Here is a 144,179-nt window from a genome sequence, read left to right on the forward strand (position 1 = left end):
ACCCTGGAAATAGAAGCGGGGACCCATGTATGACCAGGCCCGTAATTGCGAGCCCAAACCGGGGCACCCACAAGTAGTTGTCTAGGTGCCCTAGGATGTGAGGTAGATGAAGGCAGTCTGTCTGGATGCAACCGGTCAAGTTTAGTAGTAAGTTGATGCCCCCAACGAAGTTCAGCTGGGCTTCTCCCTGTAGAAGTGGACGGTGTGGTGCGATAAGAAAGGAGAAAGTCAGCCAACCTGTGATGCCAGTCCCCGTAGGTGAGTCTTTTCAATGCGTCCTTTGTGATGCGCACCATACGTTCAGCCATACCATTGGTGGACGGGTGGAAGGGTGCAGACGTGGCATGACGAATCATGTTTGCCTGTAAGAAAGCTTGGAATTCGGAGGAAGTGAATTGAGGGCCGTTGTCGGACACAATGACATCTGGCAGCCCGTGTGCAGCAAAAATCCCCCTCAGTACCTGAATAGTCTTTGCAGTGGTGGTGGATGAGACAGGTACAACCTCAAGCCATTTCGAATGGCTGTCAACAAGGACCAAGAAGAACTGGCCCTGAAAGGGTCCAGCGTAGTCAATGTGCACCCTAGACCATGGGGACTGTGTTTCCTCCCATCTATGCACGGGAGCTTGGGGCATCTCTGGGCGAGATCGTTGGCACAGGTGGCATGCATGCACCTTAGCCTCAATATCTTTATCTAAACCAGGCCACCACAAGTGGCTGCGCGCAAGAGCCTTCATACGAACAATGCCAGGATGACCCTCGTGGAGGGATTCTAAGACCCTAGTCCTCATTGAGGTGGGAATGACAACTCTGTTTCCCCAAAGCAGACAACCCTGAGAAAGGGACAGCTCGTTCCTTTTGGACCAGAAACTCTGAAACTCAGGACTAGGGCAGTGCTCAGGCCAACCGGACAAAACCCAGGAATGGACACGTGAAAGTGTGTGATCTGTACCTGATTCAGCGGCAACATCCCTAGCACTAAGAGGGAGCTCGGGCAAGGCTTGGATTAATAGAATGTTGACAGCTGGCGCAGGGTCAGCTTCTACTACTGGCAGAGGCAATCTACTGAGGCCATCAGCATGGCCCATTTCTTTCCCAGGCTTGTGGAGTAAGGAAAAATCATATGCAGACAAAAAAATAGACCACCTAAGCATTCTAGGGGAAATGATTTGGGGAGTCTGCTTACGTGTGGTAAACAGTCCCAGCAGAGGCTTATGGTCAGTGAAGACCGTGAAATGCCTGCCATATAGAAAGTCATGGAATTTTTTAATTCCAGCAACAACAGCCAGAGCCTCCCTGTCTATCTGAGCATAGTTGCGCTCAGCAGAAGACAATGTTCTGGAGTAATATGCAACAGGAACCTGAGTTCCATCAGACCTGAGGTGGCTCAGGACAGCTCCAACCCCGTAAGGGGACGCATCACAAGCGATGCACACAGGAAGGGACTCGTTGAAATGTGCAAGTACACTGTTAGAAGTGAGCAAAGCCTTGACTTTGTTAAAACAACCCTCATGCGTTTGTGACCACTGCCACACTGCTTGCTTGTCTAGTAGCCTGTGAAGAGGCTCAGCTACACTAGCTTTTTGTGGAAGAAAAGAATTGTAGGAATTCAGGAGGCCCAGGAAGGCCTGAAGTTCGGCCTTGGACTTTGGCCTAGGTGCTTCTAAAATAGCAGTCAGTTTGGATTCAGCAGGGTGAATCCCAGCAGCATCAATTTTGAACCCCAGAAATTCAGTAGAAGGCACCCCAATCATGCATTTGTCTTTTTTGAGCTTGAGGCCTGATTTCCTGAATCTTAACAGAACAGCTCTTAGCCTTTCAGCTAGAATGTGTGTGGAGTCTCCTGCAATTAAGACATCATCAAAGTAGGGGCAAACCCCCGGTATGCCCCGCAGTGTGTTTTCCATTACGCTTTGGAAAATCCCAGGAGCGACATTCACTCCAAACTGTAGCCTTTTTACCTTAAAGGCTCCCCTGTGGGTCACAATGGTCTGAGCTATAGCAGCATCATCATCACAGGCAGCTGTTGATATGCTTGAGCTAGGTCAAGCTTTGCAAAAACACGCCCCCCCTTGAGAGAGGCCAGGATGTGACTGACCACAGGAACAGGATAGGCATGTTGCTGCAATGCCTTATTGAGTGTGCATTTGTAATCAGCACAAATGCGAATGTCCCCATTTGCCTTTAGAGGCGTGACAATGGGGGTCTCCCACGGGCTGGAATCAACAGGTTCTAGTATTCCCTGTTGGATTAGTTTGTCTAGTTCAGTGTCAATCTTACTTTTTAAAGCAAAAGGGACCCTTCTTGCTTTAATCCTAATGGGAGTGACAGTGGGGTCTAGCTTTAAGGACACAGGTGGTCCTTTGAATGTGCCCAGCTGGGGGCTGAAAACATCTGCAAATTCTTTTCAGACTTCCTGTAGGTCGAGTGTTTGTAAGCTGTTGAGTCCTGTGACATGTATCCCCAGGGCCTCAAACCAATCGAGTCCTATGAGACTCGTTCGTTCACCCCCTACTACTAATAAGTCTAGTGGACCTTCAAAATCTTGTATTGCACGTTAAGGGTGGCCTCCCCCTTAACACACACTCTTGAATTTTGAAAATCTGTTAACACAATGTCAGAAGGCCTTAACTTGGCCTGAGTCCCACTACCGGAACAAATCTTCCTAAATGTATGCAAGGAGATAATTGAAAAGGCAGACCCTGTGTCTAGTTCCATAGATAATGGAACCCCTTGTAGCTTCACCTTGAGTGACAGCTTTTTCTTAATGGGCTTGTGTGTGCCTGTCCTAAGGATGCTTCTTCGCGAAGTGCAAAACCCTACCCTATTCTGGCTGGGGAATCTGGTACCTTTCAGGCGCAGTTCTTCCTGAGGTTGTACCTTTCGTCGGCCCAGACACACAGCTGCAATGTGTCCTTGTTTGCCGCATGCCCGGCAGGTAGCGGAGCGGAACTTGCAGTCGGTTCTCCTGTGGCGACCTCCACAGCCGATGCACTTGAGCGGAGCTGGAGAGCTTCCCTTCTGTTTTTCTTCCTTCGTGGGGTGGAGACGGTCGACTTCCTCGTCCGGATCCTCCTCGGAGTTTCTTTGGACGTCTTCCAGGTGCACGGATGCAACCTCTGGACTGTTTCTGATCGGCCGCATGTTGTTGACAGCGCCGCCTGCTGCTTCTTCTGCGGTGACTTCCCTTAAGGCATCTTGGTAGGACAATTCTTCTTTAGAGAAATGTTGTAGATCTCGATGCCTTAACCCGCACACGAATCGGTCCCTCAGTCGTTCTTCGAGGTCTTTGAACTCGCAGTGCTTGGCGGCCTTCCGTAATGCGGCGATGAATTCTTTGGCCGACTCACCGGGCCGTTGATCCCTCTGCTCGAAGGTGTGGCGCCATGCGATGACGGACATCTTGGGGTGGAAGTGCTCCTTCAGTAGCTTCTTCAGATCTGCGTAGCTTACAGACTCTACTGGAACAGGTGCTGCAAGGTTTTCTGCGATGTCGAAGGCGTCTTGGCCGCAAACACAAAGCAGGGTGGCAGCCTTCAAGCTCTCTTCCTTCACTTGGTTTGCCTTGAAGTAGTTCTCCACCCTGGCTACATATGACTCCCACCGCTCTGGATGTGAGACGTTGAATTCCGAAAGCCTTCCGATTTTTGCCATCTTCAGGAGACGGGTCTATCAGCCAGCCTACTCCCGAATGCGCACTGGATTGGCGGGTAGCTGCAGAGTCGACGCCGTTCCGCCGCTCAGGACTCACTTGGGTAAGCTTACACTTCTTCCTTTCCAGGCGGTGTAAGGCGATCCCACCTTCGTCGCCAGTGTTGAGTCCGTGGCGGGAAGCAGACACGAGAAGCAGTTGAAGTTCTCAGTTTTCTTTATTCTGCGTTCAGCTTACAAGTAGATGGCTTCAGCAACTCCCAAAACCTCCCAACTTCTTATATAGACATTTCCCGGGTAAATGCGATACTTTTCCCACGCCAGCACCCGCGCATGCGCACGGCGCTGGCGACAGCCTGTCTGGTCCCGGGCAGCTTTGCACCTGCCCGGGACTGCCTGCAAACGCCCGAGCCGTTTGCAAGGCTCGGGACATAACAATTACCATCAGCTTCTCTCTTTCTTATAGAATTAATAAAGAGATTACTCTTTATGCAAAATTGAACAGCAAGGAAGGAAAACTTATATGTTGCTGTATTGTTCAAATTAATTTCCCTCAGCTGGTGGAGAGAAAAGAATTGTGTGTGGATGTCTGTCTCTGCTTTGCAGTTTGAAGAAGATAATCATTTCTAGATCCTGAGTAAACTCTTCATAAACATTCCTACATTCCATTCTGCAGCTCATGACTAGGCCCAAGCCACAGCTAAGCAAGGCACCTGCCTGCCCACCCAGCAGCGCTCTTCCTCCTGTATGAGGTTTTCATTGTTGTGAGCATTTCTGTTGAGAGTTGGCAGCAGAGGTGGGGTAAGAGGTGTTTGGTTTTTATTCCCCCCATCTGCTGGTTGCAGCAGGTTTTAGTCACTTCACATGACCCTGGGACACTGTGACCATCATAAATATGAATCAGTTGCCAAGCATCTGAATGTAAATCACAAGACCCTGGAGATGCTGCAACATTCCAGCTGATCAGTGCTTTTTCTGGGCTCAGCAGAAGCACCAGGATCAGCGCCGAGCTCCAGCTGGAGCCTGGCGCTGATCCTGGTGCTTCCACTGAGCCTGACAGCCCCAAAGAAGCACCAATCAGCTGGAAAGTGGCACTGATCCTGGAGCTTCCACTGAGCCCTGACAGCCCTGCAGCTCCAGCGATCTCTCGCTCAGGCTTGTGTGGTGCTGCCACCGGTTCAGTTCATTCCCCTCCCCTGCTACCATTTTTCTAGGATGGTCGCATACCACCTGTCAGGTGGTACCCGTACCACTGGTTGAAAAGCCCTGACTTAGGGAGTTTACTATGATAAAAAGCAGTCATTCTGAGGAACACTTGCCTGTTTCAGTATGTGATATATTTCTAATAAAAAACCCTCCCCTTCCCCAAACACTTCCCAGTTTCTGTAACTCAGGTACCCAGAGCAATTTACATTGTATTTGACTGCATTTCATGACATGTGACTGGAATACATGTACACTGGGTCGGAAACCCAAAGCCTATGTGGTTGATCAAATTAGAGGGTAGTCACCAGAACTCTTCCAAAGATTTTTTATTAAATTAGCCTTTTAGTATTATCCTTTAATATTAACTAAATATTAATTAGAGAAATTAACTAAATGTAATTCCACATTTAATTACAGTTAACATTATTCAAATTTAGCATTTTAAAAAGCATGTCCCTTAAAAAGTCATTGAAAGGCTAACTGTGGCCTTTTAAGCTAAATCTACACAAAGTGTTGTGCGACTCCCAAATGCTAGACTCTAGAATGTCTCTCGGCAAAAGAATGAGTCTTACCTGGAAAAATGGGGGGAGGAGGAATGGGAAGGGGTCATGTACTACATTCATATTTCCTGGATAAAGTCAGTAGGATTAAGCTGTTGGACTCAACATCACAGAGACCTAGATACAAGTCTACCCTCGGCCACTACTTTCTCTCTTTCTCTCCAACTTTCCACATAGGACCGTTGAGTCCCTTGTGGACTATAAATCTTACAAATAAACAGAGGGGAAAGAACTTGTGTACATGGGAGATCTAAGTACAGAACTGGAAAACAGTGTTATAATAGAAGAGGCTATGTTGATGGAGGCAATAGTTATGAAATTGGAAGAGAATTTGAGAGATGAAAATAGGAAGAGTCACTGAAATTAAAATTGCTTCCTGCTGATGAAAATCCAGATTTTAGCAGAACATGAGTTTGTTCAAAAGGTTCATGTTCTTTCCATGAGTGAAAACTACAAAGAGAAGATGATGTTTATCTCTGTATGTTTTTGTTTTTTATAATGTTTGTTTTTGTTTTTAATCCATGCTCCTCTGTTTATACTTTTCTGTATATATGCAAAGTGCCATATTATACAGATGTCACAGTAAATTCATTTATAAAGGCTAGATATATTTGTTTATTAAAAAAACAATTCAGAATGGTCCTCCTGCACTAGCAACCTTCAAGCAATTTAGGAAATTATCTCTGAAAATAAGAAATCTAGATGAGTGAATAGAATTCGTCCTAACATTGAGCCTTGCCTTTAAACAGGAGCTTGCACACCCTATCTGTATAACCTGACTTCATTGTTACTTCCTAAGTTCAATTTTTTTTAGTTACACTAGAATATTGAATTCACCAAATTAGAAGTTGGGAAGTAGTTTCATTCAAAGAAACCACTGGTGATTCTCTTTTGGATATGAGACAAAACTTCTTATTTCAAAATAATTTGAAATGGTTTCATCTTTCTTTTAAATAGGTGAAGTTATGCACCAGTATGATTTATGAGAATGAATGTGAATGGCATTTCATCTGGAGAAAACGGGCTAACAAATTAAAAGTAACACTAAAACAGAAACATTTTTCATGAATGAAGGTAAAATATAAGTGTCCTAGGGAATGTTGCAGGATCCAATCTGAGTCGGTCAGCGGGATCAAAGATATATTCTTCCACACTTTCAGACTCATGCTGGAGCCCATTCTCAGGGAACTTCTCTCTCTCTAGAATATGTGAACTGGACTGTTCTACATGTTGTATAGGCCTGGAGGACATTGTCCATGGGGTCGCGATGAGTCGGACATGACTTCGCAACTAACAACAACACGTTGTATAAATATGATTCCCTTTTACTTGTTAATTGGGTTGGTGATGGCTGGCTATTAAGACAATAATTGTAACTTCCTTGTGACATTGAAAATTACAATTAGCAACTTAATAGCCAGCCATCAACACCCCAAATAACAACTAAAAGCTACATACAGCCAGGAACCATATAAATACAATTTGTAGAACAACCAAGTGTATTCTGGAGACCTCCACTCTTATATATAAGTAACATATATCTATTAACTACTTCTTTGATAGACTGCAAATTTCCAGTGCAATCCTATTTATTGTAACTCAAAATTATTTCCTTTGTATTCAGTGATTCATATTACTAAGTGATTATCATAAGAATTAAAATTTTACTCACGTTTTGCTTAAGTATAATTGATTTCACTTAGTTCCATTCTACAATCCTTGTGGATTCACTTAAATGAATTCCCAAATTTTAATCTGTAACATGCAACTTTGTGCTTTCATTAGATTTAGAATACAAAGAGAACACAACTAATTGTAGTGAATGATTTAAAACAGATATGCTTCTCAGACTGTAGGCTTCACACGACCAATATTACATATAATTCCCACATGCAGATCATGTTTTACATATTTGCAGATCACTGCATGCACCTGCAGTATTATATGTGTATATATGATTGCCACAAATTGTGAAATAAATGCAGAATTTGTTTAATTTTCTACACAGAAATGAGTTTTCACATAGGACTTTTATAATGTGTATATGGTAGTCATTCTTCACAAAGCATTCAATAAAGTATCTGTCCCCCAAAGTTTCAAATCATTATGAAATTATCATAGGAATGCAAAATTCAATTTTCTCTACAATAAGGTTATAAGTTCAAATGTTTGTGTTAACATGTCATTGTTTTAAAAATGAAACAACTTAAGTTGTATTGGTCCGTATGAACATTCTGAAATGCACAGCAAGGCTATAGGCATAAAGAATGAGAGCAAACTTTGAATCTTTTCAAGCAGACAACATTATAGAACAGTGATGGTGAACCTTTAGAGACTGAGTGCCCAAAAAACAGCCCCGGCCCCACCCTGCTGCCCACCCCTGCTTTGTCCCAGTCCACCCCGCACCTCACCCACTCTGCCAATGGCCACCCCGCCCCACCCCGCCCCATTCCCAGCCCATCCCACTGCCTGCCCCACCTCCCCGCAGGCCCTCTCACTGCTTCCATAGGCCACCACAGATCGCCTAGGCAGCCCAGCAGCACCATGGTGGCCACACCCTCCACCCACACCCTGCAGCATCAACTACGCACGAAGGGCAGAGTCTTGTCCCCACTGCCCAGCTGCCATGTCCTTGGCTGCACTGCTCCATGCAGGCCGCACTTGAAGGCGACTCTCCTCTGGGGGGGGCTGCTGGTGAGGAGGAGGATGTGGGGGAAGGCAGGGCTGGGGCAATGGCGTGGGTGCCCACAGAGAGGACTCTGAGGTCCACCTCTGGCACGCGTGCTATAGGTTCACCACCACTGTTACAGAAAATCAGAGAGCCGAAGGTTTAACATGGACAAAGAATCTGGTTGATTATATGAAAAGTATAAAGAATGATGGTCAGAGTTTTGAGAGAAGTGAAGAGACATTCAGACAGTGGTCTGCAGGAATAATTAAAGAACTCACAATAACTGAGTTCTCTATTTCTGAAAATATATAGTCCTATACCAATTTGGGCTATTTTCCAGGGTCTATGAAAATGGGCCCTTCCCATAAATTCTGTACATTCTGTTAAAAAAACTATCTCATTAAATAAAACAATGAAGAATTAATCATCTGTCAGAGGTTCAGATAGAGAGAGTAATATTGAATGAAATATAATGGTTTTTGGCAGCATACCAAATGCCAAAAGAGGGATCCAGGAAGACTTTAAGACCAGTTAATTGTTGAAATAAAAGAGAAAGATACTTTCAATTCACCGTTTCTTGATGTTTTCTCTAATGCTAAATAGGTGAGAAATTATTGAGAGTCAGGTATATTTAGTATGAAGAAGATAAATCAAAGATAGTCATGATCATTATCTCAATATGTGAAATGGTGCAATGGAAGCAGAAACAGAAACCCAGGAAATTCCAGGTGACTTTGACCAACAATAGAACATTGCATACTAATTGCAATAAACTCTGAATGTGATGTGTTACTTTTCATACAGAGCCCTCTCTTCTGCACTTCCTTTTAGGAGATGGAGAAAGAATACCAGGACAAAGTGTGGAAAAAACATTTTAATATATTTAATCTTATTATACATTTCTTTCTAAATTACAAAGTCAACAAATTGCAAGTATAGTTTGCTAAAAAGCTTTCTGTAGGAAACCTCTTCTATAAGAAAATACATCTCATTAAACATTTCCTGTAAATAAATTATTTCAAATACTAGATATGGGGAAAAATAAAGTGGGGAAGGGCATGCAGATAACATTTCAATGAGGCAGGGATGTACTTTGTTATTATTAGCTGTGCTGAGAGGGTGAGGATTCTTTCCAATAATCTTGCTAAGGTAAAAGGATGTCAGTAACCTGCTTCCATTATTTAAGCAAAGGAAGTGACACGATTTGTCCATCTCCATCCTATTTTCATTGTATTGAAGTAAACTGAACAGAGCTTCCTGTATTAAACTCCTAAATCATTTGAACTTTATAAACTTTAAATAAGCTTCTATATAAGTGTCTTATTACTGAGGGGAAAAAATTAAATATTCAATCTGGTGCTTCAGAACTAATAATCTTTTGGTAGCAGGAACGATTGATGTGCTTCTTCTAAAAACAATTTTCTAATTTCTTCCTCAAGCTGCTTTTCTTGAATGAGATTCCAGTGAGAAGTTTGCCAAAGAAAATACATATCTGAAACATAGATGGATGGGGCAATGTCTTGGGATATTTTAAGCAGAGCAATTAAGCCAGAAAAAACTAAACCTGCATTGTCTCTCTACTATCTGTCAAAGCTACTTTTTTATTTTAAGCAATTCTGTCTAACATTCATAAAACAAATTTGCAAGTAATATCCATTTTTCCTCCTAGATCATGTACATTAAAATAAACTACATGAATAATATGGGAGGGAATTAGAACATATAATATCCTATTAATACTGGAATAAGGACTCTACCAACTGGACTGTTAGCATAGTTTCATGGTTACTCTGAATTCTATCAAAGGTTTATGAAATTCTGTTTCTAAAGCAAAAACTTAGAGAAAACTTATCAACACCTCTGCTAAAATCCACTTTCTTGCCTTTTTTGTGTATAAAAAATGAAGGACAGGCTGCAGATCACTTTACCACTACCATATGTTTTTAGATAATTTAGGTACTTTCTGAAGTTGCAGTTTGGCACTGAAATGGAAAATGGTTTGAAAGTATTTTTTAATAGACATAAAAAATATGTAGCATTTGGCTGATATTTATTTGTGGGTTTTGAAATATAAATTAATTACAGATAAACTTTAATTTTTTGCAAAACATGGTCATTTCATGGCTTTATTAAGTCAGGAAAAAAATTGCTAGCTACAAAAGCCATTGTTGCTATTGTTGTTGTTGGTTAGTTTTGATTACTCCATTTTAAACAGATATTACAAATGGCATATTGCCTCAGCATATTAAACTCACATGAAGGAGACCCCCAAATAAAACAAAAATGAATAGAATTAGAAACACACACACAAACACACACACACACACACAATTCTTTTCTTCTTTTAAGCAAAGAGGAAACATCAGCCTCCTAAACTTAACCCAGATCATATCATGGGGATATCAGCACTGCGAAAGAACATACAAGGATGGTGAATAGGGAGAGAAAGAACAGAAATTGGTGTTCATTTTACTAGCCCATTAATACTGCTGAAGTGAATTCCACTGGCATTCATTGATATACATACAGCAATCCAGTAGTGCCAATGCTAAACACATTCCTAAGGTGCATTCAGAACATATTCACTGTATTCTTATGACACATCTCCATATTAATCTTAGCGCTTTTAAAGTTATTGCTATTTTTATGTTTTAACACTGATATCTCATGGTTTATGTTCTGATCTAAAACCCTTATTAACATATTATTTCGCAAAACAGGTTTAATGATCCTGCCTACTTTAAGGGAAAAAATGAAGAATAATTCATAATGCATATTTACAACCAGCATCTTAGCATAACATTCCATTTTGGATATAGTAATGAATAGTCTGTTTTCACTGTAAATCCCTGTGGCTATGAATAAACCAATAAACTAAGTTAATGGCTGCCATTAGCTACAATAAATGAAGAGGAGCCAGTTTGAGTTATGAAATCTGTTTATATCATTTATATGAATTTAGATAATTGTTTTTTTTACTGTTGGCAATTTTAAAATATTTGAACTTCAAAACCCCAAATTCCCCAGTCAGTATAGCAAAGTTGCTAAGGTTGAGAAATATGGATCTAGATTATAAACCTAGTTTAACTGCCTCTAGTCATTTATCTTGGCGGAGATTAAAAATCCCTATGCAAGTGATGGACTTGGATTGTAAAACAATAAAATCCATAGTCACACATGCAGTTACTTCCTCCTTTATTTCTAATACTTTTAGTTTACTGGAGACTTTTTGTAGTTATTATTCAGTACACAATAATGTGTTGATAGAAACATATGTTGGCAAAGTCCTGCTCTGTATTGTAAATATATCCTATTTTATCATCAAAATGGGATAAACTACCTAATATGGAGAAATCACAAGACTATCAGTAGAGCTTTGTTGCAAATCTTTGGCCCCAGTATAGAATGGTGTCACACTAAAAAGAACATCCATCTGTTCTCAGTCGTACTTCCAAGCAGAATTATAACACATGTGGGGATGGTGCTTTTTCTTGCCACAAAAGATACTTGGGCCAGTCATTTCTTATTTACAATTATTTTTTCCACCATAGTCTATGCAGTAGACACTTATCAAGGCCTGCTGGTGACAATTTTCAAATCTCGCATCAAATCTTCTGGCACATATGAAGTCTTGCTTTTGAAGAATAAGTGGCATCTTTCCAGATTTTACATGATAACCCTTTGGCACAGTCACATCGCTGGAAAATCTCCAAGCCATGGGAACCTTTCTTCCGCTGTTTCGTGCATACCTCTCCTTGGTGTAGCACAGGCTTGCAAATTTTGGTCCAAAAATGGCGAGCGCAACAAAACCCTTCTGTGCAATCAGAGGACCTTAAGCAAGGGTCTCCTTCATGACCTAAAAAAAACAACAACCCTTCATTAGTTAGTAATCCTAGGAAGGACAAATAAAACAATTGGGCAGCTATTTTCCAAATATATTCTTTTTTTATAATATTTTATTAGTTTTCTGCATTTACAATTCATAAGGGCTTAGTAAACAACATGTTGTCTGGGTCCATTTGTTTTACTTAATAATACACATTAAATTCCTAATCTCTACCCCATTTTTGCAGCCATTCATAAAATACATCCCATATTTGAAAATATTCTGTGTCTTCTTTTTCTTTAATCTTCAATGTAAGTTATCTATTTCTGCACAGTCCAGTATTTTCTTGATTATCTCTTCTTCAGATGGTGTTTCTTCATTTTTCCAGTACTGAGCAAATACAATTCTTGCTGCTATTAGTACATGCAACAATATACACCTTTTTATCATATTTTCCTGATCATATACCTAATCAAAATAGTTCCGATTTAAAATCTACATGTTTTTTAACATCGTTTCTAACCAAATCTGTATTTTTGTCCAAATTTTTTTTTGCTTTCGGGCACATCCACCAAAAATGGTAATACGTGCCTGATTTTTAGTTGCACTTCCAACAGTTACTAGACATGTTTTTAAACATTTTTGCTAATCTCACAGGTGGTAAGTGCCATAAATAAAACATTTTATATAAATTTTCTTATAAGCACTTGTCATTGTCAATTTATAATTTCTTTCCCAAAGACTTTTGCCATTTTTCTAATTCTATATTGTGCCCAAAATCTTTTGCCCATGTTATTGTTTCTTTCACTTGCTCATCTGCTATTTTTAAATTTAATAGAAAATTATACAGTTTCTTAATCAGCTTTTCATCCGAAGTCAACAATATCTGATCTAACATTGTCTGGTCTTTATACAAAACCATGTATCTTAGCATTTTTCTCATATCTCAGTTGTATTTGCAATTGAGGCCACTATGATAAATCAATACCCTGATCTTCCAACTCTTACAATTTTCTCAAAGTTAGTTAGGTTTGGGTGAACAAAAGTTTCCATTATTGAAAGCCATCCTGGTATTTTCATATAAATTTTAGCTTTTATCTTTTCCCATACTAAAAGCAATGTGTTTTTTACATAGTGATTTTGGCATTTTCCAAATATATTCTGATCAATATAAATTTGTTTAAATGTATCTGCAAGATCTTTCAGACCATATAAGGAGAACATTTTATTTATGGTTAGAGAAGTTGAATTGAATGGCAACCATCCTTTTCCTTTAACAGAATATATTCTAGTCCCATAAATAAATAAACAAGCCAATAATTTATTCCATACGTAGCTCAATTATGAACACTTCTATAAGAACTATTAAATAGTGGGACTTACAGAATATTGGTGACCATTTTTATCCATTTCACCCCTTTCCCACTGCTTTAAATAATATGCTATGAAGCTATCTGAAATAATCATCAGTATAGAACTTTGATCACACAAAGCTCAAACTAATGATTCCTGAGGAATATGGTACTTAGTGGGAAAAATTTCCTCAGTATTTAAAGATATGAAAAGTATGCCTTCAAGTATGATCTTATATATAGTTGGGCACAGGACCAACTTAGAGGATAGAGAAATAGGCATTATCAACATTCAAAGAGATGCCATTTTTCTAAGGGTCTCCTGTTTCTCACCTAAAGGGAGCCTATCATTGAAGAGAATCAAAATGTTAATACATCAACTTACTGTTTTTACAAAAAGATGTTCTTCCCTTCTCATAAAACCACTTCAGACTGTTTATAAATCAAGCTATCCTACCTTTTGCGTGTGTCAGCTTAGACTGTCCTTTCCCTAGATTTTGCCAGCCCAAATCCTTGGTGGGATAGTGATTATTTTTTTTATTACGAGGTACTTCTAGAGCTGGAATATGGGGTGTGAGAATGCTCTCAGTCACTGGTATACAAATACCTAAATCAATGAATGAAGCAAGTTAGAGCTGGAAATACAACAGTTAATAACATATCTGGAATGCCACAAACGAAGAATCTGTTAATTTTCATGAAGAAAATGAATACTCCAATTGATGCATGTTTGATGTCTTCCGTGGCTGTCCCATACAGCATTAATTAATTTTATTATCAGGAAACTGCAGTTAGGGTACTGAGGCTGAGAGGCTGGTCTTTAGCAGGATTTCTGTTTCCAACCAACAGAGTGTTTGGATTTAATGTATCAATCAGTCACTAAGTTGAGAACAAACAATTTGAAAGTAGGATTTGACAACCTGCAGGCAGTGGAGCTCATGCATCTGCCCAGTCTCATTCTGCAGTCCCCAGAGCATTCCTGAAACTGGTATAATTGCAATGTTGAGCCCATTTTTGGTTTGGAAAAAGCAAAAGGACAAAATGAAAGTCCTAAACCCAAGAACCATCTATTTCAAGACACCAGTTTATGGCCTGCCAGTGTTACTTTAAAAAGCAAGTCTGGCTCAACACAATATATTTAATTAGATTAAATCCAAATTTCAGTAGAAACCATTCCACAGGAAATTTATTGCTAAATATGAATGACTGACAACAGTTAATATATTAACTAAATATACTTTGTTATTCTTCTCACTTGATTTTATATGTACGTATGTATATATGTGTATGTGTATACAGGTGTGACCTGTTCATGTGCAACAGTTCATGGTTTTTTTCAAGCCTAAGGCATCTCCAAATTTGCAAATATAAAATTTTCATGCCATTTCTGGAAGAATCGTGATAAAAGATTTGGTGCAATTAAAATAAGCTCTTTGGTGATAGTGATAATAATAAAATTTTAGAGTTTTCTATAGACATTATATTGCTGATTCCAGATATACAAAGAAGAAGTAATGATTTTCATATAGGATTCTCTATCAGACCTCCAATAATGCTGGTATCTAAATAATGATAGTCCCAGGTAAAATAATATCCTTATATTTTTTTTTTCTTGTATCATTGATTCAATTTGTTGAAAGAAAAATTATTTTAGAAATTACTTCAAAGGATTTGATCAAAATTAGGGCCTACTGTACTTATTCAAGTGCAAGATAGCCAAAGAATATGTGCATGTCTGAATGAGTGGGAGAGAGAATGCCATCTTTCATTTCACTCTCCATAAATTGGATGGAGAATTCAATTTATGGGGCCCATGGAAGCCTATGCTTGAGTAGATTTCTTTCCTGAAGAGACTGGCACTAAGACTGATGTCTGTAGATTAGGTAAAACACTATGCCCAATGTTACAGTAGGACAGAAGTCCCTTTCATTGAAGTAGTGCAATGGCTCTCAAGTTCTGTAATAGTATGACCCCTTAAAATGGCAATGTGCATGACCTCCATGAATAAAAGGACAATTTTAATGAACAAGAAAAAGATTTACCATTTACTTTTAATAATTAAACTTTAAACTACATATCAACCAAACCAATGAAATAACCCTGCAATGTTATTAAAGAATTAGAAATAAAGAAATCCCTAATACAAATTAAAACCTTATCTTTAATAGGAATATTAAATATTAAATTAATTTAATTTAAATATTAAATTAATATTTAAATTAATTAAATTAATTTAAATTTAATTAATAAATTAAATTAAATATTAAAAATTAAATTAAATAATCTGGCTTTCATTTTGGAAGATAATTTATCTTACTCATTAAAATAAAGTGACAGGAAATAGAGAAAAAGTTATTTCATGGCCTTCAATAAGCTCATCTTAAACTGCTCTTAAAATATGAAAGTCTGCAAAACAGTAGATAGAGGCTGTTAAGTTACTTTTTGTGCTTTTCTCCCAGGATAGCCATGCTGTGATAACAAACAGCACAGATTCTTTCTCTTCCAACCTAGTGACTGGTGGTTACACCACCCTCCTTTTACTCTTCTCCATGCTGTAACATTTCACCCCTTCCCCTACTCTGTTATTTCTCCTTCTTCAAAAGTGAGTTGTGAGATGGTCAGAAGTTTGCAAGGAAGCCACCTCCCTCCAGGTAAGATTATTCCACATTTGAAAGACCAAAAAGAAAAAAAAGAAAAAGAGAGAGAGAAACAGTGGAGTAATGGGTTAAGAAGGAACGTCTAATTCAGTGGTGGCGAACCTATGGCATGGGTACCAGAGGCGGCACTCAGAGCCCTCTCTGTGGGCATCCGTGCCATCACCCCAGCCCTGCCTCCCCCTATGGCCCCCTCCTCACCAGCAGGCTCCCCGGAGGAGAGTTGCCCCCAAGTGCGGCCTGCACGGAGCAGCGCAGCCAAGGACATGGCAGCCAGACAGCGGGGACAAGACTCCACCCTTTGTGCGCAGTTGATGCTGCGGGATGTGGGCAGAGGGCATGGCCGCCATGGCACTGCTGGGCTGCCTAGGCAATCTGCGGTGGCCCATGGAAGCAGTGAGTTTCCCTGTGGGAGGGCGGGGTGGGCGGCAGGGTGGGAGTGGGCTGGGAGTGGGTGGGGTGAGGCAGCCATTGGCAGGGTGGGTGGGCTGGGGGATGAGTGAGGGCAAAACAGGGGTGGATGGCAGGACAGGGCCAGGACCGTTTTTGGGGCACTCAGTCTCTAAAAGGTTCGCCATCACTGGTCTAATTCATGGGAAAGAAAGTTCCATTGCAATTTTGATAATCCATGAATTCAATAAATCAACTGTTTCTCCATTTATTTCTCTCATTCTAAAATGACCATCGAGGTTCCCAAAATGAATCCGCTTCATAGCTGGCAAATCTTGAAGAACAAATATGAGAATCAATCACTAAAATATTTGACACTTTTCATTATTATTTTTTTAAAAAAAATTAAGACTCATGCAAATACCATTGTTACAGCGGTTTCCAGGACAGCACATGCCATCTCTGTGACAACGTTTCTTCTTCCTTCTACAAACCATGCAGGCAGATGTAGCTTGATGGGGACTGTGGCAGTACTTCCCAATTTCACATTCTTTATCATTAGTGCAAGGATAAGCCTGTGGGTAATTATTAAAAAGTGTCATAATGAGTCAACAACACTGTAAAAGTCAAAACAAGTGATCGTGCAGGCATAATTTCGGATACCAACTTAAAGGTTATTTGTACTTTCAGTATTCAGTAATACTAAAATATCCAGATTTATGGCCTTCCAATCATTATTTGTCATAACTGGTTGCACGTAAATTATATTTTGTTGTGTATTAAGGACTATCATAGAGGTAAGGTCAAGAAGTAAGTTTAGATGGGTCATTTTCTATATAATGTATATAATGTTATAAAGATATAATGTTATATCTTTCAAGAATAGTATTGAGATACTGATAATAGTTTCTCCAAATGAAACAAACAACATACATACAAACAAAACAAAAGTCTAATTTGGCAATTTTGGCAATTGGCAATTTATGATACAACAATTAAAATTAATGGAAGCCGGAGGAAATTTTTTAAATGTTATAACTGCAGTATATTCTAAACAATATGCGCAGATCATAATAAATGGGGTGGCCACTAATAGATTTAAAATACAGAAAGGCACTAGACAGGGATGCCCTTTCTCGCATTGTTGTTTATCTATACTCTAGAAATTCTTGCTAGAGCGGTAAGGCAAGAAGGACAGATTAGAGGATTTAAGATTAAGAAAGAAATATATAAACTTCAGGCTTATGCAGATTACCTATCATTTATTTTGGAAGACCCAGAACACTCTGGGCAGAAATTATTTGAAATTTTAGAAATTTATGGAGATTATGCAGGTTTAAAAATAAACAAAAATAAAACAAAGATTATCACTAAAAATATGACTGATATACAAAAAGGCTCCCTCGAGGTTAAATTAGGTATACAAGTAGTTTCTAAATTTAAATACTTAGGGATAGTCATTTCTGCATGTTGTTCATCAATTAAAGAAGATAATTATGTTAAATTAATACAAAAAAATAAAGTTGATCTAGAACGTTGGAAAAATTTACACCTCTCATTACTCTGGAGAATCGCTGCTGTAAAAATGAATATCCTACCCAAATTGATATTTTTGTTTAAGAATATTCCAATTTACTTGGATAAGAAATTTTTTAAGGAATTAAATAAAATAACTTTAAAATTTGTATGGTCTGGTAGGAAGGCTAGAATAAAATTAAAGGCTTTACAAGATGCCAAGGAAAGGGGTGGTTTAGGCTTCCCTGATTGGGAATTATATTACTTAGCCGTGGCCCTGTCTTGGATTAGAGATTGGATATCCTTAGAGAATCAAAGATGTATTCAGTTAGAGGGTTATGATCTTCAGCGGGGATGGCATGCTCATATGTGGAAGGGGCAAAGTAGAAACCACCAATATTTTTTAAAACACAAGGTCCGGCAAGGGTTAATTAAAAGTTGGAATACTGTCAAATCTCAATATTATACAAAGATCCCGACTTGGTTATCGCCATTGGAGGCAGTTATATACCCCAATTTGCTCAGGAAAGATAAGGTTATCAGGTATAAAGACATTTTGACAGAAAAGGGTCTTTTAAAATCTAAACAAGAGTTAAGACAACAAGGAATAGAGATAGAGTGGTGGTCTTACCTCCAGATCCAAGCAAGATATTTGAAAGACAAACATGAATGGGTATTTATAGACAAGATACGGGGCTAGATAAAATTCTGCTTGGTCCGAAAAAAAAACAAATAAAGAATATTTACAAACACCTATTGGAGTACAGGCTATTTGAAGAACAGGTTAAAGAAACAATGGTGACATGGGCAATAGATCTAGGAGTCAACATTAATTTGGATCAATGGCAACAGGTATGGATGCGAAATAATAAAATTACATTGGCGTCATCATATAAAGAAAATTCGTATAAGATGATTTACAGATGGCATCTCCCTCCAGCAAGATTAGCCAAAATGTACAAAGGACACTCATCTTTGTGTTGGAAATGCAAAAAAGAAAGGGGCACTTTTCTTCATGTTTGGTGGTCATGTAAGGAAGCACAGGGATATTGGCGTATGGTTTGGGAATGGGTAACAGAAATGAGTATGCAAAACATTCAGTATAAGCCTGAGACATTGTTGTTAGGAATTCTTGAAAAAAATGTTAGTAAAGAGGATATGTATGTGTTCACTCATGTGGTTACAGCGGCAAGAATTGTATTCGCTCAAAACTGGAAAGCTACAGCTATACCTAGTGAGGAAATCTTAATTCATAAAATTATGCACTGCGCAGAATTAGATAGGTTAACTAAAAGACTTAAAAATCAGGATGAAACGGATTTTTACCAAATTTGGAACTAATTTTATAGATGGTGGGGGAAAAAATATGGAAGTCATTGTAATGAGATAAGTTAAGATTGAGATTAGAGTGATGTTATTGTATAGAGTTTTTATTAGTAATTAATTGTGAATATGAACTGAGATGTTTGTCAAATCTGATTTACCGTATATGCCGGCGTATAAGACGACTTCCGGAAGCGTTAAACTCAGCGCCAAAGATGGGGGTCGTCTTATACGCCGAGTCGTCTTATACGCCGGAAATACTGGTAGTTTCCGCCGTATAAGACGACGTTCTAGGAAGGTGACTTGGCGATAAAGACGGGGGTCGTCTTATACGCCGGGTCGCCTAATACGCCGGCATATACGGTACCATGTGCAATGTTTTTAATTTTTTTTCTTTTTCTGTTATTCAATAATTTTTTTTAAAAAAAGTCTAATTTTCCCATAGCAATATAGGAGAGCTTCACATGCCAGTATATTCATAAGTGGTCCTTTGCTTAAAAGTGAATCTCTGCATTCATAATCAGTTAAGCTGCAGATTTTATCTTATTTCATATCTGTAGACAAAAATGCATATCAATTCTCTCCCGTAAATCTTTCCTTCTCTAAGAAGCCATGATTTGGCAAAAAAAAAAAATCCCTACAGTTAAAGCAGTCAAGGAAATTTATTGCAGCTCCCTTTGATCTTTGATCAAAATTTAGCATGAGAGCCATTTTGGTTTCAGAATACCACTAGGGCACTTCTTAATGTGAAAAATTACAAGGGAGTGTTAAAGATAGAAATATTGCAGATAAATAGACATATATGTCTATAGATTAGTTTCTTTTTTAAAAAAACCTGTATGAGACAAAAAGGCATCAAGAAAATATCTTACTTCTAAAAATTTTATGAGCCTTATCTAGATGGGGTAGATTTTGTCTGTGTTCCAACAAGCTGAATTTAAGAGAATCAGCTGTTATTTGGGGCTGTTTCAAACTTCTTTGAATAAATTAATTTCTGAGGGTTTGGGGGTTTTTTTGAATCTTTACATAGTACAGCACATAAGTTGTTTATAAGGAAGCACCTATCTCCAACTTCATCTTTCTTAGGAATGTTGCTGAGAGGATATCTGACTCGCATCAAGAGTTATATTTTCTGTTATACTTCATTTTCCCAGAAGGGTGCCACTCTCATGCTAAAACCATTGCTTTCTGTCAGTAATATTTTTTATTCACAAAAGTATTTTAAGATTCACAATGCTTGAACTAGTAAAATCTCGTAATTCATAACTCCATGAATGAACCTATGCATATATAAATACTGAATTAAACAGCTGACTTAACTTAATTTAAAGCAATTTCATTTCTCAGGTCAAACCAGCTTTGAAATTGACAGTGTTGATAATTTCATTTTTTTTCATTTCATATCTGCCCCACTGATGTTTTCTTCTCCTTCCCCTGTGTATCTTTAACATATTGAAATCAATATTGCAATTTTTAAGCACATCACTGCTGGCCATATTACATCACAGAAACTTATGAAGTCTAAGAATACAGATTCGGTTACGTTATTAGAGTCCTTTTGGAGTGGGCAATCATAATATATTATGGTTGGTGGCATAGTCAGCCAGATGTTTAGACTACATTTGGTATTTTTATCCACCTATTGAGTCATTTCCAAGGACCTGGAATAGACAGATATTGTTATTTGATAGTGTTAAAGATATTGACACAACATGTAAGCTATTATAAATAAAGCTGCCTTTTGCAATTGACGGATGGTGATTTTATTATTAATGATATACTTTTTGGCAGGAAATTTACTATGCATATATATTATGTGATTCCATAATTCTAGAAAAATGCAAAATATATAGAAGTTAAAAGTAAGTTGACACGACAACAGTACTATATAATCAAATAGGAGGCACACTTGTTATGCAAGAACAGTTAGTGAGTCAATTCTGTAACATGTTCTGCTGGTGGGAACACATAAGCTTTTGAACCCCGCAAAATTCTTTTTCAATTATCCACATTTTGTTACTACTAACATTTCAAAGTGGTAAACTAAACTAGACTAAACTAGATGTTATTTGCATCCAGGATTTCTGGCTTTTCTTACAACTCCCTCAGAATTGTTACGGTTCATTAAAAGCCTTTGATACTATCAACACAATGTTAGACACTATTTTTTTGGAGCTTCTTTCTTCATTTTATGTTTATGCCTCTTGAAAACGGCTAGTACATTGTGATCCTAGAAGAAGGGTCCAAGAAGGCTTTGTCTTGACAGAAAACGGGAGTCACTTTCCCAAGTGAGTGCCTGAAAACCTTTTACTTTATATCTCTGCATAGAACTTTAAAATGATCTGCTGTTTGAAAACTCTCTCTTAATCTAACAGAGTGAAAGTTAACAACATACATAAACTACTAATGGCATTAATCACATTTATAAAACAGTGAACCATACTGCTATCCCCTCTACTACTGCAATGAAAAAGACAGGCACACAAACAGAGTCTAACAGAGTTGTGCAAAACATTCAAAAGAGATGCTTTGCATAATTAGTGCAAACGAAGCAACTCTTTTTCAAACCTGAAAGCAGACACTTTTTTTGTTAGTTTCACATGACTGTCCTGGCTTTCTCAGCATGTTTGTATATGCACATACATTTCCAATGGGACTGTTACCAAATGAAATAGCTTGTAGACACCCTTGGAACTTACCCCCATGTCTCCTAGAAAAGTTAAGCATGGAAGGATAAAAGTGATATGTGTGTCCCTGTGCCTCCTCAGAGCTTAAAATTTTATAACCACGAACAGGATTAAAAAGTTGCACTGAAGGAGGTAAAATAGGTATGTGAACCCACATCTGATATTAATTCTTAAAATAGTATCAGTTCCAGCATTAATGGACTACACTAATTATCTTATTCAGTTTGATTGCATAAACAATTATCCTTGCTAAATATGCTGCTATTAATTAAGTTGTTGGGGGTTTTTTATGCAACTCTCACATCCTAACAAATATTGCATGGCGTATTTTTACGCAAATTATTGGATCCATATTTGTATCCTATAACATATATTTCATAAACAAAGATGCATGTTAATAAAGATGCAATTATTAAATAATTAATATGCTAATAAATATATATTTATATTACTTACAATACGTAGGAAATAAGGCTGTTTTAAGGTGCTACACATTTGATAAATATTTGTAATTTGTAAAATATCTATGCAGAGAATGTAAGAATGCATAAAGTGCCACTGTGTTACTTTCCCCATTTAAAGTGGCAAGTATTAAAATGTTACATATAATGACATTTTGAAAATGATAGGATCCTATACTGAGGATATTTTAAGTATTTCTACTATACGTAGAAGCTAAAAGGAATATTGTTCATGGAAGAGAGGCACAGTGGTTTTCATGGTATTTAATTCCTCTCCACAATGAATAAACGCAAAATGACATAAGATTAAGCAAATATACGTGTTATTTCAGTTGGTATTGATTCCAAATTGCCAAATTCATCTTTAAAGCCTCAGAGAAATATTTTTAATCTTTATTATAATCCATGGGAATGAGCTATGGAGGTTCTGCTATTTATCTTTAGTAGATAATTCTTCATCCCAGTTCAAAGTATTCCTTCTGCATATCTTTATTCAAATCTGCACACTATTGTATTATATACATGTGAACAATTAATTCATTTTAAAAGATAAAAAATAATCACAAACTGCTGGTATATTGTGAAAAGTAAGGGCCGCTGGGGACATAAGATAATATATTAATCCAGTGAAAATGATCCTGATGATTTCAGTTTTGCCTCTAGTGGATATCTATTCCAGTCATAAGATTTCATTGTTCTTCCTGATGATCTGCAGTTATTTCCTGCTTTCATTATATGGAAATAGCGTGATTTTTTGTGAGTCAGTACTGAATGGAAACTATTATGGTTCCCTTAACTCTATTAGCAGTATGTGAAAATTATTTTGCCCATGTGTATTTTCAAAATCAAATTCCAAAGGACAAGCAAAATAAATACAAGAGAAAAAGCAAATTAGAGATTACTATGTTCAACCGGATATCAAAAATTAGCAAACTAAAACTCATATTCTTTGCATTCAGCTCCTGCCCAGCTTTTGTAGCTTCAGGTCTGAATAATTTGCAGGTTGTCAAAACCTCTTGAACATCTAAATGCATGGCTGTCTCAGGATTGGTAGTATTTTATGTAGCACCATTTTCTTCTAAAGTATAAATTAGCTACAGACAGTTTTTAAGGCAGGGGTGGAGCAAGTGGCTGGCCTTTTTCAACCTTTAAGATGATTCTGGTTCTTCAATGAGACCTCTTTCTATCACTTAAGCTAGCAGAACCCATTGGGATCTATCCAAGGTCCTGATCATTGCTCAATAGAACCAGATATAACTATATAAATGGGAAATTGACTGACCTTGATTTGATTTGTCATTTACTGATTTATTCCAACTTGACTTATTTTGATACCAGCCACTTTGTTAGACTTGAGTTACCATAACGTGATCCACATTGACCTGACTTGTTATATTCTTATTTTCTTTAACCTCATTTAGTGTCTCTGATTTATTGTAACCTTAATATTCCTGGCATGACTAGATTTTTTTCCTTGCTAAGCCACAATGAAACAATGTTATTATAATTTGTATTATACAAATTTGTGCTATACAAACAGTTCTTTTTAATTTTTAAAGGGGAAATAGTGCCACATCTCTTATTTACAGCGCAGTACAGTGTTGCATTCACACTAGGAATTAAAAACTTATTTATGTCTAATGGTTACTTCTAACTGTCACTTAATGAGACTAAAGCTGAAAATGAACATAATGCAAAAGTTATATTGGATGTGATACTATATATTTTACATTTATATTTAAGTCTAATATCTTGTCAAGTGGTCTGTCAAGTGGTCAATGCCTTTTTAAAAAAAATGTATAATGTGCAGAATCAGAATCTACTATATATCCTCATATATAGTAGATTAGTAAGATATAATCCCATGTAAAAAGTTAAAAGAGGAATCAGCCTCCAGTCTCTATGTAGCCACAAAGTCCAACCCTTCTTGAATTTCTTTGACCCTTTCTAACACCAAGACAGTCTTTACTGTTAGTGGAGTAGACACCTGTGCATAGGCAAGATTAGTAATAAATGAGTTTAATTGGAATTTCATGTGTGGTCCTGATTTTTCGTGCATAAGACAATGTAGGTGTCAATGCTGTTTAAGAGTTTTAAATTTATTGATATCATGATCATTAATATTTTTCTGCATCTTTGAGTTTATTAGGAAAGCCAGAACTGTTGTTCTTTTGTAAATGATTACAGTGTGAGAAGCAGCACAATATTGTTTAAGAGTGATTAAGAAAAAAAGATGATAGTAGGACCATGGAAAGAAAAAATAGATCATAGTAGGACCATGGGATCATCACTGCTTAATAAGAAATGATTGGCTAATTTTAAGGCTTCAAACTTAAATAATTTGAATACCAATTAAGAAGCTACAACCTTCTTTAAGTCCTTTCTGTATAACAAGAAGTTGCCTTTGCAGAATAAACTTCATCCCCAGATCATGCCATTTATATAGGAAGAAAAGTAACCATCAATCTATTGAGGAAGCCTCTATTAATCACTGTAATCCAATCAGATTCTAGATATATTTAAGAGATTACTTGGTCGGTAATAGGGAAGTCAGCTTTGACCCTTTCTGAAAAATAGAAATTATGATTATGCCCCAGTGTCTAGAAAATGGGCAGTTTTCTCAAAATATTTGAAAAGAGATCCCAGAAAGGCTTCATTAATCAACATTAACCTTAACTGGGATATAGAATAGCTTTTCTCTTTTCACTTGGCCAATGTTTTGAGAATTACTATTTTCTCAATTATTCCCATGATATTGCCTATATCTCATCTACAGCTAATGAGAAAAGCCTTTTTGTTTTTGGCTGGAGGGGTTTTAAAATAGCATTTCTTTTCTTAAACTGATACTAGCAACAACTAATGATAGTTACAAAGAAGAAAAAAGTTTGCCCTGTCCAGTATGTCTGAATCTTGGGGCGATGCTCATCTCTTTTTCTTAGACAATGAAACCATCATTATTTGAAGAAATTTCCATGGTCACGTGGCCAGCATAATTATGTGTCAAGGCGCACGGAATGCTGTTACCTTCCCAACAAAGTGGTATCTACAGTATTTATTTACTTACATTTGCATGCTTTCAAACTGCTAGGTGGGCAGGAGCTGGAGCAAGTAACAGGAGCTCACCCTATTGTACAGTGCTTGGATCTCAAACCTGGGCTGTTAACTTTCCAGCTGACAAGCTCAACATCTTTAACCGCTGGAACATCATCCCCCTATAGTGACAGTTACATGGTATAGAAAATCTTAAAGGAAGTCATTAACTTGGAACAGAGGAGAATAAGGTTAGTAATTGGGGTAGCAAATTTTATGTTGACCATAAAGACCTGGCAGGAACTGTTCCATAACAAAGAAGAAAACAATAAATGAAGCAACCTTGTCATTCCATGCATTGCAGGAATATCAGAAAAGCTCACCAGATTCTTCAGCCAACACAACATATATGCATACTTCAAACCCATGAATATACTAAGGCAGAAGCTTGTCCACCCCAAGTATAAAACACCCAGGGACAAACTAAGCAACCGGTATATGCAGTACAATGCAGTGAGCCATGTGCAGACTTGTACATTGGGGAAACAAAACAACCACTTCATAAATGCATGGCACAACATAGAAAAACAAACCAATCAGGACAAGATTCAGCATTTAAAAGACAAAGGTCACTCTTTTGAAAACAGAAAAGTTCACATTTTGGATAGAGAGGACCGTTGGTTTGAAAAAAGGATCAGAGTCCATCTATGTCAAAACTGAACAACCCTCTCTCACAGAGGGGGAGAGATATGACATCATCTATCTCCAGTCTACAACATAGTCCTTTCAGCAGTTCTAAGAAGGCCCCACACCCATTTGCACTGCTCAGGTGGCCTCAACAACTGATGACACAAATAAACTTCCAGGTGGCCTCAACAACTCTCTAAAAGAATGCAAATGACCAGCTGTCTGCAAGGATTATAAATTCTTCCATTCCGCACCATCCAGTCAGAGCTGGAGAAGCTTCTAGGATGAGAATTGAAACATCTTCAAAGAAAAACAAGAAAGTTAATTTGCCTCCTTTGGGACTTCTGTGAATGGGTTGTGTGAACATGCAAACAGGGAGACTAAAGTATCAAAGAGAAAGGGGTATGCAAAAAATGTCCCAGAGAACTGAACATGAATTGAATACAAATTTTATACCATCTTTCCTACTCATTCTGAGCCTATCAATTTGTTGTTAAGGACTTCCTCTCCTTCATTACAATAAAAGTTTAGTTGCAATCCATATTCAGCCAGGTCTCTTTAAAGATGTTTGGAATTAAATACAATCTTCCATAGCTTTCCATAAATGTTTGTCTTAAGGATACCATGAGCTTGCTCACCATTATGAAATATAATTGTATTAATTAAAAGAAGGCATAACATAATTATTACGACTATATTATTACAGTAAAGTAAATATTTCATTCAAATGAGCAGATTTTTAAAATGTTATTATGATATTGTTTTAGGTTTTTATTGCTAATTCTTAAAATGTTTTAGGATAGACATTTCAAATCCATCAATGAAATTAGAAGCAAAAGGTGTTTGCACATAATAGATATTATGACCTCCACTGCAATGGCCTTTTCAATACATTTTAGCATCTGCCTTGTCTTACTTTACAATAACCCTTTGATCTGCTTCAATATCCTGACTTTCTTGAAAAAACTTTTTTTTTTCATATAGGAACCTCATCTTTCCACTTGGATGTCTTAAAAAGTAGTCCATAGTTAAATCTTTTCCTTTTCTGTTCCTTTTGTTTTAAAACACTAAATCCTCTAGGTTTGGCATAACATCAGACTAAAGTCTGCTTCTTTGTAGAATAAATATTCATTAAAGTTTTTTTTTTCACACTGGTCATCCTTTCCTTCTTGTGTAGCGGGTGGCCCTATTGTCCATGCAGCTCATTGTGTGTTCAATCCTCAAAGATGCCTACAAAAATTTGGCAGTACATTTATTTGTTATTTTATTTAAAACTTTGAAAAGGGGTCATTGTGCTGTAATTCCATTCACATGTGAGGATTGCAAGGAAATTTTAATGGGATACAAACGATATCTGACAATACCATCAACAGTGTTAAAATTGTGCATCTTCTTTGAAGCCTTCTTCACACTACAATCCAACATCTATTTTTAGACTTTATATTGTCTGAGTTTTCTGAGCTTCTGGTCAAGAATAAAAAGCATGCTTAAAAATGGTCCCTATAGAATAATGAACATTTTTTTTCTGCTTAGTGTTCAAACTTGAGCCCATGAGAATGAGCATCCTCTTTGTATAAAAGAAACCTGCAAGTTCCTGCTGGACTGCAAATATGGAGCAGGGCAGAGGTAGAGAGGGCAAGGAGGGCAAATTGCCAGTTTTCCATTTCAGATGTCCTCTGGCCATAAGGTTGACATGGAAGACATGATGTAAAAAGGAGAAAGACAATCTTTTGTTATTTGTTTTTTGAGGATAACATCTTCATAGTAAGGAGCCACAATACTGTATATGTCAATGATGCCCAGAACTAAACCAAATGTTGGAGGGGGAGGCAGGAAAAAAAAATGAATTTGGCCGCTTATTCCTTCTCTTTCTAATTCTTTTCATTTGCCTTCTCTTCTTTGGTGTTAGAAGAGGCTAGAGTACTAAACTCTATCCATTCAAAACAGCTTTGAAATTAGACTTGAGGCTGCATTTGGTTGCTTATACAGTAAACAGAATAACAGAATTGGAAGGGACCTTGTAAGTCATCTAGTCCAATCCCCTGCTCAAGAGGAGACCCTATACCATTTTTGACAAGTGACTGTCCAGTTTTTTCTTGAAAGCTCCCAGTGATGAAGCACCCACAACCTCTGAAGGCAAGTTGTTCCATTAATTGATTGTTCTCACTGTCAGAAAATTTCTCCTTATTTCTAGGTGGAATCTCTCCTTGATCAGTTTCCATCCATTATTCCTTGTTTGTCCTTTGGGAAAATAGGTTAACTCTCTCTCCTCTCTGTGACAGCCCCTTAAATTTTGGAACACTGCTATCATGTCACCCCTGGTCCTTCTTTTCACTAGATTATCCATACCCAGTTCTTGCAACTGTTCTTCATATGCTTTAGCCTCCAGCCCCCTTAGTCATCTATCTGATCTGTTAAAGAGTGCAATCTTGTTTTATTATGACTATTCTGCATATACTATTCATATTGTCTCTGATATTTGGTGGAGACAATCTGAAGCTAAAACAAGATGGAATTACTTTCTCTTTTGTGTACAAAGCTATCTAATACTGGCACATGACTCTTTCTTTACATTGGCAATGGGACAGCATTCTCTATGGCAGCAGACTAGTTCAAGGACTACAGGGCAAGTAATGTAGTGCATAAAACTTTGCTGCCACCTTTGAGCATCTACAGCTTGAGACAATGGCAGTCTGTTTAATAATAAATCTCATCCCAATATTCAACCTTTATTTAAATCCTTGAAGCTTCCTGGATTTATGCTTTTTATATATTAGCTTTTTATTTAGAGTCATACAAAAGATTTTAAAGCTCAAAGTTCTGGGCACAGGAATCTACATTAGTAAGGTGACCAACCATCGTCCTTTAGGGAGGACAGTCCTCCTTTTGTAAGTTCTGTCCTCCTTCAAAAAGTGTCCTCCTTCATGTCCTCCTTTTCGATATTTGAAGACTAATCTGCAGGGCTTTTTTTCCCCCTCATAGAACGCTCAGAACGGCATTCCGGCACCTTTTTTTGATGTTTTTTTTTCAACTTTTGCATGAGCTGTGCTACTCCCACTATTGGCTTTCGAAAGCCAATAGGAATTGCTGCTTAGCATGCCAAAACACCCGGCTGGCAAACTTTGCACGTGCAAGTTGTCTGTATTATTGTTGCAATGAATAAAATGTTTCTTTTATTTACGATATTTTTTTCTTCAATTTATTTGTGTCCTCCTTTTCATTGTAAAAAAGTTAGTCATCTTAACATTAGCCCCCAGTCAAGCTTTTTACAACAAATTTTTTACAACTATTCTTAATTTTGGGTTTTTGTTCTGATGCCATACTAGCTGTCCAAATTTGTTTGATTAAAGTGGGATTTCATCAAATTTGAAATGAATGAATGTAGGAAACTTGCCACAAAATGTTAGCAGTTGATCTTGAAAGTTTCAACTGCTACAATCTTAGTATTTAGGGGTTGTATTTATTGCAGCATTAAATAAATGGCAATATCTAATTTATTTTTATCTTGGTTGTAATACATAGTCCTATAGCCTTGTTGCCCAATAAGGTGTTAACTTTCCCAGGAAAAGTTCATACTGTATAGGAAACAAGGAAATATCCCATCCATTTTTCATTGCAGCATACGTTTTCAAGTTATCAAGCAAAAAAGAGGTCATGGTACTTCCTGCATTAGAATGAGCTTATGTAGAAGAGAATTGGGGAACATGCAATTATTTATGACCCCTGGATAAATCCTTCTTCCATTCTTGCTCTATATATTAATAGAGATTAGGCTTGATTTCATCAGCATCCAAAAACATATGTATTTGGAAACAATTCCCATTGACTTCAATGGGATTGTTCTTTCATATAAGTGGAATGAGAATTACAGCTGTGGAGTGGGGGAATTCATTTCATTTCCTTCTCTCTGTTTGAAGACATTCTCTGTATTTTTTGCCTTTTATGAGCTACCAAATTACATATGACCAAATGTACCTATTTAGTGAAAATGGGTTCCATTAGTTTGTAACTTTAGCCAAACATTGTTTTCGTTTGAAGGGAGATAATGGAGAACAGGTGGGGATGTTTAGCATCAGGCTGCTGTTTCTAAAATTACATATCTTTTGGGAGTCACCAGCAATTTCTAAAAGCTGTCAGAAGAGCTCAGGAACAAGTATGTTCCAGAACACATTCCATACACAAAATCCCTTCAAAAAATAAGCAGGTAAGAGAGCAAAAAGTTAGTTGAGTGGCAAAAATGAATTTAAAGCCATCCTGTTAAAGGTCAAAGCTTCCTTATCTACCCCAAATTAACCTGGCTTTTAGGTGTGCAGAAAAATCAGGCTATTAACTTCTTGGAGAGGAATTACTCAAACACATATTTTAGCTTCTTCCAGTGCTAAACTTTAATATTCTCAGAAAAATCCCCACTGCTTATATGAAGCTAATTAAATAGACTGCCTATAAGAAAGGTGGATATGTGATTAAAAAAATAGTAAATGTTCATATTAGTAAAGTTGGAAGGGACCTTGGAGGTCATCTAGTCCAACCCCCTGCTCAGGCAGGAAACCCTACACCATTTCGGACAAGTGGCTGTCCAGTCTCTTCTTAAAAACTTCCAGTGTTGGAGCATTTACTGCTTCTGGAGGCAAGCTGTTCCACTGAGTAATTGTTCTCACTGTCAGGAAGTTTCTCCTTAGTTCTAGGTTGCTTCTCTCCTTGATTAGTTTCCACCCGTTGCTTCTTGTCCTGCCTTCAGGTGCTTTGGAAATGTTTGCAAGACAAATCAAATCTCTCCAAATTCTTACTTTCTTCCAGAGAAGTTAATACCTTTGAAATTCAGAGTTTCATTATTGTTTTCACAAAACAATTAAGAACTCCATTCCCCAAATTATTATTACAAGGACAATGATACGATCCAAAACTGCCTCTTTACCAATAGGAAAACTAGTGCATTTAAAATAAAAGACATTTACACCCGATAACCTACACTCAAGGTAGAAGTTGGGCCTACTTACCACATGATGGAACATTGATTTTTGAAACGTTATTTTTGGCCAGATTCCTGGAAGGTAAAATAATGAATTGATAACAGAAGCCTGATACTTTGCAATATGTTAGTCTGCCAATTCTGCCAGTTTTTAACTATTAGGGGAGATGGGGAATCTGACAGTTATCAAGAGAAGAGCCTTGGGACAGGAGTTTGAAGATAAGGCATGTTGAAATATTATAATCAATCAATCTAGCATAAAAAGTCTGCACATGCCCTGCTGCCCATGAGAAGACAGCTTTAAAAGAGACACTATTTCAGGCACAAGATTAGTAATGTGAATATGTGCTATGGAATCTCCATAATGGGTGGCCAGGTATTTGAGTTTATTTTTTAACTTTCTCCAAAACCTTTGGCAGAGCATCTAAAGTTCTGTGCGAAATATAAAGTAAGATGATACCTCAAATTCATCTGCTACTACAGCTGTAGGCAAGTCGATGGCCAACTAATACAGGAACCAGCCTATTAGAAAGCTTTTTGCTAAGAATCCCCTGAAACTATTATATGAACCTATGTATGGAGTACACAGTCTAATAGAACTAACGTACTAATTTGACCTTAAATAAAGACCAAACAAGTTGTTGATTGTGATTAAAATCTATATGTCATCCACCTCCCAATCACTCTGATTCTTAGTTCAATGTTGTCATATAAAATCATGTGAGAGTTTAGCATTCATATTTGAGGCTATGATCTTGTAAAGTTTCAGTCATTTTTCATTTAAAATTTTGGTGTCTGTAACTTTGGAAATGACACTCAGAACCTGAAAAATTATTGATTCCTAATCTAGTTACAAGTAAATATTTAGGGCATGATCCAATCAAATAAGCTCTTCTATCTCCTAGTTTTCTTGCTCCATCAGCAAGAAACTTCTTCACATTGCGATCTGTCCCCTATGGGATTGAGAATTTCTGTTTAAATTATCTTTAAATATAGTTTTTATTTGAAGAATTGTCCAATCCAAATCAACTTCAAGGCAAAGATACCTAAAGGAAAATATTGACAAATAGATGTTTTCTTCAACAAATTTAACATAAGGTACCAGACCACAAGCTTCATCATTATATTGATGTATTACTTTGAGTTGAAATTACATTAATCATTTCTAACCTTGCAATTATCATCAGCATATTTTAGGCTTCCTCATCAACAATATTATCACTATCATTTGAAAATCCTTTTGTGCAATCTTTCTAAAAGTTGGCCACAAGGTTTTATTCTGGAATAAGTCATTTGAAATATTCTACACTGAAGAAAACAATTGTAGTGTGATTTATTTTCTCAAGATGCATAGGCTATTTTAAAACAAAGATCTTCAAAATAATCTAAACTAAAATAATTCCTTACCTCAGCAAATAAAATATGCATTAAATGAACTATTTGAAACAATTTAGGTATACAGCAGCCTACCCCTTTGCTAATTTTTTTGAGGTTGATTTTAATTTCAGAACCATATTAATAAATATTTTCCAGTTTTATTTCCCTCTTGAACTATATCATGAACTCCCATATAATGTTTATCTCTATGCCATATAATGTAACAAAAATATTGTTCTTACTATTATTCTAGAATTATGTGACCATGATGTTCCAGATCACTGTGATGGATCAGAAGAATTCTGTGTTCTATATATGCTGAAGATGCTACAAAAACATACATATTCTAGCTTACTGTCCCATATCATTTAATGTTAACATAAAATGCTAAATTAAAAACAAAGCAAGGCTATTTTTCAGATCTAGACCCATGTATCTATATCAGCCTTACCCAATTAAATAACTTTCTCCATCATGCACAGCTTGCAAAGTTGACACATTTTGGGATGATCTGAGGAGAAATTTTGTCTCCCTGACCTGAATACTCCAGACAGCTTTCACAAAGATCACTCATTTTACTGTCTATCTGTTTATTTTAACAGGAGAATTTTCATGTCCAGGGCAGACATTTTGTCTCTAAGCTAAACCTTTTTCTGAAGCACTGAATTCAGAAAAACCTTTTGTCCAACCAATGTTGACTAGAATTTCTGTGAGTTATGTTTTGTGGAATGAAAAAAAAATCCAGACAGCCAAAATAGTTTGTGCCCCTTATTTTTTAGTTTATAGTACAATATCAAATCGATATTTTTCTATGTCAAATGTTATAAACTTCAACCCACAATTTCAACAAGTATTTGAAGGTTAGTAAAGAAAAGGTTACGTTAAATTATAGTCCTGATGTTAATGTACAAATTATCCATTATTAAAAGTGGATAGTGAATATATACATATACACATGTACATATACAGATATTGGAATGATTGTAATCTGTGGACTATTTTTTTCATAAACAATTCAGTTAGCTTAGTTCAATATGTCATATTATTAAAAAAAATAAAGCATCAGCATTTAGGGCTTTTACAAAAGGCTATAAAAGTCTTCAGAGATTTATTACAGTTACTTATTTATTTAATTTTTGTCCCAGCTTTCTGAAAATGGAACTGTTCATATTATATCCCATAGCATTCTTTCTTTTTACAATTTCATAGGCCTTGGCTGTAAAAAGTTAGATTATGACATCAGGTTTCATCTCTTACTTTCTATTGGCCTCTAAAGAGGAAGAACAGATATCAGCAGCCGTAACAAGACTCACCAACAGCGCGACAAATTGATTTAATTGTTTAAGAAACAGGCTGACATAGTAATTTTCTACCTAAAAGTGTACTCTGTAATTGACATATATTAATAAATAAAATATTCGGGAGTTTATGAAAGAAAACATTGGAGATGTTCTAAAGCAGTGGTTCTCAACCTGTGGGTCGGGACCCCATTTGGGGTCGAATGACCATTTCACAGGGGTCACCAAACAACGCAGTCCGCCATTTTTTCCCCTTTTCCTTAGCTGTGCTACTCCCTTTTATTCTATTGGCTTTTGAAAGCCAATAGAATAGACTCTCTTGGATAGAGTCTAATTCTATTGGCTTTCAAAAGCCAATAGGAATTGTCCAGGCTGTCTCTGCCCTGCTGAGCCCGCCAAAAGTCCCATTCTGCAAACAGTGCTGCACCAGTTGAGTAGTCCTCGACTTACGACCGGTTGAGTAGTCCTCGACTTACGACCAGTTGGGGGTCACGGCATTAAAAAGGTTGAGAACTACTGTTCTAAAGAAATGTTCCAAATAGCAACTGACAAGTGTGGTTTTCAATATATGGGTATTGTTCAGAAAGCACTAATTATACTATATGCTGAACTAGAAGGCAGCCTTCTCTCCTTGATAGACTTGTTATACTGACAAAATCAGGGAAAGATATTAAATGAGTTGGCCATATTGCAAAGAAAATACTAACTTAATGTCCTAAGAAAAGGAACACTTGGCAACTGTTACTATCAATAAAAGCAGAATAGATGTCCAGAACTTTGTTTTAGGTCTTCTCATTTATTTATTGAGTAAAAGTTTATGCTGCCCATCTCTCCTACAAGGTGACCAATTGCAACCACTTTTGGATTTCATAATAGCTTTCCTCAGGCTTCTATGCAATTTCTTTGCAGAATTCAAAGCAAGTTTCTGGAAAGCACATAAAATTAATATGTTTTCCAGTTTTAACCTTTTAGCAATTTTTCTTATTTACATTATTCTAGCTTGCTTGCATATTCATGGAAGTTTTAAAGATATAACAGGTTCATTTGCTCCTTTTTGTACAAGCTACAGTGTGCTTAGGATTGTACAGATAAATGGTTTTAAGCTACCCATATGTCTGCAAATAATGTTCTTTATACATTTATGTTCAGTATTTATTATCACTGAAATATCCACCCTGTCCTCTAGGACATCCTTATTTGTTCTGGCTAATATCCAGCTTCTAGAATTCCATAGTCATTACAGAATCAGGATTAGCCAAGTTAGCAGAGGGAAATCCATTATAAAAATAATTATCTAATATAGATCTATATAGTCTGAGGACGGGATGACTATCTTAATTATAAATTCTGACTGGTCCCATTTCTGTACCTTTTACAAATATGGCCAAAAAAATTGCATAAAAATCCATACATTTTTATGCACATTGTATGTTTCTATATATATAAATGTGGTTTAGCACTACAACCATATTTGACACAAGTTGACTCCCCCAAAAATGAAATAAAGCAATTTGAATGAAAATACCTATTGAAGCTTAAGCAGCTTTTTTTGGGGGGGGGGAAGAGAATGACTGTTTTGTAAATTGCTCTGAAATTTTCAAGCATGGCTTTATATAATTATTAGTATAATATATTAACTAATAAAGAAATAATATATTATATTAGTAAAATAATATAATGTTAATAATAATATAAACATATTAGCATAAGTTTATTCTTTTTGTTTCTGGGGAGCTCTGTTTATTCTGAAATGAAATTGAAGAATAGGCGGAAACAAAGGAAATAAGATGAAGAGACATCGAAAGAAACAGCACAAATTGTTATTTCTGGGAATGTTACATTTGATTTTCTGTTTACCTCTTAGTTATGTTTCTTTTACAAATGTAATATCTTTTAAATTAGAAGTGTGTGATGAAAAGCATTTGTTTCCAACATGATTCATTCTGAGTGGTTTTTTGAAAGAGAAAATAGCCCATTCCTTGGGGTGACAGAAGAACAGGCAGTTGCTGACAATGAGTGCAATCAGCTGAAGCTCAGCAAGTTGATGATGGCAGTGGGGAGTCCAGTTTGGGCCCTGCAAACACTCTCAAGAAATGTTTGATGAGAAATTGAGGTGATGTTAGAAGAAATCACAGCTGATTTATTGTGAATCCCTTTGGTCGTCTCCCAACCTATGAAATGTTGTCCTTCAGGAAAGGTTCTTTGCTGCCATTCTCTCTGCCTTTATGAAAGAGTATTGTCTGCACTCATTTATGAATCAAAATTTATTTTAATTATTGTGCCGATTTTGTTTTGCTTTTTAATCCTTTTCTGCTGTTAGCTGAAACTGATTGTTTTCTTCAGATGGAAAGTAAAGATATAATGCATCTAAACTTATCAAGCAAGACAGCTTTTGTTTGCATATCCCTTCCTGGATCCTTGTCCTCTTCATTAATGTATTGTTGACAGTCTGTAATAATTCTTGCAAATTCTTTGATGCATGGACATTACAAAAAATAATATTAACTTTAATTAGATATTATAATGATTGTCAAGAAAGGAAATTTTGCTACCTAATAGGAACTTTTTTTAAGAAAAACTGTTGAATTCTTCTGTCTTCTTTTAACAAAACCCTCATTCCCCTTAGTAACATGATTACTGATTCTTTGCAGATTGCATTCCTTCTATTGCAGTTCACGTTTGCTCCGTTAATCTCAGTATGTACACCATCTAGCGGACACTATGAAAATTTGCAACAGCTAGAAAAGAATTTTAAATTATTGGTTCATCTATAATTCAACAAGCTGACTGCAATTATCTAAAAAAGGGGGGGACTAGTAATTTTCCATGTCCAGCACAGATAATTTCTGAAGAGTCATGGAAGATCTGAAAATTTGGAAAGTATTTTGTTGACATTTAACGGGACATTTACAAGAATTCACAAAAGTGTGGCCAAAAATACTGAAGCCCTGAAGGTTTGGCTCCTGAATACCTTTGGTGCAGCTTTCTGAGGCAGAACCAATCCATCTAATCTGCTCAGTTCAAGCAGAACTTTCATTCAGACGATGTGAGTTCAGATCAGGTGAGTAAGGAAAGGTCAAGTGAGGTCAACGGGTGCCTATATATGAAGACTTTGAGTGGTGACTGGCACCCTATGGAATGGTCCCCACCCCATGTCAGATGGCTCCCTATGAAGTCTAAAATTGTGTTTAATTGTTAGATTATTATAAATAATAATAATAATAATAATAATAATAATAATAATAATAATAGTAACAAAGTAGCAACAATGGTGCATTGGAAGATCTGCAAAAAATATCATTTGCCTGTAAGTGAAAGCTGGTGGGATATAAAATAGAGAAAGTCATAGAAAATGATAAAATTAAACTGCTCTGGGACTTCAGAATTCAAACAGACAAGCACCTGCAACATAACATCCCTAGACAAAATGCCAAATCCAGTCTGAACATCTGGCTGACTGTGTGATGAATAATAATAATAATAATAATAATAATAATAATAATAATAATAATAATAATAATAATAAAGTTGGAAGGGACCTTGGAAGTCATCAAGTCCAACCCCCTGCTCAGGCAGGAAACCTTACACCATTTCGGACAGATGGCTGTCCAGTCTCTTCTTAAAAACTTCCAGTGTTGGAGCATTCACCACTTCTGGAGGCAGGTTGTTCCACTGGTTAATTATTCTAACTGTCAGGAAGTTTTCCCTTAGTTCTAGGTTGTTTCTCTCCAATATTTTGAAGCTCATCTATGGTGGTATTCATAAATTACCTATGTTTATAGTACAATGATGCACCCCAAAAGCCTATGCATGTTTACTTTTAAAATCTTATTGATTTTAACAAGAGGTTGAGTGCAGATCTATACAGAGTAATAAGGGAGAAAGTACAATTGAAATCAATAATAGTTATTTCTTGGAATAATCTGTTTTACAATTTTAAAGCCAGTCTTGGTGGGGATTTTTTAAAAAGAAATCTTTGCAAAATATTTTCCACAATATATACCTTTTTTATACCTTTTGAATAAGGCTTAAAATCTAGAGTCACAAACTGGAATGTTATGAAAAGAAGAATAACTTCCAAGTTCCTGTATTAGTTTAGAAATGTGTCATTTGAGGTAGTTCACCTGAAAATATGACACAAACTCATTTTTAAACATATCTTCATTTATGAGTGGACAAGATGAGTTCATTGAAATTATAAGGGTTTTTTTTTCAATGAAAAATGTCCTATTATTAAAAAATGCAGTTGCCACTTTGAAAAAAACAGTACAATCACAAATTCTAATTCATCTTTTTTTGTCCTTGAATTAGAGGCACAAAATGGGAAGATATAAGTTAAAGCATAAGAAAAGAACAAGCAGTCAGAACTGTAATTTGGATCTAGACCAGCGGTTCTCAACGTTTGTGTGACGGCGACCCCCGTCACACAAACGTTATGCGCATGCGCGGCGTGGCCGCGCATGGGGGCGGGGCCCCCGCGTGCAGCGCGCATGCGCGGCGCCACCCCCCGCGCGGGGCACGCATGGGGGCAGGGCCCCCGCACGCGGCGCGCATGCGCGGCGCCACCCCCGGAGGCGCGGCGCCGCCCCCACGCGTGGTGCGCATGCGTGGTGGCACCCCCCGGAGGCGCGCCGCCGCCCCCACGCGCGGTGCGCATGCGCGGTGGCGCCCCCCGGAGGCGCGCCGCCGCCCCCACGCGCAGCGCGCGTGCACGGCACCTGTCCCCCCGGAGGTGCGGCGCGCCCCCGGAGGGGACAAAATGGCGGATCGCCGCGTTTGGCGACCCCACAAAAGAGGTCGATCAACCCCAAATGGGGTCGCGACCCATAGGTTGAGAACCGCTGATCTAGACTCTTTCTTTCTTTCTTTCTTTTTGCAAAAGAGGACTCTGAATTTGCAGATAATATTGAAAGTTGAAAGAGCTTCTTTAAAACAAGAGTTAAAGTCAGACTCTTCAGCTCATCAATTCCTCTGGAAATTTCAGATTCTTCACCTCCAAACATCTATTATGTATTTTTATTACATGAAATTGATTAAATTAATACTGCTTTAACTAATAGTATTATGACAGCAACAATAATGACAACTCAAGGCTGTTCCTTCTGGCAGTTGGCCATCCAACCGATCTTTCCACTGGCCATATTAACTTTAGAGCTAGCCACTGGCGTGGAGCTCTATAGAGACCTCCAAAAGATTAATTGACACCAACCAAACCTTTATTATTTATTGATGCCTATTGATATCCAGACATTTATCAATCCCTTGAATAGGCCCATCTACTCTTAGGAATTTATATTTACCTTTGGGAAAACTTAATTTACAGGAAAGGAAGGGAATAAGTTTATTTTTACAATTTTCTTCTTTGCAAGGAGAAATTCTCTCTGTCAAAATCACCTACCTTATTCACAAAGATTTCTAACATGAGCATGATTTAGTACAATAGAATCCATGAACTCATTTATTTAAATCTCACACAATCTTTGTATTATCACTAAAGATTTTGTGAGATTTGCTATTTTTTTACTTTTTTCGTTTTATAGTCATTTTTTCATTTCTGGATGCTCATAACATCAGATACAACCACTGAGTAAAAAAAAAATGCTTTCTTACAAATGCTTTATTGAAAACATACTAGAATATTACACAGAACTGTGAACAGAAAGTATTCAAACTGAAGATATAGAATAATCAGTATATTAAAAATTTCTTTCAATAAATTGGTTTTGTACTGACACCAGTATTGGCACTTGCTAGAAAGAACAAAGAAAAAGAACTTTCCAGAGAATGATTTGTAGAAACAGCCTTTTTAATAATAAAAAAGATCCTCTAGAAATAAATTTTATAATTTTATAAAAAGTGTAGTGATCTAAATTGTTATTCAACCAAGTTTTAAAATTGCTCTTGTTCGTTGTCATATCTGTGATACGATTACTAGTTTTAGTAAATTACTAGTTAAAACAGAGAATTTCAAATGGAGGATGATTGACCACCATTTTCAATAATGCAATCTGCTAAAAATATATATTTGTAAAGAAAAGATTGCTCATATCACACATCCAACATGTAAAAAGGCAAAAATATTGTTATTCTAAGGACATTATGTTTATGCTCTTTTGGACAAGAACAAAAGTTGATGAAGTGATGTATCCAAGCTCTTTGTGAAGATGGCAAGTAGCTCATGGCAATAGAAAGTGGCCTTTGGAACTTTTGGGTTCAATTAAAGAGCTGAATTTTATGTTTGGCTGAAAAGAAAGAGGGACTTTAAGTTCAAATTATTCAAAGCAATGTAGGAATAATGTTCATGTGAGCAATTCAGACCGTGAATTAGCATAATCAAAGGCAGTTGAAGATGTCGGTTTTGCCACATTTGTTACAATTTGCAACAGCATTATTGCCTGTTGCAAATTTCTAAGTCTTTTGCCCACTTTAAAATGCTTCCCTTCAGGGCTCTTTCTGGAGTGTTCCTCTTATTCGTTTTGGGAAGCTCTGACTAGCAGCCCAGGGAATGAACAGTGCCTGCTTGGGAAGAGATACTTGTAGCATTTGGATTTTTGCAATGAAGTTTCCTCGTAAATAAAAGCTGGAAAGAAATGTGCCATTGGGCTCAAATCTGCAGCTGGGAGGTTGAGGGGGTGTAGAAGAATTCTAAGGGGAACAGCAATTATTATTTTCTTTTTTTAAAAAAAGAAAAAAAAGAATTCACATTAGCACACACATGTATCATGGCCCCAGCTGGAAGGAGAAGGGCATACAAGCAAATTATTTTTTTTATTATTTAATATATTTATTAAACCACAGCTTGTAACAGGAAACTGCAGCTGTGGGAGGGAATGAAAAGAATGTTTTATTTTTTTCAGACCATATGCAAGCATTTGCTTTCAGTCGGCATAAGAAGCCAGATCTTTCTGATTCAACATCAAAGCAGGCAAGGCTGCCCTTTAAATCCATAGTAACCATCCATCAGACCATGGGTTGCGAGCTGCTGCTGGTGAATGCGAGGCCAGCTTGCAATAAAGGCATTCTTATTCATGACTTCATTGTTGAAGTAATGGCCGACCTGGCATGCATTACTGAGACCTGGATGGGACAGGAGGTGGGGATTCCTCTCTCTGAGACATGTCCGGCTGGGTTCCCCATGCAGCATCAGTCTAGGGAACTCTGGCCCAGAGTCAAGGAGCTGAAGCAAGGAAGCTCCTATGAAACAGGGAGAACTAACTGGTTCTCGTCCTTCACCAGGGTCTGTTCCAGTTCATGTTGATGGGAAGGGGGGAAGAGATTCCAGCCTGTGGCTCCTATGTTGTATGGTACCCTATGGTCTCTCTCATCTTCTATTTATTAACACCTACATGAAAGTGCTAAGTGAAGTGATCCAAGCCTTCTATTTCCACCCTGGGCCATCTGAGTGATGCTGTGAATGTCCTATCACAGTGCTGGGAGGGTGCAATGGGCTTCGACTCAACTCAGCAAGACTGAGAGGCTTGGATATTTGGGTCTTCTGGTGATAAGGTTGTTCCATCGTTTCTTAGATGGAGTGGCACTGCCCCATATGGACCCAGTGCACAATCTGGGGTATCTTCTTGGACTCATAGCTTCTATTACAAGATTAGGTGGCAGTCAGGCTCAAGAGGGCCTTTGCACATCTTAAGGTTGTGCACCAGCTGTACCCTTTCCTGGATTGGGAATCTCTGCTCACAGTCCCTCATGGATTATTGCAGCATGTTCTTTGTGGGGATGCCCTTGAAAAGCATTTGGAAGCTGATGGGAGAATGTGACTGAAAGAATGGTAAATTGTGCTAGCATGATCCTTAGTGCAATTCAGGGTGCTGGTTATCACCTTTAAAGCCCATCATGGCTTGAAGCTGAGTTGCCTAAGGACTGTGTTTTCCCAGTTGTTTCTACTTATCCAATTCAGTCTGGAAACTGGGCATGTTATGGGTCCTATCAACCAAGACACGTTGGCTTTCAGGGACCAGGAGACGTGCCTTCTATGCAGTGGTTGGATTCAAATATGTGAACAACTGATTCTCTATGTGGATGCCACTTCCAGAAGTCCATTCTGGGCCTAGGCAACAAAAAAGTAGCTACCAGTTCTGCCGAAATGGTGCGAACTGCTTCTATGCTGCAGCCCCAATCTCTGGAACATTCTCCCTTCAGATATTAGGATGTCTGGACCCTGTTCAACTTTTGTAAGACTGTGAAGGTCTGGTTATGTGCGTTGGAACCTGAGTATGTTAATGGCCCTGTTTCTGAACTATATTAACATCCATGGCAATATTTTTTACTTGGCAACCATGTATATTTATTTGCATTGTTTTATTATTTTTATGTTTTTATCATGTATGCTATCCAGAGTCATTGACTGAGAAGGGTGACTATAGAAATCAAATAAATAAAAATCAGCATTCTTAAATTTCCTTTATGCTTGCTTTAAGTAAAATTGTTTATAACAACAGTAATGAAAACAATAAAACAACAATCATAACCCCGGAAGAAGATTCCAATCATCCAGTGAAGATATTGGCTCATAGCAAAATTACTATGCAACTTCCTCCAGGTCTCTTCCATTCAATCTGGGTCACCCAGAGCAGTGTTTCTCAACCTTGGCAAATTTTAATTTGTATGGACTTCACTATGCTGACTGGAGAATTCTGGGAATTGAAACCCATACATCTTAAAGTTGCCAAGGTTGAGAAACACTGCTCTAGAGAATAAAAAAGCAGGAAAAACTGTAATGCTTTGCATCAAAAAGTATTGCTGAACTAAGCTAAAGATCCATCTAATCCAGCAGCCACTTCCCATAGTTGCTAACCAAATACCTCCAAGAAAAGTCCAAATAAGTAGTTTTTTCCTGCTAGGTCCTCCCTCAGGGCTGTACCTCCTTAACAGCTGGTATTAATTAGTATAATGTGTCCTAAAAGTTATTATCTCTAATCTTTTCAAAGCAGCATTGTTACATCTTGGCACATCTAACTTTCAGAATGTGAGATGCAAAGCATGAAAAATTGTCCGAAGAGTGTCTCTGAGTAATCAAACTGAATTCTGAAATCAGAACTTGGGAAACTGATTAGTTTACAAGAAAAATGAACTAAAGACATCCAAGGATGCAGAAATAATGGGGCTTGCAAGTAGAAAATTTATGTCCAGCACCCTTTTTGCAAAAATATTCAATTCAAAAATGAATATTCTATACTACATCAACTACATAAAGCAGATGATTAGACCAACTCATTCATTATATTACCGCTGTGCATCTTTTAAGCAGAAAGGGTAATTTCATCTCTTTGCTATTCCAACAAGCCAATCAGTATTATTGAATCATCTCATTTCCTTATGGAAATTGGCCAGACTATATGGCTTTGAGAGCAAACCAAACCAAAACAGTAAATATTCAGGATAACACTAAGCTGACCTGAGAAAATAACTTTCTGGTTCTAGATATGAAATTCACTCCATATATGCTGTCTTTGCAACAGAACAAAGATCTGAACAAAGGTCACAAAGTGACCAAGAATGTGTAAAAACCATGACACTGTGTGGACACCATGGGTGGCTGATCCAACAAACCAAATTTGTATGGGACATGATCTGAGAAATGTCCAGTTTTGTGTCACATGAGAGATGAGCAATGGAGTTGCTCAAAGTCTTCAAACAAAAGAGAGCTCTGAAGTTCACAAAGAAGAGTAGGAACTTATATTCATGCCAAGAGAAAGTGTGAAGAACTTAGTAATGCCCTGGCAACAATCAGGAAAGCAGCAGCCAAGAAGAACTGAATTCTTCATCTTTATTCCCAATAAAACCTATTTCAGAAGCTCCGCCCAAAATCCCACCTTTTCCCTGTACATTCTGCTCCCTCCCCATCTTTTAGTCATAACCTATATTTTTATGTTTGTATGTATGTATGTTTACGTTTTTCTTGTTTTTAATGTTGTAAGCCGCACAAAACCACCTCACAGTGAGATGGGTGGCAAACAAATTAAATAAACAAACAAATAAATAAATAAATAAATGGTTGATCTATCTTCCAAGACAATAGTAATTCTGCAATTACTATTGCACAAAAAATCTGCAATTAAGTGATTATTTGGGGCAATATATTAAAATGGACATTAAAATCGCTGTTCCTCTGGAACCTCTTTATCTCAACATTTCTGCTTATATACCTATGTAGTAAGATAGCTATGGTATAAAATGCGTGTATGAATCAGCTTACAACTTAGGATAAAGCTGGTGCATTCATCCTGGCACTCTTCAATCCTTCAGCAGCCTTTGAGACTATAGGTAGTCCTTATTTAATAACTAGAATTGTTTCTGGAAAAATTGTTGCTAAATGACATGATTGATAACCAAACCATATACTGAAAGCTAATAGATGCCTGGATGATTATGGGTTGCTGCCATCTCATTCAGATAAAGTTCTCTGGTGCAGCAATACAAGGGTTACTCTTCGTCTGACATGCATTACTCTAGGTGCAGTGCATTGGTTGTAAAAAGATATTTTATTACTGTTACTACCACTTATTGTTGTTATATTTGTAAAGAGCTGTCTGAGGCAGTTGCTAAAAAAAATTACTTGTATTGATTATGGCATCCTTATGGTATCTTTAAACTGATTTGGGAGCTTGGGGGTAGGTAGAAGCATAGGATTGTGATGGATTTCCTTCTTCTTCCAGGACTGGTTCTCGTCATTGAGAAGAGAAAAAGGGGATCTAGTTCTAGAGTCCTACTATGTAAGGTCCTCAGAACTCTGCACTTTCTTTCATCTATTTAAATTGACACAAAGTCACTGACTAAATTCATCCTTTGGTATTGGATTAGGTACTGTAGAGAGTAAAGAAAATGATCTTGCAGAAATATGCAAGCTCCATTGACAAGTGACAAGAGATAAAATAAGTACAATCAATATGTTGACAGTGCTCAGTTGGATATCTCTAGCCAGGGCCAACCAAATGATAATATCTTTATTCAGTGTCTGGAAGCTACGAGAAGAATAAGCTTTGGCTTAATCCTAAGAAGACCAAGTGATTGTGGGTTTGGGGGGGGCTTCTGGATCTGGGGATTCTCCACCTTTACTCATAGGTGGGTCACACTGCCTCAGAAAGAACAGCTGTACAATTTGGTAGTCTTCTTGGACTCTCAGATCTTGCTTGAATAGTATGTGACACCATAACCAAGAGAGCATTGCTCAAAGCTATCCTATGAATCAAGTATGTCCATGCTGTGCCCTTGCTTAAGAAGCCTTATTCACACTTATGTCTTTGTCCATGCCTGTTGGACTATGTCTTCTACATGGAATTATCCTTGAAAATACTTTGGAAATTGCAATTGTCAGAAAATGCAATGGTCCAGGTAATTATGGATGCACCATGTAAGCCTTGTAATACTACCCCTTCATAAGTTGCATTTACTAAGCTTCTGGTTGTAATGCAAGATACTGATCAGCATTTATGAATTTCTTAATGACACAGAGATAGGGCTGTGTCCTATTTGCAGGACTGCCTGTCTCCATTTTTTTTCTTCCCACCACTTCTCTAAATTTGTGCATCTGGCAGGACTCAGGAAGCACATATTCTCTGATGCACTAGCCTTTGGCATAGCATACCCCTTCCCCACTCCCAAATTCAAATAAGACCTGTTTTTCCCCAGGCTTTGGGCCACAGCACTGAATGATCCTGTTTCTAACAACTGAAATGCTGAGTGGTTGTGGGATGGCATTAAGTTACATTGCTGATTTTGTTTTTAATCCTATATTAGCCACCTAGATTTGTAATCTGCAAATTGGGTGGCCATATATATCAGCTAAATAAATTATAAATATTTATAACCATGAATCATCAATAAAGGTTGTGGCAAAAATGTTGATCTATCAAGCTGATTTAACAGTAGTGGCTTTCTATGGAAGTGATGTTGGGAACTCTGCATATTCTTGCTAACCCAGTGCTCTTCTGTTCACAAGCCAAAACACTGCTAAAAGGTGACTTTATGCAATGAAATGCAAAAAGAGAAACCAGGAATATGGGCTGCATAAACCTTCAACCAACAGATTTAAATTATTCTGTATGAGGGGAGTCCCACCTCACATGCTGCTTCCATTAACCAGCATCATATCCCTGGTCAATGGGAAACCACTTAGATGCTTTTCTGGAGAACAACACGGTGCCGGAGCTTCTGGAAAGCTAAAGTCAAAACAGACACAAAGAGTTGCCTGCCTGAATTGGCACCAGTCTCCCAGCTGCAGAACACATGAGGCACCAGTATGTCTTCTTAACATTAGCAAGGCCAGGAAAGGATTCATTAAAGAACTGAAAGCCATAACTTGGCTTCTAACATCCTTGCATCCCTGTCCAGTTTTATATAGCAAACATTACATCAGTAGAGAATAAGGATTATGCATAGAAGGGATGCTTCAAGCTGATGAAATGCATCCTATACAGCTATTATCCTTCAGATTACCAGTGTTCTGTTCAATAAATACATCACAGACTAGCATTTGGAAAACATATTCAGATGACGTGATTTTTCTGTATCTACAAAGATCAGAATAGAGCCAGCCAGAAGAGTACTAACAGTTTTGAACTTGGGTGTTGGAGAAGATTGCTGAGAATATCACAGGCAGCCAAGAAAACAAATACATCATTAAACAAATCAATCCACAGTTCTCATACAAGGTACAAATAGCCAGGTTTTGGGGACAGGTTATGGACAGGTCATCATGGACCAAATCTATCTATGTGGTTGCTAAGAGTCAATTCTGACTTCATGACACGTAATCAATCAATCAATCAATCAAAGATTGCTATAAATTGAGAGCTACTGAAAGCTGCCTACTGGATTCAAACTGAAAATTGACTTGAACCTAGAAAAACTTTGTAAATTTCTTTGTAAAAGAAAATGCAGAAGCCAGTTGAATAATTTGGTTGTTGTTGTTAGTTGCGAAGTCGTGTCTGACCCATCGCAACCTCATGGACAACATTCCTCCAGGCCTTTCTGTCCTCTACCATCTTCTGGAGTCCATTTAAGTTCACGCCTACTACTTCAGTGACTCCAGCCAGCCACCTCATTCCCCTGTTGTCCCCTTCTTTTATTGCCCTCAATCTTTCCCAGCATTAGGCTCTTCTCCAGTGAGTCCTTCCTTCGCATTAGGTGGCCAAAGTATTTGAGTTTCAACTTTAGGATCTGGCCTTCTAAAGAGCAGTCAGAGTGATCTTTTGCACTCAGCCTTTCTTATAGTCCAATTTTCACAGCCGTACATTGCAAATGAGAAAACCATTTGGTAAGAAACTGTAAAAAGTTATGCTTATGAGGTTTCCTTGTTTATTTTAATTATAGAATTTCATTATAATATTTATGATTCATGGTGGCAAAAGTCTTGTCAGAATGCTCTCCACCATGGGAAGTCTCTACATTTATCCCCCCTCTAAAACAAATCTTTTCCTTTCTGCAGAGGGATTGGTGAATGACCCCAAAAAAGGGCTTCGTACATGAAAAGAATCAATCTATCTCTTCCCAAAAAACTTAGCAAGAAGCACTAGCATTTTTCCAAAAGTAATTTTTCTCATTTCATAGTTTCCCTTAACTTAGAGATAATGTATCTTTTTGCTGTTAAGTTCTTTATTTCTCTTCGCTATCCAACAAATGGACTTCTGAAACATGAACATCTCTAAAACTCATTTTCCTACAGAATGCAGGCAATTTTTTTACCAAGTACCTCCCATAGCCAGCTATATAAAATTTTAAAGGTGAAAAACCAACATGTTAAATTGTGTCTAGAAACAACTGCAAATATTTCTGCTTTTCTAGCAGGAATTTATCTTGGTGCCATGCATGGGTTGGCTTCCTTGCTGCCATTTTGTATCAACTCCAACTTCCAAAAGATAGGTGCTGTGTAATACTTTAATCATGGTGAAATTAAGGCAATTAAAAACTGCTGTAGTAGCTGTAATTGTACAATTTTTATCTTTGCTATTGCTACCTAAAAGTTAAAACACAAATAAAAATTAAGCTGAATTCCACTCTGTGGATCTGTTCTTTGGGGTAAAATACAATCTTAATTTTAGCCCAAAATTTTTGTCTATTTCCATTTTACTTTTATTTCAGCATGTTCACCTTCATCCGGCAATTGTTAATTTAACATGCCTTCTTCAAGAAACTCCAGCTACAAACAAATGGTAGAACTCTCCCAAAATGCATCTACATAGAGATAATCCCTCTTTAATAACCAGAATTTGCTAAGCAAAGTGGTTGCTAAGAGGGAAATCCCATGACTGCAACTGTGCTTTCCTTTTCTCCATTCCCTCACCCTTTGGAATGCTTTCCAAATAATTAGCAAGAAGAGAATTAATGTTTTTATTTACTTTAACTGGAGAAGAAGAGATTACAAGAGAATAAGAAGGCAAAATTTTCTAATACCATCCTCTCCAATTTCTCTACTGTGCAAAGGGGCAAATAAAAGAAAAAACAACAGGTCAGGCATAGCACAATGCGTCCATTGTAACTTCAAACGGTTATTGAACAGGGCAGTTAGTAAATGAGGATTAACTGTACTAAAAATCCAAAGTAATAAGACAAGGATTTGCTAAGTTTTCATCCTTATGATCTGGCCCAACAATAGACTCTAAATCCAGTTATCTTGTTCTGTGAGGAACACTGCAATTGCCTATACTGAATTACTAACTTTCTAGTTGCTTCTACATAAGTTCCCATAAACCTGATTTGATTTGAGTTTCAGCAAAGTCACTGGAAAACAAAGTAAGAATACTTTCAGAAAATGCTTGAATTGACCTGCTTCCATTTTAAATGGTCATATCATCTACTAATCTAAGGCAGCCCCTGAAGTGTTGTATTTGGGGGCTGCTTTAGTGCTATATCCCACTCTTTGGCTGGACAAGACTGGGCTGAGCTAAACTCCAAAGCAAGTCATCAAGGGAAAGATTGCCATTGGGAAAATTCTGAGCAAATTAAGTATCCTGGGGAGTGATGCTGAAGTTTGGGAAAGTCTGGGGGAGTCTTTGCTTCATCAGCACCAGCACAATCCACACACTATCCTATATTGTCTTAGCATAGGACATAGCAATATGCACATGTGACGTGTACTGGGACATGAAATCCCCGGTATCAAGATGGGTTGTTACAGACTTCTTTCTTTCCATAAGTCTACCTAGCTTATTTATCCATGATGTAACCTAGTGGACTCAACTGGGAGAGATTTGATTGTTTGCTTACTTAATCTGTAGCTTTTTATGACCAACATCTATCAACCTCAGTGAAGGAATGGAACAAATTACAACTGATCTTCATGACTATGTGCTACATATGAAGTTGTTACATCTTTGGTCTCTTGCACATCTTTTATCCTAAAAGGTACAGTAGCATTTAAGGAAAAATACAAAAATTATAGAAATTCAAACATTAATTTCTCACAGAAGGACAAGTTCAAATGTGATCCATATTTAAATGAATTGGGATAGTTTTATAACTTTCTTTGAAACATGAGAGATAATGAACAGTTTTGCAAATAAAGCCACTTGTTCTGTTTTATTCATAAAACCTTAAGGCCCAGTTGCCTAAGACGTTACCATGAGGTTATAACAACTTTATTTACTTGGCAATCCATAACTAAAACTCTAATTGAGGGTAAAGTTCAGTTTCAATTTGTTGCAGCTGCTGTGTTAAGGATTCCTCGGAAAAAAATAATTTTAAGAGGATTCTGCTCTTTAAAAGCCATTTCCTTACACGGGAAGTTGTGGAAGATAGCAAAAGTGGAGGAAAAAATGAGCCCAGAATTTTACAAGCAATACTAAAAAGCATTTTGGAAATGCTGTATTAACTAACAATTTACAAAAACTCTTTACTGTTTCAAAAAGTAGTCCATTCCATGAAACTTTTAATATAGAGTGAATTTTTATCCCAGTTCTTGACAGACAGCTGCTGTGCTTCAGGGAACACATTATCCTTAACAAGATGCACATGCACTGAAAAGCATCACTAGATTTCACTCTGGGAACCATAGAAAAGGAGAATCTGGCCAGTTCCTTTGTTACTCCTTTTAGGGGTTAGTGGATCAATATCTACATGCATACTAATTATTAGATGTATGAAAGCAATTGTGCTTCAGCTTCACAAAATGATGGAATATTACATATCTAAAGCAGATGTGACATGTCTTCTCAGCGAGGCCTTATTTGATGCATCCAGCAGTTCCAAAAGTTATTTTCTTATTGGTCTACATTCATGGAAGTCTGTTCAATGGCTCCCATGTTTGCATGGTTGGTAGCTTTTTCAGTTGTTCTCCTAGGAACTACCAGATGAAGGGCTCAAAAACAATTTGCAGATCAAAACAATATCACTTTTTCATTTTGCACTTGGAAGGCGGGGAGAACACAGGTTACAACTTCAAAAGGGGTCTTTGTGTGGATTTTCATTAAGATGAAATGGCTTTCCGAAGCTTAGCATAAACTGATTAACTATGGATATTTAGCTATGGTGAATTTATCCTCTGCAAATCAAATTTGCTGCAATTGGACTGACTGACTGGTTCTTCATGACAAAATTGTGAATTCATTTTTATATCATACAGGGAAAAATCAGGATATAAATTAATAAAAAACATTGCTATAACATGTATCAATGGCTTCACACCTGGGATTTCATATGGATTACTGAAACTATCTCTTTGCTGGATGAAGAATTACTAAGGCAGTAAATAGTTGTGAAAAAAATGAGGGAAAGCTTCCCAGTTTTTATTTTATCATTGCAAACATCTGCAGTTTCCATACATTGGAAAGTTTTTTCTATATGTTTTTATTTTATATGTTTGTTAAATTTATATGCTGTCCAATTCACTAACAGCTTTAAATAAATTGGGGAAATGTTTCCTACCAGGTTTATGACACTGATTCTCCATTTTCATCTGTGAAGCTCTAGTCTGCTCTTTGAAGAGAACATTTTAAAAAATCCTTTATATTTTATAAAATAAAAAATAAAAGTCCCAGGGGTGCCCTTGCATAAAGCATAGATTTACCTCTAAGTTTATATTCAAGACTGATTTAAATAGAGATTTAAAAGATCACCCCTACTTGGAGATTATAAGGTGCTCCAGATAAACCACCTTGTGCAATCAAGCTCAGAACCATTGTGTGTTTTCTCTCCTGCTTCACCATGGCATTGTCTTCTAAAAATGCAGTGCCAGTCCAAAAGGGAAAACACTATCATACCAAACATTGATTGTTTTGCGGCAATGCTGGTTTGAATTACAGTACAACAATATCCAATCAAGGATCATCTTACGCTAATGCCTTTTGTACATGGCTCAGTCTGGAAGCTGGTCCTTATTATAGTAGAGATAATAAAATATGGTACATATGCTTTTTTCTCTATTCCCTTTTCATGTTAGCATATTAAAATGCAGAAAACCAAAGAAGACTCCATATGACCAGGGCTAATGGGGAAGGGGGGGGGACAGGGAAACAAAATGGATGCCAACCAATTAAACAATGATTTGGCAACCTCTTATTATAGGGCATTTGTGAAGACTTGTTCTATCTTCTAAGAACAGTAATCAGCATTACAGCAATTTTAATTGCTCATTGTTATTAAGAACTTTAACCCAGCTAGATGATAGCAGTTAGCCATCCCTACTTGATTTTAAAAACTAAGTTTGAACAGCACCAGGAAATTCCAAGCCTGTATGGTAGACTAGAAAATAATGTTAACATTTGTGCACTATCACATAGTTGTCAAGAATTTATAAAATATTTATAGGATATTTTATCTTAGAAAGCCTCGTCTAACTATTTTCTGAAAATGCTTCTATCTGAATTTTAATGGCAACTTCTAATATGTGGAATCTTGATATGCAAATAGTCCCCAAGCCCCTTTAACAATAAAAGCATATTAGTTGGATTTACATTCTGTCTCTTGCAACTTTCACTATCAGTCCATAACTGATCTAAAATAAAAAATCCCGGTATCTATCCAAATCTTCCATATAACAGTTTTTTAAAGAAAAGTTTTAAAGTCTGAATTGACACAGAACATTGATTATCATAAAATCAAATTGCAATTTTCCACAAAATGTATCAGGATTTTCAAATCAGTATGATAGTATGACATATTTTAACCCAAAGCAGTCCAACTAAATAAAGATGGTATATATGAATATTCCAAAACTACCTAGAAAGGAAATTTATACCACATGATGTAATCTATAATTTAGAAATGAAAGTGTAATTCAAATTTGGAAAACCACCCCTTTTTTTAAAATTGACAACAACATAGGTTTTCAAGAATATCTATGGAAATGAATAATTGCACAGAAATTAATGGAGCAATGTACTGACTTTTTGAAACTATCTTTGTAGGGGATTCAATACAAAAACCTTCTCAGAGAATTTTCTCTACCTAAGTTTAAAGGCTCCTACTTGTGAATATCCACAGAAACTTCTTTCTATATCTATAATAATAATAATAATAATAATAATAATAATAAAGTTGGAAGGGATCTTGGAGGTCATCTAGTACAACCCCCTGCTCATTCATATATAATGTAATTATTTAAGAACTACCACATGGAATAAACATATATAATTAATAAATTAATTCAATACTCATTTGAAAGTAGCAACAATATGGAAAAGTTTTGCTAATGAAGGCAATGGAAATCCTTGCCTATCTTGGCATCATTGCCACATTAGACCAATTAACTGAGTATTTCACAATTCATTCAAATACATTAATAAATTATATCAAAACTGGAATCAAAAAGAATGAAATACAGAAATAAATAATTATCTTAACCTATAATATTAATTTATATTCCTGTGAATTGTAAGAAAAATTACAGGTATAATCTAGTTTAAAAGCACAGGGTAATAGTTCTAAATATATATTTAAAAATTACAGCAGAAAGTGGATGTTCTTGTTTAACCTTTTTCTTAAACAAAACAAGTTTTAAAAGAAACCTTTTTTTAAAAAAAGAGCCATTGTTCCTCACTATAGATTTGGGGCCAAATACAAATCTGCCTCCATTTTATAAAATCTTTTGGGAAACCCAAATATAGCTATTCCATAATTTTATTTAAAAATCTGCATCAAGGGACAATATTCAGATCAAACAAATCCTCTACTGAAGAAAGTCAAATTCTCAAGTCTTGTACCCACCTTTTGGGCATGACCTTTGATATGTTCTCTTATGTCAACTTGGAGGAGGGACAACTGACCATTCCTTGGCAAAAGTCTTCCAGAGCCAAATTGAACCACAATTTAAGGGGTCCTACAAAAGAGTATTGATAATCAAACTATACAACCCAGATCATCATTAAAAGAAAAGTCTCTTCTGAATCAAACTCAGTTTTCTTGGCAGGCTCATAGAAGTGGAATGAATCTCAACTTCACTTTCATCTGAAAGTATCCCATCTAAAATACTAACCAGCTGTACTTAGTTTCTGAACATAGACAAGATTATCCTGGGGCACACCCTAAGTGATTAGTAACAAAACCATTCATATATTTCAGAAAGTATATAGAAAATCAGATCAGTGAAAACTAGAACTTCTGCTAGTAGGATGGATCATTCTTTAGACATCTGCCACCAGCAACCCTAAGGTGGGATAAGCTAAATTCTTATTTCCTGGCCGAGGATGCTGAAGGTATTCTTTTCCTTACTTGATTGCCAGTTTGCATCCAGAGAACTGTTAGCATAAAGATTAAGTCTACAGCTGTGGAAACTTCTGCAGAATCTTTTACATGCATGTTCTATTTCTTATCCAAATCCCTCACTGCCGGCCTCAAATTCTTGTTGCAGCTCCTGCTGCTGCTACAATACAAAGAAGTATCTACTCCTTGGCAGGATGGAGAAACAACCAAAAGAGAGATGTGCAGCCAAAGTTATCTAAAAGCCCAATGTTAACACATCTTCCATACCTATTCATTTCTTCAGAAAAGTCTATAGAAAGATGAGAAAAAGAAAAATGTTTCCCTATACACAAACACAGGTGTATTCAAAAGGCAAATGGCTATTGTAGGCTGTTCTAAAAGTCGGAAAAGAGAATTAGAGAGCCTACTGGCTATAAAGCTTGATGCGTGATATCTATCTACTGATATATATATATATATATTAATAAAATCCTTTTTTTGTTGTTCCAATAGAACAAATACCAACCTTTTGCTTGAGTCCAAATCACTCCTGGAGGACACTGATTACATATTTAAATACATTATTTAGAGCAGTGGTTCTCAACCTGTGGGTCGGGACCCCATTTGGGGTCGAACGACCATTTCACAGGGATCGCCAAACAAGGCTGTCCGCCATTTTTCCCCCTTTTCTTTGGCCACGCCCCTGGCACCCGGTGATGTATAAGTGGTTGGGGGTCACCACAACATGGGGAACTGTATTATGGGGTTGCAGCATTAGAAAGGTTGAGAACCACTGATTTAGAGGAATGTATGTAAGGCTCTTCATTAAGTGAGTGACTTTGCACTTATGTAAGATTAAACAATAGGAGTGTGATGGCTCAGTAGATTAAAGACACTGAGCTTGTCACCTGGAAAGCTGACAGACCAGGTTCGAGACCCAAGCACCATGCTTGATTTCTCATTCTTGCCTCAGCTCCTGCCCACCTAGCAGTTAGCACATGGATGCAAATGTGAGTAGATAAATAAGTACCACTTTGGTGGGAAGGTAACAGCATTCTTTATGCCCTGGCATACAGTCATGCTGGCCACACGATAAAAGAAATGTCTTCAGACAATGCTTGCTCCCTTGGCTAAGAAGCAGAGATGAGGACTGATCCCTAGAGATAGACATGACTGAATAGGATAAATCTTTACTTTAAGACTAAACCAGAGCATCTAGCATGTTTTCTATGTCATTGTACAGGGCAGTAGAGAACAGAGAGAGTGAATTCAAGCTCAGATAGACAAATAATCTATAGCAGGGGTCCCCAACCCCCTGTCCATGGACCAGTCCATGGTTTGTGGCATGCCAGAAATTGGGCCGTGCAAACAAGTGAAGCCTCATCCATGGGATGCAAGCAGCACATGAAACTACACCCCTTCGGTCCACAGAAAAACCTCTCTCCATGGAGCCTGTCCCTGGTGCCCAAAAGGTTGGGGACTTCTGATCTATAATTAATCAGACCTGGAAAACTAAGTTATTTGAGACATAGATAATCTCACAGCTGAGAGTTCTCTAAATAAACATAATAAAAGAAAAATGGATTCTTGTTTTGATGATCGGAATTTATTCTGTACTATTTAAGTTTTTTAATGTCTATTTTCACTTCCAAATATTTTAAGTGAGTGAAAGGAATTGGCTTAAATGAATTAAACAACAGTGTGAGCTGATATATATATCATATATATAAAGGTCTTTAGTATAATCTTATTTAAACAAAGATTTTCTAAACATGGTTCAGACACAATCAGAGGAAGCTCACTAATTTCAATACATGTTCAATTTTTGACCTTTCTAATGATTTTTGTTTCATGTAATAGGTAGCGTGAATACTGTTATATAGTTTTTTGCATGCATCTTTGCACTTAGATGTATCCCAAAATATATAATGTCACATGCCTGTAAAGAATGCATAAAGTTGGCTTCTGTGGAAGAAATGGCAAAATGAAGAGCTGGTGAGAAGACTGGAACCACTCTGGACAAGGAGAGGATTTGAGATTGCCCATAAATACTTCAGGCAGATGGTATTTGTGAGGAGATTACAAGTTAGCAGTCTCCAGCAGGTTTATAGCTTTAGGAGATAGAATAACCCTCTAACTCAAAGTGTACTTCCCAACTTTGAAAGGCATACTTATTTTTCTAATCACTTTTAGAAAAGCACTTGTTATCTTCTTTTCAGCTATTAAAATTATTTGGATCAACAACTTTTACAGTACCAAATAGTTTTCCTTCAATCCTTTGTGAAATAGTTTTAATTACAAGTTTAAGAATTTAAATAATATGGTGGGAAAAGAATAAGCTGCAAAAAGGTGATTATAACTTTAATTTTAAAAAGTTGCCAATGGGCTAAAAATCCAGATGAATTTGAAATATGATTTTGAAATTAATTATAAGAATCCTTCCCGGAAAATATGTTGTTTTGAATTCTTAAAAAAAAATAGGATGGAATCTGAAGATTGGACAAAAGGCAACCAGGAACTAGAAAATACTAAAGATTACAATTATAGGAAAAAAACACTTACATTTGAGTAACTAATACAGAATGGAGTAAAGTATTTTAACATGTGATATATTGAAGGACATTCTTGAACAATGGCTCCAGACATTAATTGTAAGTCTGTATCTATTGATAAACTGTTATACTATGGAAAAGGAACAAGTTTTACTGGACAAATCTGAGACTGTTCTGAAAGTAGAATTAAAATTGACAAGCCACAAAAATGATATGGGAAAAAATGCTATACTGGACATACAAAATAAAGTGGCTAATATCTTAATCATTAAAACGGATATATAAATAACAAGCAAGAGAGTGACCTGGATGATCTTCCTATATTGGATTTTCAAAAATGGATTGTTAAATCTTTGAAGAATTTTATGAGAAGGAATAAAGTAATCAAGTTTTAGGACATTATTTGAAGGTAATAAAGATCAAGATTGTTAAAAGTAGAAAGAAAAAAAATATAAAGTTGGTTTATCTGATCAAGTTTAAAATAGATATGTTGTTATCTTGAATAATGAACTATTCCTGTTCAGAACTGAAATGAGGTTTTTAACAATTTGTTTACGGATAGGAGATAGCTGAAGGAAGAATAGATAGTTTTGTGGATTTTAAGAGAATTTTACTAAAATGGTTTATACTTGTGATGAAGTCATTTATTTCTTCTTCCTTGGTATATTCATATTTTTCTGTCTTTCATTATTTCTATTTTTCTTTTCTGTTCTACTCTCTTCTTTTTTCCAGTTTGTATTAGTATTTTTTTAATCACTGTACTTGTAATTTTTGATAAAATTACTATTAAAAAAAGAATGCATAAAGTTAGGGAAGAGCCAAGTGTAACAGCTGCTAAAAGAAATTGGGGTCAAATTATGAAAAAGTAAGCAAGTTCATTGCATATTCTTTCCAATATGAAAGAAAAGAAAGGCCTATTCATGAAGATGATGAGCAGAATGTTATCTTCAAAATGGAGTTGCAAAAGAAATCTGCACATATTCTAGGCCAGGAGTAGGCAACCTTGGCTCTTTTATGACTCGTGGACTTCAACTCCCAGAATTAGCATAGCTGGTTCAGGAATTCTGGGAGTTGAAGTCCACGAGTCATAAAAGAGCCAATTGCCTACCCCTGTTCTAGACTAACTAAGTCTTTATTTTTTTTAAATTCCACAAGGATAAATCATATTACTTTTTAGCTTTGTATTAAAAATACAACTGTATACTTAAAACACTTTTAAGTGTACACTTTGAAATAATACATTTTATTAAAAATAAGATTAGCTGCAGAAACATGTTCGGTAGAAAACCTCTATATGTTGCTACATGGGATGCAAAATGAACCCACATAACCAAAATATGAGTACAAAGTATAAGAGATAACAGAACGCTCTGTAGATACAATCTACTTTATAGTAACATTTTTAAACCAAGTATGAAATGTTTTGTAGGCAAATCAATTCAATCCAGTAAATGCTGACTTTTCTTCTACGCACGTATTCATTTTTAAGATGTAGACTAGAATTATGCCAACCACACTTTTATTAACATATAAGGAAATGAAGTCTGGAACTTTGTAATACCAATTAAAATGATACTATTTGTAGTTTCTTTTTTGTCTAAACAACATTTAATGGCCCAGACTTTTTTCAACTGCAGATCTCTCATTTTAAAAAGAGAGGTGTGTCCTTTATAGATAAAGTCTTTTATTTCGGTCTTTGACAATAAGAAACATGACATGGAACACACAGACACATTGACAGTGTTTATATATTTCAATTTATATAAAACAAAAATCTGGTGAGGTGGGTTGGATTGAGAGACAGCACAATCACCCCAAAATTCACACAATCTGTTCTGAGCCTCATTCTCTGACTCCCAATGCTAAGGCACTGGTCCCAAACTTTCCTTCATTATGCAGAACCACTTATCAGAATGTCCTGGAGATGATTGGGAAATGGGTTGTTATCCAAAAATTAAAAAAAAACCACTATCCAATTTGGGGTAATTTGCTCAGGTTTGGGGAAAACTGTCTTGGTCACTATAATCATTGCCACCCACAAACATTCATGTAAATGTCATAGCCATAAAGATCAAGGGTAAGAAAAAGGATAGCAGGGGGGCGAGAGAGAAGGAAGCTTTGATATTTTTCAAACAATATCTTGTATCCCTCAAAACAAATTCCAATAGTCTAAACAACTTAAGAACTACTAATCTAATAATAGTTTCTTTTAAACAAAATTGTTATGTACTAATTAGTTGGAATTCATGTAACCATTGTTTTTAAACACAGCAGATTTCATGCTTTGACACTAGAAATGTCATCTCAGCAGCTCTTTTAAAAAATAAAAAATAAAAAGATACAGTAACAGCCATCACTGACATTGCTTGTCCTGCAGTCTTAAATATATGAGCCACTGCTGGAAGAACCAAAAGCTAATGTTTTCCTTTTAGTACTGAAACTAGAAAGTTATTGGCGAAAGTGGACTGCCCAATTTTTTTCTGCCACAGATTCATTTTTCTATCCTTCTATCACAATATGCAGAAGTCTTTAACAGCACAAAAGAAATGAGTTCTGATTTATTAGTGCACATTGCCATTTCTTCATTTCCCCACATGCTTTTAGTTTATCTGGTGATAAAATCTGCTCTGCAATTCTTCAAAAGTTCTCTTCTATTGAGAAAGAGGCTTCTGTTTTTCTACTCTATTCATGGGACACTTGAAAATTTCTCTCAAATTTCTCTAGGCATTTTAAAATCGATATTACTACTTGGAGAGGAGTGCTACTCCCTATATTCTTATTTTCTGCTACACATCCTTCCATTGCTATGTATAGCAAGCAAGCAACAGCAACAACAAGTAATGGAAAAAATAGGATCATTTATCTGTTTAGTTACATTACATTTACCTATAGATGAGATGTTTGTTTTTATGAACTATAACTCAGCTACAGTACATAATACAATCAAATTCTCTCAAAAAGCACATTGCCCTCAATTTCTCCACAACCCTCCTAATAGACTAGACGATTTTGTTCTGTCTTATCTTTATCCAAAGAAATATAATTCCTAAGAGTTAAATCCATTCGCAGAAATAATTGAAATAGCTCTTGATTATGGTAGGTCAAATTTTTCATTTCCCCATCTTATTAGTGCCTATTTGTTTATCTTCACTCCAACATAAAATTCCATGTTTTTTTAAAAAAAAATAGTTATTATTCAGATGCAGAACTCTTGTCGTCTCTTTGGAGCACAAAGTTTTCAAGTACTGTTACAGATCTTGATCAAGTTGTACAAAGCATAACCTAATAGTGGATATTTTTCATGGAGCTTTTGACACTTGGAAGTCAGTGTGTGCACGCACAAAAACACAAGCACGTACACAGCAATATGGACAGTGGCAGTAAACAGGCATAAAAAGAAGACATTTGCTATGTTGCTTTCTCTCTCAACTGCAAATTCTAAAACAGAATTTGGAAAGTTTTGATTGAGATGCATCCTGTGAGTGCTCCCTAATTGGCCCGTAGCATTTTGGCAGAGGCCTTTCCTCTCCGTACAGTCTCTCAACCAGAAATCACTCTGAATAAGAGGAATTAATGAGCAATTATTCCTTGTCACATTCCACATGGACCATTCTATTCTCTTCAGAAGGAAGTGGGATAAAGCATTCCCCTGTGTAGGAAAATATGCTTTATGGAAGAAGAGGAAGGGGAATAATCATTTGCCTTTTTCTGGGCAGGACAAAGCAGAGAGCAATTATTCCCTTTCTCTTACTGCACAGAGAAAGTCCACTGTCTCTGAGCAGAAGCAGGGGACAGTTTTCTAATCATGACAAGATAATTAGCCCTGAGTACATTGTGCACAGAACATACAAAAGATGGTGTTCAACGTGCCCAGAAGGTTTATAATCTTTATCACATAGACATTGGAAGTTAGAAAAAGTCCATTGCTTATTGGGAAGCAAATACTGAAATATTAGAGAAGATTGCAGGGAGAGGCAAGGTTCCAGTTAACTTTCTAAGGCGGATTTAATAAAAACAACATTTAGAACACAAAACAGAAGAGACAAATTTACTGATGAATAAAATTTCAACTTAGACCATGGCTGTGCATCAGATGTTACTAGATACTATTAGTCTAGAATACTATTAGTCTAGATACTATTAGTCTAGATACTATTAGTCTAGAAAGAGTAGAGAGAAGAGCAACAAAGATGATCAGGGGACTGGAGGCTAAAACATATAAGGAACGGTTGCTGGAATTGGGTATGTCTAGTTTAACGAAGAGAAGGATGAGGGGGGACATGATAGCAGTGCTCCAATATCTCAGGGGCTGCCACAAAGAAAAGGGAGTCAAGCTATTCTCCAAAGCGCCTGAAGGCAGGACAAGAAGCAATGGATGGAAACTAGTCAAGGAGAGAAGCAACCTAGAACTAAGGAGAAACTTCCTGACAGTTAGAAAACAATTAACTAGTGGAACAACCTGCCTCCAGAAGCAGTGAATGCTCCAACACTGGAAGTTTTTAAGAAGAGACTGGACAGCCATTTGTCCAAAATGGTGTAGGGTTTCCTGACTGAGCAGGGGGTTGGACTCGATGACCTCCAAGGTCCCTTCCAACTTTATTATTATTTTTATTGTTACTACTACTACTACTACTACTACTACTACTACTACTACTATTACTATCATTATTATAGATAAACCATGGTCTAAGGATGGGATGACTAAGGCAACTTATTTTTCTGACTATAGTGGCATTTGCTCCAACCACATAGGGCAGCCTGGGATAAGGCATGGATTTGTGATGGCAGAAGGAGAAAAAAAGAAAGCCAGCATCATGTCTATGGAAATTCCCAGTCATTCCGGTCATGGTTGTCCCAAAGGTGCTCTCTCAAAAGGCAACTGGAGTTTCTTTGTTTTGCTTGAACATATTTTTCCTGTCATCCAAGAAGTTTCTTCAGTTCAGTTCAGTTCAACTTCTGTTCAACTGAAGAAGCTTCTTGGATGAGAAGCGAAAAAGCATCTTTTGAAAAAGCCATCATTTAGCTAGCAAACAGATAAGTTCCTTTTTCACTGCAGAGAAATTAAACCTAGATTTCCATAAAAATCATGCCTACACAATATAAATGGGTTGTAGTTTTTCATAATAATACAAGTTGAGAGGAAACCAGTAAAATATTTTCTGTTATCTTTTTTGCAGCCTATCAATTAAAGATTACAGAACGAATAAATGACAGCATATCTCAGCTTCCACTGATTGCTGTTTTTTAATTGTAAATTATTCTACCCTAATTTCTAGCAATCTTTTAGTCACACAATGAGAAAAAAAGCTTAACTCTTGAGCCTAACACCAATATGAATCTTCAGGTTAATGCTACTTGTATTCAAACTGAATATTCAAAACGAAGAATTCTGCATTTCCTTGCTTGAGGACTCTATGCTGTTTACCTTGTTAATGGGAACCGCATTTTGAATGTATATATATTGGATAGCTTCCTATTAAAACAGACATCAGTTACTCTATCTTTGCAGGAAGTCAAGGAATGTCTTTTCATTTAGTGAATGGATTTGAGTTCAACTGACTGGGAAACGGTCCAAAAATGAAGCAGTTGATGGATGCAATACCTCTTCCAGAAAAATGGGAAATGTTTGCTTCACAACAGATTTTAAAATACATATAAGAATCTATTATTTAGACTTTTTATTTTTTAAAAAAAATGAGGATATGATCAGCCAGATATCTCATATCAATTTCTGAAAGATGTCTGTTAAGAACAGAATTGATACCTTTGAAGCACTGATTGATTCTAGGCTATTTGGTTGTCACTATTTTGTTGTTTGTTTTGTTCAGAAAACTTGTGACTCAATAGTGTAAGGCTGTTGGCAAACACGACATTCATGCAGGCTTTCCATTCCCTTTCAAAACAAATAAAAAGATGCATATAGCCTGTGAAATCAGTAGCCTGCAATCATTCAAGTCAAGATAATTAAAGATGCAATAGTTCTAACCAACTCCTGAGAAGCCCAAATGGAGAAGAAAAGAAAGCAGAAGGAGAAAGATCCTGTGACAATTTGTGACTTATGTGACCTTGAAGCAACTTACTCTCCCCGATATAAAATCTGAAATTATTGTTAAGGCATTTTTTGCTACTATCAGTTTTCTGACCACCATACTTAATGTTATCAAGCTACTATTTTCTGCTTTTTTATCTCAGAGGCACTAAATTACAAATAAAGGGGCAATGAAAAATGATGAAAGATTTCTCAAAACTTTTTTTTAAAGTAGATGCAGGGGAATTAAGGATTTTGAACTCAGACTGCACCAAGTTGAAGGAGATGTAATTTAATCTGCTTTAAAAAAAACAAAAAAAAACACCAACTCTTGAAATCTATTAAAGCTACTTAGCACAGCGTTGGGCATAGGGAAAATATGGCACTCCAGATGTTTCAGGCTACAAGACCTATTAGCACGATTATCACAAAACTTCATATCTTCAGGATATCTTTTGCATTAAAGAAATGGCAGAAACTGTTGAGACATCCTAAGGATTAATGACTTCCTTATTCTATAAAGTCAATGGATCACAGTTGATATTTTATGCTATTGTAAAGGTCTTGCCTTTAAAGTGTCCTAAGTCTATTTGTTGGAAGAAATGAATATGGCTACCTTATGAAAATGATATTCTGCATATTTTTATTTCTATAATTAGGCTAGCAACAGAAGAAAAACAATAGAAAACTCTATTCTTTCTCATTTTTACAGCTGCTTCTAAGTTTTTGTGGGGAGATCTGGCCACAGGTCTCTGGAGTTACATCTGTTCTATTGCTAAAATTCTGGTTAGGAACTAGTATTACTAGAAGAGATTGAAAAAGTTTCATCTCACTCCATTTAATAATTCCTCACGAGAAGGGAGGAATGTCCTACTCCTTGGAGAACAAGGCTTACTGGTCTTTAATTTGAAATTTACTACTTCCACACTCATCCATGATGGGAATAGCATCAGGTTATTTCAACACCACCCCTCGTCCCCTTGTTTAAAGACTACATTGGAAAATCCTGGCTGTGATCTTCCCAGAGCTAACCTGCTATCCACATTGTGGTTTCATTTGAAACACTGCAATGTTTGCACTTTCTTTTAAATCTTTATTTATTTATGAGACTTATATACCGCTTTAAGTGCAGGCACTCTCTAAGCGGTGTACACAGTAAGCAATGTATATATATATTTACATTGCCCCCAACAATCTGGGTCCTCATTTTACCTACCCTGGAAGGATGGAAGGCTGAGTCAACCTTGAGTCGGTGAGATTTGAACCGCTGACCTGCTGAACACAGTCAGCTAAAGTGGTCTTGGTGCATTTAATGTACAAACAAACAGGAAAATGCTGAAAACAACTCTTTGGTGGTCCTATTAGTAATACAATCGTCCTTGTCAATTACTGCTGAAACAATGTGCTCACTGAGTACTAGAAACTTGAAAAATTGAATCTTCAATCCTCCATTCATGCTACCTTTATTATTAGTGTCCAAGAAGTATTTCAGAACTAGACTCTCTCTAGAAACAACTTATCTCCAAATGGTAGCAAGGTACAAAATCTTAAAATCACCATATACAGTAGGTTACGGTTACCTTCTTGAGGAATTTATACATATCCGAGGTAATTGATAGTTTAGCTGCAAGAAGAAGAGGAAGGAAGAACGTCATTACTCTGAGGGGACCCTGGATGAGGTACCCCTATCTTCCTGCTCTAACCTTCCCTTCTTGCTTGCCACCTTTCCGCTATTAACCATCCAGGCTGCGATTACTGCTCGTCCCCAAAGCGCGGAGCCCTGGATCTCCGCCCTGCGATCCGCTCCTCGGGGGACCCGCCTGGAAAGAAGCAAGCGGAGGGAAGCCAAGGGCGACGCGGGTGCACCGTACCTCGCCTTGTCGGTGATAATGCTTGAGGCCTTTCCCTCCCTGGCCGAAGAGTTTGCCTTTCTTGCCGCTCCCCAGAGAGAGTCCTTGGTGGAAAGTGGCTGACCTGTTGGCCGCCTGGGTCGGCGTCTCGCCCATGAGGGTGGCCTTGATGGCGTTCGCCTTGGTGCCGTCGAGCTGGGAACCCTCCACCACCAAGAGCGCGGCTAGGAAGAGGAGAGGGCGGGAGGAGAACTTAGTCCAGCTCTGCATGATCGGCTCTACCCTCTTCCTAGACGTCTTCCTTCCCGGGGGCTGGGCTGGACGGCACAGCTTCTGCAAAAGGCCGGCGTCGGCGAGGGAGGCGAGCCCTCCGGCCGTCGGAGCAGCGCAAGCAAAGGGTAGATGCTCCCAGTCAAGGTCTCCGGGGCGGCATGGTGGGCGCCCCCCTTCCTCCTCCTCCTCCTCCTCCTCCTCCTTCTCAGCAGGAGAGTCAGTCGCGGAGGAAGGGAAGGAGACGGAAGGAGACCTGGTCCCGGGCGGGAGGCGGTGGCTGAACCCGGAGAAGGAGCCTCCCACCCGCGAAGCTTTCCCGGGACGTCTAGGGCAGGAAACAGTCCTGGATCTCTTCCCGCGTCCACGCCGCCTTTTGCCGTGGGACAAACTCAACCCAGATCTACTCTGAGCGGAGCCTGGCCCGGGGAGCGACGGCTGACAGCTTGCTTTGCTCGCTCGGTGGTTTCGCTGTCTAGGAATCCAGGCAGCCTTCCACCTTCCGTTGGCCGGTCCGGGGCATCCCGACCGCAGGCAGATGAAAGGCTTGGACGGGAAATCGGGCGCTCAGCTCGTTAGGCGTTGAGTCCGCCCTCCCGTCCCCAACAGCCGCCTCCTCTGCTCGCTTTCTGCCCCCCTTCGCCTTTATAGCTTCACCGGCCGAGTTCTCTTTTCCTCCGCCCCCGGAGCCGCGGAGTGACAGGGGAGGGGAGCTGACTCATTCTCGAGCCCACTCCTCACTACCCTCCGTCCCACTCGGCACCTTCGTTCCCTCCTCCTTGCTCCCCGATCTTGTGAAGGTTCTTTGGAAGGTTGCGTCTTTGCGCAGGGAGCGCCTTCCCTTAAAGTTAAGGTCTTCTGGTAAATCCTGACGGATGAATAATTGAGAGGGTCGAAGTTTTGGGATCCCACCCTTTGTCTAATTAATTCAGGGTGGTTAGACTTGGTCATCCCAGAAAATTGTCTCAACCTGGTCCGGGGCTGTGCCCAACAAAAAGGGTGGAAAGTTTTGCACATTAAGATCAGGAAGAGGAAGAGAAATAGGGGGAAGCAGGCTCTCTCCCTTCCTTACTCACACATATGAACACAAATGTGTTGCTCAGATTTCACTGGAACTTAAAAGCATTTGCTATCAGACGAAATCCCATTGAAATTTATAAAAAAGTGTTTGTTTTGGAAAATGTCAAAGTACTGGTGGAATCCATTCCAAAGTGTTTGTCCATTGTAGGCAACCAAATAGACAGGGCGCTAATCTGACCTGATCTAGGTGTAGCTCCTGGTGACTACCTGGAATAATCCCTGAAGTTTTCTTGGCAAAGTTTTTCAAAAGAGTTTGATAGACAGATAGATGGATAGAGTAACTGGCCCAAGGTCACCAGCTTGTTTCATGCCTAAGATGGTACTGGAATTGAGAATAGAATAGAATAGAATAGAATAGAATAGAATAGAATAGAATAGAATAGAATAGAATAGAATAGAATAGAATCTGGAAGGGACCTTGGAGGTCTTCTAGTCCAGCCCCTGCTCAATCAGGAGAACGTATACCATTTCAGATAAGTGACTGTCTAGTCCAAAGGTCCCCAACCTTTTGGGCACCAGGGTTCCCTGGAGAGAGGTTTTTCCAAGGACCAGAGGGGACGTGGTTTCATGTACTATCTGCATCCCATGGATGGGGTTTTGTTTGCGCGGACCAGTTCCTGGCTTGCCGCGGACCAGTGCCATCCACGCACAAGGGATTGGGGACCCCTGGTATAGTCTCTTCTTAAAAACCTGCAGTGATGGAGCCCCCATGATTTCTGAAAGCCAGCTGTTGCACTGATTAATTGTTCTCATTGTTAGGAAGCTTCTTCTTATTTCCAGGTTGCTTCTCACTTTGATTAGTTTCTAACCCTTGTTTTAAATTTTTAAACATATATATATATATAAAGGACAAAGGAAAAACATTTGCATCAGTGGTTCCAATGGTGACCATAGGATATGTTGGCTACCATTACAACTAATTATGTAAGATAGAGCAATTCAGTTCTGTACACATTTTGATTGAGAAGACTATTTGCTATTAGCCAAGTGTAGTATTATCTAGAAAACTTTTCAGATGCCACCTACCTCTTGTTCTGTATTGGAATATATTGTGAAACAGGAGGAGACAGAAAAAAGAACTTGGCTGACTACTAGGTGATTTGCAGTAGATGAGCTGTAATTTCTCAAAACTGAGAGTAGAAATAGGAGAAGAAAAACTGTCTAATTGAATTGCTGAAATAAAGCAAGCAGGAAGCATCTTTGAGTGCAGTTTTTTTTTTTTTTTAAGAATTGTGACTTCCTTGAGTTCAGTTTGCGGCTCAGAATAGATTTTTGGGTTCCTAACACTTTAATTTGTAGTGATGTTTGATTTGGTTTGCATTAGGTTTTGGTGTATGGAACCTGAATATTTAGGAAATGAATAAGGGAAAATGAAGTAAGAAATTTTGTATACCTAAAATCTGTCCATTCCAAGGATTCTGTTAAATGTAACTGCAAATACTTGAACAGAGGCCATGCTTTCCTTTAAAGTCACATATTAGAAGACCACAATTCTCCTTTAAATAAGTTTTATTAGTTTTGAAGAAGAAACAGGGGCTTAACTGTGCTTTTATACAACTTCTTTTTAAATTCATCTAGAAGAATCTGCCCTTGGTGCCCTTCAGTTGTTCCTTCTGATATGTATGTACTTAAAGATGTTCCTTTACTTTGGATTACATAAACCAGGTTACATACTAAATTAGGCCCATCAAACAAAAAATGAAAGGCTGTTATTAATATTTCTCCTTCACTGTGTTTGCCAATTTTTCTTTTTCCTGTATTTTGAAGTGTTTTTTTTAAAAGAGCCAAGTTTGTCCTTTTCAGCAAAAAAACTGAATCTTATATTTAACACTTTGTTATTACACATTTAGTGATTTAGTTATAACTAAGCTGGTCTTTAACATAGTGTAGGTCATATCTTTACAATAATTTTATATTTATGGAATTGAAGAGAAAGTGGATGAAAGCGTTATACATGATATATGTGGTATAGCAACCCCTCCCTAGGTGAAGTAAATAATTAGTAAATACATATTTTTGCCATCCTATCCTGGGCTGATCAAAATGAGTTATGGACCCTTATATCTAAGTGTGAATGAACTAGGTTCTCAAAAAATAACATCTGTCCAGAGGCACCAGTACTTATGCTCATTTTGATAAGTACTGGTGTCTCTGGACAGATATTCTTTCTTTAGAACCTATTTCATTCACACTTAGATATAAGGGTCCATAACTCTTAGCATCTTTACCTAGCAAAGTCATGAGCATGACGGTAGCCAAACATATTACGAGCTTTGAAGGCATAGATTTCATTTAGGAGGTTAGAACATTTATCCATGCATATGCACTTGTATTGTGTATGCATCAAATAATTTTATGCTTGAGATGCTACATAGAATCATAGGGTTGGACTGGACCTTAGAGGTCTTCAAGTCCAACCCTTATTGCACCCCAGATAAATAGTCCAATCCTTTGTTGAAGATGTCCATTGATACAGCAACTCAGGGAGGTAAGCTATTCCATTGATTAATTGTTCTTACTGTTCTCCTTAGTTCCTGATTGGATCTCTCTTTAGTGAGCTCCACCCATTGCTTCTTGTTCTGCTCTCCGGGGCTTTGAAGAATAAATCAACTTCCTCCTGCTTATGACTACCCTCAAAGCCGTCTATCATATTACCCCTAATCCTTTTCTTCATTAGGCTACACCTACCTAGTTCCTCATACATTCCTCATACTTCATCTTTCATTTTGGACTCCCCCACTCAGCTGAGTAGGATTAATTCACTGGGAACATAACTTTAAATCAAGATAAAACACTAGCTCTTTTCTTCCCTCATTGTGAATATTAGATTTAGCAGCATTTCAGGGTTTCTGGCAGAAGATTTGCAACCCTACCAATTGACGTGAAGAACTGATCTTTCATTGTATCTCATTGCATAAAAGTATTGATCACACTTCAATTTGGTTCTTATTGTATTTTTAACAAAAAATATCATCTAATGTTTTTTCAAGCTTAGGACTCTCTAGAATCTACTGGTTTTTTTTAATAGAAGAAAATCCAATTTGCATGTCTACCAATTATTCCATTGAAGATTATGTAGCCCTAACTTGAAAATCATGTAATCTTTTTTCCTTTTCTTCCCTTTTAGTTATTTACCATCTTCTCTGATGTAGGGTAAAAAGCTTGCAGACTCTTTGGTGAACTCGAGTTGAAGTAATAGAAGTATTAGCTAACACAGATGTAGAATTTTTAATATATTTAAAATATGGTTGAAGTTCAGAAGTTAAATGAATCATGAATCATGTTTCTTGTTCACCTTACATGGATGACTCCTGTGCTATAAAATGATTATCATGCAGATCTGGGATGTTGACAAGTCACTCAATAAAATCTTTCCTTTCTTTAAATTGAGGAAATGTATCTTCAAAGATAAATAGTAGATGGTTGAGAAACAGGATAAGAGAAGTCAGAAAGAACAAAATATATTTCTCTTATCCAAAATAGTATTTCACATATGGTATTCATTGATTTCTCTTCTGCTATTGTTTCTATTAGACAACCATCTTAAAACTGATCAGAGTGATTTAAAAGTATGCTTTGTGATTATTTTGTTCAGAGATTGACAAATCAATTCAAAAGCCTCAGAGTCAAAAGTCTGAAAACATGAAAAAGGATTTGTAATAAATAAACAAATTCAATGATTTTAGATAGCTGTGAAGCTTAAGTCATACAAAATATGAGTGACAGTTTTAAGAATAACCCACAGGTATAATCTGGATAAAGTTTTTGAAATCGGATACAAATTGAATTGTTTTATCATGTTTAACTCCTGAAAGGTCTTTAAGGTTGCTTGTATTTCAAGACAATTAACCAATGATTTTGAAACTAGAAGGTGAAGATGAAGATAGCAGTAGAATTCACACAAAGGAACAGATATGTATACCCATATCAAGAAGCAATTTTTCATCAAATCTTACAATTAAAACAAATGAATGTGCCAGTATGTACTATATACACTATGAAAAGAGGAAACTTTAAATATATGGCTTTTTTTTTTACACATCCTATTAGATTGGCTTTTGTAATTGTTTATTACAAATTGACAGAAGGCCACCTGAAGAGACTAGAAGCATTTGAAATGTGGATTTATAGGAGGCTGTTATGTGTAAGCTGGGTTGACAAGATCAGAAATGAGGAAGTGATAAGCCGCCTGGGAAAGCCGAGGGAAATAATCAAAACAATTAAAAAATGAAAATTAGAATATTTTGGACATGTGATGCGACACCCAGAAAAATACGGCATACTCCATTTAATCCTCCAGGGAAAGATTGACGGCAAAGGAAGTCCAGGCAGAAGAAGAACATTGTGGCTTCAAAATCTAAGGGACTGGTTTGGACAAAACTCATCAGCACTTTTCGTGCGGCTGCTGATAAAAACAGGATCACCAACATGATCGCCAACGTCCGATAATGGATATGGCACAAGAAGAAGAAGAAGAATTGTTTATTTTCTTCCATTTCTGCCCTACTGTGGTCAAACAACTTTGGCCTCTAATTATGAAACAAGAAGGTTTTATTATTTTTTCTCAATTCTATGCAAAGGAGGTACAGCTGATCATCAGCCATAATGTGCAAATCGTATTTATGCATGATATCACTTAGGAGCTGTTCACTTTGATATGCTAGATTCTGCTGTCAAGGACTTATTTTCCCATTTTCCATGAGAAACATTAACATGCCCTATTTCCTATGTGATCTAATGTAGAATACACAAATGCACACTCTCGTATTCTACTATTCCACATGTGTCGATTAGTTGCATTTTAGTTGTCTTCTCCTCTCTATCTCAAAAGCTTTTAAGCCAACCATTTATAATTCAAAAGCTACGAAAAGTCATTTTGAAATGTTCTACATTCTCCCTCTTTAATATTATCTGTATTTAAAATGAAATATGTTCCTAATTCTACGCAAACTTTTGCAGACAGTGACAGAATGATAGACATATAAAAATAAGGCATACATGCACAGAATCCAAGAATTTCTGGCTTATGTGCAAAGAAATACAACTGAAAGGAAGAATTCCATGCATCAAATATACTGAAGATAATGTAGCAGCTCTTCAATTCAAAGATTTAAAAGCAGATTTTAAGCTGTTGTTCTGGTGAAAGGAGTAATTTGCTGACTAATGCATCACAACCCAGTACAATGCAATTATTAAACAGTTTAAGATGTGTATAATTTCATTGACAAGCCAGCTAACTATGATTATATCTAAGCTGTAAATCTTAATGTCAGAGTATTTGAGACTCATCCAAGATGAATATTCTAGTTTCATTGAAGTGATTGGTATATCTTGGTTGACATTCAACTATTTTGATTATCTTCCAGTATAGAATAAATTCTATACTGGAAGATAATCAAATTCATATTTCATATTTAGGTTAAGTGTGGATGGTAGATGAAATATGAACCCATGACCTCCTTCAGCATCCACCATATGGAAAACCAACATGTTAATGTTCTAACAACATTCCACCAGTAAAATAAAGAATGCAAACTAGAAATAATTTGGAATTAAGAAGGTCAATATTATTGTAATATCTTACTTGCTTTTTCATTAAAACCTGATTTGCCTTTTCTTCATTCGTCTGGGGTTTTTGTAATACATCTTCATGTTTTCTTTCTTTCTAATCGTCATAGTCTTCTCAAAGTATAAAATGAATGGAATATCAGGGAATGGCTCAATTGCCTAATTGGAGAAATCATCCATAGAAGGAGAGAGAAAAAAACCAATTTACATCAGTCTATAGTTTAGAAGCAAATTGAAATGTCACTAGTTTTATAGCATTTTTCCCCAAAGGCTGGAGGTCAAATAAGTAAAACTGAATGAAACAAGAACCGTGGCAAGTTCAATGAGGAAAAAAAATCTATAATAAGATTAATCAGGACAGATTTTATCTCTAAACATATATCATCCTCACTGTGTGTTTGTGTTGATATAATAGCTTCTTAGATAAATATTTCAGAAAAACTGAAAAAAAGTTAACAATTTCCTTGAAAGAACAGAAATGTGTTTTTCAAAGAGCTATCATCAAGATTTTTTTAAAGCATTTATTTCTAACTTTAAGTTAGATACGCTATAAACATAAAAGTTTAATGGTTACTGTCAAATGTTTTAAACCAAGAATTCTATAGCAGCCGACCAGCAGAGTTTTAGTCCACAAAATCATATATCTCAATGAATTGATTAGTTTTTAAAGTGCCAAAGGAGATGGTTGTTTTTGCTACTGCAAACTAACATAGATATGCTTCTGGAAATTTTCTAAACAAATTTCATGATTTTTCAGCCTTTAAGCAAAGCCATTTAGTAAGATAATCTGTTGAGTAGATACAGAAAAGAGGAAAACTGTAAGCATACTTTTTTCATCTTTATTTGTCAAATATATGCAAAATGTACATCCCTCAAATGGCATAATGTTTGGGTATTTGTTTGATTTTTTTAAAAAAAGGATTTCTATTGATGTAACAACTGGTCAAGGAATATTTAAGTGGGAGGAACCAAGATCTTATTTATTATTGGGCCACAGTCAAATCCGCTGAAAATTTTTAAAGCCTGTAAAGAGATATATTAAGATTTTTATCCAAAGTACAACAGAAGTCTGAACTGCTGCTCTCCTGACACATCAAAAGATATATACCAACGTACTGTATGGTAGAGGTATGTCAACTATCTGATCTCATCCAACACTGTGGTGATTTGAATGTAAAAACTCTAAGTTTACAAAAGATTTTTCATTAAAAAAAAATTACCATGCAGATAATTTACACTTATCTTCTCTCAAAAATGTTGATATCAGGTGACCAAGGTCAGGGACTTGACACTAATTTTCTTCTGAAATGCCAGGAAAAGGAAAGGTGTCTCCAAGGAGGCAGACTTGTTTTCAGACCAGCTTGAGCAATCATCTGGAACCCATACATCAAAAAATTGGTAAAACCAAGACCAAATTATATTTACCTTTAATTAACATTAGCTGTATGATATGTAATCATTCTTCTTTTGTCTCATAAAAATCACAATGGGTGCCACTTACTAATCAAATGTTGGACACACAAATTGTTTCTTTGCAGAACAGATGAAGTATCACTTGATGCCCTCCTTTCATGATATGATAATGTGGATAAAATAGTTAAGGTTAGAATAATCTGAAGTTGCTTCTTTTGGGATTGTCGGGGCTAATTACCTTTAGTATTGTTTCCAGTAGCTCTGAGAAATTTGGTTATTTTTATAGAAAGAAATGTAGATATCATCATCTATTGTTTATTTCATTCTTTCTCCCTGCTTTTCTTTGCCTTTTTTCCCTTTTTTGCCAATTTGTATTTTAAAAGTTTGCTGATGTTTAATAAATGTGGCATGGGTGCTGGCTCTCACCCGGATGTAGGGATCCACTGGAGTATGCCAGGTAAAGTAGGAAATGCCCCCCCCAAAAACAACAACAACAATAACAAACCAGATTGTGCAGCCTTATGATTGGCCGTAAGAAAGAAGGATTCTCAGCTACAGGGAAAGTTTGTGAGTAGCAACTCAGCAAAAATACATTGTTCATATTCAGATGAATTGTATTAGTAATATTCCCTTTAATCTATAGGTGTCAAGTGATTTGCAGAAAAAATACATTACAGAACAAACGTCAAGGAGTTAAATATTGTGTACTGTATGCCTTTTTGGAATATCTTTCTCAGTCAATTATAAACATCTACTCTCATGAGAAAAGACATAGTTTGCCCTGTGTTCTCCTGTGAATTCAATGTTTTAATCCTATTTCAGATTTTCTCAAGATTAAATGTACTTTCCAACCTTTAATTAACCAACTCTTCTCTTTTGTTTGACTGTAGTAAAATTTCAGAAGGCTGGGAAATAAAAATGAAGAATGTGTGGGTTTGGGCTTTAAGATTAGCCATGCTTCAGTGATCTAGTTATGCCAAACTGTTTTGTATTAATGGAGCAATCTCCAGCACCCTCCCCTATCCTCACCCCACATATTTCTTTTTTTTTCTCTTATAATGGCACCAATTCGTTTGTGGGGGAGGAGGGAAATTAACTTTCATTAGGCCCTAAAATCAGATGAAGCTGAGGCTTTCTGGTGTCATTTTAAAACATACTCTCTTAAAGAAAAACATTCCCAGAGGAATCATTTAAAATGATTGTACAAGAATAATTTATAGTTGGATTTATTGGGAAAGAGACTGTGAGAAAAAAAAACTTAGCGGCAAGTCTCATTTTACTATTCCCCTTCATCTCAGCATTCCTTTTGACTTCCCTTGAAATACTTTTACTTCTCTTCTTTTTCAGTCGAAGTCCATCATGTTCAAGTCCTAGATGTTATCCTTACTAGGCAGCCTAGGTAGGGAATATGAGCAAATAATCTGATCCTACTTTATTAACAGAATCTTTCAAATCTGAAAGTACAATTTTCCCACCATCTCCTTTACAGACCATGAAACTAGGGAGAGTCGCTTCTGAGACTCTTGTAATGCTTATTATCCAGCTGTGGGCTGTGCTGTCTCTTATTTGACCATTCCCAAGGGAGCATCTCTTCATCCAGTCCCCCAAGGTTTTTCTCATATACCATTACACAGTATACAGTAGACCAGAATTGGGATGCCACAAGGTTGTGTGAAGAAACCTCCTTCCCCAATCTATATTCTCCAGGTGTATTAAGCCACAGTTCCAGCCAACATGAAATCATAAAGGTAAGCCTGAAAAGCAGTTAGAACTGGAAGACAAACCAAAAGGTAAAACTGGATTACAGGACAAGACCGAAAAGAAAGTCCACCAATACGACAGTGGGAACATTTTATACTTTGTGTCCTTAAAGTTGCCTGGATAATCTCTAGGCAAGTCTTCAGGGTTCTTCATATAACACTGCAGCCTCCAGTTCAATATTTCACCACACGGAATTCCATATCAGTTTCTGACATTCACAACATGACTGCAGTAGTCTAAAAGCTGTTCTAGGCCTCTGTGTTCTGACAACATCGACAATATTATAAGTGAATCTCACTCCTTGAGGCTTTGAGCTTCAAGACCAGTAATGAAAATACTAGCCTTGACACCCTTGCAATCTGTTGAGAAGTCCCAGTAGGACCAGCAACAGTGTTGTCAATTTTAGCATTGCTTCTCCTACCTGGATTTCTCAATGGGTCTGCAAAGCTGTCAAGGCTAGTTATTTCCATTCTCAGAGTTTAATAAGTGTCCTGCTTCTCTTAAACCTGAGAACAGATGCTTGATTCCTCCCATCCCATCCCATCCCAACCTTTCTTTCCTTTTCTTTTATGTTGAGTAGGATTTAAGAGATTTTTGTTCCAACAATACCACAGACAGAGTTTCCTCACAATTTCTTTTAAGCATTTCATGAAGACAATTAGGAGCAGAGATAGTCTGGAAATATCCTTGATTGAGCTGGTGCTCAATCACTTCTCAATACTGAAGAATCTTTATTGCTTCCTTTTTCTCTTGGTGATAATACGATAATGTAAGTGATGACTGCCTGCTCCCTAACACTCTATTTCAAGTGCCTTTAGAGTTAAAGCTAAAATAAGTGACAGCTACAGTATAGATAGTTCATTTTTAATGTTGATAATCCAATTAGGAAATAGTTTCCCAAAGCACCTAGCTATATTGGATGTGAATTACAGAAATTGAAATCCATAACCTTGAAGGTTACACAGATTATAGAAGGCTCTTATAGAATAGAAAGTAGAAATGATTTTTATATCATAAGATTATAACTGTGCTCAAAGGAACACCCCAGGCTTTTCATGGTCCATATGAAAATCATTTTAAGGAGACATATATGATCCATTGACCACTAGATGGCCATACTTGATTTGGGTTGGAGAATATACTTGTCAAATGTATTCATTTATACCGGTATATTGAAGTTAAGCTTTAAAAGTTTGAAGTCATTTACCTGCAAAAAGAGCTTGTCAGACAGAAAGTATTAGAATCTTTCATTAATAAATAATTAAAAGTACTTGAAATCCTGTAACTGAAAATTGTCCAGCCTCTTTACATTCTGCAATAAACCTGTAACTTTAGTTTAGCTGCTCATAAGGATGGAAGGATTTATCACTTTCTAATATTATGATTTGCTCATTCTATTTCTGTAATAGAATACAACTATAGAAACAAACAAACAAATAAACCAAAAACCATTGTGAAGAAAAGTTAACACATATTTTCTAAGTCAGTGTGGTGAAGTAGTAAGGAATTAAGACTGTAGAGGCCCAGATTAATGGTCAGACTCTGCCATGGAAATTCCCTTTGTTCAATTGTTCCCTTTCAGCTCCCCTTATCTCACAGGGTCTTTGGGGGAGGGGATAAAAACGGAGATCTCTGTATAAAGTGCTTTCAGTTCTTGGAAACGGAGTAGGACAGTGATGGCGAACCTTTTAGAGACCGAGTACCTAAAAACTGCCCCTGCCCCCACTCCACCCCCTGCCCCGACCCCAATCCACCCCCCACCCCCCCATCCCCAACCCCCACAGGGCAACTCACTACCTCCAGGGCTTGCTGCAGATCGCCCAGGCAGCCCAGCAGCGCTATGGTGGTCACGCCCTCTGCCCGCGCCCTGCAGCATCAACTGTGCATGATGGGGTGTGAGGACAGAGTCTTGTCTACGCTGCCTGGATGCCATGTCCTTGGCTGCGCTGCTCCGTGTGGGCCATGCTCAGGGCAACTCTCCTTCAGGGGGGCTGCTGGAGAGAAGAGGGTCGTGGGGGGAGGCGAGGCTGGGGCAACAGCACGTGTGCCCACAGAGAGAGCTCCGAGTGTCACCTCTGGCATACGTGCCATAGGTTCGCCATCACTGGAGTAGGATATAAATGTAACAAATAAACTAATAAATGTTTATATGTGCTTGCATTTCAATCATTTAATAAGCTCAATTTTTATTCTAAGAATAATAAACAAAATATTATATTTAAAATGGAACAATAAAGTGATAAAATAAAAACCAGCATTTCTTCCCTTTCTTTCACCATCTTGGAGAGTTTCTTCATCTGGCTATACTTTAACAGAAATGTTTTGTTTTAATCTGTAGGACCCTGGAGTCCAATCTCCACTCTATCTTTTTTCTCTTATTTTTTGGCATACTCCGTCAAGTGAGTCATGCAACCTCATGTTCACTTCTAGTAGCAGCTTCTCTCTCAATGTCTCTGTGTCTTTGTGTTTAAAGGTTTTTTAGTATATGACCCCTGGGCTATGGGTTAACCTCTCTTTTTAAACTTATTTAAAAAGGATTTAATTCAATCAGTGGCTGTCGCAGAAGCAGGAAGCAGGATAGGGGACAAAAAGAGTATTAACACTTTACTCGTGGAAGTAAGTCCTGCAAATACTATGGGCAGCCAAGAACACAGACAAATGGATCAGTGAAGAAATCAATCCAGAATTCTCAGTAGGGGCACAGATGATTTGAATCAAATTATCCTGCTTTGAACACATTATGCAAAGACTTAGCTCTCTAGAGAAGGCTGTAATATAGGGAAAGGTGGAATGAAAAAGAAGAGGACCTGCAACAGGGTGAAGAGATTCTATTACTATTATGATGAATGTTAGAGGACCTGAATGATCAGGCTACAGACAGATCATCATGGAGAAAATCTGGGTGGTAAGAGTTGACAATGATTTGATGGCTCATAATCAATCAGCAGTATAATCCAAAAATTTCAGCGTGACGCATATGGCCTGCAGGCCGGCAGTTTGACATGCCTGCTCTTTGTCATTCTGAAAACTAAGTGCTTTCTTGCTTTTAAGATGATTACAAGAATATTCTACAAAAAAAGCCTTACTTTTTCATAGATACAATTTTGTGCTATCATTCTTCAAACTATGAGATATTAATCATAAAGGTATTATTTTTGTGGGTGTCTTCGACTCAGCTGGATAAATTCCACAGATTTGTGGCAAAATTTTGGAAGTGGTTTGCCTTTTCTTTCTTCCTGGGATTGATTGGCCCAAGTTCATACAGCTGGCTTTGTGTCTAAGGCAGGATTAGAACTCATAGTTTCCCCATTTTTAGCCTGGTGCATTAACCACTACAGCAAACTCACTATTTTTGCCAAATTTAATCCAACTAAATTTAACCCTGAGAAGTGCCCATCATAGAAAGGAATTAAACACATAATGAAATGGAAATAACTGGCATTGTACTAACCAATTAATCAAGCAAACAATAGCATTTATATGCTTATTAGGATATTGCTACTGTATATATAGTATACTATTTCTTAAGCAGTAAAATTTCTATGGTACTGATACTTATCCAAGGATCCATTTCTTAGGAGATTATTGAAAACTGGTGACATTTCTGTGACATAAGGTTTATATTAGAGTAAATAAATAGCGGTAGTATCTTGTGAATAAATATAAGCCTAGAAAGGGAAGAGAAGAGCTGTTCAGGTAGAGGAAGAGCTCCCCTGGATCCCTATATTTTGGGGATCGGAGGGTAGAGCTCCCTCGGAGCCTGAGCCATCTCCGCGCACCAGGACGTCTTTGTCCCGAAGTTCTGGGCCGAAGCAAGACACCGCTCCCACATCTGCTTTTTTCGGTGGTTTTGTGAGTATTTAAAAGCAGACGGAGCAGACCAGGAGAAAGTGGATTCAAGATTGATTGTGACTTTAACTCCTGCAAGTATCTTCTCCCCTTTTTATTGTTTACTTTCCCTTTTGAAGAAAGGGAAAGTGAAAGGCAAAATGGCGATTGTCTTTCTTGTTGGATTTTGCAACAAAGTTAAAAGTGGGATATAGTTTATATTTCAAATATAGAGGCAAGAATCTTGTTCCTCTTTTCTCTTTTTATATCATTGATTCTGAAGGAGGATCAAGATCTTACAGAGCCTAAGAATTATAGGCCAATATCTTTGTTAAATGTAGATTATAAGATTTTCACTAAAATTTTGGCAAACAGATTAATGCAGGTTATGAAGGATTTGATCCACAGTAATCAATCAGGATTTATAACAGGGCGATATATGAAATATAATGTAAGAAATATTTGGGAGTATATTTAACTGCTTCAAATGGAAAATTGTATAAGAATAATTATGAATTATTATGGGCAAAAGTACAAAAGGATTTAAATGATTGGAAAAAATTGCAATTGTCATTGTTGGGGAGAATTTCAGCTGTAAAAATGAATGTTCTACCAAAGTTTCTTTTTTTGTTTCAGATGATACCTATTTTAAAAAAAGATGTAAATTTGGAGGGATGGCAGAAGGGTATCAATAAATTCATTTGGGTCGGGAAAAAACCAAGGTTTAAGTTTAAGATTTTGCAAGATGCCCGAGAAAGAGGAGGACTTAAAGCACCTAATTTGAAATTATATTATGATGCAGCCGCCTTAACTTGGATAAGTGATTGGCTTAATTTAACAAATAAGGATATTCTTTCTCTTGAAGGGTGGGATTTAATGTATGGTTGGCATACATATTTAATTTTTAATAAGAAAGTCGACTGGGCTTTCAAATCACACATCTTAAGGAATGCCTTACTTCGAGTTTGGAAAAAGTATTATCATAGGTTAAATTATAAAATACCTATCTGGGGGATTCCTAGACATGCAATTGAGGGAATTTTTAAGGGGATGAATTTTGACAAAATTTCGTATAAAGAATTATTAATTTGGTCAGGTTTGGATTGGCATTTAAAATCCTTAGATGTATTAAGGCAGCAAAATATTCTACAGTCATGGTTTCAATATTTACAAATAGTGGATAGGTGGACTGTAGATAAGAAAGAGGGAATAACATTAGAAGATGAAAATTTGGTTATTCAGATTAAAGATCAGAATCAGGCCCATATAAAAAGAATTTATAATGCTTTAATAGAATTAGACTTGGAAACAGAATTGGTTAAAGACTGTATGATTAAATGGGCTCAGAATATCAAGGAACCGATCCCATTGGACTTATGGGAGATAATTTGGATCAGAAATGTTAAATTTACACAAGCTCAAAATTTGAGGGAAAATTTTTATAAAATGTTTTATAGATGGCATCTAGATCCTAAAAAATTATCTTGTATGTACTCTAATTTACAACCCAAATGTTGGAGATGTGGTAATATGGATGCGACATATTTTCATGTTTGGTGGAATTGTAAAAAGGTAAAGGCTTTTTGGATTATGATTTGGTGGAACATTCAAAAGATTTTTAAAAGGAAGATAAAGTTTACTCCTCAATTATTCTTACTGGGTATTTTTGTGGACTTACATGACAAAGAAACTATTTTAATGTTGAATTTATTAACTGCTGCAAGGTTACTAGTAGGCTCATATTGGAAGAAAGATTTGATGCCTACTTTAGAAGAATGGATATTTAAAGTTTCTAATTTTGCAGAAATGGCAAAAATTTCTGCTTATTTGAAGGATCATACACAAGAGAGATATATTATTGTATGGAGAAGATGGATAGATTATATTCAGAAAAAGTATGGGACTACAAAGTTTCATTTATTTTATGAGTAAATTTTATAATAAATGTTGTAGAAGATTTATTTATGATGATGTAATTTAAGGGGAGTTAAGGGCTAAGTATCATTTTTTTTCTTCTTTCCTTTTCTTTTTTCTTTTTTTTTCTTTTTTAATTGTATATATTTTCTTTTTTTTATTAATAACCCTGTACTCTGCTCTGGGAAGTGAGGGGGGGAGGGTCGAGAGTGGGTGGGTGGGTGAATGGGTGGGTAAGGATAATATAGATATAGTAGTTTATGAGAGAGATGCTGCTTGGGCATTTCCCCTATGCTGCGTTCCTGTGTTTGAGAGGGATGAGAGGGGAGGAAGGTGTAGGGAGGAAGTAGGTTGATAAGAGGAGAAGGGGAGGGGAAGAGAGTTGGAGGGGAGGAGAGAAAGAGGACGGAAGTAGGGAAGTATTAGAGAGGGTGAACGCGGCATGGGGGGAATGGGCAAGAGGCACCAATGATTATGAATTTATCTTATCTTGTAAATTGTATTATGTTGAATAAATGGAAAATAAAAACTTTTTATTATATATATATATATATATATATATATATATATATATATATATATATGTAGGTCTTTGGTTGTTCGGGTTTTCTCCCGCGTAAAATTGGAAGTGTCTTGGCGACGTTTCGACGAAGTCCCATTCGTCATCTTCAGGCTGGTGTTTTCAGCTTCGTGCTTTGAGCAGCAATGTGTGGTCTTAGCTGTTTCTTCCTTTTAACTGCCAGTGGGGGTATGAACTGATTGGGTGGGAGCTTGGCTGTGTTCTGATTGGGTGGAGGTGTGTTCTGATTGGCTAGGGGCTTGGCTGTGCTCTGATTGGCTGGGGGCTGGCTGTGCTCTGATTGGCTGGGGGGTTGGTTGTGCTCTGATTGGCTGGGGGAGTGTTCTGTTTGGTTGTGCTCAGGTTAGTCGGGAGGTATCATCTCGCTTGTTCATGCTGTGTGGGCATTTTTCTATCTCGATGGCTTCTCTGATTATTCTGTTATTAAAATGTTCACTTTTGGCAATGGTTCTAATTCAAAAAAAATTGAATTAGAAAATCAAGGAGTATACGAAATCCCATGCACCACTTATCCCACCACATATATCGGACAAATCAACAGAAGAATAAGTGCACGCATTGAAGAACATAAGAACTCAGTCAAAAAAGAGGAACCAACATCTTCCCTGGTCCAACACCTTAAAGCCACAGGACATGAAATTGACTTTAAAAATACCAGAACCATTGCCAAAAGTGAACATTTTAATAACAGAATAATCAGAGAAGCCATCGAGATAGAAAAACGCCCACACAGCATGAACAAGCGAGATGATACCTCCCGCCTACCAGCCATTTGGAAACCCGCCCTTATTGACAAACGACTCCCTAACACAAAAAATGATACCAGACCCACACTCACAAAAACCACACAGGATGTCACCACCACACATCCACGCAAAAAGCAAACCCAAAGCCACACCGATGATGAGGCACGACCACAAACCAGAAGCCAGACCACAGCTGCATCATTAGCCACTTTAAACCCCTCCAATCCATACATGAAGCAAACTGACACCCTCCATGAAGAGAGGCACGACCACGAACGCGAAGCCAAAAAATATCAAGGCAGCCCAAAATCTTAAACCCCTCTGCAACTCAGACTAACCTGAGCACAACCAAACAGAACACTCCCCCAGCCAATCAGAGCACAACCAACCCCCAGCCAATCAGAGCACAGCCAACCCCCCAGCCAATCAGAGCACAGCCAAGCCCCTAGCCAATCAGAACACACCTCCACCCAATCAGAACACAGCCAAGCTCCCACCCAGATATATATATATATATGTTTTCTGAGGTTTTCGCGGGTATTTGTATATAGGTCTTTGGTTGTTCGGGTTTTCTCCCGCGTAAAATTGGAAGTGTCTTGGCAACGTTTCGACGAAGTCACATTCGTCATCTTCAGGCTGGTGTTTTTAGCTTCTTGCTTTGAGCAGCAATGTGTGGTTTTAGCTGTTTCTTCCTTTTAACTGCCAGTGAGGGTATGAACTGATTGGATGGGAGCTTGGCTGTGTTCTGATTGGGTGGAGGTGTGTTCTGAATGGTTAGAGGCTTGGCTGTGCTCTGATTGGCTGGGGGAGTGTTCTGTTTGGTTGTGCTCAGGTTAGTCTGAGTTGCAGAGGGGTTTAAGATTTTGGGGTTAGGGAGTCGTTTGTCGTTTGGAAACCTGCCCTTATTGACAAACGACTCCCTAACCCCAAAATCTTAAACCCCTCTGCAACTCAGACTAACCTGAGCACAACCAAACAGAACACTCCCCCAGCCAATCAGAGCACAGCCAAGCCTCTAACCATTCAGAACACACCTCCACCCAATCAGAACACAGCCAAGCTCCCATCCAATCAGTTCATACCCTCACTGGCAGTTAAAAGGAAGAAACAGCTAAAACCACACATTGCTGCTCAAAGCAAGAAGCTAAAAACACCAGCCTGAAGATGACGAATGTGACTTCGTCGAAACGTTGCCAAGACACTTCCAATTTTACGCGGGAGAAAACCCGAACAACCAAAGACCTATATATATATATATATATATATATATATATATATATATATATATATATATATATATATGTAGTTTTCTCCCATACCCCTTGCTCTACATATTGATCAGGCAGTTCATTGTCTTAACAAAGAAATAAAGGCAAAAAAAGGTATAGGTTTGTCCTGTTAGTCAAGTCTAAGCAGCAGTGCTCATCTCCAATTCATAGCTGAAAGCCAATGTTATCTGAAGATGCTACTGTAGTCATGTGGCCAGCATAATTATACACTGAAGGCACATGTAACACTCTTACCTTCCCACCAAAGGGATACCTATTTATCTAGTTTCATTGACAAGCTTTTGAACTGGTGGTTGGTAGGAGCCAGGGCAGGTAACAGAAGCTCACTTCATCACACAGTACTTAGGTTTGAAATTGCCAACCTTTGGGTCAACAAGCCCAGAGTGTTAATTGCTCACATCCCTTTTAACAAAAGAATAGGGTTACTTTTTTCTGCATCATTTTTATTTCATTTTTATGAAAAAATGCCAGGACAGTAAAAGCTAATCCAGCTGTTTCTGACATTCAAAATGTTTGGATATTCTTCAGGAATATGAGAAGATTGCAGATCACGTGTTTAGTATTTTTCTAAAGTCATGAGGATTGGACAAAAATACTGCATTTTTTTTAGGAAACTATATCTTTGTAGAGATTTACAACTACAGCATAGCCTAAGCTATTTAGCAGTGCCTAATCTTTGGAATGAGGTTCACTTTGTGATCTGGATGGTCCCCACCCTGCTGTTATATAAAAGGGCCTTTGAAGATCTGGCTCTTCACCCAGATCTTTGACGAGGGAGAGCAAAAGACCCTTTGTTTTGTCCTTACAAAGTCTGTTGTACTCACCATATTTTATTTTTTTTTCATATTATCTCATAACAATGTGAAACCACAGCTGCCAGTTCTTTAACTAGTGTTGGCCTTCATATGCATCAAGTTCTTCCCAAGAACCTAGGATGTCATAATGCATCAGCATAGTATATGTGTGGATCCAAGCAGTGTGGCCTTTTGAAAATGACAGATGGAAATTTTGTCAATGCACAAATTTTCTAAGTGCCATCCAACATATGGTATGGCCTACAGTGTGCCAATAGTCACTGGGACCACTGCAGCTGGTTTGTGCCATAATCTTTCAATTTCAGTTTTCAGATCTTGATACTCTGTGATCTTCTCCAACTCTTTGTCTATTTTACTCTTCCCTGATATTGCCACATAAGTTATCTGCACTTTTTTCTTTTCAATTCAACTAGTGCTTATGATCCAAGATTTGGAATAATCCAAAATTTGGAAATCCAACAATATTTTAGTCTGCTCATTTTTACTACTTTTTCAACCATATGTTCCCAGCATTTTTTTATTACTGACATATGGATAATTTTTACAGATATTCCAGTGACTCATTTTGGTGATTTTTACATTCTTGTTTATAATCAGCTTGTGTAATTTTCCTGCATGAGCTGAGTATATGTTTTACAGTTTCTTCTGCTTCTTTGCACAATCTTTGCACAATTATTAGTATGATAAGTTGTACAGTAGCCAGATGATTAGTTTGCATTTGGTAATTTTACCCACTTATCAAGTTCTTCCAAAGGACCCGAGATAGGCAGATTCTGTTGTTGGGTGGTGTTAAAAGTATTGTCTTTTGCAAATGACTGATGGTGATTTTGTCAATGCCAATGGTGTTTGAGTGGTGCTTCAGATGTTATGGAATTGCACATGAGGTGCCTATTACTAATGGTACTGTTTTCTTTTGATACAGTCATTCTATTACTGTTTGCAGCTTTTTTAAAAAAAAAAAAATCTGATTTTCCCCAGTTCTTTCTCTTCTCTTCTACCGTCTCCAGCTATTGCAACATCCACTATTCAGACTTTTTATTCCTTATCAACAATTAAGTCTGGGATATTATGTGGCAGCTGCTTGTCTATTTGAATTATGAAGTCCCAGAGTTTTTGGTTTCTTCATTTTCTGTTACTTTGTCTATTTTGTAGTCTCACCAGTTATTGGTTGCAGGCAAATGGTATTTCTTATGGTTATTCAAATGCACCATAACTGGTATTTTGTCATGCTGTTGTTTTCAGTCAGTCTGTACAATCTTGCAGTAGTTAACTAGGTGGTCCACTGAATTAAAGGCCCTGGATGGGAACACCAGAAAAATAATAACAATGAATCATGAGCTACAGCCAGGCAACAACATTGACAAACCTTATTTACCAAGGAGTATAGGTGGGCATGGAACATTGCAAATACACCAGATATTTGAAGATGGAAAAAGGGCATTGGAAGAATACCTGAAGGATAGTGATTTAGGTGCCCTGAACTTAGCCCACCATGAAGGTTTACTGAATAACATAGAGACCAAACTGGTTTAAAGAAAGACCAAATGAAGAGTAGAAAAGAGACATAGTAAAGCCAAGTATTACATGGCCAATACACAAAAAAACTAGCAGGCAAAGTGGATAACAAGACTTGGCAATGTCTAAGGCATAAAAGTTGGAGAGACAGAGGGACTAATTCTGGGTGCACAAGGCTAAGCATTAAGAACAAATGCATACAGGAAGTCTTCGATGATCCTCAAAGATCACAAATGGGCTCATTGAGCAAAGAGGTTGTTAAGCAAGAAACCCAGATGACCACTTTGCTCAATGACAGCAATTCTGGAACTTCTAGTTGTAGTCATTCAGTGATCTTCCTGGTTGTTAAGCAGATAGAGCCTCAGTTAAGAGTGTGGGTGTCTTGTGGAGGCTCTGGGAAAGTCCATGAAAAGGGGGGGGGGATCCTTCATAAATCTGCAGGAACAGAGCTAAAATCTTCATGATTTGAGTTCTGTAACTGCAATCCAATGAAGGATTTCTGTTCCATCTGTTCACTGAAAGGGAAATCATTAGTTGGGTTGCAGGAACGGAGGTAGAATCCTGAAGATTCCAGCTTCATTCCTTTAGCCCAATGAAGGATATCTCCTGCCTTCCATTTTACCTCTCTTCCTGCAGTCCAACAAAGAATTCCCCTTCAAGAGGTGGAGGGAAGGACAAATCTCCCATCTGGGGAAAATCCTTCATTTGACTGCAGGAACGGAGCTAAAATCTTAGTAACTTAACTCTGTTTCTTCAGCCGGGCCCAATAAAGGTTTTCCCTCCCAGGAGATGGAGGGGGCCAGAAATCCTTTATCAGGCTGGAAATTTCAATCCTGGGGAGGGGAACTCACTCCACAGGGAGCTGAGATATCCTCCTGGCAGGCAGTCCTTTTGCTCTCAAACAATTGTTACACCAGGAGGGTATATTTCCACCATGCAGAGCTGAGATTACTTCTGGCAGGCAGCTCTATCAGCAAACCCCAGAGATGAGAGGGAGTCCTCTCAGCAGACAGCAGCATATTACATCTTTCCCTCCCAGTTTCTCCACTGATTTTCTGGGGAAGCCAGCAGAAAAGATTTCAAATGGCAAATTCTTGATCTCACCGAGATTGCAAACATATGAATTTGTGGGCAAGATGGCTTTAGATCGCTGGAGGTGCCTTACAAGTTTTGAAACACCTTTTCCGAATCCATCACAAATTTGAACAATTGTGGACTACTTGTACAAAGTCAGAATTGAGAGGACAGCAACAGAAGCAAATCCATCTCTCCAAAGAAGTATTATTACTATTTGATTATTATTGTACTTTCCTCATTTTTGTTATTGCAAGTCACTGAGAGTTGTCGGGACTGAGCAGAATACAAATTTGATTAATATTAAAATAAAAGCTTTATATGCTACATTCCAACCACTGTATTTATATTGATTAATGTTTTCCCTTTAGAGCCTCTGTGCACCAATTATAAAGTCACAATTAAGGTATATTTGCAAAACTGTTTGTTCCATTTTCCTGCTTCCCCAGCAAATTTTTAATTCTTTTCTGCTGTTATTGTTGGCCAGTGTGGTTTTCACTCAATTTTAGACACATTGAATTTATTCTGCTCTGGCTTCACTATGCAACAATAACATGTGACTGAATCCCTGTACCTTCCCCCTAAAACAAACAAACTGTAGATGACTATTCCAATATGATAATAATCAGTATTGCACATGTCTGGATTTCGAACATTTGTTTTCCATGTGCATTTCTTTTATATGTCAAATATCACATTTCCAACAGAAAATACAGTTTCCTAGACTCAAGTTTCCCATGCTACCGTAAGCTAATTTCTCAACAAGGAAGGTACCCAAAGATATCAAAGGTAATTTTTTTAGTGAACAAAATTTAAATCTGTATCTTCAGACAGCTCTGACTGACATTTAAAATTTCATCTATTGCTTATATCTATTGCTTCGTTGTACACAAGGATAACTACTGACTCACATACAGCCAGCTCCTGGTGTGCTTTATGATATGCTCTCCCCTTCTTCCAGAATGTTTTTCAAATTCCCAGACTTATCTACAACCCTAGATTTTTTTTCCTTCTAAACACTAATCAGATCTTAATTTGTACCAATCAATCAAGCACTAACTCTATTTAGCTTTTTGAGGTCAGGATCTTAGTTTCTGGTGTATATCTTGGCCCATAAACTGTCAGTAGACTACTATATAATATAGTCCCAGGTATCATGTGGTATCTCAACTATAGAAGATTACATTTGTACCCTGAAGATCTGAAGATAATTCAATAAAAGGGCATGAAATTATAGGATCAGGAAATATTTTTCTTGAGAGCTTGATATTCTACTACAATATTGAGTTAACAGGGTTAAAATAGCAAAGATCTTAAAGCTGTTTCCCTACCTAAATTATTATTAAAATACTCTTTTAATATCTTTTTACAATGTTTCACAATCACATTCTTTTACAAAATAGCTTCATTTAGTCTCCATCTATAATTCAACCTCTTTCTTTTAAGTACCAAAAACCCTGGGTTATGATCAGAGAAGGATTTAGTTAAAATATCAACTTTTAAAATTTTATTTGCAAGAGTGAACAGGTCAATTCTAACTGAGGTTAGTTACTCTTCAGCTAAAATATTTTGTAGTAGTCTATCAATCATTAGTAAAACTACAATTACTGTTAACAAAGGTATCTTTTTTGGTGATTCATATTTTAAAAGATTTGTTAAAAAAATGTATGAGTCAATTATAGCATTTTTCCTTTCTCCTTTATAGGCAAATGAGTTTGCAGATACTGAATTTACAAAACATTGTTCACAGTTCCAAAATATTAAGAAGTTTGAAACTATGATATGCTGCTAAACGAAAGTATCAGGGGAATAAGAGAAAGACAAAATCACTGAATATGTAAGACCTAGCTGGGGGGGGGGGGGGGAATCTGAAGTTGCTTCTTCAGAAGTCCTTCTGGCCAAATTTACAGCAGAATGCAAGAAGCAAGAAGTTGTTAGAAGAAGCAATCTTCTGGGGTTGATTTTGCTCCTTAGGAAAATCACTAGAAAAAATAAAGAATGCATTGTGGAAACAGCTTGTCCATCTTGGTATCTTAAGAGAGTGCATGTATGCAGAGATACAGCTTTATCTTTTATTTTATGTCATTTCTAGAGGATTTAACTGCCTTAGGGATAAGTTGCATGCGGGGATGTTTTTCTAGAATGAAGCAATTAATGTTTAGCAACATTTTTAAAATAATGATTCACAATTGTTTTATGAAAGTTTTATAATGTCTCATCTATTTATCCCATTTCTGTCCAATATGCTGATATGGGATGCTTTGTAATGATGTTTTAAGGAATGATTTTTTTTAAAGTGGCAACTGAATTCAGTCCCAATCACAGTATTGTTACTAATTTAAGTAAATAATTTACCATTACTTAGGAAGTTGTAGTTACTAAGTTGTAGTTTGTAAACCATAATTGCAGTTTAGTATTATGTGAGAACCAGGCAACTTTGCTTTTCCAACTTTTCCAACAATCCATGATTAGACAGATCATGGCACTTGTAAGGCATTTCTTATGTTCACTTATTGAAACCTTCTTTTAGCCACAAGTTTGAAGAAATACCTGCAGTTATTACCATGTATGGAATATTTCCATTGTTAAAAAGTGCTTTCAAAAGTAGAATTTAAAGGAAAAGAACCCTCCTACATAGCTGTATTTTTGAAATGATTTATGAATGAATTAAACTAACATTGTTATTTCACCTTTGAAAATGTTCCTGATCATTCTGTACACAGATGGCCTTGAAGAAGATGTTCAATAGCTATTATGTAAACTGCAGCTCAGACTTGGAAGGGAAGAAGGAGAGCAACTGAACTCAGGATTGCATTGCTCTGTCCGACAAGACAGGGGAAAGAGAAGATTTGTCACTTGTTCAAGATTCTGTTATATTACTCTGCAGCAATAAAGTAGAATTCCAATAGCCATTATGACTTTTTCCTGACCTGGTTAGCCAAGGGCTGGCAATTTCAGCCAACATCCCTTTTCTCAAGGAAGCCGTTAAAAATAACTTTTTTTTAAAAAAAAGTCATTCTATCTTTATTATGTATGTCTTAGTTATTTTCCAAGTAGTCATAATTCTTGGGAAAATATTTAGCCTGAAGAATCAAATTTCCCAGCGTGTGAGAGAAGAAGACTAAGGCAAGACATTTCGCCGCTTTTCCCCAATCTACTGCTTTCCAAATATATAAGGGCCAATTTCATTAAATCCCCCTAGGTCAGGAATTGCAGAAGCTGAAGTCCCAACACCATGTTAAAAGTGAAATGGTAAGCCTCAATGTGGTTTTCCTGTTTATTGCTTAGCATGATGGAGAAAACCACACATTTATTACTTAACCAATAAAAGTTTGTTAGATTGACCCTGCCTCCATGGACCACAGCAAAGGGATTAAACTGTAAGAATCACTATTAGTTTATTTACTAGAAGCCAGATTAATTGTAATGCACAGGCTCCTTTTAAAGGTCAGCATCTCCATATGTGTGAATAAAGAGTCATGGACGTGTCAGCAGTGTGACTCTACACTGAACATCTCCAAAAACTTGCAGAAGTTTCCTATTCTTCCTTTTCCTTGATTGGTGAATCATGATTGAGCAGCTCTTGTGTCAAACTTATTGCATTCATTTGTTCTGTTGGATGTCTGATGTTGGCACTATCCCTAACAGCCCCTAAGAACATCTTTTTACAATCTTCTTATTTATGGCTGTTTGAAGAGTTGCATTAAGTGTCACTGGCACCATCTAAAAATTCTCTTCTTCCCTCTTTTGGACTTTATTTTGGATCAGAAACTGGATGTTTTTCTTGGAATTATAGCAAAAAAGCTATGAAGCACTAAGCTAATTTTGAAATCACGAGCAATCTGACATAAGAAAGTTTATGATATATGGGTTGTAGTAAAATTGTAAGCTGTCCAGAATCATTGACTGAGATGGGTGGCCATAGAAATAGAAAAACAAAGAAACAAACAAATAAAGAAACAAATAAGCCTTTTAATACGTGAACTATCTATTAATTATTAAACTATATATCTAACAGTATCTGACCCAGATATTACTGACATTGTTGAACTAGAGTTTTCGCAGCAATCTACCGTATCTGTTCAGAGTATGGGATATTCCAAATTGCCTTTTGTCTTACACAGAAGATTACCAGAGGTGTAAACTGAGGAAACAGTTATTTTATTCTCCCTGACACGGGGAAATAAAAGTTCTCCTACTATTTTATTTCCTTTCAGGAGGTCTCTGAACTTTTTTTCACATTAGACCCCCATTATTACTTCTCACTGTATCCAGTGCTGATGATAGTTTTGTTTCTTCTATTTCTTTCCACTATAGTCAATGGCTCAGAAAAAGATGGAAATCATGGGGGAAACAAGCATGTTCAAAAGATTGATTCTGGAAATAAAATATTCTGGGGAATTCTGAAGTATTTCTTTATTTTTCTGAACCAAACATACCCAATGGTACTAGCAATAGCTCTTCAAAAAGAAGAAGTGTTTTATGGCTTTCCAGACTGATGAGTTTTATTGTCTTCAGCAAAAAAGAAAAAAGAAATTACCCATTTGATCGTTCCATATTATGAATCAAGAGGAGAAGATAACAGGTACCAATAAATTTTTATATTTGAGTGGGAGGAGGAAATGTTATTGGAAAAAATATTTTGTAGGAAAAACTAAAGCAAAGAAAATGGTCAGAAGAAAACAAAAACCAATCAGTGGAGTGACTTGCCTCCAGAAGTTGTGGGTGCTCTAAAACTTTTGAGAAGAGATTGGACCACCATTTGTCTGAAATGGTATAGGGCAGTGATGGCAAACCTTTTAGAGACCAAGTGCCCTAAAACCACCTCCCACCCCCATCCCCGCTCCGCTCTGCCTGTTGGGCCACCCACCACCTCTACGACCTGCCACAGATCACCCAGCAGTGCCATGGCGGCCATGCCCCGCAGCATCATCTGCATGCAACAGGATGCAAGGGCTGAGTCTTGTCCCCGCTGCCCGGCTACCATGTCCTTGGCTGTGCTGCTTCGTGTGGGCCGGGCCCGGGGGTCACTCTCCTCCAGGGGGGCTGCTGGTGAGGAGGGGCCATGGGAGGAGGCAGGGCTGGGGCGATGATGCGCGTGCCCACAGAAAGGGCTCTGAGTGCCATCTCTGGCACACGTGCCATAGGTTCACCACCACTGGTATAGGGTTTCCTGCCTGAGCAGGGGTTGGATTAGAAGAATTTCAAGAACCCTTCCAGCTCTACTGTTCTGTTATTCTGTTATTCAAATATTATATACGTATACTATATATATATATATATATATATATATATATATATATATATATATATTGTACATATTTCTTTTTTCAGATTGAAGTCTTTGCAAATGCATTTTGGAAAAAAGGGGAGAGAGGGAAGGAGAAATGTATTAACATGAGTCGAAGCCAAGAACTACATGCAGCTGAATATCATATGTAGTTTGACCCCAACGTGTCTGGGTTTCTTCAGAAACAATGTCATGTGACTGTCTTTCATAAAAGAAAGATTATTTGGAAACACTTCTCTGTTATTCTTAAAAGCTCTAACCACACTCTGCCACACATGTTCAAGTTCTGAAGAAAGAACACAAGCTCTCTCTTCATCCAGGGCTTCTGGTAGTGTTACTGAATTCTGATATTTTTGTGATCTAATTTTTGCAGAGTTGCTTTCAAAGTAGTTGTCCTTTACTTTATTCAATTTTAATTTCAGCTCCAGAGGCCAGAGGTTAGTCATAGGTATGTTGGTAGATAGACACATGTGCACATGTGCATTCTTAAATATAGTCTGGGACTTGCTAGAAATCCGTTGTTCTTTTTGTACACTGATTATTCATTTTGCAGTTTAAAATATTTATTTTGATATTTGGGCAGAAATGACTTTAAATAATCTATATGTTCTTCAGAGATACAGAAGATATAGTCAAAGCCTAGCTCTAAAACAGTCTCCAGATAAATGGCCTCATATCCAATAAAAAGCACCTAGTCTAAATACATCCACTCTAATCACTTAGATGAGGGAACATTCACACACAAAGAATTTGCAAGCAGTAGAAAAGGTGATAACCTGCAATGAAAATAGAGCAGTTGGGGAATAACACAAAGCACTAACTCCAAAATTTCAAGAGTAGACAGATGACTATAATGGTCTCAGATGTGGCTTCTTCAGCTCAATGGTGCCATTATATTTGCACCATTTATCTCACTTTATTATTGCACTTTAATATTCATATCCTTCAATGAATAAATTATAAAATTAAATGCCTACATGTACATGCATATAAATAAATGTATAAAAAGATACTGTTGCCCTCTTCTCTGGAAGCTTATGTTAGTCTCCAGTACTGATTAATAAATCAAATTGTGTTCAGTGAAGGTATAGGGATCTCCAGTTTAAAGAACTTGAAAGACCTACACATGAAATATATAAGAAGTGTGTACGTTATTCTTATTGTACATTAACAGACTATAACAAATTGTACATATTATATTTACTTCTATATTTATACCTTGCCTTGCATATTTATAAAGAAACAGACTCATTCAGTACCAAGAAAAATAAGACATGAAAAGTATAAGTTCATACAAGAAACGGCAAACTGGATTTTAAAAAAGCATCAGATCAATGTTAATATTGCTCTTTCTCTCTCAGTTTACAAAATAATCTGCCTAAGCAAATTCTAGGATGAGAAATCAAGGACCAAGCAGCTCTCCTCCAGGCACACTGAGAGGTGGAATTTGGGAAATGATGACCTCATTGGTTATCAAAGTACCCATAACATTTCTCAGCACACTCTCATCATGCCTCCTCCTTTCATATATAAAATATATTAATCCAAAGCAAACTGAAAGCATCTAATGTGAATCAAGATCACCCTGGAGATTATATTCAATAAAAGAGTGATTCAATCAAATCTCCTTTAAAGTGAACTAATCTGTCAAGCATTTTATAGTTTTAATAGTTACCAGATATATAACAAACATTTCAAATTAGGTTTTTATATCTTCAACTGCTTCAAAACTGGCTTTGATAGTTTATTGATTCAAAAATTATGTTTAATTGAAGACTTCCAATTTATTCATAGCACTAAGGGAGGCCCAAGAAATCTGTGTGTGGTTATTAGGCTGGGTGAAATTTTCATTCAGGTTTTTAGACCCCACCCTTAATGGAAAAAGGATCACAAGTCATTTGAAACTGACTTGTGAACAAAAGATCAGAAGCAGATAAGGTTTTTTTTCATAACAGCCATGTTATATGCCATGGTTTTGGCTTCTGAAGCAAGAAAATGGCGATATATCACTTCTGCTTTCTAAGAAGTCTTTTGTGGGGTGGGAATAGATTGTTATCTTTGAAGTCACAAAGGATGACATTTTAATTTACATCACAACATAGCAAGCATGTTTTCCATTTGTTGACTGTTTTCCATCAGACTGGTATTGATAAGCATAAGAGACATGTTCTATAATAGACCCAATTAATTTTTCTCTGTCAGTCTTCTTTAATCAGTTTTCTCTAGTGAGAGAAATTTCATGATGAGTCATATCAAAATGATTACTAGGCCTGAGCAGTGCTTTGGATTCAAAGGCAGAAGGGTATTTAATTGATCTTTAGTTCTTTATAGCAGCTACATTTTCTCCCAGGTTTGTGCAGTTGCTCTCCATAAATGTTGTGTGATCTCAGAACAATAATGTCATTTGACCATCTTGTCCTTAAATGTGGAAGGATATCATGCCCTGCCACAAAAATGTTATTGAATTTAAAAGAAATGTATGAAAACACAGCTTCTTTCATGAAAATGACTGAAAACATGAGGAAAAAAATGTTATTTTTTTTTCTTCACTGCACAAGCAAAATCAGTGATGCAGGAGGGTATTTTCCTCTGCATTGTAAGTCATTTTTTCATGAACAGTTTATCTGGTTGGCACTTGTTAAGCTGTCTGGCACATTTTTTGAAGTTCTATAGCTAGGCCATTCACTGCCTTGCCACAGTTTCTTCAGAGTAGGAATAGCATAAATCACAGATGTCAAACTCACTGTATCACGTGACATGTCACGACATATTGTGACTTTTTTTGCATTGCCGGAACTGAGGTGGATGCGGCCCCTCATGATGCAACTGGACCACAGGCCAGCAGTTTGACACCCCTGATTAATAGCAATGTGCTTATTAGGCCTATACTGTATTTTAGATTCAAAGACATAGATGTGTCTGAATAAAATAGCCTCCTGTGTAGCTGTGACTGTTCCCAGAATGAAGCAGGTACCTCCAGTGCAAGACTATGGGTATAGACCATTAAGACCCAGAGAGTAGAAAATTGTGTGGGATTTTTTTCTGTTCTAAATGTAGAGATATGGTGAGCATCATATCATTGCGGGTGAGCACCCAAAGGAACTTGTTTCTGAAAACTACTACTACTATTACTTTATTGTCACTTTGAATGTACACCAATCGGCATACATCAAAATGAAATTCCATTGCATAAAGCTCTCAAAGGGCCACCACATCTGATATACACTCCTTGTTCGTGGCCAGCTCAAGTTTCAGAGCATCCATTTTAGTCTCTAGGGAGCAAACGATGGCAAACAGAGCTCCATGCGGATTAGCCCTCAAATTAGCTTGTATTCCTGCAGGACAACCTTGCCACCTCTCCTTTTTCTGATCCTCTCTCTATCATCTTTTCCTTAAAGGGGCCTTGCTCCTTTTGGCCCCTGGAGCACACTGCTGCTTCCACTGCCTCCAACTCCTCCAAAAGCCTCTCTCTCTTTCTCTGGGCCTGCCGACACCATCATCCAGTTCCTCATCCAAGTAATCAAAAGATGTGACAGTAGACAGCAGAGAAAATGGGCAGCAGACACAGCAGAGAAAAAGAGAGACAGAGTGGTGGAAGAACCTCTTTGCATCTTTTTAGAATCCTCTAGAGCAGGGGTGGGGAGCGATGGCCTTTTTATGACGTATGAACTTCAACTCCCAGAATTCTGAGCCAGCTATTCTGGGAGATGAGGTCCACAAGTCATAAAGAGGCCATAGTTCCCCAGCTCTGTTTTAGAGCCTGGACATATTAATGCCAGTTTGGAAGCTTTCTGTTTTTTTGCAGCTTCCCTTAATCCCTGCCCCTCCCCCCCCAAGGAAAATAGGAAATCAAATGATCAGAGAGACAGAGAGGAGGTTATGCTAGTAGCACCCAGTTAGACTTTCAATATGCTTATATATTTTTCAGTTCGGCTTTAGTATGCAGCATACATTGTCCCATTCAATTGAATCTTAAGAGTCACTATAGATAGGCAAAGCAGCCATTTTCAGTGAAAGAAGAAAGTGCTCCTCTCAGGCAGCATTTGAAAAAAGAAAAACAAAGAGGTTTTTCTGTCTAGGCATCATAGAATCATCATAGAATTGTAGAATCATAGGGCTGGAAGGCACCTTCTAGTCCAAATTCCTGACCAAATCATAGTCCTATCCATCGGATAAATCTTCCAATTCCCTTGAGGATTTGAATGGTAAGCAGATGGAAATTCCATGTTCCCCCAAGAAAGTGAGAACAAATTTTCTATCCATTTCTATGTATTTGGTGTAAAATCCAAAAGGGTTACAAAAGGGAGAGGCCGTGTGGCTTATAAGCCCCAAATCCAAGACAGCTGCATATTATTTTTGCTGCAAGAGCTCCTGTTCTTCCCATTTGATGAACTAATCACATTAGCTGTAGAACAACAAAGAACTGGAAAATTCATGCTAGAATCTGGCATTCCATAAAAGAGAAAATCAGATTCCATAAGTGAAAGGGCTTGAGACACCATAGAGAATCAGGATCAAAAGAAGATGATGGGAAAATATTTTGAAAATGGGTTTCCGCTATTGTGAAAATGTTTGATACCCCAAAACTTCAGATTAGCTTACCAACATTAAAAACTTCCTTAATAAGTTAGCACTAATAGCTAAGATTAATGCACTATCCAGAAGCATTTAACAATAGTCACCACTCAAAAAAGTTATACTGTACTTCAGTGCCATCTTGGAAAATAATTCAAATGAATGATGAAGCTGTTGGCAGCAAAATTGTGAGAAAATGAAGTCAGATATACAGAACTGCATACTTGTGTGCAGCCTTATTGAACAAATTATTTGATTGGTACATTTTGTAAGAACAAAATAACTTTGTGAAAACATTTCTGCAATGTTAGATAATATTTTCTGGAATGTATTGACAAAAATGATACAACAGAAATTATATGATAAATGTGCCTCTCAAAAATCCAGAGCATCTATATGATTTTTTCCCCTCTGCATTAATTCACCTATGGCAAATTTTGAAGCATTCTCTCTGACAAAGAAACCACTGGGTGACAGAGAAAAAGATAAGTCTGGTATCAAACAGCAGGCTGGGACAATAAAAGATTCCATCATAGCCATTAAGGAGAATAATGCACTTTGACAAGAACTGTTCCCAGTGGCAAGGAAAATGGAATCACCAGAACATATATCACATTTCTGTGTGGCTTACGGTTATAATACAATGTTGTAATATGATTACAATTGTAATTCTAAAGTATTGACTAGGGATGTTCACGAAACAGAATGTTTTATTTCAAACCCAGATCAACCCATTGCATTCCAGAAATTTTGCTAAACATTTTCAGATCAGTTACAGATCAACTGAAACAAAACCCAGAACACTGATTACTCCTGGATTTAGACAGAACAGTTCCTGGATGGATTCTGGAATAAGTTTAATAAGACAAATAAGATAATCCTGGCATATATAGTAGCCTTGCCCTCTTCATTTTTTCCTTCCTGAGCATCTCCCAGCAAGGCATATAAAACCAACTGCCTCCAATCTTCCCAATGCCTTCTCTTCCCTTCCCCATACTCCAGCCTTCCCTTAACCATTATTAATGACATGTTCCCATTTTTACTCCCCTTTCCTCATGTTTCCATTTGAACTAAAACTAAAATTTCATTGCACTTGGAACATGTTGGCCAAAATGTGCCCAAACCAACTAATATCATTAGTAGAGATTGTGGCATGTGTATGATTAAGATTGTGTGTGTGTGTGTGTGTGTGTGTGTGTTTGTGTGCCCCAGGTGACCAAAGCCATGATGGGTATATGAAATCAATATTTATGGTCTCATCTGATCCAGCTATGGCATACACAAGATAGGGACTTAGAATTTAAAATAAGCAAATGCTAAAGTCTATGAATTAATAAATGAAATGAAGGAAATAAAAATAGGTATGTGTTTACCAAAATAAGAGAATAGGAATGATATAAGAGATATGAATTAATGTGTTCTGATCTTGTATATATGAAGGTAACAATCTATAGGTGGAAAGTACTTCCAGTGAATAGTAATAATAGAATGAATGCAATCTAAGGGAAGAATTATTCTATTTTTTTTTTTGTATAGTACTGTTCTGTTAAAAGAAAAGATTTATGTTTATGTATTTTAAGTTTGTTTTGGTGTATGGTGAAAAATAATAAAATTTTAAAAAAGGGAAGAATTATTCTAAGTAACATGAATGATGAATGGAAATGAGAAAAGGTGCTATCAGGCCAAGTACGTAACTGTTTTGAAAAATATCTGCTTTAAGTAGATCATTTAATCCTGGGAGTTGAAGTCCACAAGTCATAAAAAGGCCAAGTTTGAAGACCCCTGATTTAATCCTATGCATACATTTCAAGGAAGAAACATAAGTCTAAAAGCATTATGGATTTAATTGTTTATAATGAAAAATTGAGGGAATGAGGATAGGATGTATAAGTGAAAGCTGATTCTAAATATGGGAAAGGTCTCCTCTCTCTCTCTCTCTCTCTCTCTCTCTCTCTCTCTCTCTCTCTCTCTCTCTGTGGGGGGAGGTGTAGAGTGGAACCTGGGAAGAGGGAGAAAGAAAGCAGTGAAATAAAAAGTTAAAAATATAACATTGAAGGAAAAGAAAATGCAGGCCCTGTGTGAAAAAGGTACTGAAAGATAAATTAATGCTTGTATGTTTTTAATGCCTTTCATTAAAAAAAAAGCAGAAGGAAAGAAGGAAGATGAAAAAGAATAACAAGTGAATAAATAAAATGTTGAAAAATGTATTTTAAGAAGACATGGAAAACAGTAAATAAAAATAACATATTAAAAACAACTAAAATAAGTTGTGATGGCTATTAAACAATGGCTAATATTTAAATAACTATTAATGTTAAATATTAATATTTAAGGTGCCCATAGTCGCCTTATGAGGGAGATAGGCAGCATATAAATTTAATCAATAAATAAATAAAATAGGCTGAGCAGACCCACATCAAAATAATTAGTCCACTATTTCTTCAACCAAGCTTAACTTTGGAATTCAGAGATACTTATAATCACCCTAGCTCAGGCCAAAAGTCTGCATGATGGACTTCAGAGTTCATTGTATGTTGTTTCAATGTACAAAAGAGAAGGAGAAATAGAAAAAAGAAGGAAACGGTACAGAAAAGGAAGCAATAAAAAGTTAATAGATTAAATACAATAATCATTCAGATTAATTTTAAAGACTTTGTTAAACAGAATACTATTGATTAATCTTTCCATTAGAACCATAGAAAGTCAGTTCCTGAACATATATCAGCATCCAAGATGTAAAATTGGAATTGTAGTATCTATCCAACATACAAAGATCATTTTTTGTTGTCAGCCATGCTTGAGAAATCTAAAATTGTTCATATAGAGAAATGCATTTCAATTTTGGTATATAATTTGAAGCTACCTTCATAACATTAAACACTGTTGAACTTTGCAACAGCATATTAACAAACTTATTGATATTAAATCCAAAAAAGCATCATGGGATAAGTCCATATTGTACAATTAAGTATTCCCACACCACTAAGCATGCCTATTATTAATATGGATATATTAATATGGTAATATGAGTGATTCCAATTATTTATTCCAGGGTTCAAACAAATAATTAATAGATATACCCTTTAACTGATCATTAAAAAAACCATAAACTTAGAATGAACCAAAATACATTCCAGGGTTGATATCTATTTCAGCAGTTTTGGACATTGCTAATCCAGATTCAATTCCAGATAAATCAAGGTAAGGTTGCAGTTATATATTTTTAAATTTAATTTAATTATTTCAAAGTTGTATACAGCCACTCATCTTATGCACCACAAACTCAGGCAGCCTACCCATATGGTCCTCAGTTTTCTTTTGTCAATTGAGCCTACAATACTTGCTGATGTTGTCGATCCATCTTATTTTAGGTCTCTTTCATGGACACTTTTTATCAAGTGGGATCCATTCTATGAGTGCCTTGGTCCACCTGCCATCAGTTCTTCTAGCTATGTGACCAGCCCATTTCCATTGCAATTCTTTTATTCTCTTGATGATATCATAAACTTTTGTTTGTTCTCTAATCCATGTGCAGGTTTTTCTATTTTGTCTTGAAATGCCAAGCATATATCTTTCCATGATTCTTTGCCACTTGTAGCTTTTGTATTGATTCTGAGGTTAGCATCCATGTTTCACTGGCATATACATATGCATACATATATACATACATATACATACATACACATACACATGTGTGTGTGTGTGTGAGAGAGAGAGAGAGAGAGATCCATCACAAATACATCCTGTCCTTCCTGCTTCAGACAGGAAGACGGTGCAGAGAGTGGTGAGGAGGGCTGAAAAGATCATTAACAGTTCCCTCCCTCCCATCCAGGACATAGCACAGAAGCGTTGCTTGAGCAGGGTCCATAGGATTGTCCGGGACACTACACATCCTCTTCACAACCTGTTTTCCTTGTTACCTTTTGGGAGGAGGCTCCATGGTATCCAAAACAGAACATCCAGATTCAGCCACAGTTTCATTCCATACAGTATAAACCTTGTGAACTCTCAAGCTTCCTCCTTCGGTTATACTGTATATTCAAGATGGACAGTGTTTAATATTCATATGCTATGTATATGTAGGGGTGTAGGTCTATACATATGTTGTGTATAGTATGTATATGTTATATATAGTATGTTTAGGTGTGTGTCATATATGTGTTCACTTTGAGAGCGGGCAACTAAATTTCATTTTTGATGTGTGTCGTTGTGCCCACAATAAAAAAATGACAATAAAGGTTGCCTTGTCTTGTCTTGTCTTGTCTTGTCTTACCTAACTTATCCTTTAAAAATGTCAGACCCCTACTTCACTGAGGTTCAGGCTTACTCTAAACCAATGCCGTGCAGGAAACATCAATTTTTTAAGGTGTTTCAGAAGGGTAGAGTGTAGGCCCCTGCCAAATCTCAGAGTGAGCAATATTGCAAAGGGTAGGGGCCACTACTAAGAAACATGCTGCCTTGATCCCACTAGATGGCAGCATTTAAGGGAAAACATCTCCACGATCTCTGATTAAATGATATGATACTCTCAGGGAAATTTAGTTAGAGAATACTCAGTTATAAAGAACAGTGGTATAATTTGATATAAGCTTCGTAACTGTACTTTGTTCTCAGTTATTCACATAACCTATACTTTTGCTTCTAAGACAGCCATCAGATTTTAAAGATGAGCAAATTTTTATATCCTTATTCTCTATTCTTCTATGTTAATACCAGTTACTTCTTGTGCAACGGTGTGAACTTTTCAACTAGTTACACAAAATACCATTGGAATAAGGATATCACATTCAATTGGCTCTTGGTTGTACTGTAAATGTTCGCTAAACGTCATTGTTAATCCTCCCTGCCTCTCAACTGAGATATTAGTCAGAATTATGCCTTAAAGGTAAAGTTATGTCATACCTCTTTCATTTAAATATAAAAGTTGCCACCTAAAACACCAGGCTAAAGTACTAAAAATATGGCTTTGATCTGTCCTGGCAAATGCCTGATCTCACCCTGTGGAGGGGAATTTTAAATGAAATATGGACAATATTTAAAGCTGACATTATATATTAGCTTGTAGTGATACTGAGCTGCCTACATTTGATATTTGCCATGTGTGGAAGCAACTGTAAATCACTCCATATTGTCCTCCAGTGAGCCACATTTGATGATTTAATCATGTTAATTGGATGAAGGGCAGGCAATCTAGTGCCCTCCAGATGTTTCAAACTACAACATCAATAAGGTTTTGCCATTGGCCAGGCTGCTAGGGTTGATTAGTTGAAATCCAAAACATCTGGAGGGCAATAGGCTTACTGCCCCTGAATTAAATAGTTATGAAATTTTAATCCAGTCTTCCCGAACCTGGGCATCTTCCAGATGTTTGGACCTCAACTTCCAGAACTCTCAACAATGATCATACTGGCTGGAGAATTCTGAGAGTTCATTTGGGGGGCATCCAGTTGAAGAAAGCTGTCTTAAACATTATGTAGAAGCAGAACTCATTAATGGATAGAAGGCCTGCATAAAGTCAAACATATGCCAATCTAGTGTAGTCATTGCAAGTAATTACACTTTGCTATAAGTTCCCAGTTTGCTTTCTTTCCGTTTCAGCACTGCTCGCCAGATAACCAGCCCTAATCGTGTAGCAATACTTTATGTGTATGGACACGATCAAAAGGTAACCATGTGCACAAACTGCAGAGGCTTTCATTATATTTTGAGAAAATATAGCTCTATAGGGCTGCCTCTTCCAAGCATAGAGCAGCCCTCAAACCCACTGCATTGCAAATTCAGATGTTTCAATTGAATGGATATATAACCCATCAAAGATAATATTCATTGCATATGAACATGAGCCATCTTGTGTACCACTTAATTGTGACCACACTAAGTGTCTTAATGAAGACTATCTGGGCTATTATGGAGTGCTATCAACAGACCTAATCGATGTGGTGCATTACTTACACATTAAACATGTCAGTGCCAGTGCCAAAATTTTTTGAAAGGCAGAGCACCTGTTATCTTTCTATCTGCTTAGGAGGCTTTTGCCAACAATTTCTCCTTCTCTGGTCTTGAGAAAGGTAGATTGTCTGGAGCTCCAAGGAGTCCACGTGGAGAAACAGAAACCAGGAAGTATCCTCATCACTTGAAGAAATACTTTCTTTTTATTTCTCTGGAGTTTATGCATGTAAGTTGAACCCATGCAGTCCATCAGGAGAGAAAAGAAGAATCTCTATGCCAAAGAATTTTAAAAACTGAAGCCCAAAACATGAAGTTCAAATTATTATGGGAGGACAAAAGAAAAAACATCTAGATACTTGATACTAAACCAAATATTAAAAGATAGAAGGGTATATTCCCATCTCATTGTGCTTGGACTCCCAGGTTTGTGAATGGTTATTTATGAAGCTTAGCTGGTTTTATCTATTTTATTGTAAGCCATCCAGAATCACCTTAGTGAAATGGACAGTTATATCAAACAAACAAACAAACTTCAGGGGAATAGTGATTTTATTAACATTAATCCAACATGCAGAGAAACTATTTTGGGGAATACCCCAAAAGATTGTGAATTCCTCACCTGTGGCAACTTAGAATGAAGTAAATGGCTGCTGTTCATATTAGAGTTGACACTTTGCTTTTAGGAAATGTGTTACTTCACAGGGATTCCCATTTAGAGAATCTAGTAAAGTGTATTCTATACTATTCTACAGATGCCAATAGAGCAGGATATGTATTCAAGTGTGGAGTTCAGCTACTTGGAACAGTACTATATAGTACTGAACAGTTCAGTACTATAAAACATGCTTATCATTTTCAAGAATTAATGTTTAATCACTCAATCAAGTTGACCTATTTCTCAAAAATCCAAAGAGAATTCAGAATAACAAATCTCAGAATTTTTTTCAAGGATGTCATTTCTTGTCTTTGTCTAATAATAATATAATCTAATAAAAATAATAATATTCTTTTTGAAATACATCTTAGGGTTTAGTGTAGTACACATTTACTATTACTTTGGGGACAGTGATGTTTTTAAAACAGATATTTCTGCAAATCTGGTCCCAAAGAGCAAAACATTTGTGGAGCTGTTCTCAATTATAACATTCAACACAACCAGTTAAGGCCAAAGCTTCTAATTTACGACAGGGCTTGTTAATTTGCTACACTGAACTTGTAGTGCTTAAGTAAACATTGCACTTCTAGATGACAGATAGCTAAACACTGAAATGAAACTAAAGAAACATCCCTAACTTGTACAACTTTGAAAGAACTTCCGTAGCTTCAGAAACAAACCAAATTCAGACGGCCAACAGGCATTTCCATTAATATGCGTTCAACTGAAAACATGGGAAGAACTATTTGGGAATTGTCATATGGAAAATTCATTAAAACAAAATAAAAGAAAACAAGGATTGCATAGTATTTGCAAATATTAATTTAGATTTAGCGAACTGATGCAGGATTGAAAATAATAGTTATTTTCAGGAGCCCTGACAGTGTAGTGCCAGCAGCCTAGAGTTTGGAGTTTGATCCTGATCCTCAAGGCCTTCCAACTTTCCAAGGTCAGTAAAATAAAGTCTCAGGTTGTTGGGGGCAATATGCAAATAATGCTATATATTATAAACTGCCAAGATAATGATATAAAGCACTATGGGGAGATATATAACCCTAAATGTTATTTCTATTGCTATTTTAATGGGATTCCTATATAGCTCAGGATTATGAGGGGGAAATAATTTGAGGATGTGTGTATCTTCAAAGCTAAGTACTAATTCTTATTGGGCAGTTTTAAGAGTCCCCAAAGTCCTTTATGAAATTATTATTTTTAAACTTTAAACCAAAACTTTAATGTGTTTTAATGTGGATTAAAACAAAAGACTTCAGAAAAAGTCAGAACTAGTAGGCTGTTCACTTGTGTTCTGGCTATGTTGTAGTAACTCTTCATTCTCTTATAAATTCTCAGTCTATGTGCTCATGCACAAATATAACAGATTCACATCCAATAAGAATCCAAACTAGTCTAAGCCAGTATGTCTAGAATTGGTAGGCTTCTATTAATTCCATAACTGAAATGGATTACTGTGCTGTATACTCATAGAACTCAGTTAAATATAGTTTCTTAGAAAAAAAAAATCTTATCATGACAGATATATGGCCCACTCCATCCCTACTGCTTTATAAAAAACAAGGAAATCATGATTCTAATGGACAGAAATTGGGGCACTAAAGATTGATCTACCACCATTTAGTGGATATTAATTATAATCAGCTTCTAATGAACAAGATGTTTTTAATGTATAGGTAGATTGCTGCAAACATGCACACAAACAAAAATGTTAAACTTCCTGCCATTCTGAAGTTTCATCTGTTGCCATTACCAAGGAACTACAGCCTACTTAGCTTTGGCCAACTATGAAGACCCTAGATTTAATTCATGATTGAATATTTGTATTAATCAAAGTATTATACATCAAGTGAGCAATAGTGAATAACATTGTCATGGACAGTTAGCACTTTTATAATTTTGAAATCATATTGTTAGCACTTCATTACATTCCTGCCATGATGGATATAGCTAGTTATTTACTCAGGAGAAAACTGAATAAATTATTTCCTGATACCTGTTTAGTTCTCCAAAATGTCCACTTTGACATGTCCGCTTTGGTTTCCTCAGGTACCAAATTGACTAATCTGGAGCTTAGACCCTACTGGAACTGATCAGTAATCAAATAGTAAGAGTAGACTTGTGTTTATAAATAGCGCCAACTGTTAGATCACAACTAAAGCACATAGTCAGTAACAAATTAATGGCAATTATTAATTATAATGCATTCACTTAATTAAGTATAGGATTTCAGGCAAGACTTTTACTACTAATTGATAGAAAAGTATTAACAGTCATTTCTAATTCTTTGTTCTTTTCTACTTCTAATTAAAAATATTATTGACGTCAGTGACTGTCTCAAGAAGAACTCTGAGAAGAAGTTCAGAAGTTAAACTGGGCAAAGAGCCATTCACATTTCCAATAAGGACAAGCTCCAGAAAATAAAGCTAAATCTGTTTTATTTTATTCATGATTCAGTACTGCTATTCCACTGCCACAGAAATGTACCCACTTTGCCTTGATAGAAACAACGATTCACATTTTTTTTCAAATACCACTAGGGCAATATGTATCTATACAGCCCAACTTATTATCATAATCATTATTATTATTTATTAAGTTTTTATCCTGCCTCCATTACTTAATGCACATTTTAGATAAATGATACATTTAAACTCCTTCTCAGACAAACTGAAAGAACTCCAAGGAAGAGCAAAAAACATGAACACAGGGCTGGGAATTAAGTCCTTCAAGATGAGGTTATATATGTTTAGCTGAAGAAACTATGACTGGGAGAGGATGTGATAATAGTTTTAACATTTTTGAAAGGTTGTCAAAAAAAGATCAAGACCGGTTTTATATCATCCAAAAGTGCAGGACAGGGAATAATGGGCTTAAGTTACAGGAAGATGGGTTCCTGTTGAATGTTTGGAGGCATGACCTTGAAGAATAAGAACAACTCAAGACTGGAACAAATTACCTATGAGGAGGGGGATTCATTTTTGCTTATTGTTTTACACCAGAAGCTGAATATATATATATATATATATATATATATATATATATATATATATATATATATATATATATATATATATATATTTGGATTCTTACACTGAACGATTTTGGAGCCGATGCTGTAAATGCCTTTTTCTTCCATATGATTCTGTAATTTTAGTCAGAGTGGATTAAGATAAAAGTTGACAAAGATTGTCCTGGTTTTCCAGATCCTCCCAGGTTTCCAGCAGTCTGTGAAGATCTAGCTTTTCTTCAAGTACTGGCTCAAGATGTTAGATTAGCCCAATGTAAGCATGGTTTGTATAGTTGGCTTTGATATACAATGCCTTAGTTATTGTATTATCATTATTTTAATTTGTGTGGGTGCTTGATTTTAATATATTGTTGTTGTTGATTGGTGTTAGCCTCTCGGAATTCAATATGAAAGACAGGCAGCCATCTAAACTTTATAACATAAATAAATCAAATAAGTAAAGGAAGCTACATGCTCAGTTTCTGAGCCATTCTCCCTTCCAATGCCCCCGCTTCCTCTTCTTCTCACTGTTTACTTGTCCAGTTCACTTGTCACAGGAAAAATCCAGACTGCTTCTTCTTACTCTAGCATTTCAATAAGGAAACAACTACCATATCCAGGTAGAAGAAGCCAAAGCATCTTCTGCGCAATGGACTGGGTGAAGCAAAATTGAAAGACAGAGGCATCTTTTCATTCTCTTTCTACACTTGCTTATGTCCCTGAATTTCAGAGTTCTCTCTATGTTTTGCTTTTTAAAAGAGCTACCAGAACTTTATTGCGCCCATCTGTTTTTATAACTATTTAATTATTATAAACAGAAATCCTGTTGCTGAGATTATGAATATGGATGGAGGAATCCTTTTGATCCTATCACAGAATCAGAATTATGTGTTTCAAATTTTTAGTTTAAATATTTACAGTTCCAAAACAATATGAATGCAAATATTACATTTTTTCACTTCACCCTCTCTGTAGCTTTAGCAATAAAGTCTGATTAAAAATTGGTTAAAAAAATCTCTAAATAATTTCCAATTTCTTTACTTGGCTTGCATGAACACAAGCAACAAACTTTCATGCCTATTTAATACCAATTAAAAGACAGAAAAAGTTTGTTCTACCTATATTTCACATGCAATTGTTTTAAATATTAGCAGGTCATGTTAGCAGCAGCAGAAGCTAAACATTTGCAAAGAATTTCAAGTTGTTCCTTTGAACGATCCCTTCTCTGGCTGTCTTTTCTAACTCCTCGGGAATAAAACAAACTCTATTGCTGATTCCATCTTTCTGATAATATTTCACCTCCCAAGGTCATTGGAAAAATATTCCTGCTGGCCTGTGGTTATGAACAAATGATTTAATATTGGGTAACAAATGCTAGCAGATGGGATAGAACTGACAGAATGAAAAGTGATACAAATAAAATTCCATTCCTGCCTCCTGGAGAGATCAGAATTCCATCTTCATGGAGTCTTCTTGCATTTGTATTGTCCCCAACCAGGTTTGGAACATTCTCTCAGAATCCACATTCCACAAATATATATTAATGATACTAACACAATGACATGTTTGAGGAAGGATAGTAGGCTAGGGGAAAGGTTATATTAATTGCCTTTCACAAAGCAAACCCAATAACAGCATGGCTAAAAGATAGAAAATGTTTTCTAAAAATGCCAGAGTAGTATTAGAAGTACTGTATTGAATATTCAGCACTTAACCAAGTCTTTAATTGCAAAAAGTCCACAGTGGTAAATCTTGTTACTTGTTACCAGGTAAACTAATAGTATCCCGAAAACCCAGCATCCTTGTCTCCATCAGTCCTAGTTTTATTCTTCATACCTATGCATTTATGACCACTTGCATGCTGACTGTCATCATTTCCCTAAAAAGATATTCTTTTATTTCTCAAAAAATGCTTTATTCAGCCAAAGATAATCAGCTGGGATGAATCATCCAGCATTTAAAGTTGTTACTCAGTGATATCTAGGGCTACAGTGGGGGAACAAAGAGGATCAGACTGATGCAAAAGGTTTGATTTTTTCCTATATACATCATGACATTGAAGGTATACCTAAAGATGCAGACATTCATTTTTTATTTTTTAAATTCATTTTAATTTTTTAATTCAGGATAGTTAAGATCAAGTTACACTGGCTGACAAAAACATAACTTCACTGGGGCTGAGGAAGATAAAATATAGATTGAGCCTCAACATCAATATCCTCAAGCAGAAAGCTTGAATTCTTCAGAAAAATGTGATTCCCTATCGTGACCTGCTCTACACTTTCTCCAAATTCAGGCTTATTCTCAGTGACCAATCTTACTAAGATTCAGTCTGTTCTTTTATATTCGGTTCATCACTGATTTAGGATACCCATTTAGATTGTAAACTTATTTCCAAGTTTACCAAAAAGAAAAAAGAAAGAAAGTTAACATGGCAACACATTTATCTTGACAGTGGATAAAGAAGAAACTGTTTAAGGTTTAAAGATGTTAAATTATCTTTAAATCAGGAAAAGCCAAACCTGCAGTCCTCGGATAGGCAATAGATTTTTGAAATCATTTCAGGAGCTTAAAAATAAGCAACTTCAGACTTCCAGAGCAAGTCTGGAAACTTTTTTTTCTATTTTTATTTTATTCAAAAAAAAGTTAAAATAAAAAACACCAAACATTTTTTTTTAAAGAAACAAAGAAAACAAAACAAAACAAAGAAAAAAGTGCATTAAAAATCCTTAACATATAGATCTATGTGTTATACCTGACAAGACGAAGGTTGAATTAAAAGTGGATTTACAAATGATAGGCTAACAAGGATGATATGGAAAAACATGTAGTGAACATAGAAATGAAAACAGCTGACATTTTAATAGCTACAAGAGATACACAACCAATAAACCAAAGGTGTAATTTGGGTAATTTTCTCTATTGAATTTACAAAAGAGGCTTGCTAAAGTTTTTTAAAAAGTCTCAGGACAAGGGACAAAGAAAAAATGAAAAAAAAAATCAAGTTCTATGACATTGTTTAAACAGACTAAAGACTAAGATTGTTAGAAATAAAAGGAGAGTTTGTTCAAGGTTGAAATAGATATGTTATTGCTGATGTCTCCTAATAAATTTTTGAATGATGTCTGTCTGTCTGTCTGTCTTGTATGCTGCCCATCTTACCAGAGGCTTTATGGATTTGTTTAGAGATAAGAGAAGGAACTGTAGGAAGAAGATTATTTGTTGTATTTTAAGATAAGGCGATAAGTTACTAAATTATTTATACTTGTTGGGATGAAGGTTGAAAGTCCTTTTTTGTATATTTCTTTTCTTTTTCTTTATTATATCCTTTTCTTTTTTTCTTTGTGTTTCTTTTTCCTTCTTTTCTTCATTTTTTAGTCTTTCTTTTTATTCTTCTATCGTTTTTATTTGGATTAGTTTACAGTTTTCTTTGATAAAATTACTATGGAAAAATTAAAATGTACCTTCCTATGTTACTTACAATTCTTCTATTTTCTATGAAATAAATAAAATAAACATAAATGTTCTGTGTTATAGCAAATATTACTAAAATTTGTTTGAGTGGTAATCAGACAATTAAATATTAAAAATTAATATTTAATAAAAATATTAACAAAATATTAACAAAAATTAACAAAAATGCTTCAGTTACAGCTGTGCAAAAATGCCATAATAAACAAATTTAAAAAACACTAAAAGAGATAGAAGAAAATGCAATAGGTGAAAACATATATAAGTTTGTGTGTGCGTTTTCTTGTTTTTCTTTTATTTGTGACATTTTGAAAGAATAATTTTTAAAATGTACCTTTTGAACTTTCAATTTGGAAACTTCCCAAAGGCAAGAGAGCATCTTTCTTTTATTAGCTTTGACCAAAAATTGGGGCTAAAATGTTCTTCAAAGTTCAAAACTGACAGCAAGCTACAGTAAAACTGAAACAAGAATAGCCAGCAGCTGTAGCTGATTGGAAAAACTGACAATGGAAGTATTGTCCACTTTTTAAATATCATTTTTTTGCCCACTTTACAACAATGCGTCTTCCATTAAGAAAGAATTCAGAATTCAAGAATTCTGGATGCAGTTTTTCTCTTAAACAAGTATTCTGTGAATTTTAAATACATTTTCTTGTTTTCAGAGATCTTCATTTTAAAAAACAGTTTCCTTAGAATTTAATTCAAATGCATGTCAAGACAGGCAAAAAATACTCATTAAAATATATATAGTTATTTAATATAATTATTTCTTCTAGTACAACTATAATCCCACACTCTCATTCTTACTTTTTAAATTTAAACAACATGTTGATTAAGTTAAAGAGCTTAAGTTAGAACTGCTTTCATATTCATGCATTTTAGCTATTATGTATATAATATGCCATCTCAAGGCTCTGGATAATAGCTCAGTTTTCATAATGGACATGTTCTCAGTTTTATTTTGTATCAAGATTCATAACTTAAATGTGTAAAATTTAAAGTACTGATTTATAATATAACATAGCTATTCATTTACTAGAATCATGGAATGAAAATTCAGATAGAACTAAAATATCTATGATATGAATTGTGTGCTTACATTTGACTTGTATTTTATTTTTTTATAAAATGTAAATAGCAGTTGCTGGGGAAATGCTGGTGATGATCACAATTACAGCAAGCAAGCAAAGGAAATCTTCTATTCCAGAAGCCCTCCTAACTCTCCAAATGACATTTTGAAACAACAGTAAGAAGCTCTATTCTCTGTTTTGCTGAGACAAGCAGTTCAGTAAGCAGGATACCTTCACTGAATTTTTGTCATGGAAAACATGCAGGATAGTGTGAGGCTTGTCTGAAGTTCTTTGAAGGTGGAAACACTGCAACTGGACTAATTTTGTTGTTGTTGGTTTGGGAGATGTTTCACTGTCTATTGTCAGAAGTAAGTCTTCATCCTGGTTCATCCAAGCCGGGAATAAATAAGCAACATGGAGACTGCTTTGGGAAGAAGGTTACAGTTTATTGAAGAAGCAGAAAGATAGTCCTTGCAGGAAAGAGCAGAGGAGAAGAAAGAGAAGTTGAGCACATGGGCAGTAGGTTTTTATACCTCTCTAGCCTTGTTTGGAGTAGTTTCCTGTTGCTATGGCATGAACCTTGAGGCTGTTTCTGAGTATTTGTCTAGGCCTTGATATCTGTGGTTTAATCCTATTATCATATCCTGCTTCCCAGGTAATGGGGCTAATGACTCCTAGAGTTTGGGTGGGGTATGCAGATCTTCTCTTTGTCTTCTTGAGTGCTCTGGCTTCAACTCTTTGATGGTTTTACTTCTGCATTTGTATGGAGCTAAAGTGTTGCTTGAGGCAGAGAGATCGATTTGGGGCCAGGTTTGGTCTTTAAAAAGTCCTTTTGAGGAAAAATATATTTTTCTGCCCTTTTTAATATTTCCTTCTCTGGGCTAACTTCCCTCACTATCCAGCCAACTTCTTCAGTCAGAGCAAGGCAGTTAGGTAAAGAGTCTTTGGAATGTACTAACTCCTACCACACTCACCTCTGGCTTCCTTCTCAAAGTGAGTTGCAAAATGTCAATGAAGATTCTCAGTTATGCTGATAGAGTCTGAAAGTTGTCTGAAATTGTTTGAAGGTTGAATCATTGCAACTGGATTATATTATTATTATTGTTGTTGTTGTTGTTATTGTTGTTGTTATTAGCATAGTGGTCCATTTACTTTCTCTGAGCTAAACCTACCAGTAAGGTTTTTACTGTGGCATGCAAAAATCAATAAGAACTGCTAGGTATATCTCTTTGAGCTCTTGGAGAAAAGAAAGCCATACCTCTAATAATTAAGAGCAAAATGAAGAATCAATTAATTCAAATCGGAAAACACTGTAAGGGAAAATACGTGGTTCATCCCATGTGGCTGCAGGTCTGTGTTCACTTATTTTACTGATGCTGAAAACAAGAGGGAAATTGCTCAATCTTCTCTCTGCTTCTCTAGTCAGGACAACTGAAGGGAAGCTGAAAAGCACCAAAATAGCCTTTTCTAAGACTGGAGACTCAGGAAATGATAGAAAGGTGAGATAAAATCAGGGACAATAGAACAAGCCAGGATTTCATCAAATTGTGAATCGCACAATTATTAGAACAAGGTACGTAATGTCTTATTTCAAATATAAAAGGAGCAGATTTCATCATTAGCCTTTCTCTTGTCCCCTCTGTTTTTTCAATGGGAAAATAAAAGTACATCTTTTTTAAAAAAAAAAAAAAAATACGACCTTTGCAGTCATTTTAAATATGCACTATCTGAAATGGCATTCTCAAAAGTGCTTTTACAAAAGGCAACTGGACTTTTGAAAAAGCACCTTTGAGACAACCATGACCTGGATGACTGAGAATTTCCATAGACATTTGAATTGAAAATAAATCAGTTCAAATATTCAACATTACTGTCATTGTGAAGATGTGAAAGTCTGGAATTACATTTAAACTGGTTCAGAATCCTCATGACAAATAACACTTATTTTCATTTCATTATTGTTATTGTTTTTTATTATTGTTGCCATTGTTTTACTAATTTAAAATTATATCTGTCTAAAAAGAGTTAATTCCAGGGCATCCTAATACAAACAAGAGCATATAAGGGATTTCATTCTGTTAAAAATAATAAATCAATCAACTTTTTAAAAAAATAACAGCTTCAATTATGTCTTCTAAAATTCTTTCTCATCTTCGTCCCCAACCCTGCTCCCATTTTATTTATTTATTGGATTTTCCTTATGTCTGTGTTTCACAAAAGCTTCCAGTAGTTTGGGACATATATAATGCAATCAAACATCCATGACAATCAATTTAAAAATTAAATAAATAAATTGTAATGAAATTAAACTGTCCAGGGTGATAATACATAATAAATAATTAAGACAGTTTCCTACAGTAACCAGGGCATCCTAACACAATTAACAAACTATATCATCTAATTAACCACCAAAAACCCTCTGAAATAGTTCCTGTCTAGAAAGCAGGGAGTGATGGAGGCAAATCTTATTTCTGGCAATTATTTTTTGTAGGAAAAAGTTTTGCAACGAAAGAGTTTGCAAGCTGATTCTATCAGAAAAAATATGCATTTTATCATCTGCAAATGAGAATCAGTTATAGACTAATGTGCTTATGAACTGTTCAAGGACAGTGAAAATGAAAAATGAACAACTTTATGGAGTGCTACCAGTCTAACTGTTCTAGAATAGACATAAACAAAGGAAAATGTTAAATAAAATTACCGACCTTGAATAAAGGGAGTTATATGTATGACATCAGGGGTACCATCTGTTTTATATGATTTTTATCTTTCTGTGTTAGTTTCAAGAAATATGTGCAACAGAAGCATCCTCTTAGCAATATGATGGTATCATCTCCTGAGTGGTAGCTGGGATAATATTAAAATGGTCCAGCTGCACTGGGAGAGAAACCACAAAGTTCCCAATCACAAAGAATGCAGATTCTATAGGAAAAGCCATGCTTTCATCTCTCTACTGAGGTTGCCTGTTTTTTTAAAATCATTGTCCTAGCAGTTAGGGAGCCATTTATGGAAAAGCATGCAGATAGGATAAGGTATAAAGGGCCCCACCATTACTCACACCAACTGAGTGATGAAAAATGGGTCAGACATTTTAAAGTTTTCTCTTTATGCATTAGTTTTTGTCAAATAACTAAAAGCAACTCAAACCAAATGTTGGCATGATTCATAGACTAAGCAATTGCAAAGGGCTTCTTCCCATAAGGTTTTCTTTTTTTTAAGTGAAATAAAATAGATACAATATGCGATTTAGGGTTTGTGTAAGGATGTGTATGTGTGTGGAGAAAGGGAGCCAAAGACAGCTAAGTCAGCTTTCACCAACTTGGTGACTCTGGAAACCAGCCTTCCCCCTGGTGGTCTCGCTGGCACAGGCTCTGGAAAAGTTTCTGATGTTCTTTTGATTGATTGTTTTGGTGCCTATGGCTGTCCTTACCATTGATTTTATATTTCTCTTCATGAACAGTTTTAATTCTACACTTGGACAGTTGCAATTAATTTCTGCTACTAATCTTGCACGAGCGACTCTAACCTTAGCTATGTGTGAACTTAATAAATAAATAAGCAAACAAATAAATCCAGAATTCGACGTCAGCATGACCAATGCTGAGATCTGTGGATGTTGAAATCCACACACCTGGAAGACATCCCGATTAAGGCAAACTTCTCAATTTAATGAAAAGAGGTTTGTTGTTGTATGTGTGTGTGTTTGTGTGTCTCTGGCTTCCTCCTTTCTTTTTCTCCCTCTCTCATCTCTATCATTCATGTTCCATTTTTGGAATTCACAAATTGTGCTCTCTGCCATAAGGAACATAATAATCATATGGAAGATAAAATATTTTTAAATACCTGGGGTTTTTTTCAGTAAGTAGGGGGATGGTGCACTTCAGATTCTCAGAACTGAAGGGAAAATCTCCTTGCATTCATTTGATTACCTTTCATACTATATTAAAACCTTAGTTTAACAGATTAATGGTGAGGAAGAATGTCCAATTGTCCATGAAAATCAAATCACTGTTGACGTGAATTATACATGTGTTATACATGTGAAAAGCACACAAAGACTTTACTTCTCCCATGTGGAATCTGACTGAGAACTCTTAAACTAAGAATTTATTATCCAGAAATGTGTTCTGTCTAGTCATTCTATTTCAGATTGCTATTTTGATCTTTTAAAAATTTCTTTTAAACCATTTGATTTTTTTTTATTTACAAATTATTTTTTGAGTATAGCATAAAAGAAATCTGGGACATTACTGGAAAGTTTATAAGTTTTGTTTGCTTCCAATTACTATAAAATCCCCAAATAGATGTAAAATGAACTGATTATAGTGGGTTTGGTTGCTAAATAAATATGGTATATGGCATATATTTTAATTATGTGAGCAGTTATGCAAGAGGAATCATATGACTGAACTATATTTACTTATATCAGTGGTTCTCAACCTTTCTAATGCCGTATAATACAGTTCCCCATGTTGTGGTGACCCCCAAGTGGGTGTGGCCACCAATAAGAGGGAGTAGGACAGCTAGGGAAAAGGGAAAAAAATGGCGGACAGCGTGGTTTGGCGACCCCCGTGAAATGGTCATTCGACCCCAAATGGGGTCCCGACCCACAGGTTGAGAACCACTGACTTATATCCATAACCCTCTTTTACCAGAATCTTAAGCAAACTAATCTCCTAAACTGGTACTTACTTATTATTAGCAGTGCTTTTTTTCTAAAAAAAAAAAAAAAAAAAAAGGTGCCAGAACTCACACATGTCATACAACCCTCCTTGCCTGCCCTACAAGGTTCCATCCAAAAAAGGTGCCGGAACTCAGTTCTGGGCATTCTATGAGGAAAAAAAGCCCTGATTATTAGATTTAAAAAAGAAGAAAAAAAATGAAAAAGTTCAGTGGTATGAGAAAAATGTTGAAATTAAATTCAGTTAATTAAACTGCTTGATGTTTAAGTTAGAATCAGAGAGTTAAGAGAGACTCTAGAGTTCATCTAGTCCAGTATTTCTCAACTTTAACTACTTCACATTTTTAAAGTTATTGAGGTTAAGAAAAGTTGAGTTAGTCCTAACCCCTGTATAGTACTTACCTATAATCTCTGAGAATTTCATGTTATGTATTATTTTGGAGAGTGTAACATTTACAAAATGACTGCCCAAAAGGCCTCCATCTGGTCACAAAATTCTCAGTTATGTGAAAGGTTATGGATAAGGTTACTCCCTTCAATTTGTATAGATGTTAGATTGCTTCCCAATATCCAAACTCATTTTCCCCTTATGAAAATGGTCATACTTTCAAACTAAGCTTTTTCTGGGTTGGAATCATTTTAAACCATTTTCTTTGTAATGTAAAGGGCATCTTGGAAAAAAAATAATATTAGCCATCACTGTTTTGTTTTTATTATGCCAACATTAAATTACTATGTCGGTAGCTTCCCATTTAATTTTACCATACTATTTCACAAGTTCTTTTAAAAATGAACCATGTCAAAAATTAAATATATTGTGAATTCTTTGGTAGGAAAGAATCTTTATATTTTAAAGACAATTTCTTTACTTTTGGTCATTAGAAAAGGTTTTTTTTTTAAAAAAAATGGATCAACTGAAAGTAAGCTGAAAAGTAAATGCAAAAATGAGAAAGCAAGTTTGCTAGTCTTTTTTTTTTTAAATGCGCATTAAGGATTTTTTGTGGGTTTGTCCCAAAATATTTTTAAAAGTATATTATTATTCATAACAGTGATAAAGCTAACACATCCAACACATCTTTTAGTGCTGTGTTTTTTTCCTAGTCTTAAACTATTTGCATTATAGATAAAAATAAATTGATGAAGAAACTGTATAGATCACAATCCTGTGAATTTTACTATTCTTACAGAAAGCCAAGTAATATATTTTGAAGTGGTGCTATTTTGTCTTTTGCTTTAAAAACAAAGTTGTTGCTTAGGTAGAGAACCCAGAATAGTCCATGTTTGGAAAGAGGAATTTGGCAATCTTGCACTATGCTGAGATTAGGGACATCGACAAGATATGGGTGTCAACGCTGCAAATATTGTATATTCTTGCTTTTGACAATATGCAAAACTGTTTGGTATTTTTAGAGTTAATTCAGAAGCCAAAAAAAAAAGGAACGGAAGTGAATCTCTGCCCTCTGGGCTAATTGGAAAATGTGACTTGTGACTGCAAGATAAGGGAGGGGTTTAGCAAGAAAAGTTAGATGCCAGCAAGAGGAATTCAGATTCTGGCAAAAAAAACCTCAGTTGTGCCTGTGCCGACATTTTGTAACAATAAAAGACTTTTAGGAAAATAAATGCCTGGAAGTTCTTTGGAATGTTTCATTAGTCGGAACCATGACAGCTTGCCAGAATCTCCAAATTTTTCAAACCAATTAAGGGGTCCCAAACTCCAATCACTATTCCTAAACTAAGGAGTAGACTGATAAAGAATCAGGGAAGATCTCATTATGAAAGGGCAGCGGCAGCAGCTTCTCCAGGGACCGGAGCAACATCCAGCCAGCCGAGCGAGAAAGAACTTCCTAGCTGATGGCTATCCCAGTTACCCCAGTACAAAAGCGAACGAGAGCAGGTTAATGAGTCGATTATTCCCAATCTACAAACTGTCACGCAACTTACACCTCGCAGGGTCCCCAATCCTGATGACCCTGGAGCAAAGAAAATAAAACGAGAGCTCCTCACCGACCAATGGTTCAAAGATAATCAAGCGTCCCTAACATGCATGGATGGCTTGGCTTACAAAGGGGGGAAGTTATATTTGCCAGAAGCGCTCCATCTTAATGCTCTCAAACACAGCCATGATGTAAAGCAGGCTGGACACTTTGGATATTTGAAAACCCTACACCTCACCCGCTGGCAATTCTGGTGGCCGGGGCTGAAAAAGGATGTGGAAAACTATGTAAAAAGTTGTACTGTATGTGCCACAATGAAAAGAATCCTGGGGAAAACTCCTGGGTTACTGCAACCCATGGCAGACCCTTCTCAACCCTGGGAAGAAATAGCTATGGACTTTATAGTACACCTACCTGAAAGTAGGGGAAATACTGTCATCTGGACTGTAATAGACCTGTTCTCAAAACAGGCTCATTTCATCTCCTGCAAAGGACTCCCATCTGCCCAACGACTGGCCAAATTGTTCCTGGAACATATCTACCATCTGCATGGCGCCCCTAAGCGAATAATTTCAGACAGGGGGGGTGCAATTCACAGCAAAGTTTTGGAGAAATTTCCTTACATTGATTGGATCATCTCAAGGGTTATCATCTGCTTTTCATCCGGCCACCAATGGGGCCGCAGAAGCTGCTAACAAAATGGTGGAGCAATATCTTAGATGCTATGTTTCTTATCAACAGACGAACTGGACTGATCTCCTCCCTTTTGCGGAGGTGGCGTACAATAATTCTGTGCACAGCAACACCGGCTACACGCCTTTCAAAGTAGCCACAGGGAAAGAATTTAACCCAATACCTGAATATCCTCAGTTGCCCTCCGCTTCCCAGACACTTCATCAGTGGGTGAGATGGTGAGAAGAATTTTGGAAAAACACAAAAACTGCTTTAAAAAAGACTTTTGAAACCTATAAAAAGCAGGCTGATAAAAAGAGGGCTCCCCAAAGAACATTCCAAGTTGGGGAAAAGGTCTATCTGTCAACTAAATATCTACGCCTCAAATTGCCCAGCAAGAAATTGGGACCAAAATTCTTGGGGCCTTTCCCCATAGTACGGATCATCAACCCGGTCACAGTAAAACTAAAACTCCCTAGACTTTTAGGGAAAATTTACCCAGTTTTCCATTGTAGCTTGTTGAAGCCTTATCGGGGCTCCACTTTAAGACCTCCCCCGAAGAAAGCACCTGGGCCCCTCATAGTTGCAGGGCAGATCCACTATGAAGTAAAACGTATTCTTGATTCTAGAATTTTTAAAGGGAAATTGCAGTACCTAATCCAATGGAAGGGATACTCATTGTCTGAAGCCACCTGGGTGAAATCCAGTGAAGTGAAAGCTGACAGATTGGTCAAAAGGTTTCATATGAAACACCCCAATAAACCGAAAGATAACCCTTAACGTATGCTTTTGTTTACAGGATTTGTCTTTCTTTTAAGGGGGGCCAGATGTCAACGTTGCAAATATTGTATATTCTTGCTTTTGACAATATGCAGAACTGTTTGGTATTTTTAGAGTTAATTCAGAAGCCAAAAAAAAAGGAACGGAAGTGAATCTCTGCCCTCTGGGCTAATTGGAAGATGTGACTTGTGACTGCAAGATAAAGGAGGGGTTTAGCAAGAAAAGTTAGATGCCAGCAAGAGGAATTCAGATTCTGGCAAAAAAAACCTCCGTTGTGCCTGTGCTGACATTTTGTAACAATAAAAGACTTTTAGGAAAATAAATGCCTAGAAGTTCTTTGGAATGTTTCATTAGTCGGAACCATGACAGCGGGTGGGAAAGTGTTTTCCCAAAAGTCAAGATAATGACTACAATTTAAATCTTAGTTGCCATTTTGACTTTTTCCCCATGGATGTTCCTCATGGAGATGCAACTTGAGTCTTCAGTTGGCATGCTTGTTACTGGGGATGTAGCTACTGGGCTTCTTCTACAAAACCACCCCCATTTGATACCAATCCCATAATTTTAAGTACCGTAAATGCCGGCGTATAAGGCGACTTCCGCAAGCGCTGAAATCGGCACCAAAGACGGGGGTCGTCTTATACGCCGAGTCGTCTTATACGCCAGAAATACTGGTAGTTTCCAGCGTATAAGACGACATTCTAGGAATGAGGCCCGGCGATAAAGACTGGGGTCATCTTATACGCCGGGTCGCCTTGTACGCCGGCATATACAGTAATGAAATACAAACACAAAGTTGCTTACAGTTAAACCCTTGTCAAAGGGGAAAAGCTGGTAAATAAAAAAGTATTCTTTCATTTGAGCAGTTTGGGACTCAAAGGTACTTGAGAAGGGGTTTGGGTGTATGTTTCAGATGGGCTTAGTCTTCAAGCACATTCACCTGATTTTAGGGAGTAGCATTCAATAGAATGGGGTTTACCTCTGAATAAACCATAAACAGAATCATATAGTTAACCTTTGCCAGATACAACCTATTGAGAACCTATTATCAATCAAGGCACCTGAAGGCAGGGCAAGAAGCAAAGAAGGAAACTAATCAAGGAAAGAACCAACCTAGAATAAAGGAGAAATTTCCTACCAGTAAGAACAATTAACCAGTGGAACAGCTTGCCTCCAGAAGTTATGGGTGCTCTATCATTGGAAATTTTTAAGAAGTGATTGGACAGCCATTTGAGTGAAATGGTATAGGGTCTCCTGCTTGGACACGGGGTTGAACTAAAAGACCCCAAGATCCCTTCTAGCTCAGTTATTCTGTTACAGTATCAGGTGAATTTGGAATTTTATACACTGACTCTTTCATCTAGATTCTAACCCTGAACTTTCACTCATTTCTCTCACCTGCACTTTCTATATTCATTTGGGACTGTAAAATCCTAGTGCTTCATTTATTCATTTTATTTATTTATCAACTTATAAACCAATTTACTCAAAACACTTTGAATGATATAAATGGCTCTAAAAATATATTGGGAACAACCTCCGGAGCCCCTTAAATGTCACCTGGAAGTCATAATTTTTAACATGAAAGAAAGTGTAAGAAATCAATGAACTGGAATTCATTAATTTAATTTTAATTAAATTGAAATAATAATTCAAATCTAGTTTTCCTCAAGACTCTAAAAACACCTACTAATTCTATAGCTAGAGAGAGTTAGTTGATGTAGTGGTTAGACATCAAGATAGAAACTAAGAGTTTGTGAGTCCCACCTTAGGCCACTAGCTGAGTGACCTTGCCCCAGTTACTCTCAGAGCTAGAATGAAGCAATTACAAAAATATGGCCAACAAAACTGCAGACTAATCCAGGTAGTCACCAGAAGTCAACCCTGACTTGAAGGTACATACCAACCAACCACCCAACTTATTTGCATCATAATAGCAATAGCACTTAGACTTATATACCGCTTCATAGTACTTTATAGCACTCTCTAAGCAATTTACAGAGTCAGCATATTGCCCCAACAATCCTCATTTTATTTTCCTCAGAAGGATGGAAGACTGAGTCAACCTTGAGCCAGCCAGGATTTCACTCCTGGCAGTGAGCAGGGTTAGCCTGCAATATTGTATTCTAACCACTGTGCCACCACAGCTCTTAAAGTTGTGCAGAAGATGGTGCATGAGCCACATGCTTCAGTACTTTTAACCATAGTCTGAAGAGTGCTTTGCTATACATAATCTTCAAACAGAGCTAATTCATCATCTCATGTTAACTCAGGGCAGTATAGCCCCCTCCTCAAGCCAGGCAACATCAATTCACTCATGGGTTTCAAAGGAAAGTAAGAAAAGGCAGCAAAGTTATGTTAATTACCATTCTTTGGCCTTCAGAGGTAAAATCAAGATCAGGTACATTGAAACAAAATCTGAAAATCATTAATATTTCCTTTTTTCTAGACAGAGCTCACAAGAACACTTAAAATCCATAATTTTGTTACTAATGAAATTAGGACTCTCCTTATACTACAGTGCTTACACATTTGAATAAGTTCATTGCCAAAACCAACAATGCCAATTGATGTTTGTATTGCATACAGTTCTGTGCTATAGTATTTTAATTAGCTCCACGTTTTTCCATATTTTATCTCTCCATATCATAATATAAAGGTGTAGAGCCACCAGTTATTTTTTTTAAAAAAATTGGGCCCATTTGTCTGGTATTGCAGGACATATCCTTTCTATTTGTATTTTAATTTTTATGTCACTTTGATTACATTTTTAACATTGGTTCTATGGCATATATCTGGCCCCATTTGTTCACAATCCTTGTAACTCTTTTGTTAATATTTTCTTCTTTTTTTGTCTACATTAACAAAATAAGCAAGTTCCTGAAGTCATGTGAAGTCTTTGCATTTATTTTTCCTGTATATCTGGAATTTAGAGGAAAGAGGTTTATGAATCATACTTTGAACACTGCTCTTCCCTGCAGTGTGAAGATCAACTTATGAGAGAAGAGAAGATTTTAAAAACTGCTCCTCTGTAGACTGCTACAAAATTCTTCCTTTTGACTGAGAAGGACATTCTCAAGGGCAGAACATCATATATACATTCTTTGGAATTTTTTATTACTAGATATAAGACTCTCTCCATCTCTCTCTCCCTCTCTCTCTCTCCCTCACTCTCTCTCCCTCCATCCCTCCCTCTCTTTCTCTCTCTCCCTCTATGTTAAGATTGTACACTTTAATTCATTTTCATTTGTGTGAAGTAAATACTGACACCCAGTGGGAGATTGACTAAATGAATGCCACCTGTTTTGACTACATGGTCAATAGATGTAATTGTATCAGTCTACACCAGGGGTAGGCAACCTTGGCTGTTTTATGACTTGTGGACTACAACTCCCAGAATTCCTGAGCCAGCATGGCTCAGCTTGGAAACTCTCCCTTTCCCCTCAGCATGGCTGGCTAAGGAATTCTGGGAGTTGAAGTCCATGAGTCATAAAAGAGCCAAGGTTACTGACCCCTGGTCTACACCTACCTTGAAATGCCCGTATTAATCTTTTTTTTCATTCTCAATACAAAATGTAAAACACAATCTATGAAGACTTAAACAGTTTAGAGACCATCTATCTGAGAGATGACTTGTTTTATAATGAGTCTGCTTAAACTTTAATAGCTGCAGAAGTTATTTTGGAGATGTCCCTATTTGAAGAGGCCCAGAGGTCCATTCTGAAAGAGGGAAAATTGGAGGCAATCGTCCCAGCCTCATGTAGAGTTCCAAATAAAGCCTGGCTTAATATTTGAAAGGATTGGTTGCATCATAACTTTTAATTAAAAACATGAAAACAAATTGAAAAATAATTCCAAGATTTATTTCAGTAGAACAGGATTTCATGCATATTCATGTATTTTGAACACTAATGTTTTTTTGTTTGTTTTTTTGAATCCTTTCTCATTAGAATTTTTGGCTCAACATGATGAAGACTGATTCATGTACAAAATACAGCAGCAAAAAAGTACAAAGTACCAGTACATTGAGTAACAGGATAATGGGAAGGAAATTTTGTGGAGAGCCTTCTGGTTTGTGCTCCTTGAGAATCTAAAAACACAGAGATTGGTCCCCACATTTGGAAATGCAATAAAGCAGGGGTCTTCAAACTTGGCCCTTTTATGACTTGTGGACTTCAACTCCCAGAATTCCTCAGCCAGCGTGCCTGGCTGAGGAATTTTGGGAGTTGAAGTCCACAAGTCATAAACGGGCCAAGTTTGAAGACCCCTGCTGTTGAGTCCGTCGCGAAATGGTAAGACACGAGAAGCAGTTGTAGTTCTCAGGAAACCTTTATTCTTCAGTTCAGCTTACGTTGGAATATGGCGGCCTCCTTTTATAGGACTTTCCCGGGTCAATGTGTTACTTTTCGCACGCCAGTACTTGCGCATGCGTACAAGCACTGGCGACAGCCTGTCTGGTCCCGGGCAGCTTGCACCTGCCCGGGACCGCCTGCAATGCCCCGAGCCTGCTTGCAAGGCTCAGGACATAACACCCCTTTCCCCCGGGCTAAAACTACGACCAATGCCATAATAATAAACAACTCATTAATGCAGTGCTCTACTCCCCCATTGTTCCTACTCTTCTACTGACTCTGTTTAGCCAGTAGTGTTATGTAGTCCTCTAAGTACTTAGGAGATTTCCTTGCTCTCTGTGACCTCCTAAGCTCTGGGTGTCTGGCAGGTGCCCCCTGACTGAGGGGTGGCGTGTGCCTGTTTCCCTTATCATGCCTTGGTGCCTCCCAAGGACTGGGCCCCAGTGCCTGGCCTACTTGCTTGCCCACCGGGCTCATCAAGCCAGGGCTTCTTCCAGTGTATGACCTGGTTGTCCCACCTAGCTGTAGGCTCTCTGGCCCTTCTAAGTGACTGTCACTGTTGGGCATTTCTGTAGAACCTCCTAGGTCCATCCAAGACCTGTCAGGAGGCTGTCTATCCCCTGAATCTCGTTCTGTGTCCGGGCTTGTGTGGGTTTCAGTACTGTCCCAAAACTCAGTTGTCCCCTGAGTGTAGTCAGAGGTGTTGTAGTCGGGATTTGGTTCCTTGACCACCTCCCTGTGTGTTTGCCCCCTTCTAGGGACAGGGTTGAAGTCAGGCCAACTAGGAGGAGTGTGTGCCAGCTCTCTTGCAGGGAATGGATTGTTGGGATGCTCCCGGGTATTCTCTCTGACTGCAGTACTGAGTGATGCGGGTGAGAAGTGATCATGCCCCCAGGGTGACTCCCTGGCTGGAGTAGGCATTGATGCCTGGGTTCTAGTTGGGCTCCATGACTTCCTGTTGGGAGCAATTGTGGAATCTCGGGATGGGCTGATTGTGGCTTCCCCATTGATGATGGGCATCATTCCATGCCCCTCCCTTTGCCAAAGGGTTCCCCCTCCCCCCTGGAAAAGACCCAGGAGTCTCAGCGGGAAGGTCCCGTCTAGGGCGAAGTTGGTCAATGTGCCGACGCAGGACACGACCGTTGTCCAGGGATACCTCGTAGGATAGAGGACCTGTGACCCTGGATATAGATGCGGGGACCCATGTATGACCAGGCCCGTAATTACGAGTCCAAACCGGGGCACCCACAAGTAGTTGCCTAGGTGCCCTGGGGTGTGAGACAGAAAGAGGCAGTCTGTCCGGATGCAACCGGTCAAGCTTGGTAGTCAATTTGCGCCCCCAACGAAGTTCAGCTGGGCTTCTCCCTGTAGAAGTGGACGGTGTGGTGCGATAAGAAAGGAGGAAGTGAGCCAACCTGTGATGCCAGTCCCCATAGGTGAGCTTCTTCAAGGCATCCTTGGTGATGCGAACCATGCGTTCAGCCATACCGTTGGTGGAAGGGTGGAAAGGTGAAGAAGTGGCATGACGAATCATGTTAGCCTGCAAGAAAGCTTGGAATTCGGAGGACGTGAATTGAGGGCCGTTGTCAGACACAATGACGTCTGGGAGCCCGTGTGCAGCAAAAATCCCCCTCAGTACCTGAATAGTCTTTGCAGTGGTGGTGGAAGAGACAGGTACAACCTCAAGCCATTTTGAATGGCTGTCAACGAGGACCAAGAAGAATTGACCCTGAAAGGGCCCAGCATAGTCAATGTGCACCCTAGACCATGGAGACTGTATTTCCTCCCATCTATGCACAGGAGCTTGGGGCATTTCAGGGCGTGAGCGTTGACAAAGGTGGCAAGCATGCACCTTAGCTTCTATGTCTTTGTCTATACCAGGCCACCACAAGTGGTTGCGTGCAAGAGCCTTCATTCGAACAATGCCAGGATGACCCTCGTGGAGGGAATCTAAGACCCTAGTCCTCATTGAGGTGGGGATGACAACTCTGCTTCCCCAAAGCAGACAACCCTGAGAGGTGGACAACTCGTTCCTTTTAGACCAGAAACTCTGAAACTCAGGACTAGGACAGGCCATCCAGACAAAACCCAAGAAAGGAAACGTGAAAGTGTGTGATCTGTGCCTGATTCAGCGGCTACATCCCTGGCATTCAGAGGGGACTTGGGCAAGGCTTGAATGGAGAGAATATTGATGGCTGGCGCAGGGTCAGCCTCTATTACTGGCAGGGGTAATCTACTGAGGCCATCAGCATGGCCCATTTCCTTCCCAGGCTTGTGAAGTAGGGAAAAATCATATGCAGACAAAAAGATAGACCACCTGAGCATCCTGGGGGAGATGATTTGGGGTGTTTGTTTACATGTGGTCAACAGTCCCAGCAAAGGCTTATGGTCAGTGAAAACCGTGAAATGCCTACCATATAAAAAAATCATGGAATTTTTTAATTCCTGCAACAACAGCTAAGGCCTCCCTGTCTATTTGAGCATAGTTGCGCTCAGCTGAAGACAATGTTCTGGAGTAATATGCAACAGGAACCTGAGTTCCATCAGACCTGAGGTGGCTCAGAACAGCACCTACCCCATAAGGGGAAGCATCACAAGCGATGCACACAGGAAGGGACTCATTGAAGTGAGCAAGTACACTGTTAGAAGTGAGCAAGGCCTTGACCTCATTGAAACTAGCCTCATGTGTCTGTGACCACTGCCACACTGCCTGTTTGTCTAATAGCCTGTGAAGAGGCTCAGCTACACTAGCCTTGTGTGGAAGAAAGGAATTGTAGAAATTCAGAAGGCCCAGAAAAGCCTGTAGTTCGGCCTTAGACTTTGGCCTAGGGCTTGCATAATGGCTTTTAGTTTGGATTCAGTAGGATGAATCCCAGCAGTATCAATTTTGAACCCCAGAAACTCAGTAGAAGGCACCCCAATTTACACTTGTCCTTCTTGAGTTTGAGTCCCGTTTTCCTGAACTTTAATAGGACAGCCCTTAGCCTTTCAGCTAGAATGTGTGTGGAGTCTCCTGCAATTAAGACATCATCAAATTAGGGGCAAACCCCTGGTATACCCCGTAGTGTGTTTTCCATTACGCTTTGGAAAATTCCAGGAGTGACATTTACTCCAAATTGAAGTCTCTTTACGTTGAAAGCCCCTCTGTGGGTCACAATAGTCTGAGCTATGGCAGCGTCATCATCAACAGGCAGCTGTTGATATGCTTGAGCTAGGTCAAGCTTTGCAAAAACGCGCCCCCCTTGAGGGAGGCCAGGATATGACTGACCACAGGAACAGGGTAGGCATGTTGCTGCAATGCCCTATTCAGAGTGCATTTGTAATCGGCACAGATGCGAATGTCCCCATTTGCCTTAAGAGGCATGACAATGGGGGTCTCCCATGGACTGGAGTCAACTGGTTCTAGAATTCCTTGTTGGATCAGTTTATCCAATTCAGTGTCAATTTTACTCTTTAAAGCAAAAGGGACCCTTCTTGCTTTAATTCTAATGGGAGCGACAGTCTAGCTTTAAGGACACAGGAGGTCCTTTGAACTTCCCCAGCTGGGGGCTGATAACATCTGCAAATTCTTTGCAGACTTCCTGTAGGTTGAGTGTTTGTAGGCTGTTGAGCCCTGTGACATGTATTCCCAAGGCCTCAAACCAATCGAGTCCTATGAGACTCGTTCGTTCACCCCCTACTACTAATAGGTCTAGTGGACCTTCAAAATCCTTATACTGTACGTTAAGGGTGGCCTCCCCCTTAACACACACTCTGGAGTTTTGAAAGTCTGTTAACACAATATCAGAAGGCCTCAGCTTGGCCTGAGTTCCACTACCAGAACAAATCTTCCTAAATGTGTGCATAGAAATGATCGAAAGTGCAGACCCCGTGTCCAGTTCCATAGTTAATGGAACCTCTTGTAGCTTCACCTTAAGTGACAGCTTTTTCTTAATGGGCTTGTGTGTGCCTGTCCTGTAGATGCTTCTTCGCGAAGCGCAAAACCCCACCCTATTCTGGCTGGGGACCCTGGTACCTTTCAGGCGCAATTCTTCCTGAGGTTGTACCTTCTGGCGGCCCAGGCACAAAGCTGCAATGTGTCCTTGTTTTCCGCACGCCCGGCAGATAGCGGAGCGGAATTTGCAGTCGGCTCTCTTGTGGCGACCTCCACAACCGATGCACTTGGGGACTGCTGAAGAGCTTCCTCTTGGTTTTCCTTCCTTTGTTGGGTGGAGACGGTCCACTTCCTCGTCCAGATCCTCCTCGGAGTTCCTTTGGACTTCTTCCTGGTGCACGGATGCAGCATCTGGGCTGTTTCTGATCGGCCGCATGTTCTTGATGGCACCGCCCGCTGCTTCTTCTGCGGTGACCTCTCTCAAGGCATCTTGGAAGGACAAGTCCTCCTTGGCGAAAAGTCTCTGTTGCAACTCTCGATGCCTTAGCCCGCATACGAACCGGTCCCTCAATCGTTCTTCGAGGTCCTTGAACTCGCAATGTTTGGCGGCTTTCCTCAGTGCGGCGATGTACTCCTTGGCCGATTCTCCGGGTCGTTGATCCCTCTGTTCGAAGGTGTGGAGCCACGCGATGATGGACATCTTAGGTTGGAAGTGCTCCTTCAGTAACTTCTTTAGATCTGCGTAGCTGACAGACTCTAAAGGAACAGGTGCTGCGAGGTTCTCAGCGATTTTGAATGCGTCTTGACCGCAAACGCACAGCAGGGTGGCAGCCTTCAAGCTCTCTTCCCTCACCTGGTTCACCTTGAGGTAGTTTTCCACCCTGGCTGCGTAGGACTCCCACCTCTCTGGATGTGAGACGTCGAATTCTGAAAGCCTTCCAATCTTCGCCATTTCGTATCAGGAAGGGTCTATCAGCCAGCCTACCCTCGAATGAATGCACACTGGATTGGCGGGTAGCTGCCGAGTCAACGCCGTTCCTGCCGCTCCAGACTCACTCGGGTAAGCTTACACCTTCTCTTTTCCGATGTAAGGCATCCCACCTTTGTCGCCAGTGTTGAGTCTGTCGCGAAATGGTAAGACACGAGAAGCAGTTGTAGTTCTCAGGAAACCTTTATTCTTCAGTTCAGCTTACATTGGAATATGGCGGCCTCCTTTTATAGGACTTTCCCGGGTCAATGTGTTACTTTTCGCACGCCAGTACTTGCGCATGCGCACAAGCACTGGCAACAGCCTGTCTGGTCCCGGGCAGCTTGCACCTGCCCGGGACCGCCTGCAATGCCCCGAGCCTGCTTGCAAGGCTCAGGACATAACACCTGCAATAAAGAGTCTTCTCACGTGATATTCCCAAAGAACTGTCCCATTTGGCTATGCCTCACCCTTTCTATTCATAAAACACTCTCTTTTAATTTAGTCATACAGCATGTTTTAGTAATTTTTCATCCCTTTAAAATAGATTTTATTTATATAGTTATTAAACATGTTTTATGCTCTTTAGTAACTAAAAAACTAAGCACTTAGTACAATGCGGTATTTATTACTCTTTTTAAAAAATAAGGGTTGTATTGTGATAAACATCTAACCTTTATGACAATGCAATGCTTATGTCATATGTCACATTTATATCAATATTTAATATGAATGCATTGTTGTCTACAGCCTCAGGACTTGTATAAAGTGTAAAAAGTATAACAATATTTCAAAAGCCTACATAAATTCACCAACCATCTGGACTGGCAATTCCTTTATTTTGGCACATCTTCTAAAGGGGCCATATGTCCTACTTTACTGCCTTTCTTCCTTGGGCAAATCGCTATATGAAGATCCCTTTTCTTGGCAGAACTATTGAGGACAATCTGGTTTGAAGATATAGCATGCAAGAAGCCAGGAGACAAGCAGGAGCCTTATGGTTCCCTTCCCCTATCTGGTAACCTCCAGATGTTCTGAGACTGCAACTCCTAGAAGTCACCAGCAAGCTTGGGGAAGACGAAGTGCTTCTCCATGTTTACACTTTTGCTATCTCTATTACACTGACTTATATACAGGCTTGTAAGAAGTCAGTACTCCCCTCTCCCCCTCCACTGAGAATGAAATATTCTGGGGGATAATAAAAAGGCAGGATAGAATATTACCCCGAAGGAGAAATGGAGAAAAAAATCTTAACAATGGCAGAAAGCAGCCCCAGTCTTACTGCTACAGGAAATAGCCTCAAGCAAAAAGGCTAGTTGTTAGATTTTGAATGGATAGTCAGAAAGACTGGGCCAATTTATTCATAAACAAAACACCTCCAGCTCTGATAGCTAATGGGATTAAGAATTTACATTCCCCCACCCAAAATCTAAGGGCAGGACATGACCTTTAGGACATAATAGCATTAACCCAAAACTCTCTTCAGATTAGCAAAAGACAGAAAAGCTCATCTCATTGCACAACCCAGAAACATTTCCACTTCAAAGTCTCAGAGCCCCATAAAGTCCATCCACTCACACAACCATTAGTCAGCTGTCCCAGAACTGCATGCTGTTGCTGGTTCTGCTCATCGATAAACAAGAACCTTCTTTCCTAAGCAGCCTCCATTTTATTTCCAGCAACTTAGCCTCTATTTTATTTACTCCTGGCTTGGAACTGGACCTGATTTTTCTTCCAACAGGCTTAAATCATAGATTTTGTAGTGCTGTAAAAAATTTCTTTTCTTTTCTTTTTTTCTTTCTTCTTTTGAAGGAATATCAAAATTTGTGGGTGGTTTTTTTTAACTTGCTTTATTCTTGTTTCACTATAGCTCTTGCTTTCTAAGTTTAAGCAAGCTCTTGTTCAGCATCTATTACTATCTATCAATACTATAGATCACTCTTTCTCTGCTAACCATCTTTAAGATGTATGGACTTCATTTCCCAGGGTTCGAGGAGGCAGAAATCCACACATCTTAATGTTGGCAAGGTTGAGAAATGCTTCTATATACTGAGTGCAAGCTACCCTGTCAGCACACCTGATTTTAATCTTAATCTGTTTTAGCTAATGTCACAATGCTGGGGTCATTATTGTTTAAGAAAAAAACTTTCTGACTTCATTTTCATAGATTCTACAAGATGGTATTCCACATTTTTTATCTCATTTATTGTCCAGACTCTGGACTAAAGTGAGCTATTGTTATTTCTCCATCTAATTTACATATACTATATTGCAACCTTCAGCCATATTTTAAGTAAGCATTTGCTTGTTATAAGAAACATTGATATATATGTGGCAATCTCATTGACCTGCATTAAAAAACCATTGATCTCAAATTCTATGTATTTTAATTATGAACAGAATTGTGTCTCTCTACACACCATATAATATAGTTTCTGTACATTCTTAGGACTCCTGAAGTCAAAGCCACTGCTCAATTAGTAGAAAACAAAAATGCCAGCAGATGGACTGCCTGAAGCATTTCTTGGCCAGCAATATTTGTTTCTTTTAATGCTAAGCATGCTGTTTCCCTCCTCACTTGTAGATATCCAAAAGTGAAGGGTAGTTCTGCTACTGTATTCAGTGATCATATAGCCTTAAACAAGAGGCTGGAAATGAGACCAACACATAAATATGTGTGAGTATTAAGGATTAATGTGAGTATTAAGGATTAATGTGCTTTGGAAAATGTGGTTTGGTTTGTCAGTGAGCTTGTGGATGCATCTAAAAGTCATCCCAGTTTAAAGATGGAAACTTTAAATTCATTGTCAGCTGCCTAAGTGAGCAACTTTTTATTTATAAGCATTGGCTTAAGGATGCATACAATGATATATTTATGCATCTCTACTGGGAAACCTGATTCAATCCACCTTCTTCAGATTGCCAGCATTTTTGGAATGATAGAACTCACTGAGTTCTAAAGATAGTAAAAATGAACTGCAGTTTTGCATAGTCATATCCCTCTTATCCAAATCTGCTTCAAATTAATCATATATACTGAAGCTGCTTAATAGCCAAAATCTATGTACACATAGACAGAAACAAGATCCAATGTATTTAATACAAAGAAAAACCCACCAATGCAATTGCAGTTTAAATGGGATTGCTTTTTCAATTGATTACCAAGAAAAAAAAAACTCATTCTTAAGTCAGAAAGAAGTTCTTTGAAATTCTGTTTGCTGGTTTTTGTTCCAATTACTTTTATTAATGAAGAAACAATATGAAAAGGCAGGAATTTTGTTTTGTTTCTAATACATTTCCAAACATCTCATGTCCCTCCCTTTAGAACTAAATCTAGTTAATTCAATCCCCTCCCTCAAGAGCAAAGGGGCTACCTTGCTACCTTTTACTTGTTCTAGCCATTTCAATAGCCAAAGTTTCTGTATATATACATAGTTCAGGATTTTTATGATGTGTACTTCTAGAAGTTTTGTCTAGGTTGAAAACATATGGATGAAAAGCTTTATGGAAAAATGCTGTAGCTTACCAGTAGGCACAGGACACGGGCATTGCATAAAAAACCAATCCCATTTATTCTGAGCTGTGATTAACAGTCTTTGAAGCTTCTTTCTGCCCTCAGAATCTAATTTCAGCTCTGTCCTCAACACTCCTCTTCATCCCTTCACTGAGCAGTCAGTGTTTCAGAGCACTCCTCTTATAACATTGCAAAGAAACAAAAGAAGCTGTTAATTCAGCATAATAGATGAATGGGGGGACAAAGGAAGTAAAAAAGATGGGCTGTGTGAATCCTCTGGACTGCACCATGCCACTGCAATTCTCTCTAACCTAACGTTGCAAAACTTGTATATTGGCAGGGAAGGAGTCATGCATGAGTTTGTAGATGCACACATGAACAATTCCACATACATAATATAAGGAGAGTTTTGCCTATAAAGAAGACAGATCTCCATCCAAATCAAATTAATTCCAGTGTGTCTGCTCTAAGAACAATAAAGACCATATTGAGTCTGTGGAGTTTTTTTATGTCTGTTTTAACACTAGCATTTATCCATTCTGCCCCTGGCTTCAGAATAAAAAAATAACAGAGTTGGAAGGGATCTTGGAGGTCTTGTAGTCCAGTTCTCTACTCAAGATTCTATACCATTCCAGACAAGTGGCTGACCAGTCTCTTCTTAAAAGCCTCCAGTGATGGAGCACATACAACTTCTGAAGGTAAGTCATTCCACTGGTTAATTGTTCCCACTGTTAAAAAAAAATCTCCTTAGTTCTAGGTGCTTCTCCCCTTAATTAATTTCCATCCATGGTTTCTTGTCTTGCCTTCTAGTGCTTTGGAAAACAGGTTGACTTTCTCTTCTTTGTGGCAGCCTCTCAAATATTGAAACACTACTATCATGTCACCCCAATCCTTCTTTTCACTAGACTAGACAAACCCAATTCTTGCAATTGTCCTTCATATGTTTTAGCCTCAAGCTCCCTAATCATCTTTGTTGCTCTTTTCTACACTCTTTCCAGAGTTTCAACATCTGTTTTTATTATATGGTGACCCAAACTGGATGTAGTATTCTAAGTATGGTCTTAGTAATGCTTTATAAAAGTGGTACTAATGCTTCATGTGATCTTGATTCTATCCCTCTGTTAATGTAATCTAGGATTGCATTAGCTTTTTTGGTTGCTGCTGAACACTGCTGACTCATATTTAAGTGATTGTCCAATTATTTCATTCATAGCTATCAAAGAACTGCAATTTCTCCTTCTCTTTGGTGAGCTTTAAAGAGCAATCAAGATTTGGGAGTGGGAGCAGACAGCTTGTGTTCTGCAATCAAAGTCCTTCAAGTGGGTTCCAGGAAGTCTGAAAGGAGAAATGAATATCTGAAAGTGGAGAAAGCCTTTCAAAATAATTATTTTATTATTGTCATTTATGGGAACTTTGAACGTCCATTAAACAGTAGTGTGGTTAATGTTTGTGTGTAATTTGTGAGGAGTCCTGGATGATTACTGTGACTTGGCTTCTATATCTCCAAAAATACAGCTATATAATCCTAAGGATCCAATGGAAATAATTAGTGAGTCCAAAGGATTTGGGCTGAGTTAATGAAATGATGCAAAGAGTGATAAGGTAGTATTGCTGAAGGCTCCGAGGGATTTTTCAGTATTAAAAGGAAGTAATTCTATGCCTACTACTGTAAATGTTAAAAGTCTTGCAAGAGGATTTCTCAACATTTTGTGACATTTCTTTGGAGTTCAGCCCTATCATATTGGCAAAAACATTCTTGCTTTAGTTTCTGAATCTGAAAAGTGATATTGTTCCTATTTTGAAAATGCTCCAGGAAACATAAGCACCAATGGCAGCATAACCTGCCACTTCCATTTGGTAAGAATAGAACAGACATTGATTTCTGCTCTTATCAGAGGCCTCTGCTTCATAAGGGATCCCAGAGCCTACTGAACTGTCTTGGAGAAGATAATGAAAAGCATCTGTTCCACTACTTAACAGAAAAAGTCACAAACTTTTTCCTTCCTTCCTTCCTTCCTTCCTTCCTTCCTTCCTTCCTTCCTTCCTTCCTTCCTTCCTTCCTTTTTATCTACCCACCTACCTACATCTTTGACATGTTCAGCAGAAGAAAGAACTTTAGAGGAGAAAAATATTCTGACCAAGAATCAAATATAGCGTGGCCCAGGAGCATCTGCACACAAGTCAAAAAAGTCAAGATAATGGTCACAAGTGTTCTTTCAAACACCTATCATGTTGACTTTTTTTATTTACAAATACACAAACACATACACAGCATCACCATATGTCCTCTTTTTGAGATTTTGAGTTGAAGCTTTCCAGTGCTGAAATGATCAGCTGCTCAGAGAATCCAATACCAGATTTTCTTTTGCAAAAAGCAGAGCCCTGGTGCGTCTTTGGAGGGCAAAATATCAAAATATTTTTTCCCCTGAAATGCTATTGTTATGTCCCGAGCCTTGCAAACGGCTCGGGCGTTTGCAGGCAGTCCCGGGCAGGTGCAAAGCTGCCCGGGACCAGACAGGCTGTCGCCAGCGCCGTGCACATGCGCGGGTGCTGGCGCGGGAAAAGTAACACATTTACCCGGGAAGCGTCTATATAAGAAGCTGGGAGGTTTGGGGAGCTGCTGAAGCCATCTACTTGTAAGCTGAACGCTGAATAAAGGAAACTGAGAACTTCAACTGCTTCTCGTGTCTGCTTCCCGCCAAGGACTCAACACTGGCGATGAAGGTGGGATGCCTTGCACTGCCTGGAAAGGAAGAAGTGTAAGCTTACCCAAGGAGTCCTGAGCGGTGGAAAGGAACGGCGTCGACTCGGCAGCTGCCCGCCAATCCGGTGCATATTCGGGGGTAGGCTGGCTGATAGACCCGTCTCCTGAAGATTTGAAGATGGCGAAAATCGGAAGGCTTTCGGAATTCGACGTCTCACATCCAGAGCGGTGGGAGTCCTACGTAGCCAGGGTGGAGAACTATTTCAAGGCAAACCAAGTGAGGGAAGAGAGCTTGAAGGCTGCCACCCTGCTTTGTGTTTGCGGTCAAGACGCTTTCGACATTGCAGAAAACCTTGCAGCACCTGTTCCAGTAGAGTCTGTCAGCTACGCAGATCTGAAGAAGCTACTGAAAGAGCACTTCCACCCCAAGATGTCCGTCATCGCATGGCGCCACACCTTCGAGCAGAGGGATCAATGGCCCGGCGAGTCAGCCAAAGAATTCATCGCCGCATTACGGAAGGCCGCCAAGCACTGCAAGTTCAAAGACCTCGAAGAACGACTGAGGGACCGATTCGTGTGCGGGTTAAGGCATCGAGATCTACAACAGAGACTTTTCGCTAAGGAAGAACTGTCCTACCAAGATGCCTTAAGGGAAGTCACCGCAGAAGAAGCAGCAGGCGGCGCTATCAAGAACATGCAGCCGATCAGAAACAGTCCAGAGGTTGCATCCGGACAGACTGCCTTCATCTACCTCACATCCTAGGGCACCTAGACAACTACTGGTGGGTGCCCCGGTTTGGGCTCACAATTACGGGCCTGGTCATACCTGGGTCCCCGCTTCTATTTCCAGGGTCACAGGTCCTCTCTCCTACAAGGTTGCCCTGGACAACGGTCGTGTCCTGCATCGGCACATCGACCAACTCCGCCCTAGGCGGGACTTTTCAGATGAGACTCCTGGGTCTTTTCCAGGGGGGGAGGGGGACCCTTTGGAGCAAAGGGAAGGGCACGAGCTGCTGCCCATCTCCACTGATGGAGCCACAAACGGCCCATCCCAGGGTTCCGCAATTGCTCTGAAAAGGAATTCATGGAGCTTATCCACACAACAGGCACTCACGCCTACTCCAGCCAGGGAGTCACCCCGGGGGCATACTCACCTTCCACACACATCACACAGCACTCCAGTCACGGAGGATACCCGGGGGCATCCCAACAAATCATTCCCCTCAAGAGAGCTGGCACACAATCCCCAAGGTTGGCCTGACCTTACCCCAAATTCTACAGGGGGTCAAACATACAGGGAGGTGGTCGAGGAACCAGGTCCCGACTACAACACCTCTGGCCCAAATCAGGGAGTAACTGAGTTTTGGGAAAGTACAGGAACCCACACAAGCCCGGACACAGAACGGGGTTCAGGGAATGGTCAGCTTCCTGACAGGTCTTGGACGGACCTAGGAGGTTCAACAGAGATGCCCAGCAGTGGCTATCACTTCAAGGGGCCCGAGGGTCTACAGCTAGGCAGGTCAACCAGGTCACAAAGTGACAGAAGCCCTGGCCTGACGAGCCCGGCATTGGGGCACAGTCCTTGGAAGGCACCAAGGCAAAATAAGGAGAACAGGCTCACATCTCCCTCCAGTCAGGGAACTCATGCTAGTAACCCAGAGCAAAGAAGTCTCCTAAATACTTAGAGGATTACATAACATTGCTGGCTAAACAAAAGCCAGGTAACGATAGGAGCCCTGAGAAGCAGAACACTGCATAAAATAAATGTTTATATGTTGGTAGTAGTTTTAGCCCGGGGGAAAGGGGTGTTATGTCCCGAGCCTTGCAAACGGCTCGGGCATTTGCAGGCAGTCCCGGGCAGGTGCAAAGCTGCCCGGGACCAGACAGGCTGTCGCCAGCGCCGTGCGCATGCGCGGGTGCTGGCGCAGGAAAAGTAACACATTTACCCGGGAAGCGTCTATATAAGAAGCTGGGAGGTTTGGGGAGCTGCTGAAGCCATCTACTTGTAAGCTGAACGCTGAATAAAGGAAACTGAGAACTTCAACTGCTTCTCGTGTCTGCTTCCCGCCAAGGACTCAACAGCTATCCTGGGGCCTTAACATTGCAAGGTTAGGAATAAATGGCCTCTTTACTTTTTGCCTCTATTTGATTAAAATTAAATCAAGATATAGAAGCCAATTACATTGCTAAATATGTGAACTCCCAATACTTTTGATTTCTAGTTTGGGCTGGGAAAAAATGTGCTGTTAAAAATTGAATGAAATGATGTACCCAAAATAGTCGAACCTTGAATTTCCTAATGAAATCGTGCATTTGATTGATTGATTGATTGATTGATTGATTGTATTTATATCCTGCCATAATTTGTTGACTCCTGGCCATTCACATGATTGCTTTTATTTTCTATTGTAGGGCTTGGGTCATGAGAGAGTTCCACCTAGATACTTGATATTTTGTATAGTAGTTTCCTTTTCCAAGAAAATGTTTAAACTACTTGTATATTGTCTTGCATATTTTATCTCATGCATGGAAGATTCGTGGTCTTAGATTCTGTGGTTAATTACATTCTTTCAGAAGGTTAACATAAATTGTAATCTATGCAAAAGCATTTTGGAGTGTTTTTGGAATCTTTTTGGAGCCAGGAAGCCTTAATATATCTAATAATGCTTACCTTTCCTTGCATAAAAATTATTCAAAAGCCTCATCTTTGATTGGCAGTATATTCTAAATCAGTGGAGTATTTCTTTCTAAATAACTATATATGTATCTGTTCAATACTACTTCATTTAAAATTTAATAAATTGCATGTATGGCAATGTGTATACAATACAAATACCAAATAAATTCCTATGAAGTCCTCGTACATATGATCAAAATCAAATAATAAAAAGGATAAGATAGAAGAAATACATGGAAGAATCAATTTAAAAGCAGCAGGTGAAAGCAAAGCCACTGCATATCTTCAGGCTGTTATGCCAGGTTTTGAAGATGTGTCATTCCTGCCATTAATTGCATAATGCCGATGTATTGCATTAGGAAAAAGAATAGTTAAGTATGTCATTAAAGAAGGGCTTTGAACTTCTTATTGTTAAAAAACCCCAAACATGGATAGTTACTGGCATTACTGACACAAACACATCATAGATGCTTTATAATTAAATACATAGAGTTGAAGAGAAAGTAGCCAGCACACATCTGGTAGGCAGAAACTAATAGGATAGCTTTGCACAGAGAGCTGTGAGAAAGACAAGCAACCAGGTCTGTCTCAGTGGACTGCTATGTGCATGTTGTAATGTAAATGAGAATTTGTTCTCTTCAGAAAATCTATCATTGGCCCCCAACACACCAATTTCCAGCTTCTGACCATGTCGGCTGAAAACCAAAGACTCAGTGTCATACTGTTCTGAAGTGGAAAACAGCTGTAAACTTTGACAGAAGCCTCCAAACCAACTAAACCAACAAAACAAAACAAAACAAAACATAACGTCTATACCTATTAAAGCCAGTCTGATCACATACGTTAACCAGCCTCCCCCACTGCTTCTCAGCTCTTAACCACCAAAAGGTTATCAACCCGAATACTACAGGATTTGGGTAGAATTCTTCTACCCATTTAACCTGGTGTTTCCCATCCTCAGCATGCTGGCCAGATAATTCTGGAAGTTGAAGTCCACACATCTTAAAGTTGCCGGCTTGAGAAACACTGCACTAAACAATGCACACATTTACTGTTTCACTGGCAACATTTAACATAAAAGGCTGAAACAAAAGTAACAAAATAACCCCACTTATAGTTATTGTCTACCTAATTTGTTCTCACCTCTTTTAATAGCCCATAGTTTTTTCAAACTGCAAGTAAGAAGACCGTATAATATAAGGTGAGTGATGTGAACAATCTACAGCAATCAATAACCTCAGCTACTCAATTCTTCCATAAACCCCGATTGCAGAACATAAGCAAGCCACCTTGCTGGTGTGAATGGAACATATTCCAAAATTTGCAATTTGTACTTTGATCTAAACTACTATGCAAACTGAGTAGTAAAAACAGGAAATCTGGGTTGTGTGATATCTCTACTTTTACAGTCACTGTAGAAACTATTTATTTAATGCAAATGTCTTCAAAAAGATATATAGATTTCTTTCAAAGAATAAAACTATCCCAAACTTTTTAAAAAGTTTTTTGCCATACCACAGAAATTTTTAAATTTGATTCTTATACAATAGTGACTGTTCTAATTAACCTTTTTTGTAACTTGATTTTTAAACTAAATTTTTAATTTAAATCAAGCTTATTTTCATGAGACACTTATCTGGCCTGGGATAACTGTGCCCAATAGCACTGCACAGTTGAGCTAAGTCTGGAATCCAAGTTATCTGGAAATTTAGCTCAAAGACTTAATGGGTAGCATTCATCTATCTCAATCAGTTTCTCCTTCCATATTTCTTCTCCTGCCCTTCCCCCCTCCTCCTCCTTTTTTCCTCTCCCCCCCTCGCATCCCCCCCAATTCTCTATTTCTTTGTCTTCTTTCACATAACTTATTTTCTGACTGGATTCACATAGTTCTACTCCATGGTTTGCTTATGCATTCTATGTTGAATAAGTGATTGCTGCTTCAATTGCATGGCAAGAAAAATGATTGATTGCACTTATTACTTTGTTAGAAACTACAATTGCTAAGTTTACAGAATTAAAAAAGCCTAAATCAAAACTCTCTTTATAATTATAATCAAATCATAATTTGAATTATGATTTAGCTCAATGTGTGAATTGACTTTGTCTGGTTGCCCATTGTTTTCTTTTTCCCCAGACACAAGCACTTTTCTTTCCCCCTGTCTTTTCCCTTCTAATTTATACAAGAATGTTGTAGAACAATGCTCTGTCAAATTTGGCATTTTTATTTCTGCAGGGAACTTCTTGAAACGGGAATAAACACCTTGTTTTCTGAGTGTATTTTCTAAATAATGTGGCACAGAATGGGGAGATTGGGGGTGGCGCTGGCTGCTAGTTACTAGTCAATATGCAAACACCACTAAGATATTCTTCTTGTTCAGATAGTTGGCAATACCAACAGACACCAAGTTATGCCAGAAATGGATTTTAGAGGTGACCTAACGTGCTACTGGAAACCAATATGTACTGAAAAACATCAACACCTGGAAAACACCAATTGAAAGTGCAGATCAGGTAATGCATTTCTAATGCTTCCTTGTGAAAATACTCCTTAAATCCTAAACTAAAGCTATTATGTTAAGCAGATAAAAATTACCTTAAAACTCATCTCCTGGTGGTCACATGCATACATGAGATTCTCATGCATCAGCAACATTCCCCACTTCAAGTCAGTAACATTCATTTAGTTTACCTTCATGAAAGATAAAAAAAAAAATGTCCAACTTCTTTGGGGCTATTTCTTAAAGTGACTTTTTATTATGAAAGGGCAAAAGATGTTGATGTTGCTTCTGTTATCTATTCCTTCCTTACTCTACTCTTCTGGCTATGCACATTCGTAGGTTTGAAAATGTTCCCATAGGAACACTTCTCTTGTGTTGTGTTCCCTAGGGATTGAATGTGGAAAGCTAGAGAGGCTGCAAAGGATTGGAAAGAGAAGAATATAATCCAAGATGGGACACAGTGACACAGACATCCTTTTGTTATGTTGAAACAAAGCTAATTTCAGGAATCCTTACAGAAGCATTCAAGGTTGTTTGTACTTAATTGGAAAAGCATGAAAGCCTGATGCTTCATTCATACAAAAAAGACCCCTACTGTCAAAATGAGGTGCTATGCTTGCCAAGTGTTGAAACTGATTTTTTTATCCCCAAGAAACTGCAGCAGTTTCCATAATGCTTTGAAATCCACGCTGCAGGGTAGTAAATCAGCATGCTGGCATTAAAAAATCATCACTGGCATTTACATGGAAATTAGATTTACATTCTCCATATTTTTCCTACCGAAACCTGCCACTGATCTCTTGCATGCAGAATGATTTTAGGCTGGAATTAAGCTCAGGAGAGCAGATGGAAAAGTGGAGTCACATAAAAGATGATATCAAGACCCTTGATCAAAAATACACTCATTAATATAATTACAGTATAGGACCGTCCTAGAAAATGCTTGAAAATGAAACTGCCAAGCCACCGTATTTACTTTTGAATCAGACTCAAAGCCTTCTAAACTCTTAGAGAGCTCCCAGTTCAGGAAATGAGATGTCTGATGTCATTGTCTACCTCCCCACCCCACATTTCCTAAAATTACTGTTGAAAAGGAAACACTTTTCTTTGATAGGGAGAAGTACTAAGATGTCCAACCCCAACAGTTTTCTATTATTAGGGAATGTTCATTTGTGCAGGCACAACCTGTCTGTGGACAACTAGAAACACTGTGAACTAGTCTCTCCATTTCCTTCTGTCTAGAGATAATCCCCCTACGTGACCTTCACTACGCTTGCTCAATTAAACATAAGGAGGAAAAACTGTGATTCAGAAAGAAATGGAGGAAGAAGAATAAATAAGCCATTTTTTTTAATGCCCTGGCTCAACCAACTTTTCAGTAGTTTTCTTAGGACATTATCAACTGGAACACTGAGTAATGTCTGAGCTTTCAACTTTAGTGTACGAATATATATAACTCCTATTTAACTACTGCAGTAGTCCCTGCAATCATGATCTGCATGTGTCATAAATGGCATACTAACTGCTTCATGTGGCCACACTGTAAATTTACATATCAAAAAAGAGGAAGGTATATATATATATATGTGTGTAGGTCTTTGGTTGTTCGGGTTTTCTCCTGCGTAAAATTGGAAGTGTCTTGGCGACGTTTCGACGAAGTCCCATTCGTCATCTTCAGGCTGGTGTTTTCAGCTTCATGCTTCGACAAACGAAGTACGAAGCTGAAAACACCAGCCTAAAGATGACGAATGGGACTTCGTCGAAACGTCGTCAAGACACTTCCAATTTTACGCGGGAGAAAACCCGAACAAAGACCTACATATATATATATATATATATATATATATATATATATATATATATATATATATATGTCCTTAATGGTTATAAAAATACGAATCCCGAGCATATTTGTTCAATGATGCAATCTTCGGTCTCCGGGAAGAGTATACTCCAGTTATTTATTGTTAAAACAACATTTAAAACAATAAAAACAGTTATATACAAGATTAAAACAACTTAGCTTTCGCTGGTCCTCTGTCAGCGTCCTCAGAGTGGGGCTTAGGGGGTGAGAAAGTTCTTTTAATGCCCGTGCTGATCCTATTGCCTACTCATTGCCCTCATGACACGGCCACTCTTCCTGATTGCCTGTAACTGCCTTAACTGTTCCGCCTTCTCTTTTTGGCACTCCAATTTTGTATTTTTCTGCTCTGTCATCTTTGTGCCGCCTCCTCCTCCCGGCGCTGTTATTACCAACACATTCCTCAATCCCTCCTCTCTACCCAATGCAAGGTGCCTCCTCCGATTCGACACCACATGAGTCCTGTCACGGAGTTCCTCCTTTTTATTCTCCCTGTTGGGCTGCTGGTCTATCTGCCGTTTTTGCATTCCATTGCCAGTTCCTATCTCATCTCCCTCCTCCAACTCCCCTCCTCTCCTAACCTGCCGATTCATACACCCTTTGTTGTCCATTCCTGTCATCCTTCCCTTCTCCAATTTTTCCCTTTTCCTAACCTGCCTACTTGTGTACCATTCCTGCCTACCCTCATCCTCTCCTATCACTCTTCCCTTCTCCAAATTATCTCTCCTCCTCTTCTGTCGGTCTCCCTGCTGTTCCTGTTTCCCATCCTGCCTTCCTATCAACCTTCCTCTCTCAGGTAGTTTGTCTACCCCCTCAGTCTGCCGATCTCCCTGCTGTTCCTGTCCTGCCTGATCCATTCCTTTGCTCCCTTAACACTTCTCCCTCCCCATACGCTGATCCGTCCATGCCTGTATTACATCATTCATTCCCCTCACCCCTTCTTTCTCCAATTCTCCTCTATCTCTAACCTGCCCACCCTGCCCTACGTCATCCATCCCTGTCAATCCCCCTTCATTTATTGTTTTAAATGTTGTTTTAACAATAAATAACTGGAGTATACTCTTCCCGGAGATCGAAGATTGCATCATTGAACAAATATGCCCGGGATTCGTATTTTTACAACCATTAAGGATATATATATATATATATATATATATATATATATATATGTGTGTGTCTTTGGTTGTTCGGGTTTTCTCCCGCATAAAATTGGAAGTGTCTTGGCGACGTTTCGATGAAGTCCCATTTGTCATCTTCAGGCTGGTGTTTTCAGCTTCGTGCTTCGAGAAGCAAGAAGCTGAAAACACCAGCCTGAAGATGCCGAATGGGACTTCATCGAAACATTGCCAAGACACTTTCAATTTGATGCAGGAGAAAACCCGAATAACCAAAGACCTACATACAAACACCCGCGACTCAGAAAACATATATATATATATATATATATATATATATATATATATATATATATATATAGAGAGAGAGAGAGAGAGAGAGAGAGAGAGAGAGAGAGAGAGAGAGATATTAGGGACACAGGAAAAACTGTAAACTGCTCATGAATCTGTTGTGATTAAAAGGGCCTAGTAAGTGGATAAATAAATCGATAATTAGAAATAATTTAAAATTGAAATACCAACAATCACTAGGAGACCATATGTCCATTTTCCAGATGGCAACCTTTATTATTTTGCTTTCAAATCATATTATAATTGGACAAGAATGTCTTCAGTATTACCCTGCAAGTAGAACACATAGAACACTCATTCATTTTTGAAAGGTTGAAAGATTACCTCCTTGGAACTAGGTAGTCTTCTATGTTGTTGACTCTCTAGATCTTCTGAAACTAGTTTTGGAATGGCAGTGGCTTGGTCATTTTAATGGATGATTTATACTAGTTAAGGGAATATGAACTTGTACATTCCTTGTGGCTATCTAAGTAGGCTTTGATATCACTGACATTTTATTAATTTGAAATAACTAGTCAGCAAAGGAAAGAATGAAGTGTTATTCTGATTCCAATTCTTCCTGGAAGGACAAAATAAAATGGTAAATACTGGGGACCGATCATGGTCTTTCACCTATCAAATACTGTATCTTAGAGCTCCATGTTGTCTTCTATGCTGTTCCACAGGTTCATGAAACTGCAGAAGGAAGTCTTTTGAAGATGATATTCAGATCCTCTTTTCGCTAGTTTAGTTCTAAAGAGGCAATGGGAAATTCTGACAAGGAAATATTAAAATGAATAAGAATGATTAAGGCAACATCTTTACAACACCTTTATCATGTCCCCTCTCATTGTAGAACTGGAATGAAGCCATGTTGCCTTAAACATAACATCACAATCCCACATCATGACTTACCATGTAGCTGGCAAGATTCTATTCTGCAATGTTCTTCATACAGCTTGAATGTTTTCATTCTAGGGACCATCAGGTAGCAGCAAAGAATATCTCTTGGTTGTCATCCAGAGATCACCTGGATTTATGCAACTTTTGAATAAATCCTATATAAGAGCTGGAAAGTGGGAAAGAGAGTCAATATGAGATAGGTGTGGATGCTATAAATTATCCTAATAGATAACTGGAAGAGAGGAAGAGAGGCTTCTCTTGATGCATTGTTCACTGGGAAGGGAATTCTCATCATATAAACAGTAGATGTACAGGTACAGATAAAGCATTGCATTGATGATCTTACAGGAAACAAGTGGAATCAAGTGGAGCCACAGGTTTGCTAATAGGAAACTCATCATTTTACATCCATATACATCAACACAGCCTAGATTGTCTGCATGCAATGGCCTGAGGTGAGATAAGAGGGAACACACACTTCCAGACTGAGACACTTAAAGTCATGCTCATGCTATCTCAGCTGATATATAAATGATAAGATCTAGATTGGTGCCATGCAGACTAGTGGACTATCCTCACAATAGGGCAAGGAGTCTGTGGATTTGCCCTAAGAAATTTAATTCATATGGGTACTTCAGCACAGTGTGAAAGATGTGGGAAATCTTCTGATTAAAAGAGGTGCGTGTGACCCATTCTGAGTAACATTTCACTTTTTCTGAAAGATTACAGACATAGTTTCTTAAGATCATCCTGGCTCTGTCACTTTAGAGATGAAAGCAGTATCAGTTATCAACTTTAGCCAGCTTTGGTTGATTTAACAGCTGTATTCCTATCTACTAGGAAAAGCTGCTGCTAGATCTATTACTCCCAAAAGGCCAAGTTAAGTGACTTCTCAAAACAACACAATAGTAACTCGCAAATGCAGCAATGATTCCTCCTTTTTAGACTATTCAATGCTTTTAAGATATTTTTCCCTTTCTAATAAGCTTTCTCTTCAAAAAGCAAGTGGTACCCAACAGTAAACAGTTTGTGATACAGCAATATTTACTATGATGATCTCTTGGGTGGGCTGTCTGTCTGCTTCTGAGATGGAAAAATCTCAAAGACCAGTTCCATGTGGGTCAACACTTGCCTGGACAGCAAGACAGCGGAAATGAGTAATGCAATAACTGAACCAATTTCCCCCTTTACAGGCATCTGTTCTACATGTGTGTGACAGATTATTTTTGTCTCTTGTCCAGCAACATGTGTATGAACTCAACTTTCCCCAGAGAATGGAGGGATTCAGAAGGAATCGGCATAAAGTTTTGTGGGAGGCCAAGCAGAATTAAGAATGTCGCCATCATGCAGACAGTTACAACAGACAGTGAGATGATGCAACTTTGTGCATATTGATTATTTCTGATTGTGTCTTTTAGTTCATATCACACTGGAGAAATACTACTGCTTTATAAGATCATAAGACCAATTAGCATTTATGTATCTAAAAAAGCTTAGCAAATTTCAGTGAGAAAGTGAGATCAATATTATTTTTTCCCTAGATTTTTAATTTATTCCAACATATTTTTCGTAGACAACAGTCATTATTACTTCACATTGTGTTTTTCTAGTTGTTATTGACATAGACATACATAGATTCTAATATTATTTATTCACCAACCTACTCAATACAACAGCCCAACTTTTCAGATGTGTTAGGAAGACAATTCTTGCTGA

At 37.7% G+C, this 144,179-nt stretch overlaps 1 protein-coding gene across 1 annotated transcript; it reads right to left on the reverse strand.

The window, feature by feature from the left end:
- Positions 1-8,957: 8,957 nt before the first annotated feature.
- Positions 8,958-64,721, reverse strand: DKK2 (dickkopf WNT signaling pathway inhibitor 2). Its single transcript, XM_039344011.1, has 4 exons — positions 63,738-64,721; positions 16,735-16,885; positions 13,724-13,873; positions 8,958-11,944 (listed from the first exon to the last, which is right to left on the reverse strand). Exons 1-4 carry the CDS (start codon positions 63,984-63,986, stop codon positions 11,694-11,696), a joined length of 801 nt encoding a protein of 266 aa, XP_039199945.1. The 5' UTR covers positions 63,987-64,721; the 3' UTR covers positions 8,958-11,693.
- Between the last annotated feature and the right edge of the window lie 79,458 nt (positions 64,722-144,179).

The sequence above is a fragment of the Crotalus tigris genome, unplaced genomic scaffold, assembly GCF_016545835.1.
Source record: "Crotalus tigris isolate CLP2741 ecotype Arizona unplaced genomic scaffold, ASM1654583v1 scf7180000017887.1893490, whole genome shotgun sequence".
Taxonomy (NCBI): Eukaryota; Metazoa; Chordata; class Lepidosauria; order Squamata; family Viperidae; genus Crotalus; species Crotalus tigris.

Bases quoted from the DNA above. Each gene is read 5' to 3' on its own strand.
- DKK2 (XM_039344011.1), bottom strand. From the start codon at position 63,986: ATGCAGAGCTGGACTAAGTTCTCCTCCCGCCCTCTCCTCTTCCTAGCC. The intron at 13,874-16,734 runs GTATTTGCATGA...TCATTGATTTAG, and splicing joins TGGAAACCGCTGTAACAATG to GTATTTGTATACCAGTGACT. The intron at 11,945-13,723 runs GTAGGATAGCTT...TGTTTTTTTTAG, and splicing joins TAAGCTGACACACGCAAAAG to GTCATGAAGGAGACCCTTGC.